The sequence below is a fragment of the Vanellus vanellus genome (genome assembly GCF_965231255.1).
Source record: "Vanellus vanellus genome assembly, chromosome: 16".
NCBI classification, from domain to species: Eukaryota; Metazoa; Chordata; class Aves; order Charadriiformes; family Charadriidae; genus Vanellus; species Vanellus vanellus.
The window spans coordinates 610,632-748,925 of NC_138921.1; the positions used below are offsets into that span (position 1 = coordinate 610,632).

General features: G+C 55.8%; 7 protein-coding genes across 9 annotated transcripts in view; 3 read left to right on the forward strand and 4 right to left on the reverse strand.

The window, feature by feature from the left end:
• Window positions 1-14,362: 14,362 nt before the first annotated feature.
• AIFM3 (AIF family member 3) lies at window positions 14,363-54,129 on the forward strand (the record flags this gene model as incomplete). Of its 3 annotated transcripts, XM_082491793.1 has the most annotated exons (20): window positions 14,363-14,409; window positions 21,890-22,103; window positions 28,138-28,247; window positions 30,246-30,355; window positions 32,087-32,131; window positions 33,435-33,531; window positions 35,663-35,775; window positions 38,249-38,335; window positions 38,839-38,930; window positions 40,924-41,054; window positions 42,621-42,736; window positions 43,065-43,136; window positions 43,456-43,519; window positions 44,424-44,500; window positions 45,224-45,341; window positions 46,345-46,443; window positions 46,843-46,918; window positions 52,509-52,613; window positions 53,584-53,604; window positions 54,090-54,129. In XM_082491793.1, 20 exons carry the CDS (start codon window positions 14,379-14,381, stop codon window positions 54,127-54,129), a joined length of 1,818 nt encoding a protein of 605 aa, XP_082347919.1. The 3 variants fall into 3 exon arrangements, with proteins under 3 accessions (XP_082347919.1, XP_082347920.1, XP_082347918.1); XM_082491794.1 differs by lacking the exon at window positions 53,584-53,604; XM_082491792.1 differs by lacking the exon at window positions 53,584-53,604 and having other exon boundaries at window positions 14,379-14,436.
• Window positions 54,130-60,147: 6,018 nt separating this feature from the next.
• LOC309678752 (transmembrane protein 17B-like) lies at window positions 60,148-61,846 on the forward strand (the record flags this gene model as incomplete). The annotated part of the gene is made up of 4 exons (XM_082491899.1): window positions 60,148-60,265; window positions 60,586-60,689; window positions 61,107-61,220; window positions 61,565-61,846. 4 exons carry the CDS (start codon window positions 60,148-60,150, stop codon window positions 61,844-61,846), a joined length of 618 nt encoding a protein of 205 aa, XP_082348025.1.
• A 506-nt stretch (window positions 61,847-62,352) lies between these two features.
• On the reverse strand, window positions 62,353-75,305 carry P2RX6 (purinergic receptor P2X 6). The gene is made up of 12 exons (XM_082491734.1): window positions 75,136-75,305; window positions 74,871-75,021; window positions 74,589-74,660; window positions 70,290-70,365; window positions 69,384-69,477; window positions 69,017-69,097; window positions 68,121-68,262; window positions 67,814-67,923; window positions 67,250-67,343; window positions 66,140-66,205; window positions 64,604-64,681; window positions 62,353-62,782 (listed from the first exon to the last, which is right to left on the reverse strand). Exons 1-12 carry the CDS (start codon window positions 75,270-75,272, stop codon window positions 62,744-62,746), a joined length of 1,140 nt encoding a protein of 379 aa, XP_082347860.1. The 5' UTR covers window positions 75,273-75,305; the 3' UTR covers window positions 62,353-62,743.
• A 182-nt stretch (window positions 75,306-75,487) lies between these two features.
• Window positions 75,488-86,280, forward strand: LRRC74B (leucine rich repeat containing 74B; the record flags this gene model as incomplete). Its single annotated transcript, XM_082491900.1, has 9 exons — window positions 75,488-75,533; window positions 75,770-75,912; window positions 77,281-77,413; window positions 79,138-79,344; window positions 81,358-81,467; window positions 82,059-82,174; window positions 83,184-83,262; window positions 83,741-83,836; window positions 85,741-86,280. 9 exons carry the CDS (start codon window positions 75,488-75,490, stop codon window positions 85,912-85,914), a joined length of 1,104 nt encoding a protein of 367 aa, XP_082348026.1. The 3' UTR covers window positions 85,915-86,280.
• Window positions 86,281-93,754: 7,474 nt separating this feature from the next.
• SLC7A4 (solute carrier family 7 member 4) lies at window positions 93,755-97,143 on the reverse strand (the record flags this gene model as incomplete). Its single annotated transcript, XM_082491813.1, has 4 exons — window positions 93,755-93,948; window positions 94,437-94,545; window positions 95,369-96,045; window positions 96,162-97,143. The coding sequence occupies 4 exons, from the start codon at window positions 97,141-97,143 to the stop codon at window positions 93,755-93,757; spliced, it is 1,962 nt and encodes a 653-aa protein (XP_082347939.1).
• Window positions 97,144-102,915: 5,772 nt separating this feature from the next.
• On the reverse strand, window positions 102,916-113,632 carry LOC309678381 (protein DGCR6; the record flags this gene model as incomplete). Its single annotated transcript, XM_082491395.1, has 5 exons — window positions 102,916-103,811; window positions 105,669-105,809; window positions 110,444-110,544; window positions 113,266-113,426; window positions 113,511-113,632. 5 exons carry the CDS (start codon window positions 113,630-113,632, stop codon window positions 103,728-103,730), a joined length of 609 nt encoding a protein of 202 aa, XP_082347521.1. The 3' UTR covers window positions 102,916-103,727.
• A 12,069-nt stretch (window positions 113,633-125,701) lies between these two features.
• The window catches only part of SCARF2 (scavenger receptor class F member 2), a gene marked incomplete at its 5' end in the record, with an annotated part of 22,434 nt that continues 9,841 nt past the window's right edge, over window positions 125,702-138,294 (reverse strand). Inside the window, 6 exons of the mRNA XM_082491662.1 lie at window positions 125,702-127,701; window positions 128,092-128,244; window positions 132,479-132,600; window positions 135,101-135,218; window positions 135,304-135,407; window positions 138,071-138,199. Of these exons, the coding sequence (XP_082347788.1) occupies window positions 126,494-127,701; window positions 128,092-128,244; window positions 132,479-132,600; window positions 135,101-135,218; window positions 135,304-135,407; window positions 138,071-138,199 (1,834 nt within the window). The 3' untranslated portion in view covers window positions 125,702-126,493. The remainder of the gene's footprint in view (window positions 127,702-128,091; window positions 128,245-132,478; window positions 132,601-135,100; window positions 135,219-135,303; window positions 135,408-138,070; window positions 138,200-138,294) is intronic.

The window sequence follows — 138,294 nt, forward strand, 5'->3', positions numbered from 1 at the left end:
GCAGGCAAGGGAAGACCTTTTTCCCAAGGGAACGGTGCAGCAGAGGCTGTGGATCCAGCCTGGAAAGCAGGTCTGGGAGTGCCAGAGGGTCCTGTGCTGGGTGACAGGGTCACCCCAGCGCCTGCTCTTCGCCCTCTCCCCAGCACATCCCTGCCCCCCCTTTCCTGACAGCCCACCAGTGCCCGGCTGGGCAGGACGGCTCTGCCAGCCCGTCCCTGTCCCCGCTGCAGTGGCGTGTGCGCAGGGGGGTTAATTTGGGGGTGGTGGGAGGTGCGGGGCTGCGGGTTGTCATGTCCCTGACAGCTGGCAGGGAGCTGGGGGTAGGCAGCACCGGTGGGCACTGCCGCCCCCCTCAGGGCGGACCCACAGGCCCTGCCCCACAGCACCCACCGCCCCCACCAGCAGCCCCAGGATGGCTGAGCACCCTGCCCCACACTCCAGGGTGCCCAGGGCAGCCCGGGAGCTGGGCAGGAGGGGTAGGACATTCAGGGCTCCCTCTGCCCTGGCACAGGGCGAATGAGGACATTTCGGCGACCGACCCTGCAGTCCGGGCAATGCCCAACGGAGGAGTAGCATTCGGGTGATGGAGTCAGTGCCCGCAGCTTAAGGCTGCACAGCGATGTTGGGGGCATGCACTGCCCAGCACCTCTGCGGTATTTATGGGTATTTATGGGGCTGCCCGCTTGCCCTGCCGTCACCGGTCCTTGCCCTAGCCCAGTCACCCCACTGCAGGCAGAGCTCCGTCTCCCGCTGTTCTCCAGGCGGCACAGCCCTGCAGTGCTGCTGGTGTCTCTCCGTTGCTCTTCTGGAGCGACACGCTCAGCCCTGCAAGGTGCGGCGAAAACAGCCCCAAATCTTGTAAGCTTGTAGTGTCAGCCAAGTCTGACCACCCATGGCCCACCGACTGAGCTTACTGTTGGGATAATTCCCTGTAAAGCCATTTATTGACTCCTTCCAAGGCCCAGTCCTTGCCGTTTGCTTGGCAGCTGCATGGGAACGGTTGTCCACACCAGAGGTCAAAAATCCCACCTGCTGGGTAGGGAAACAGAGGTGGCTGTCGGCTACCACAGATCCCTGCTGCCAGCAGTACCGTATCCTGTGGGATGAGCTCTGCTCCATGCCCCAGCCGGGCACAGCACTGCGTGCGCAGATGCTCCTGCTCCGCTGCCTGCAGACATACCCAGTGGACCCGGTGTCATTTCTCCTGCCTTAAAACCAAAGCAGCTTCGGGAGGATCCACAGTCCCTCTTGCAAAGCCGTGGAGACATGTGGCTCCCCGGAGCTCCCACGTCTGCAGGCTCCATCCGTGGGTAGTTGTTTTAAAAGGAGTGAAAACCACAGTCGAACAGCCCAGTAAAGCTGCTTGTCTCATTTTGAGCAGGGAGCAAGAAACTAAAGCTGAGCATCAGAGGGCAGTGAACCACTTGGGCAACCAGAGGGAGTCGGAAGACAGCAGTGACCAAAGACGTTCCATACATGGGGAAGAAAAATCCTTCCTCTGGATGTAGGGTTGTCTCCAAAGTCACAGAGGGAAGATAAAGGACATATTTGGGGCATGCAATAAGAAAAGGCACACAGAGATGCTGACGCTCTGACAAACTGGCTATGATGGAGAAGGAAAAGAGTTTACTGGGGAGAACAGAGACGTGCCGGGCAGGCAGGAGGGGAAAGAGATCCCCGTCTCCAAGGGGAGAGCAGAGAAATGTGAATCCAGAAGGAAAACGTAAAACAAGCAACCTGGAAAAGGAGGGGACAGGTGATTCCCAGGAGGGCAGGAACGACCCCGGCTGCAGGCGGCGATGCCCGACCCCGCTTCGCCCAGCAGTAGCCAAACCGCCTCTTTGCGTGCCCGGGGGGGGGGGGGGGGGCAGCGTGGCCACCCCACGCCGCCGCTGCCCCGGGAGTGGGAAGGACGCGCGGAGACCCCGCGCTGCGCTCCTCCGCTGCCGGGGCCGTGTTCCGGGCGGCCACCACCCCCCCCGTCCGGCCACGCCCCACCGGGCCCCGCCCCGCCCCGCCCCGCCCCGGGGCAGCCGCGTTCCCGCCCGCCCCCGCCGCACCGGCAGCCGTCGCTGCTGCCCAGGTAAGGCGCGGGGGGCGGTGGGGTTCCGTCCCGGGGCTCATCCCGGGGGTGGGAGGGTAGAACCGGGGACGGGGGGCGGAGGGGGCTGCCGGTGCGGGGTCGCTGCCCGCAGCCTGTCAGGACCGCGGCGTCCGCGGCTCTCGTCCCGGGGATCGGGGGGGGGAGCCGCCGGTTCCTCCCTTCTTCCCCCCCCCCCAGCCATCAGGCGCGGGGGTACCGGGGAACTGAGGCGGCGGGGCGCAGCGGCGGACCCGGAGGCTCCTCTGCCGGGGGAGAGGTGGCCGGTTGCCGCCGCAGCGGTGCGGGAGCGCCGCTTGTTTTCGCATCTCTCTTGAGATGCAGCAATTGCTTAAGAAACCAAACCAGCCAAAAAAAAAAAAAAAAAAAAAAAAAAGAAAAGAAAAAAACGACCGAAAACCGGGCTGCGATTGCTACCGGGGAAAAGCGGCGTTTCTCCCGAGTCCCCAGTTTTGGGGTCCCTGTGTCGTCGTCCCCCCCCCCCTCCCCCGCCCCCCCAACCGTGTCGTCCACTGTTTTGGGGGACCGTAGCTCCACCTGGGCAAACAGCCCCGGTTTCCCAGCGCAGGGGATGGGGGGGGACTGGGCGGGATGTGGACAGTCCAAGCGGTACATGCAGGTGCAAATCTGCCTTTGCATGAGCGCGGGGGGGGGGGGGGACACGGACACGGCGTTAGCAAAAGTGCGGGTGACTGCAGAGTCTCCTTCCATAAGCGACGTCCAATTCCCAGCGCGGTGGATTGAAGCTGAAATTTGGCGGTGGTGAGCTTTAGCTCTTAGTCTTGGAAAACACTGCTGTGATAAAACTCCTTTTGCGGTGCTGACAGCTTCTGTGGGGAACGCGGTTTTCTCCGGCGCAGTCGTGAACTGGCAGTGAGCGGCAGCTGGAGGAGGGCTTGGCTGCCTGTGACAGAGCTATTGGGAATTAAAACTCTTTTGCGTTGTGAAATGTTTTGATTTTTGCATCAAGCAGTCCGTACCTGGGGAGAATTTGCAGCATTTTGCGCATTTTATTGGCTCGTACCTTTGAGAGCCAAACCGAATCTCGTGTTTAATTATTAATTTCAGAATATTTCCAATCCCGCTGGCAAGAGGACGTGTTCGGAGGGGTGGCAGTGACAGCGCTGCCGAATGAGCCTTTAACCTGGAGCCTATAAATTGCTGAAGCAGCAGCCAGTAAAATAATTGTGGCTAATTGTAGTCTGACACAGTGTTCCCGCTGCGCTGCTTCGGGAGACGGTGGGGGCACATTAAACGGCGGCTTTGTAGCTCTCTGTGCTGCCGCTGACACAAACTCCTGGTGACAAGGTGACAAGGTGAAGCGTGCCAGGACGTGTCCCCTCCCTGTCCTTGCTGAGACGGGGCCGTGGAGCCCAGCGCCCGGGCCGTGAGCTGCTCTCGGAGTTTTGCAGCGTGAGTTTTGCTTCTGTTTCTTGGGGCCATCCGAAAGCCCGTTAGATGGCAAAGCCAAACCCACTGTTTGCTCCAGGTGGGGTCAAAGCAAATCTCGGTCCCCAGCAGGCAGCGGCTGGAGAGGTACAGGTTTGGTGGTGGGGGTGTGTGCACAGGCTGGGATCTTCCGGGGAAGCAAGGTGATGGAAGGAGCAGGAGGGGACTGGTGGGGCTTCGATGGTGTCAGTCGCTGGGTTTCAGCAGCTGGAGGACTCCCGCAGTGGGGGCCGGGCAGCAGGGTCGGGATAGGTATGGAAATGGCAGGAAAATGGGAGCAGGACGGTTGGGCAGAGGGGAGGGGGAACTGGCTGGAGGAAAAATGGGGGTGAAGAGCTGGAGGGGTTAAGGGGAGGTTGGGGTGCCGGGGAAAAGGGGGTTCCTGTGCGCCAGCCCCCTTGAGTTTGGCTCACTCGTTGTGTGGGCAGGGGACGGGCAGCGGTGCACGGCACATCCCTGTGAGCAGCGTGACGGTGCGGCGGGTGCAGCGTCCTGGAGGGATGCGGGGCAGTTACACTAATGAGGCTGTTTTCCCTCTGCTTGGGCACTTCGTGCTGGGAGGCCGGTCTGTGGGATCACTGGGAGCCGGGACTGGGGCGGGGGGGGGGGGGACGGACAGGAACAATGTGTGCACCCTGTGTAGTGCAATTCCTGGAAAAAAAAAAAAAAAAGTGATTCCTCAGCTTCAGGATGGAGACCTGTCTATTTTCCCTCTCAAATTATTTAAAAAATACAAGTTCCCTCTGCCCTAAAAACATCATCCCCCATCATGCTCCCTTTGTGTGACTTGGTTGTCTTCCCACTGGCCCTTCCCAGGCTTTTCTCGTGGCGGGTGAGCCCTGCGCGCCTCCCCGGGGTCGGAGCGGGGCTGCTGCGCGTTACCTCGATCACACGGAGCACACAGCGTGGTCCGTGGGGGCGGGGGAGAGCCTCGGGACCCCCGATGCTCCCGTCACGCCTGGGCTGTGCCGAGCGCCGCGTCCAGAGGAGAGACCTGCTTTCCTTGGCGAGCAGAGCCCAGCTTGTCCTGGGGATGGGACATCTCAACTCTGCTGAGCCAGACCTTGCAGGGAACTGGAGCTCCTGGTGCTAAACTGGGGAGTTTCTCCTCGTGGTCGTGGGCTGTGGCAGCTTGGCCATGCCCAGGGTGGTGGATGGACCCCCGGGTGGGCAGAGAGGGAGGCTGCGGGCAGCGGGGCTTTGTGCCAGCAGCTGCCTGAGGTTTTGGTGGAGTCACTCTCTGCAGGGCGGTGGAGATGGCAGGAAGGGCTGCGTGACACTGTAGGTGCGGCTGTGCTCAGACAACAACCGGAGCCCAAATGCTGTCTCACCACCGCCCGTTCTGCGCCGTGGGGAGCTGTGCCGGCTCCGGCTCTGCCAGGCTGTGCTAGGATGGAGCGGAACTGCTCCAAACCGGTGGCCCATGGAGACCGTCTGCTTTTGGAGAGGGAAGATCAGCTGTGGGAGGGTGCTGTTAGGCTTCTGGGCTGAAGCCTGGTCCCTGGCAGGGCTGGGGAGGCATAGCAGTGTCCTGAGTGCCAGGAGGGTACTGGAGCAGAGGCAGGCGTGCTGGCTGGTGGGTGCAGGGACTCTTGGGATCCACCTTATATATTTTAATTAATGGCCTTTGCCCGCAAAGTGGCAGATGCTGCTGAAACTCACTGAGGAGGTGGAAGTGAGAAGCATCACCGGTGGCTGGAGTTGCACCACCGAGCAGAGATGGAGGAGAAGTAGGGCACGAGGCTGCGCACAAGGGGACCGAAAGTGAAACAGGAGCTGACCTCAAGGAGATGATGGAGGAGGACAGTCTGGGTGTACTCATCAGGGACAGGGGGATGCGGAGTCACCACTCTTAAATCTTTCTAACGTTGCTGCGCCAGGCGTGGGAGGACCTGGTGGAGGGTGGTGGCCCACCGCATAGTTCTGGCAGTGGCCATGGGAATCAAACTAGAGCAAATATCCAGAAAAGTAAGAGAAATGGGCAGCAGCCCTTGTCTTATGAGGACACCAGGAGTGTGACTCTGGTGCGTGGGGGCTGGTGGCGTGGCGGGGGGGTTATGTGGTGGATCAGGGTGGGTACGTACCTGGCCAGGTCGGAGCCACACAGCGCGATGCGTGATGTTATGGTGGGGCTGGGAGATGGGGTCCGCTGCTGGGTGCCATTGCACGGGGTGAGGGGGTGGGGGGGAAATGAGAGCTCTGAGTCCCAGTGAAGTTCAGGACTCAGTGGGCTGGAGGGGCGCCCTGCACCCGAGGACCAGAGCCTGGGCTGCCCTGTGGGATGGACTGTGCTTTTGGGACGTGCCGGAGAGGCCGCAGCGAGGTCTGTGCTTCGCTTTGTTTGTAGGGTGTGTCTGAAACGGGTCTGCTGCTGGGATTGCTCCACGGTTCCCGCTGGGCCTTGTGTTAAAGACAATATTGTACATGTACAGAGAATTGGCAAGGAGGCAGCTCTGCGGTAGATAGGGTATGGTTTGGGATCAAGGGTTGTTTTTTTCCCACAGCGGGGACCAGAGTCAAAGCCAGCTCTTCCCTGCAAGTATGGAGAGTGCCACCAGATGCTCTGACCCTCCATCCCCCGGTTCCCCTTGTGCTCCTGCTCAGGGGGTGCAGCCTGCAGAGCTGGATCTCGCTGGCTAGGAGAGGCACGGGGGTCCTCCTGGCTCTGCAGAGCAGGCAACGCTGTTTGCAGATGAGCAAGTCTTCCAGGAGATGTGGAGCTGCCACATGTCCTCTGTTCCCTGGCGTGCATGGCATTGGCATGCTGGTAGGTGAGGAACCGAGGAGCACAGGGCAGTGTGTGTCCAGACTTATAGATAGCAAAGTTTTTGTTTTCTTGTTTTGGAAGATCGATTCTATCCAGAATAAAGAGTTTAGATGGAAAACCAGCTGTGTGTGACTACCAGCCAGAATCTCTCGTCTGAGCAGTAAGTGTGGTAGAAAAAGGCTGTTATTGATAGAAACCAAGGACCTTCCTAAAACTCCACGTGTCTGTTGGGATGATATCCCCGAGTACAGGTGTCTCCATTGACTTTCTTCTGGCCATAGGGCCTTCTCTCAGACCCAGGTACGTTGTGGCAGCTGGTGAGATCTAAGAGTGCAGAGCCCAAGAGTATTAGTAAGAACCGTTTTAGGTGTCCTTATACTGAGCAGGAAAGAAATGACTCTGACGTGCTTTGATAAGGACTCTTCAGAGACATCCACGAAGGATGTCCTGAGAAGAAAATGCTGAGTTCTTCAAATGGTAATAACATAACTATGAGTCCAAAAATTATCTGCAGTAACTGATAATGCTTCTGAAGGACAAAGTTCTTCAGGCAGAAATAGGCATATGTTTGCAGACGACAGAACTGAGATACAATAAAAAGAAAAATTTATTGTATGCAAGGGCAGTTAAAAAACAGCAGCTCCCGTCGAGCGTGGAGCTGTGGGACGTTGCCTTAGAAGACCTATGCTACAAATGATTGAAAACTAGAAAAACAAAGCTGCCACAGGGAAGAGAGGTGGGGAGGTCATGGACACAGCTGGACTCCTGGTCCTGCCGGGAATCACTGGCCACAACTGGCCCCGAGGAGCCCTGGCAAGGGGCTGTGCTCAGTGCTGCAGAGGAAGGTGAAAAACCCTTGGGGACCTGTGCCAACCTGCCCGGGGGAAAAAAATCCTTCCTGACCCCAAAAGTGGCGATCGGCTGTTCCCTGAGCACACGAGCAAGACCTTTTGCCCGGCCCCCGGGGATGCCGTGGCTCCAGGGGACACCAGCACTGCCCAACCCCTCCCCTGCTTCCACTGGGGGCACCTCAGGGGCTTCCCAGCATGGCAAAGTACTCCAGAAGTGATAGGCCTGGGAGAAAAGATGTCATTCTCCATCCCTGCAAGACACCATTGGGTCCTCCAAAAGGTAGAGAGAGCATCTTTGAAAATCTCCACTTCCCATTTCTAATGGGTGCTGCATCTGGCAATGAAAGAAGTGTGGATGGGGAGCTCTGGGGTGGTCTCCAACTGCCGAGAATGGATTTTATTGTTCTTTGTAGACCATTGAGTCTCAGCCTTTTCCACCAATACCAGCCTGAAAAGGCCTGGTACCCCTTGGGGACCCCCAGGTGTTAGTGTGTCTTCTCATGTCATGAATGGCATCGAGTCCATTCTCCAAAGCTTAAAGAAGGGTTAAGGTTAGATCAAGGTTGGTATCTCGCCTTGCTCAGAGCTGGAATTGGATCAGATGACCACCAGAGAGGCCTCTTCCAGCCTAAATTCTTCCATGATCCTGTGGCTACACAATAGCTCTTCAGTGCAGTGCTCACGTGTGGGATTCAGCTTGTTGCCTGCAAGGCTGAAATGCAGCCCATGATGCCTGGTATTAATGGCTGCGGGACCTCCTGCTGCAGGCGTGTGAGGCCGCCATCAGCCTCTCAACCTCTCCCAAGTGTCTTGGTGCCCTTGGGGTGAATGCTGGACATGCAGTGTGTATGGCAAGGTGGAGACCTTTGAATGGCAGAGGAATGACATGGAATTGCCTGGGCAGATGTTGCAGAGCAAGAGGTGCGACCCTGATGGGAGATGAAGGCCAGCGTGATCATGACCACAATTGCACTGGGCCTGCCATGTTGCCCTCCCTGCGTTAAAAGCTGCCGAGTGGAATCATGTCTCTTTGGTAGGCCCTTTATCCCAACTCTTCTTGGGAAACAGGCATCCCAGGGGCCTATGCTGCCTGCCTTCTCCATTGTGGTTTTCTTCACTTCTTCAAACTATGAATTTTTTCCCTGACCTTGGGGAAGCTTTCTTCCTCATCCTGAGGGAACAGCTTCCTTAGGAGGTATCTCTTGTTGATGACTGCTTTGAGATCCTGGTGTGTGTCCTAGAAAAGATCTTCCTCATCCTCACTCATGTGGACCTTGTCTTTCCATGAACATGCAGCCCTTTTCCTCCAGACTAGCGGTGTCAATGAAGAGATAGAAGTCATCTCCTTGGGAACAGAGCAGGTTCCAGATGCCCCACTTGGTGACCGTGAATTCCAGTGGCTCCTCAGAAACTTGCTCAAAGATCTTCCAGGCGCTCTCCCAGTTTTCCTCATAGGGCTCACAAGGTTTCCTCCGGAGCTTCCTGCAAGGGCACTGCAAGTTCAGCTCTGGTGGAGGTTTGTATGGAGAGGACAAGCCTGCTGTTCCCTGCCAGCACACAGGCCGGGGAGCCTGGTTTGCTGGACCCGTGGCAGCGATCGTGCAGGTATTTCCAGCTGTGGGAGGGAGCAAGTCAGGTAGTGGTGCCTGGTGAACCTGTCCCCGGTAGAAATCAAGAGAGCGGGAAGGCTGGCTGAGCACAAGATCCTGAATTGCCTGGGAGACTGGAGGTTGGTTGCTGGTGGTGGCAGGATGCTCCCATTGTTGGCTGGTTACCTTGGACTGCTGGTCATATTCTTGAGCCCTTAGACCCTGGGAACCTGAGCTGTGTCCCCAGCCAGGGCTAGCTTGAGTCTGGCCCAAGAGAAAGATATGGCCGTGGAGGAGGTGCAGCTATGGGAGGACCAGAGGCTGTGCCCCTGCAAAGCCTTGAGGATCTGGGATTGTAAGACCCAGAGGTCGAGATGTTTCTTGTTCTGGTAGCCACAACCAGGATCTTCCGGAGTTGGCAGCTGCTCCAAGCATCTTTGGCTTCTCTAGCCTCAGGCCCCCTGGGCCTGTGGTCCAACCCCAGTGCAGACTCTCTTCTCGGGGAGCAAGCGGTGGGTCGGCACCACAGCCCCTGCCTTCTCTGGCCTTGCACCCATCAGCCCCTCGTGTGAGGACATCACATCAGTTGTCTTCTTGCCGACATTGGGAGCCCCCACATCACTGAGGAGAGGAGATGGGAGAAGATGCAGGGAGGGGAGGCAAGATGTGAGGCCAGGGCTTGAGAGGGGTGGGGAGGGGACGGAGCTGACCTGGGGAGGTGGCAGGACCCCCCCCTCTCAAGACAGTCTGGCGGCAGCGGGGGGGACAGAAATGGGCCAGGGGTGGGAACTAGTGCTAGGGAAGTGGGAAGGGGACGAGATGCAGCCCTCTCTCCCTCCTCCCTCTGGTGGCACCCAAGGTTGGCTTGGCCAGGGCCAGCAGGCAAGGGCCAACTCGAGTCAGGACGATGTCCGTAAAAAGATGAAGGTGCAGCCAAAAGCTCAGTGAGGGGATCTGGAGGAGCCAGGAGTAGCCAGAGGGGCAGCTGGTGTCCACGTGCACCAGGGCCCCCTTCCACAGCAGGTGAATCATGGTTGAGGGGATGCCACGGACAGTGTCATGCATGTCTCCTTGCTCCACATGGAGAGGTCTCCAGCTGACCTCCCCAGCTGGACCTAGCTTGGATTTCAAACTGCTATGTCTGGGAGATGCTCGTGTCACTGGGCATGGCTCAGTGCTCAGACCTGCCAGATTTCTAGGCGGGCAATCCAGAATTATTCACAGCAGCAAAACAGATGCTGGCTGTGAAATGCTGCAGCTGGATAGGATGGGCCTTGGTGGCTGGGTGATAAGAAGACACCGTTTCAATAAATACAAACGAATGCTCAAGGGAAAAATACTAATTATTCCTACGCTGTACTATATACTTATGTTACCCCTTGGAAAGGATTTTGGAGTCACAGCAGTGGTTTCAATCAAAAGAGGAGCCTGGGGCTCAGCAGCGAGTGGAGAGGTAAACACAGTGCTAATAATAGCGCTGTCAGCACTGCCTGTCTCTCAAAAATGGTGCAAGCTCTGGGTCCTGATCTGTGCATGGGCTGCCTGAACCTGGCAGGGAACGTGGGCTGAGGTGTCACTGCCTTGGTCTTGCCTGCTCGTGGCACGTCGGTGCTGGTGGCCGCTGTCAGAGAGGTGGACACCTGGGCTGAGCTGCACAGTCCTTCTTCTGGTTTTATGTCCCTTACCTGCAGTGAAAACTTGGTGTTGCAATATTGCAGTTTTACTGCTGTGCAGTGGCAGTGGTTGGGGTTGGTACCACTGGATTGTTTTCTACATTTCTCCCGTTGGATTATTTGATTATTGGATTATAGGACAGGCTAGGAGAGTTGGGGGTGTTCAGCCTGGAGAAGAGGAGGCTCCAGTGAGACCTTACAGCAGCTTTCCAGTATCTGAAGGGCACCTACAAGAAGGCTGGGGAGGGACTTTTCACAAGGGCATGTAGTGATAGGATGAGTGGTAATGGCTTCAAACTGGAAGAGGGGAGATTGAGATGAGATATTAGGAAGAAATTCTTTCCTGTGAGGGTGGTGAGCCCCTGGCGCAGGTTGCCCAGAGAAGCTGTGTCTGCCCCATCCCTGGAGGTGTTCAAGGCCAGGTTGGACGGGGCTGGGAGCGACCTGGGCTGGGGGGAGGTGTCCCTGCCCAGGGCAGGGGGGTGGAACTGGATGGCCTTCAAGGTCCCTTCCAACCAAAACCATTCTATGACACTCTTATTTTCCATGTTTCTTCTGTTTGGGAGCAGGGTGGTTTCTCTGGTGGCGTGCCGTCGGGCAGCGCTCTCTCTGTGTGACGCTGGAGTCCTGTTTTGCAGACAGCCTGTTGCAGGGCCGATTCCCCGTTCACACTGGAGTTTTCAGAGATGGGGCAGTATGCTCCTCAGCACCACAACGGTTGCCTCATATTTTGATAGCCCACTCCTTGCTGCCCTCGTCGAGCAGATGCTGGAGGTGTTCCTGTGCCGCTGTGAAGCACAGAGCGTTGTTTTGTTCAGGGAACAGATTCTGAGCTGGTTTGCTGAGGTAAGGCCATCAGCTGTCTGACCGTGTATAGGTCAGTGTATTGCCCTTCAAGACCTAGCAAGGTTTTCCAGATGATCCCGGGTTCAGTTACATCGTGTTATATATGAGCTTATTCCCCTTTCTTAACAGAGAGGAGATTTTGGCCATGACTCCTGCAGGATCCAGCTCCGGATAGGTACCTCTGGATGCTGCTAGCGGTGACGTGATTCCGTTGTGTCTCATGAGTCCATCTGGCGGGGCAGGATGGCGCTTTTCTGCAACCAGCTGGGTCTCAGGAGACTTTCTGAAATATCTCTATGTGCTTGCTGGGACTGAGGCTATGGGCAACCAGACAGCTTTTCCTCTGGTAGTGTCAGCTGAAGTCCCACCAAGAACCATTTTGCTTTTGCCTAGTTAACTCCCGGGGTGGAGGAGGGACACCCAGAAACATACGCTGTGCTCTGCTCTGTGCTGCTCTAGGAGGTTGTGGGTGGCTCAGACACCTGGAGAGCAGGGCCCAGGGGGACCATCAGCGGGGAAATTAGGAGATGGGAAGTGAGCCTGAGGGGATGGCTTCAGATTGCTGTCTTTAAGGTCTAAACAAAGCAAAGACATCTCAGACAAATGGCTGGTACTCAGGGACAGGAGGATCTCTGACATCCCCCCAAAGTCCCTGGTAAAACCAGCCAGACCAGCTGGAAACCAGTCCCACGGCCATCAGTCTGCCCATCATCATCTCTGGGGCGTTTGGAGAAGATCGAGCCATTCTCTGGTGAGGCACACTGGGGAGTTCCCCTTCTGCCATCCACCTCACCGCCTGCCCGGGTGGTTGGGGGTCCCCGCTGTGTCCCCACAGCATCCTGAGGGATTGCTCCAACGCTGCCTGGAGTGTCCCCCTGTCCTGCCGGCACAGCGTCCCTCGTTCTGCTGCCGGAAACCCACCGCACGTGGCCGCTCCGGGTTAGCAGCGGGTTTAGGTTTGCTCATGAGTCAGCTGTGGGAATCGGCTACCGCAGACCTCGGAGCGGGCTGGTTGCCTTCCAGAAGGAAGCCCAGCCTCTGTGTAGGTGACAGTCTCCTCGTTTCAGCTTTCTCTTTGCTCTCGTTTGCGTGCCTCAGGTTGTCTCATTGGCACCTGCTGCTCGCAGCGGCATCTCATTTTGCTTTGAACTCGCTTAGGTGCAGTTTTACTTTCCCTTCTGGCGTGATGCTGAGGATGTCCTGGATGTCCCCCCCCCCCGTACCCCCCCCCAGGCTCATCCCCAGTCACCTGCTCCTCTTTGGCACTCACCTCCCGCCTCCTTTTGTTGCCAGCCTTTGCATGGTGTTTTATTATATGTTTTATGCTAAATTATTGTCCTGTATCACTGATACATCAAGGGCTTGAGACTCTGTTTCTCTGATACAAAGCCATTTTCCCATTCTTCCTGCCAGTTTTGGCAAAGGGACGTACAGCAGTGTGACTTCTCTGCTGTGTTTTTCCCCGTCGCTCCCAAATCTCCTCTGCGTTTCTGCACCTTCTTACATGGCATTTTTTTTGCGTTTGCTCTTGCATAAATATGGGCATGCCGCTTTCCTTGGATGCTCTTGCCCTTGTGAGAAGAGCTCTTGGCTCTTCCCTGCTCTGTTTAATGTTCCCCCTTTGCAAATGAGCTTGTTTGGTGGCTCCACGCACATCTGGTCTCTCTTTGTAGTCTGCAGGCCAGCTTGTGGTTTGGTTTTGTTTTTTTTTTTTGTCCTGTTAAGAGTCTGTCCCAAATTGGTACCCCTCAGTGCCCCGTTATCAAATGGCACGTGTCCGCTTTGCACCGCGTGGTGAGGCACCGGCCTCTTGTTCCTCTACAGCCTGGATCACATACTCAACGTGCTTCAGGCTTTGAAGGTGCTCCTGCAACGCACCTGGGACTTGGTGGAGGTCATGCCGTGCACGGCGGAAGGTGTGCGGGAAGGAGTGTGCGTGTTTTGGAGGGATATAGCTGAAAACAGAGGGATGCGTCCGGATGTTTTGAGTTTGTGCTAAAGTAAAGGGGAGAAATTGCAGTGCTTGGTGCCCGTCTCCTGGCACTTCTGTCTTTTCTTCTCATTGGAAGGGTCTTGAGGCATTTTCTAAGCTGCTGAAAAGCCTACTTTGCCTGCGTTAAAATATCCTTTGGAAACAATTTTAACTTCCTGCATGGCTCAGAAGGCTTTGTGAAAAATATATAGCAAACCCACAGTAAATCAGTTCAAGTCCAGGTGTGACTGAAAACAATTAATTAAATGTTCTGTTTTATTGTCATCTTTGCTGGTTTCAGTCAAGTAATATAACTGAAAAAGTTTATCCCAAATCTTCGTTTGTACCAAATCTGAGCGTGCTATTGGCCAAAGCTAATGAGATAAACATAACTTGAAGTGGACTGTTTGCCTGTCCCACTTAAACGTAAAAAAAATCTTGTCTTAATAGTATAAAAAATTGGGGTTTGGCGCAAAATGGCCTGATAGCGAAAACCCTTTCTCAAATAAATAATTGTTCCAAAGCAAATGGGATTTTTGCAGGAATGAGCATTACTGGAAAGGGGGAACTTGCAGGGCTGGGCAAAAAAGTAGATTTCCTTTTTCCATCACTTAATAGTAAAAGAGAAAATAACTGACTGAAACATATTTATGGTTTAATCATTGTATTTGGGCTGTGACCTATGTGCTTGGAGACTTAATTCCCAAAGGCAGGGCTTTGGAAAGTTATTAAAGTCTAAGCATAAACGATACGGGGGGTTTTGTCATTTTAAACTTTGAACAGGTGATTGAATTTATAAACTTCGTAACTGAATTTACCAGTGACTCCCAGCGCGGTGACACCCGTCATGTGTTCCCCTTGTCACTTGGGTCACCGGGGCTGTCACCCCCTTCTGCTTTTGCTGCCCGGCTCCTGCCTGCAGCTGCTTGATGGCTTCCCTTCCCCTCCCTGCAGCACTCGCCTTCCCGGCCGGTACCGCTTCTCACGGAGCTTTTCTACCCGACGCAGGTTGTGAACGGCGCCTGGAGCCCGGGACGGCGCCAGCAATCGGTTTATCATGCGAGGATGTGCCCGTGCCCTCGCTGACCTGCCCGCCGTCCCCGTCCCCGCTGCCTGTACCGGCCGACGCCATGGGAGGATGCTTCTCCAAGCCCAAACCAGGTGACTGCCCTCCGGCGCCAAGCCCCCGTGGCACCATGCCCCCATCCCGCCGGCCCCGTGGGGAGAAGTAGGTCAGCGGTGGTGGATGCTGGTCGAGGGAATGTTAATTCTCGGCTCCCGCAGGGAGGATTAACAGCCCGTTAATCCCCCCCAAATTCCTCGGCGCTCGGGCTCGCAGGCAGGGGGCTGCGTGGGGGCTGCAGCGGTGCCAGGGGGGGCGGTGGGTGGGTGGGAGGAGAGCTCAGCGGGCACCCTGCAACGCCATCCAAACACCCGCTGCCAGCTCTTCCCCCGTCCCATCTCAGCTCTTCCCTGTCCTGTCTCCTCCTACCCCCACCACCCTCCCTGCTTCTGCCTTCCCGCAGTGCCCGGGGGCACAACTGCCCCCCTCCTGCCCCAGGGCGGGTTTGTGTGACACCAGCCCTGTACAACATGTGGCTCCAGCCCCTTCCGTCCCACCACGGCTTCACCGCTCGCTGGCCAGCCCTTCTTTTTATCCCTGCTGGAAGGGAACGACTGGGGAAGGCGCAGGACCACCTACTGCTTGATTTCTTGGTTCTTGCCCAGTCCCACCACCCATGCCAGGTCCTGGGGCTGCTCTGCTCTCTGGATTTTATTTTCTTGGCAAAGCTGGTCTCTGCATACCGCCGCGGGTGCGGAAAGCAGCTGTAGGCACCTGGATGTCAAAGGTGTTCTCCTTGCCCTGCCTGCTCCTGCCGCGGCTGGGCTGGATGGGCGCCCCGCAATTTGTGGTTTGGTGAAGGTGGGTGTACATAGGAGGAGCTATGCAGGCTGCGGAGGCAAACCGGCTGGTCGAGGGAGGTCTGATTTGGAAGTGTCAACGTTAAGCCTTGTCCCGAGCCCCTGCCTGCGACGTGGGCCGGAGCAGGCACTGTGTGGTGGCTCAGGCTCATCATACCCAGCAGCACCCGCGTCGCGCCGGCACTGGTCCAGAGGGAGCGATGCTGGTGCATGGGGGGCTGGTGCAGTCGGCGTTGCCGAAGCTGCCTCCGAGGAGAGGTCCCATCCTGCATCTTGTTTTGGCCACCTAAGAGAGACCTGAAGGATGACCCCGTCCTTGCTGCCTGCTCGTGCCCAAGGGCAAGGGGAATCAGATAGTTGGGCTGATCTATGAGATCCTTCAGCATCCACACTCAGCCTTTGTGGGTGGAAAAATGTCTTTTGGGGACCTTTTATTGGCAATTTGTCTTCATTGCCTCAGGCAGTGGGGATTTCTGGTTCAAGGACTCAAAAGGTCAGAGGGGCGATACAAGTCTTGTCTTCCACCCAACGAGCATCCACTGAGTGAGGTTCTCTGCATTTGCTTTGCAAGGCACAAGGAGAAAATGAAGGTGGTTTTCTGCCCTTGACTTATACTGTGATTATTTTATGGGTTGTTGCAGTGCCACGGTAATATGGCATTGGACACCGTGAACGGTAACTCTCTTTTGTGACAACCCACGCTGTTTATATCCTCCCTTGAAATGTTTAAAAGTGCGAAAACGCATCCAGGAATAAATGCCTTTGTTTACTAAACTTGTAACAAACTCTGCTGGCAGTTCCACTTTATTTTGTATACCATCAGCAAAATTGTGTTTAATCTTGGACCGGTGCGGGAATAAAAGCGCTCTGCAGGCATATTTCCTGAACTGCAGATTTTCACGTAGAGCTGTGTTTGCGTAGCAGGGCCAAATGGCTGAAAACGCCATCCCGTAATGTAACGCTCTCTCTGCAGATCCGGTTTTGATTAGCAGTCTTCAAAGGCTTTTGACAAGCTTTTCCCCAGCCCCGGGTTAGCGCACCGCTGACTGCGGTGCTTCGGCTCGGTGATTATAAAACCTGCAAACGCAGTGAGGTAAACATTTGCAGATACCGATTGCTCTGGCAAAGAGGTTTCACAGCCTTTTTATGGTATTTGTCGTTCCTCTTTCTTGCGGGAACTGTGCACCGTCAGAGCTAAGTAGTGGACTTTCCTATTTCTAAAAACCCACCTATCCCCTGTACGAACGAGAAGCAAACCCTACAGGGACAGAACAGAGCTATTTTCTCCATCAGTGCTGTTTTGACATGAAGGGACTATTTCAGATGCAGCCTGATGTCAAGAGAATTTATTTAGACGCTTTTGAAAGATGGATACGAGTTCCTCCTCTGCTCCATCTTCTTATATCGGAGAGAGACCCTCAGTTCCCCCGAGCACCCTCAGCATTTCCCGAGACAACCCTGAGGCTGCGCACACGCTGCTGTGTGCCAGGCAGACCTTTTGGCGAGCAGCTCACCGGTACAAGAGCTGTGGGGAGTGGAGTCTCCTGCAACGGCAAATAACTATGCCGGCTGTACCGGAGGCCAGCCCTGAAGTCTGGCTGCTGCTGCTGCGGCGCCTGACCCCATCCTGATATTTAAGTGCTTAATTAAGAGCTTATGTTCAAGCAGCGAAGTAATCTTCTGTTGTCTCTAGTGCTGCAGTCCCGTGATGCCGGATCCTCTTCTGAAGGCCCAGTTCTCAATCTCTGCGTAATTTTTTTTTTTTTTTTTTTTTTTTTCCCCTCCGGTTTTGCTGCGGGTGCGTGATGCATATGTGACGAGCTGCCAGCTGGCGGTCTGCGTGGGCTCCCAGCACCGCGCAGGAGAGGCAGCCGGGTCAGGATGACGGGTAAAGGGAACCATCGCGCTCGGCGGGAGCTGCAGCGGCTCCGTCTCTGCACCAGGCGTGGGAGAGCGGCTTGCAACACCTATAAAGTTGTGATTATTTTTCTCTTTGCACTCTCTGCTGGGCTCAGCGCTTGATGGTGGGGCAGGGCAGCACCTCCGGCACAGCGCGTGTCTGCTGGTGGGCTTTGCCCTCACGTAGAGGATTCATTTGGCTCTGAGGTGGGAGTGTGTCCCCCTTTGCGGGGATGCTGCCCACTGCTGGAGGTGGTGCCATGGGCTGGGTGTCCTTCTGAGCATGGCTCTGAGGTGATGCTGTGGGCTGGGTGTCCTGAGCTTGGCTCCGAGGTGGTGCTGTGGGCTGGGTGTCCTTCTGAGCTTGGCTCCGAGGTGGTGCCGTGGGCTGCGTGTCCTTCTGAGGTTGGGTCCGAGGTGATGCCATGGGCTGGGTGTCCTTTTGAGCTTGGCTCCGAGGTGGTGCTGTGGGCTGGGTGTCCTTCTGAGGTTGGGTCCGAGGTGGTGCCGTGGGCTGAGTGTCCTGAGGTTGGGTCTGAGGTGGTGCCGTGGGCTGGGGTTCCTTCTGAGCTTGGCTCCGAGGTGGTGCCGTGGGCTGGGTGTCCTTCTGAGGTTGGGTCCGAGGCGGTGCCGTGGGCTGGGTGTCCTTCTGAGGTTGGCTCTGAGGTGATGCCATGGGCTGGGTGTCCTGAGCTTGGCTCCGAGGTGGTGCCGTGGGCTGGGTGTCCTTCTGAGCTTGGCTCCGAGGTGGTGCCGTGGGCTGGGTGTCCTTCTGAGGTTGGGTCCGAGGTGATGCCATGGGCTGGGTGTCCTTTTGAGCTTGGCTCCGAGGTGGTGCTGTGGGCTGGGTGTCCTTCTGAGGTAGGGTCTGAGGTGGTGCCGTGGGCTGGGTGTCCTGAGCTTGGCTCCGAGGGTGCCCCCAGGCATGGCTGGCAAGTCCGACCTCCTGGTTTTTGGGCGCGTGGCATTTGCTGAACAGGGCACCTGGAGAGGGAGGGTACAGCCGGGCACGTTTGACATGATGGTTTTGTCGTTAGCTCTGTCATTTTTAACAGAAATGGTTTGGAGGCTCTTTGAGACCGCCTAAAGTAGTTGTCATGGAGGTGTGCCGTTAAAGGGCAGCGCGGGGGATGCCTGGAGAGCGCAGCTCTGGCAGGGCAGAGCGAGACCCTCAACGGGTCCGGCGGCGGTGGATTTACTCTGTGCTGGCTGTGGGAAAATAAACCCTGCTGGGGTAAACGGGGCTTTCTGGCTCTGCCCACTGTACCCTGCTGGTCCCTCCGTCAGCACTACCCCAGATGTTTTTCTGGTTGCCGCTGCTCTCGGCGCTGCCGGCACCGTGCGGCCAGGACCAGGCTGTTCCCTGCCCATAGGGCTCATCGCCCCTGTGCCTGCAGCCCCGAAGCAGCAAACCCTGAGGCAGCACCGGGTTTTGTGGTCGGGGAAGGCAGACACACAGCTCCCCCATCCCCTATGGCCAGGCATCTTCCTCTTACCCGGACTCCCCCAGATTCAAGCCAACTCTCAGCTCCTGCCAGTTTTCTCTTCGCCCGCACTGCAGTATTAACTTAATATTTTCCTTCTTTCTACCAGTTTAACTACGACGCTTTAAACGGCCGGATAGCTGTAGTTTAAATCTAGCCTCTAGAGGGGCACTGAGCCATGATGGGAACCTAATCCTGTGGTAAAGAAGTCTTGGGTCATTTAATTGCCCTGATTTTTTTTTTATTTATTTATTTTTTTAAATAATGACCTGCACCGCAGTCTAGCCACCCTGCACCATCCAGCACCCTGCCCGGGGGTTGATGCCAACGTTTCCAGCCTCGTGTGTCAGGTACCTGCCTAAAAGCAGGCAGAGGCTTTGTCTCATCCCGCAAGGCTGTGAATAATGATGGATAAATTTATGGGAGACGTAATGGGGTATTAATGACTGACTGCCAGGTGTTAATGACATGGGGCAAAGCATAAGAGCATCGTGGCCACAGTGTGGAAAAAAACCCCTGAGCCAAGCGTGATAAAAGGTTGGGACGCATCTCCTGGGTGTGTGCGTAGGGATGCTGGCAGTGCTCTGACCTGGAGGCTGAAAACCTGGGAGAAAAAAAAAAATATTCAAAATTTATAGTCTTGACCAGAGTCCGTATTTTAAGCAATTCTATGATTTTGAGGAGCTGACTCAGGGTTTTTGAATACCAGGAGCTGGCAGGGCTGAGGTGTATGTGGATGTGTGGTGTTAGCACCCGCTAATGCTCAAATTTTTCATCTGCTTTTTTTGTATATTCTTATAAAATACCTCCAGCCCTGGCCTCCTGGTCCTTCATATGTATGTGTGTATGTGTATATATACAGATAAAAAATACATATATATTAAAAATGTACATGAACACACAAAAATACATACATATACATATATATGTGTATATAAGCGGTGCTGGTGGCCCAGGGCAAGCAGGCATATCTATATCTATATCTATATCTATATCTATATCTATATCTATATCTATATCTATATCTATATCTATCTATACCTATACCTATATCCATCTATACCTATACCTATACCTATATCTATACCTATATCTATCTATACCTATACCAATACCTATACCTATATATCTATACCTATATATCTATATCTCCGGATGCATACATATACACGCTCGCAGAGCGGCAGTTGCTCTGCCCTGGAAGCTATAGCTGTCACCCTTGTTCCCACCAGCCGTGGCCGTGGCAGTGCTGCTGTGTGACAGTGGTGGCCTTGGCTGGTCCCCAAGGAGTCGTCCGCCGAACAGATTTGTAGGCATCTGCCTAAAACTTTCCAAACTGTTTGCTTTAAGGTCAGGAACCTCTTCTAGCGGTTATAGAAAGTGACTGTCAAAGGGACGGAGCGCCGGACCCAGCCACACCATGCCAATTGGATTTCCGAATTAAACTTGGGTTTATAAATATTTCATTTAAATGTCATTTTCCCTGATGGCAATTGAAGCAGTTTACTGGATCAGCTCAGGTGCTGCTGAGCCCCGGATTCCTGGAGGGATCATCCCTCAGGAATGCAGGTCTCTGGCCAAAGGGACACCCCACGTGGGGCTGGGGGGGACAAGGAAGAGGAGGAGGAGGAGGAGAAGGGACAAAGGGTCCGGGAGAGGCGAGTGGGAGTTGCCCCCCACAGAGGCAAGTGTGACATGTGGGGCCTGAAATAGGAGGGGGGAAGGCTTTGTACCTCTTTTTCTTTTCCTCTGGACATTGGTCCAGCAGTGTTGGTGGGCGCTGAGGGGGGACGGCCGGGAACAGTGTCACGTACCGGTGCCAGGGACCTGCTGCTTTTTGCATATGTTTTTCTGACTGAGAAAGAAGTGAAGAGCTCAGAGGTGAATTTCTGACTTCGTCCCCACAGGTTCGTACGCCGGTGGATCAGCGAGCACCCCGGGTGCTCACCTGACCCAGATGTAGTTTGGGAAACAAAGCTCTGGGGCCAAGTGAGAGATGGGGGAACCGGCATCAACGTTGCCGTTAGGGCTCGGAGCCGCCGGCTGCGCCGGTGCCAGCCCGGTCTCATCCTGCGCCATGGCTGGCAGCCGCAGCATGCTGCCCGGCTCTGGGGTCTGGCTGCAAGCGTGCGCAGCCGCGTCCGCTCCCGATAAACGTCTGATGGACTGGCGTAAATGGGGGCTCGTTACGTTTCCTAACTCTGTCCTGGAAAATCCGTGTCTGCTTTTCCAAACATGATAGGAAAAGAGTGCTTGTGGAAAGCGGCTTCTTTGCCGGGTGCCTGCAGGGAGCTGGGCTGCTTCTGGAGAGCTCCGGGAATAAATTTGCTTGTAGCAACGTTTGTTTTTTTTTTTTTTTTTAATGCATGGTGCTGGGCCTATTAGTTTGCAGTGACTCCTGCGGCTGGCAGCTGCAATAACGCAACAGAAGTTCACATTTTCTATTGGGTCAGCGTGGATAGGCAGAAAATTGCTTTACTGGATCTGTCTGTCAGAGCCCCCGGTGAGCCCTGCCCCTGGTGAGCGGGAGGATTTGGCACTTCGGCGAAAAGCCGCCCCGTCCCCTGCCCCTGCTGAACTGCCACAAAGAGCAGAAACTCGTAGGACTCTTGAAACAACCGCCTGCCTCCAGTGCCCGGGCGGCCGTGGCCACTTGCTTTTCTCCCTTCCTAAGTGAACAACCTCCCCCCTGGGCTTTTCTTCCATTGTCCTCTCAATGGAGTTGCAATAAATAGCGAGGGGCAACAGCTGAAGCCGGGAAGACCCAGCGCCCTTCTCTTCTGCAGGGCTGGTCCCTCTCTTCTGGGGCAGGTTGTTCCCCTCTCTTTGCCTTTCCTCGGCCTGTTTAGGTTGTGAGCTTTAATTTTTACCTTCTGCACAGCTTTTCCTATTCATGACATTTATAGAACGGGGAAAGCTCAGCAATCTCCCTTTTGCTTAAGACACTTCTTCAGCCTCTGGCAGTTACCCCCTGGCTTGCTATAGAACTCCCCTGGGGTTTATTATAAATATTAATGGCTTTACTTTTATGAAGCCCCTAGGAGCTAAAATGATGTTTTTCACCGATTGTTTTGCACCGATGACTAATGTCTGCTTGCAAGAATATGTATTTTACGCATGCAAGGGTGCCCAGTTGAGAAAGAACAGTGGAATAATTGGCTCGGGTAATCAAGCTGAGTTTGATATTAAATGTTTTATCTTCCCAAGCAAGCCAACAAAAAAATGTCTGTTTTGATGTCTGTCAGCCCCTTTAAAGTCCAGGGAATGAGGGAGAGGCAGAATGGCAGCAAAACCTCTGGCTTCATTTTAATGAAGGTTTCTGTTTGTTCCTGCAGTTGAAGTGAAAATTGAAGTTGTGATACCTGAGAAGGAGAGAAGCAAGGAGGACATGTCGCCCAACGGGAAAGCCAGCCCCCTGGTCTACAAAGTCAACGGGACTGCCCGGCATTATCATCTTGAGGAGCATCCTATTGCCAGCAACCCCTACCACAACCCAAAGGATGTGGTGGAAGCGTCTGTATGCCACGTGAAGGACCTGGAGAATGGACAGTAAGTGCCTAAAATTTTTGCAGGTAAAATTTGAGAGAACGTATAACCCAAACTGAACCCCCTGTCTTGTTCTTTAGAGTTTCTGGCAATGATAATTTAACTTAGAATCATAGAATCATAAAACAGTTTGGGTTGGAAGGGACCTTTAAAGATCCTCTAGTCCAATGCCCCCTGCCATGTGCAGGGACGTCTTCAACTGGATCAGGTTGCTCAGAGCCCCGTCCAACCTGACCTGGAATTTTTCCAGGGATGGGGCATCTCCCACCTCTCTGGGCAACCTGGGCCAGGGTCTCCCCACCCTCATTGAGAAAAATTTCTTTCTTATATCTAGCCTAAATCTACCCTCTTTTAGTTTAAAACCATTACCCGTTGTAACTTAGTAAAATAATATTTTTTTTTAATCTTGAAAAATGACATCATGGACAAGTGACAACTGTTTTTCACCAGAAGGTCTGCTGTTCCCTGCATGGTCTGCCCTGGGGCTCATCTTAGAAAGATGTGATGTTCTGTAGCAGAATTTCTCTACAGGATCTGCTCCACTCGCGTTGGACAACCCTGACAATTTTTTTATAAATTTATAGCCTTAGTTTTACAAAGCAGCATGAGTAGCGCATGGGTGGAGCTGATGGGGCAGATCGTGGGCTCCATCACTTCTGCAGTGCCTTGCTCTTCCAGCCGAGCTCCTCTCTTTCAAGTTGCTCTTTCACCAAAGATGTAGTTTTCCGATTTTTTTTTTTGCTAATGGCAACACGCTTCAGCTGCGTACAGTTGTCACTACCCTGGTTTAAGATTTTTTTTGGAAGTCTAAGAAGTGCCCATCCCGGTCACCGTGCTTTACAGGGTGGTGTTTCTTTTCTGGGGTAGATATGCCTTTCCTGCAGCATGTTCCGTTAGTCTGACGGCTGACATCTCAGCGGGCTCTGTCCTTGTGTGAGAGAAAACGTAGTTTGAGACAGCTTTTATTGCAGTGAGGGAGTGATGTCAGGTGTGTGGGACCCAGCAGGAGTCTGGCAGCTCTTTGCTTTAAATTGAACTATTGCTTGTGATAATATTCTAGAATAATCCGTGTACTACAAGCTACTTTGTGCTTGTAGTAGCTCAAGGGGCTTCATTGGGCTATAAATTCTTCTCATTACATAAGTTCATCCAGGAATAAACTGGTTTTTTTTCATTGTGATGGGATTTTATGTCTTAGACCCATCTACAAAGGGATGCCCTGGACTCTGTTGGATCGAAGCTTCACGTGGTGAGGTGTGGCTGACTCCGCAAGCTCTGCTGCAGCTCAGAGAAGTGCTGGAGGGCCATCAGCACCCGGAGGCAGATGGCCTCCTCCAGTGAGAGGTGGGGGTGAGGAGTCAGTAGAGATGCACTGGACTGGAAGGCAAGCACAGTGGCTGCAGGGCAGCTTCTGGGAGGTGATGGGCAACCCACTGCCTCCTGTGCAGGTGAGCAGCACCAGTAAGGTTGGGGAAGAGGGGACCTGGAGCAGGGCACAGGCAGTGGCTGGGGTTGCCTTGAAGCTGGAGTGCAGCAAAAAGGGGAGACTATCCTGGGAAATCCCGGTTGCGCGGGGAGAGTCCTGGTCCAGTGTGAAGACGCAGCCTAATGGCTGAACACCAAGTGTTCCTGGAAACAGCTTCTGCTGATGTCGTGTTTGGGGTGTTACTAGAAAAGTGTGCTCTGCTTTAGTGCCCCAGTGCAAGAAGGATGTTGGAAAATTAGGGCCGCAACAGATACATTTACTGGAAAGTATGCGGCATAGCCAGTGAAAAGATTGGAAGAGCTCTGCCGGTCACGAGGAAGGTGAGGATGGAGCTGGCTGCAGTCCATGAGAACAAACCCGGCTGCAGGCGGCTGTAGCAGGGAGCTCCTCAGCTAAAGCCAGGGCTAGAAACCGACATCGGTCTGGAAACTGGGCTCAGACCTCAACCGTGTGCATTCAGCTACTGAAACACGCTACCAAGTACGGCAGTAGACTTGCTAGCACTGGATGCTTTAAGTTGAGAATAGCTTTTTTTCTAAGCCTAAAAGAGAGGTGCTGCGAGAAGGTCCTGCGTCTCGTGTAAGCAACGGGCCAGACCAAAGGAGTCCCTTCTCACTCTGATGCCCTGTGAGGTTTTCCGGGATGTGTCTCTCAAGGAGCGTGCTGGGCAGGGGGGTGTGTGGGCACAGTGGCAGTGTGGGGCACTGGCACAAGGGTTCAGGCACCTCTGTGTTGTGTTGGTAGAGTCTGCAAGGACAAGGTACTCTTTCTGCCCACCCTTTCTATCTTTCTGGTACCAAGATGGTCTCAGCAGAACCAGTAAAAGATACTGGAGGATACTGGAGCACTGCTGTACCTAGCCAGCCTCCCAGCAGGTTAATGAGCCGCAGACAGAAAACAGCCCCCAGTGCTCCCTCAGCTCCTGAGCAAAGGTCCTCTGCAGGCCAGAGCTGAGTTCTAGCTGGTTCTTCCCAAGTGGGAAGAGGAGTTGGGCAACAGGACAAATTCCCAACTGAGTAAATAGCTCAGCGGGGAGCAGTGCAGCGTGAATCATCCTCTCGCTCGTTCTGGAGTGAGTGTGGGATCAGGAGCCTTGCAGGTGCCTTGAAGACACCAGGTCTTTTTTTTTTTTGACTCTCTCAGATCACACAGTTCCTTGGGTAAGTTGTAAACTCTTTCACTTATCTTATCTTATCTTCCCATAGAGTTATGGTTGTCATTTAACTGACGGTTTTATCTGAAGTACTGCACAGCTGAGGAATGCAGTAGGACTTGTACTGCTCTATTCCCCTTGTACTGACGGAAGGACCTCCAAGTGCCAAGTGTCCTACACGGGGTGGGAGCAGAGCTGCATCGCTCTGGAGAGAGGCTGCCAATTTACTGGGACAAAAAGGCTCCCAAGGGTGGGCATGATGAGGTCTGCTGCTGTTTTCACCCAAGGCAGCAAAGAAATTGAGCATTTGCCGTTAATCTAGTGGGACAGTTGATGCAGGTGGAGCGGGCACCTGCACAAAGACTTGTCCAAGGTGGGTTTGAAGGTGTTACAGGGGTGCTGGTGGAGCGAGCCCTGGACTCATCTCCATGGATGTGAAGCAGAGAGTGGCACAAGTGTCTCTGTAGCCTGGGTGCAAGTGACGGGATAGAGTTGGGATGTTACCCAAAGAGGAGGGAGCATGCAAAGTGAGTCCCATTCTTCTGAGACCCTGGGACCTATCATGCACGAACAGCATTCAGGGATCACACATGGCCAGTAGCTTTCTCGAGTGCGTGGGGTTTGCTGTATCCACAGTGTATTCGGTACACCAAATGCAATGTGCCAGGCTTGCTGTAGATAGATATGATCCACTTCATGAAATGGGAACAACCAGGATTTCCCAATAAACATCAAGTTGTGTGGGGACAGGCTTTCTGGCTGGAAGAGGGGACGTTTCCAGGGAACGGCAGCTCTACACTCTGTGCCCAGCTCCCTGCAAAACGAGGGCTCACTCCTCATCTCTCCGCCTTCCTCCATGGTTAGGTGGAAGGCTCTGCTGTAGGGAAGCAGCTGCTGATAATTGCGTTGGGAAGAAGTTCCGTGCCTCACACAGGGCCATGGATTGCACAGGCTGTATCAGGGCTGTTTGTTGGAAAGGGAGCACCTGAACGGAGAGAAGAGAAAGGGAGGTGAGGACAGGACATGTTGGGACAAAGATCTGGTGGAGACATAGTGAGAGAGCGGAGAGTAGACCTCTGCTCAGTGCAGAGCAACATCAGTCTCACTCAACGATGCCTGGGCAGCCTGCACTGCCCCCATGGCTGGAAAGCCACCGAAATCCCCTTGGCAAAGATCCGGGCAGGTGGAGGAGTGGGGGGTCCCGGCACTGGAGCCTCCTGCATCCCAGTCTCCAGACTCTGCAGGGCACCCCCTGGAAATGGTGAATGGTTGAAAGACTCATATTTCAGCGGATAGCGCAACTGCCCGGTGTAATGCAACTGCCTAAACGCAGCCCAGGTCTGCGTATGGTCTGCAGTGCTTGGAAGATCTTGCAAATAAAATATGCTGGGCACCAGTATAGGGTAGGGGCGGACCTGCTGGGAAGTAGTTCTGAGGAGAAGGATCTGGGGGTTGTGGTAGACAGTAAATTATCCATGACCCAGCAATGTGCCCTTGTTGCCAAAAAGGCCAATGGAATCCTGGGCTGCACAGGGAAGAGTGTGGCCAGTAGGTCGAAGGAGGTCATTCTCCCCCTCTACCCTGCACTGGTGAGGCCACAACTGGAATACTGTGTCCAGTTCTGGGCTCCCCAGTTCAAGAGGGACAGGGAACTGCTGGAGCGAGTCCAGCGAAGGGCAACTAAGATGATTAAGGGCTTGGAGCACCTCCCTTATGAGGAAAGGCTGAGAGAGCTGGGACTCTTTAGCCTGGAGAAGAGAAGGCTGAGCGGAGACCTTATTATGGTGTACAAGTATCTAAAGGGTGGGCTGAAGGAGGATGGAGCCAGGCTCTTTTCAATGGTTCCCAGTGACAGGACGAGGGGTAATGGGCACAAGTTAGAACACAGGAAGTTCTGTTCAAATACACGGAAAAACTTCTTTATGGTGAGGGTGACAGAGCACTGGCACAGGCTGCCCAGGGAGGTGGGGAGTCCCCTTCTCTGGAGATCTTCAAGACCCGCCTGGATGCAGTCCTGAGTAATGTGCTCCGGGCAATCCTGCTTTGGCAGGGGAGTGGGGCTGGATGATCTCTAGAGGTCCCTTCCAACTCTGAAAACTCCATGATTCCGTGAAAAGCACGTGTTGCAGCTGCATTGCAAAACCCGCGCCTGGCCAGCCTGCGGCGGGCAGAGCAGCGTGGCACGGCCGGCTGGGGGCCACTGGGCGCTGGGCAGGAGGCTCGCTGGGCAGCCGGCCACTGTGGGCAAATGCACCCCCTCTTCGGGGACGCTGCAGCTGCGCGGCGGCCGGCGCAGAGGTGCGTATCGCTCAGCACAGCGCTGCCGAGCCGGCAGGCGGCAGATCAGCTCTCATCAAGCCACGGGAGTTAGAAAGGATTTTCTAAAATGCTGCTTTGCAACACTAATGGCATCATTGATCACTCGCCTGGCGGGTGGGGATGCTCAGGAGCTCTTTCTGTCTTGGCAGACAAGGTGCATGATCGGCTAAGCGATGCTTTTGGCCAGGAGAGGGATGGCTGGAGGGTCAGCCCGGCTTGGCTGGTCAAGGACCAGGTGCCTGCAGCTGGGGAGGTGTCACCCGGAAAACCTAAAAATTACAAAGCTTTGTGCGTAAAGGTTTCCTGCTGTGCTACTCAGGCTTTTGGCCAGTGTACCACGCAACTGTGGTCTTTCAAAGAGCACCTGAATCTCTCCGGGGGAATGGCTGGAGGGTTCAGCGGGGTCCTATGCAGAGCTGGGGCCAGCAGCCCGGAGCAGGCGGGCAGGTCGCCGTGTGAGCTTTCCTCTGCGAAAAAAGCCAAGGGAAACGGCAAGGAGGTCACACGTAGGTGTCGGCTGTCCTGAGGGTTTTATCAGGAAAAGGTGACCCATGGTGTTGAGCCTGGGAGGTGGCCAAGACCAGAGCACGACCCCCTTGCGGTGCAGGGAGGCAGACCCAAGGCTGGCGTACGCAAAGGGTCAGGATCACCTCTCCTGGTGTTCAAGTCTCAGAAACATTGTGTTTGCTTTGAGTGAGTGAAAACAAGCCTGGCAGGGACCTGCTGAGCCTCTGGGGCCAGGAGAGGAGGTGATGTTGCAGTAAAACCAGTTTGGTTTCTTGCTCCCACTGAAAGCTGAAAAGCATTATTCTGATGCCCTGGACTTGGGTGGAGACCACCAGCCCCTTCCCAAGCAGCTGGGGAGGTGCTTTGGGCCACCTCTTGGCACAGTGATGGATGAAGAAGCAGAGCTCGGTGGCAGGAGTGACTCACATCTGTAAGTCACCTGGAGCTGGTGGTGAGCAAGTTGAAGGATGAGGGAAGCCTGGTGGGACCAGGGCTGGGGTGCAGGGTGAGGGGGTGGTATCCCCTGCCAGGCGGATGCTCTGCCACGTCTTTTCCGTGCTCCTCTTCCTCAGGATGCGGGAAGTAGACCTGGGCTGCGGGAAGGCTCTGCTCATCAAGGAGAGCGGCGAGTTCCACGCCGTGGGACACAAGTGTCCCCATTATGGGGCTCCGCTGGTCAAAGGTCAGTCTGCATCACATCCTAGAAGACTAATTAAGGGCATCAAAGTGTCGGCAAAAGATGGCCCAGTGTTCATCTGGCTGTGCTGCTGGGCATGGGGCAGTGCCGTGCCACACGCTCAGCTTCATCTTCTCGCTGGGGGAAGGCATGGGCAGAAAGCTGGGGGTGCACAAACAGGAGGTTTGGGGGAGCACTTCGCCACAGGTCTGGTTTGCTGGTGACCCCAGCTTGCCACCGCTAGTCACAGGGCTGGGGCTTCTTTGGGTGACTTTGGAGAACAAACCGGCACGGGCACCATTAAATTCGGCTTCTGCTTCATTCTTCAGCTGGAGCTGAACCTCTCTTGGATGGTATGAAACAGCTGCAGCTCACTGTCTCCATGCAAAGCCCAATTTCATGGGGCTTTTCGTATTGTTCTGTTTATCAATTCCCAGCCGCTGAGGAATTAAAATATCTTAAAGGGGAAAAAAAAACCCACCTTATGATTTCTCAGGCCACTCAGTCTTAAAAAAAAAAACCACAAACCCACAGCTCTCTAAATCAAAATCCTGTTTGTGGGGGCAGGAGGAAGCTCTTTGGGCTGATGGGAACCTTTCAGCAGCAAAAAAAAGAAAATGTTGCCGGTGTTATTGATTGAAGTGGGATGAGGTACGTGATGGTTTCCTATCTTGGAAATGAAAAAATAAGCATCCTGGCATTTTCTCAGCACAGGCTTCAGGCAGGTCCCTACCCAGAGCCTGAGCAACGGCAGCGGGCAGTGCTGGCCTGGCTGCGTGCTGGAGATGTGCCTGACACTTTGCTGGAGGTGGGGTCCTGGGGAAGACAGCAGAGCATCCTGCTGAGTTCCCTCTGGCCACTGCTGGCCCAGCAGCAGCGCTGGGTGCAGGCAGCCATGCTCTCAGCCCCTCGCCTGGGGCTAGCAGGACAGAAGAGCCCCACGCTGCTCCGGTGGCTAACGGAGATGAGAGCCCACCTGCCTTTCAGAGACCTGAGAGTGGCCGCTTGCACATGGACCTGGCTGGGGAATGCAGAATTTGCCGCAGAAGGAAGCGCAGGGGCTGTCCCTGCATCCCCAGGTGTGGTGGGTGACGAGATGTGGCACTGCTGTGCCTCGGCAAGCGAAGGCGCAAGCTCAGGACCGGGCCGGCATGGCCAAATTGTGGCCGTTCGCTCTGCCCCGGCATCGTGAGCCTGCTCTTTCAGGTAGGAAAAACCAAAGTCCAAGGTAGCAGCCTCTGAGCAAACACTTGCGAGGAGTGAACTCGTGGCTCTGGGCATGCCCTGTGCTTCCCTGGTGGTGTGCAGGCTCCTCGCTGTGGCAGGATCTGTTCTGAAACACACTCACTCTAAATAAGCAATGCTCTGCTTGAAGCTCTGCTTGCTCCAGGTGCTACTGGGGTTTGTGGAGGTGACGATGAGACCCTGGAGATTGCAGCCCCAGGCCCTGCTGGAGAGCAAGATTATATTCCAGCTATATATATATGAGACAGCTTTGGAGCTGTGCTCAGAGGCGCTGGAAGGGCACTGTCAGCAACGGCATTTTTAGATGGGATCCCTTAAGCCAGATCCCAGTTGGTGACTATGTTCACCCTCTGGCCCAAACGGCCGGACCAGTCCCACGTGCAAGTTAAGAGAACGCCACATCAAGTAGCCAAGATGCTGTTGACCATCCAGGTCCACCACAGCTGCCACGTGTCCTGTAGGAGAGGTGATACCTCTGGGTAAAGGAGTATCATGGGGGTGTGCTCGCAGAGCCTGAACTTTGAAGCTGCTCTGTGTGGCACAGCACAGCTGCTGCTGCCATGGGAGGCCCACCTTCAGGAGGTCACCCTCAGTCAGCAGTGGCATTCACGTTGTGGAGAAGCCAAGGAGTCCACCGTCACTGGGATATCAGGAGGGAGCCTCTGCCATCCCTGCCCTGGCCGGGTCATGACAGCTTGATCTCAGCGGGCTGCAGGCAGGGACGGGATCACCAACTCTGCTCTGCCTTGTTTCCTGCAGGAGTTTTGTCCAAAGGAAGAGTCCGCTGTCCCTGGCATGGAGCTTGCTTCAACATCGGCACAGGTGACATAGAGGACTTTCCTGGCTTGGACAGCTTACCCAGGTTCCAGGTGAGACCTTTGTTCTTACAGCAGCAGAGGAAATCATAGAATCGCAGCATGGTTTGAGTTGGAAGGGACCCTTAAAGAGCACCTAGCCCACCCCTCCTGCAATGGGCAGGGACGTTTTTCACCAGATCAGGTTGCTCAAAGCCTGGTCCAGCTTGACCGTGAATGTTTCCAGGGATGGAGCATCCACAATTTCTCTGGTCAACCTGTTCCAGTATCTCACCACCCTCATTGTAAAACATTTCTTTCTTATGTCCAGTCTAAATCTCCCCTTTTTTGGTTTAAAGCCATTAACCCTTGTCCTATCGCAACAGGCCCTGCTAAAAAGTCTGTCCCCATCTTTATCTTTGAGTACTGAAAGGCCACAATAAGGTCTCCCCGGAGCCTTCTCTTCTCCAGGCTGAACCCCCCCAAACTCTCCCAGCCTGTCCTCCCAGCAGAGGGGCTCCAGCCCTCCCAGCATCTCCAGGGCCTCCTCTGGCCCCGCTCCAACAGCTCCGTGTCCTTCTGCTGGGGGGACCCCTCGAGCTGGAGGCAGCACTGTGAGGGGGTCTCCCCAGAGCAGAGCGCAGCAGAGGGGCACAACCCCCCCTCACCCTGCTGGCCACGCTGCGGGGGATGCAGCCCGGGATGCCGGGGGCTCGCTGGGCTGCCAGCGCACGTTGTAGGCTCATGTACAGCTTCTCGTCCACCAGTACCCCCAAGTCCTTCTCAGCAGGGCTGCTCTCTATCCCTTCATGCCCCAGCCTGTATTGGTAACGAGGGTTGCCCTGACCCAGGTGCGGGACCCTGCACTTGGCCTTGCTGAACTTCATGAAGGTCACACGGGCCCACTTCTTGAGCTTGTCCAGGTCCTTATGTATGGCATCCTGTCCCTCTAGAGTATCAGCTCCACCACTCAGCTTGATGTCATCCGCAAAATGGCTGTTTGCATTGGGATAAGCATGGTCTTTGATTCATAGAATCATAGAATTGCTGAGGTTGGAAGGGACCTTTAAGATCATCAAGTCCAAACATACCCTGACAAAAACTAGTTCTAAACCATGTCCCTAAGTACCACATCTACACTTTTTTTAAACACCTTCAGGGGTGGTGAATCCACCACCTCCCTGGGCATCCTATTCCAATGGTTAATAACCCTTTCAGTGAAAAAGTGTTTCCTAATATTCAATCTAAACCTCCCCTGACATAACTTAAACCCATTTCCTCTCGTCCTATCACTTGTCACTGGGGAGAAGAGGTCAGCCCCCACCTCTCTACAACCTCCTTTCAGGTAGTTGTAGAGGGTGATAAGGTCTCCCTTTGAAGGCGTGGAGCAAACATTTTCCAAGCACATGCTGGGGTGGCCAGTGGAGAGCAGCACCTCACCCATCTCTCCTTCCTCCCTGCAGCTCCCCTTGCATCCACGCACGGGCATCAGACACCTCCTGGGAACCTGAGGGTGGAGATGCACAGTCTGGGAGGTCTCTTGAGCAGGAGTGGGGTGGGACTGAGAAACCAACCGTAAGCATGAGATAGAAATCGTTTTACACTGACCATTGGTGCATAGTTGATAGGAGACAGGAGACATCCTACAGCCTTGAGCTGGGGCGACCCCTGCCATGGCCTGAGCTGCTTGCAGGAGACCCGGTGAGATTGCTGCTCTGTTTGTTAGTTGCACAGAGGGAATAATCACCCTCTTCGTGCCGGAGGCACTCACTGTCCTGCAAACTGCTGCTGTTCTGTCGCCCTCAGGTGAAGATCGAGAAGGAGAAGGTGTACATCCGAGCAAGCAAGCAGGTAAGGGGCCACTGGTGTCCCAAAATCAAGGCCCATGATTTTGCTTTTTGCTCTGTGTGCGTGGGGGTGGGGGGGAAATGCTTTTCTTTGGGCCCTGTGGCAGGGGAAGCAGTGTCTGAACAGAAGGATGCATGAGCATCCAACATGGGTGACCCAAAGGTCCACCTAGCCTCATCCTGTCTCAAGCAATGGCCCAAAGTTCATACGAAGGCATGAGTGGAACAGGGCAGAGGTGTTGTGTCCCCCTCCCATCCTGCTGGTGCTCCTCCAGCCTCCCTGCAGCAGCCGGAGCTGAGCTGGGGTGTCCATGGATTCAGGAGGTCTTACTAAGTGTTTGTCCTGACCTTGTCCTATGCTTCCTTAAGCTCACAGCAACTTTTAATTTAGTTGGCCCATGGAAACAAACCTCTTCCACCAGCTTTTTGGCTTTGTCTGATGGGTCTGAATGTGGCATGGCGATGACAGAGGTCACCTGTGCTCCCTCTTGAGCCCAGACATCAGCTCCTTTTGCTGGAGAGGAACCTGGTGCATGGGCAGGGAAGGCTCTCACTCCCCCAGATAGGATGCAGAATGAAGCCCGTTCAGGCCACTGCTGTCTTTCTTTCCATGAAAATCCACCTTCTGATGCACATTTGCACACATGCATGTGTGAATCCAGTGGCTCAGAACCGGTTGGACCCTTACAGCACTTAGGTTATATCCAGAGAGGTCACCTGAATGGCAGCACTTCTGCTCCAGCTGGTTTAGGTGGGATGTGGTGAGGAGGCTTGAGCCTGTACCCACTACCAGAAATGGTTTTTGACCTCCAATGGCTGGCAACAGGGTGTCTGCAGCAGGGCTACAGTGGCATAGGTCCTCAGGTGTGCTCTGGTAGGTTGGACAAGTCCATTGGCTTCTTTGGGTGTCAGAGGCATACAAGCTCCGCTCAGGTGCAGGGTAAAGTTCCTGCTAGGACTTCTGCATTTCCATCTCACCTGTTGGTTGCAGAATTGCACAATGACACACCTGGGCTGCTTTTTCTAATGTTTTTTTCACCCAGCTCTGTGTACCTGGATGAATTTGCAGAAGACGATGGATTTATTTTTTGTTTATACCTTGTAAGGGTATAGTGCACTGGATGGTGGAAAGGTATTTGACTGAACATGGGTTTGGAGTCCTTGTTGGTTGGGTATAAGGGTGCAGTTGTTCCCTTTCTATCTGGGCTGTTTAATGACAATAGTGTAGTTGTCCCCATTTCTGCCTGGCTACCCAGGATAAAGCTGAGAAAAGATAATGACTTTTCTTCTTGTTATTGGTGTCATAGGCTCTTCAGACACAGAGGAGGACAAAGATGATGGCAAAGTGCATCTCCTTGAGCAACTATAACCTGAGTAGTACCAACGTGCTGATCATCGGTGCAGGTAGCGGGTGGCATGGGCTGGAACTGCTGTGTGTGTCCCCTCCCGGGCAGGTGTGCAAAGTGCGCTGTGCACCTTCTGTCACCCCTCCTGTGTCCCTTCCTGTGCAATGGGTCAGACCAGAGGGTCTCCCTGAGCCTTTGTGTCCTACACGCTAATGGTGTAGGTTATCCAAAGGTGTCCCGTGCCTCTGGTCTGTGGAGTGTTGGAGTTCCCTGTCACAGTCCTTTGTAGTGGGTGCCCTGAACCCTCTTCCCTCTACACCCTCCCCAGATATAACAGTAACCCCTGATTTCCACAACTGATAAATGTCAAGTCCTCTCAGGTGTTCTTGTAATGTGGATACCCCTTTTCCTCTTGGAGCCTGCACATCTGTCTCATCCCACTGCAGCTGTGTGCAGCTCCAAAGCTCTCACCTCAAGGTGCTTCTCTGAAGAGAAATTCTTCCATCTTCCCAGAAAATATCAAATCCCTGCATGAAATAGCAAAACTGCCAAGCTATCTTTTCTTATCTCTTTTCTCAGCTCCGTTTGTGTTATGCAGTTTTTGTAGAAAGCCTGATGGAGTGGATCCCCTCTACCGAGTTTGCCTGTTTCTTGAATGGGTTGGATGCTAGGCTGGGCCATGTCATGGTGAAACGGAGGGTGGGAGGAGGGCGCAAGCTGTCCGCTGTTGGACCTGGGGTTGGGAGGGAACGGCTGCTCCTGGCACATGGGTTGTTCTTACTTGATTACAGCCCCCAAGTCACCAGATCCAAGCTGTGGAGATGGGGAGGACACTGCAATCTCCTTCTCCTGCCATATAATTTGCAGCTCGCAGCCTGAGCAGAGGGGAAAACCAGCCTGGCTGGCTTTTTCCTTGCTGCTGGGTGACATTTTTCCCTTCCTTGTGCCCCCGTTGTTTGTTGACTGAAAGCCAGGGTGGGACAGTGCTGCTCCCTGAGGTCAGCTGAGCTGTCCTGGTTTGCGGCAGGGCTGGACAGTCATCAAAATCCTCAGCCAGGGCACTCCACAGGCAATGTTAGCCATTGCTGAAGGAACTTTCTCAGTTTTGACCAGCTAAATTTACAGGTCTGTTAAAGACCAAGGTCTGTTTTGGTGGACAGGAAAAATGATTTCAAAGCTAGGGCTGTGAGGAAGAAGTGTTGGGAAGAGACTGCCTATCCAGCAGTCTATCAAAGACCAAGATCCAGCCATGCCCAGCAGAGCTGAGGGCAATCGACTGTGGCCCCTTGCTCATGTGAGGGTCATCCTGGCATCAGTGCAGCATCAGTCCTGGCTCAGCACGCTCCAGGCAGCATGCATGGGATGTCCACCCACCTGTCTCTTCTTGCACTGTCCCCCACCTTCATCAACAGGAGCGTTTTGTTGACAAGAGCAAACAGTGATACTGTCCAGGTCCATCTTCTTTTCATTGGCATTACAGAAACTGTGGCCCTAACAACGCTCATCATTAAGCGAGGCTTCCTTGGTTGCGAAGAGACTTGGAACTTCTCAGTTGAGCTCTCAGGTCTCACCAATTCGGCCAGGGAAGAAGGGACATGCCCATCAGGCCGCCTGGCTGCAGGAGGACAGCATGGCCCAAGGCAGCTTTTTGTTGGATTTAGCCTTTTTTCTATGTTTAAAAACAAGCAAACAAACAAACAAAAAAACCCAAATAAATTGCTTGCAAAATCCTCTACAGTGAAGCACGCAACCAAGACTTCAGCCGTGAAGAGGGGAGGACTCCCTGCCCGCCGCGTTCGGCTGTAGGTTCACCAGGAGCTGAGTGCACAGACCCTTCCCCAAGTAGGGGCCTGCAAGGGTCTGAGCGGCTGCCCGTGCCCCTCAGCTTGTGTGAGGCATGTAGGCATCGGCAGCACTCCTCAGGCGTGCTCTTTGTGGGTTTGTGTGAGTTTAGGGACAGACAAGTCCCACAGAGGATTAATGTCACCCTCCAAGACAGAGGGTTCCTCCTCCTGCCTGGTGCATCCACCCTGACCGGCTTCCCGTGCAAGCGGTTTGACTTGGGAAGGGCCGTGGAATCAGGCCAGGGCTGGTGGAGATGGTGATTTTGGAGTCAGCCCCAGTGGGGTTTAGGAGCAAAGGGTTCAGACCTTCAAACGCCCCATACATTGGTCTTCCTTCTCCCTTAGGGGCAGCTGGACTGGTCTGTGCAGAGACCTTGCGCCAGGAGGGTTTCTCGGACAGGATTGTGATGTGCACAATGGACAGACACTTGCCCTACGACAGACCAAAGCTCAGTAAGGTTTGTATCGCTTTGGCTATGTCACATTCCTCCCCAGTTTTAAAAGTTGCCCTAGGACCTTTCCCCGCCGTTAGGCATTGCAGCAGCATGTCTCTTCCATCTTGTTCATCCTGTCTCTTTTCCCTTGAATTTTATTTTCTGTTGTTGACTGAAATATGAAACACAGAAGAGGAGTTCTTCGAACTCCAAACTAAGAGTACTCCAGCACAGAAACAAGGGCCTTCTTCATAGGGCTAGCAACAGCTGTCTTGGCCAGCTTGTACCTGGATGGACCTTCTTATTATGTTTCCGGATCAAAATCTTTAGTGCAATGAAATGGGGCATGTGAAAAAATTGTACTGTCTGCCAGGTTTTTTATTAGTGCATGGTTCTTACTGCCCAGTGATGCTCCACGCCATTGTTATTATGGTTATCGGCCATCATCACCACTTGGTAACTTGATCGCAGTGCAAAGATCACTTTTTCTGACACACATCCCATTTTGCATTCCAATTTGTAGGCACAGGATGATCTTCTAATCACATTTTTTATTACTGATTCCTGACCCTTACTTAATATCAGACAGCAACTTAGGTTGGGCAGCAGCGTTTGATCTCGAAGCTGGGGGATAACGTAGGAACAGGTGGTGTATGTATTCCCCTTTATGTCAGGGATGCTTATCTGTGGGGCTGGAACCCTACAATCACAGCATCTAACTCTGCTTCCAACCCCAAGGCAAAGTGATTTTTCAAAGGAAGACAAATATGCACGTGGCTTTTATTTTTTGAGAGCATTCAAGCCATTTCTGTGCTTGGACAAGACCTATTTGGGGTGAGGAGCAGCCGGCTGAGACCTGCATCCAGGAGTCACAGGGGTTGTGCTGGGGAGCTCAGAGGCGCTCGCAGTCCCTGTCCCAGCCAGGCAGCTCTCCGAAACACTTATCCCCACCATGTGAGTCTTAGACTGCCTTTTCCACTCTGTGTTAAATAGTAAGAACATCTCACGTGCCAGAGGTGTTATGCATGGTTTCATAAACTTTCCACTAAACACCTCTGGCTGTAGTTGCTTTTGGAAGGTGCACAAAGCCCATGGAGGAGAAGGCAGAATTTTCGGCAACAGAATAGGAGAAAAAGGGGGTTTTTCTTAATCCTGTTGTGAGTGGGACTAACCCTGGAGAGAGTCATTAGAGGAGGAGCACGTAAAGATGTAAGGAGCAGAGCCCTTGACTCCTGAAACTGCAGCCTTGCCCTTCCTCCGCCTTGCTGAGCATGTTATCAGTCCATCCCGGGGTCCCGCCGTATTATTCCTCTTTGTCCCCTTTGGAGCATGACCTGCTCCCTGGTGTGCTGCAACATCCCTGTTACTGTCTCCGGAGCTCTGAGCAGCAGCAAAACCTGCGATGGCTGTGCACTGCTCTGCGCTGCTGTCCCTACGGGGACCACGGCTCCCAAGCCGTGGGGTCAGGCGTTCCTCTCTGTAAATGCTGGGTGTTTAAAGAATTTGCAGTAAAACCTGTATGACCCTGCACCCGCCTCAAGTCCTAAGATACGGCTCTCTTCTGAGCACAGCGTTATCTGAAGTCACAGTAAGGGAGTGTCCTGCGGGGCTCATCCCAGCCCCTGACTGAGCCACCACCAGGGAGAAGGACCTCGCACATCCATCCCTTGGTTCCTGCATCCTCTGTCCCTCTTGGGTCAATCCCAAACGTCATGCCTGTGTGGCACGGGTGGATGCTGCTGCTGCTGCTCAGCGCTGTGTGATACGTTGCAGGGCTTGACCGTGGCATGTGCGTGGCCACGTGCGGCAGGCAGGGAGGGATGCGCTGGAGCATGGAGCAGCCTGCACACAGGTCGCTTGGTGCTCAGCTTGTCCCCAGCCTATGTCTGAGCTTGTGTCCACAGGGTTGGGAGGACAGATGGACTCAGGCTCAAACGCGATCTCAACCCTACGTGTAAAGATGATGTAGGTCTTGCCCAAGTGACCAGGGAAGGCTGGGAAGAGCGTGAACCTTTATCTTGCAGCTAAAGATGAGCAGATATGGGCCACATGCCCCACATGCACCTGTTGTGTAACGTGGGTGCTTTTGAAAGTGTTGTCCTTGCTGTGTCAGTGCTGATTGTTCTTATTGCTCTTTTAGCTTCCATTTCCCCTGGCAACTCGTCGTTTTCCAACTAATAGGGCTTTTCTTTTGCTTCTGTGAACTTGTGCATGTTGTGAGGAGCTGCGGTTAGAGTTGCTTTGCGGACACTCAGAAGCACTTGCTGTGGTCCTGCTGTAGCCAGTCAGTGCCATCCCCGTGCCGAGCAGGCCAAGTCCAGCCCAGTCCAGCATCTTGTGAGGACTTTTACTTGAACAGGCTTTGATTCCAGCCCCTGTAGAGCAACTCTCTCAACCCAAGCCGTAGGGACTGACTTCACACTACCGCTGACTTGTGCATTTCGCCGCTCGCCTGTTCGACCCACAGCGGTTGACAGAAAAATGGCTTTTTTTGCAGTCAATGGATTCCCACCCAGAGCAGATCGCCCTGCGCCCCAAGGAGTTCTTCCGCACCTACGACATCGAAGTCCTGACCGAAATGCAGGTAAGGAGAGTCCTGTGTGTACCTGCAGGCCGTCTCTGCTCTTGGCTCACTGGATGCCATTGCAGAAATGTTGGGTCTCCCTCCAAACCCCCTCTTTTATGCCTCAGAGCTCAGGTTGCCATTGTTTGTTCAAAGCCATAGTTAATGCAATTCCTCCCGTGGCAGGAGGGACGCCCTGTGCAAAGTCCGTGGTGACCGTCATTTCTTACCTGCTGTTCATGAGCATCCTCACATGGATCGTGGGGTGACCAACTGGCCTCTGATTAGGATAATCAGCCTGAAAACAGTGCAGACAGTGATGGTTTAAACATTGCTCCCCATTATTTTATTTATACTGGGAGATCTTCAAGGATTTGAGAACTTCAAGGATCTTCAAGGTCTGGGTTGGCTAAGCTGTGGACAGGAACACAGGGGACTAAAACCTAACGGACAAGTTGGTTGGGCTGGGAGCTCAGTGAACATCTGGGATTTCATCTCTTAACGTTATTTAGGAATGATTTCAGGTTGCAGCTGTGGATATCAAGAACAAGACAGCCGTGTTCAAGGACGGGTTTAAGATGGAATACAACAAGCTGCTGATAGCAACTGGAAACACGTAAGCTACGAACAAACATTTTAAAGCTCAAGAGAAACTGCTTTATCTGAGGGTGTGAGGAGCTTGTGCCTGGGGATGAGGGGTCAGCTACGGCCGTTGGATTCAGACACTGAATTTGTTTGCATGAGTGTTTGCAGAAGAGGCAAGGAACACCTATTGGCTATGTCTGTATATATCTATATCTATATCTATGCCTATATCTATATGATATATATCTATATCACATGTATCTGTATCTCTATCTCTATCAAGCTGTGCTGGGTATGTCTGCTTAGCCAAAGCTGAAAAACCTCTGTGTCACCCAAGAGTCACCCAGAAAGGAGGTAACCACCAGACATGGGGGCTGGCGGGATGGCTGCGGGATTTGCTACCTGGGGTATTTTATGGTCAGCGTCAAGGTCAAAAAGGTGTTAATAACAGGTACTCAGCGGAGCAGTCGGGGTGTGTGGGTTGTTTGATGATAAAGAAACTGAAAGAAAACTGAGATTTGAAGAGGTGGAGGAATTTGTCAGCAGCACGCTGTGCTGTTCCCTGGGGGCCGGCTCGACAGCGTATGGGAGAGACTCGGGAAATTCCCACCGAGTTCATCATCTTAGAATATTAAAATTAATGCCCAGGACCTTGAACATACTTTTTTTTTTTTTTTTTAATAAAAGCCTCCGAAATGGAAGTATCCTGATTTTTTTTTTTTAGAGGTCATTTTTGCCACTTTGCTCTTCCTTTCACTCCTCAATAATACTCAAACCTGACAACCAGATAATTCATCCATCTGAATTTCCATCTTTCTGCCAACCTTTAAGATCTTTCTCGACGCTGAAAGCTTATCGCTTCTCTGTTGCAGCCTTAATTAGGTGTTGCTGTTGACGCAGCCTAAGAGAGCCCTTTGTGAGCGTTGCCCCTAGGAGGGAGGTTTTCAAGACTGAAACCTGCTCCAGACATAGGGAAAGGCAGAAGCGATGTACCTGTCCTGCTCTGCACAGCTGCTGATGGGGCGCAGAGTGTCATCGCCTGAGACTGGCATCATCTCTAGCGCCCTGGAATCAGTGGGTCGGTTTGTTTTCAATAGGGGATTTGTCAAAATTGGCACTTTAAGATGAAAATAATGCATCCTGGCTCCCTTTCCTTGTGCTCCTAACACCAAGCCACAAAACGAAGTAGGAAAAATGCAGCCCCTGCAAAATTTATCATCCAGGGAAGGGATGCTATGGAACAGCCGTGGCAGGAACTCCCGTTCCAGCCCTGTGTGCTACCCATAACAGCAACAGCCCCACCGAGAGCTAACGGCTGGTGCAGCGCCGCAGCCAAAATGCCGTCTGCACCAGCCACCTAATTAGGTTCAAAAGAGGATTAAGCCTTTGGCAATAATTTCAAAATCCTTATGCACAAGCTCCAGGTACATCGGGTAAATGTTTTTGAGCTACCTAAATTATTTACGATCGTCTGTCCCATTTCCAGATGTGAGTGGGGTATGCAAGGGCCAGATATTCAAAAATAGATAGGCTCTAGTAAGTGCGCGGGGAGGACACGATTAAACTGCGACGGCATCAGCAGCGTGCCCGTAGGAACGGATAGCGGAACCCGCATCTGTAGAAGCTTATGAAATTTTCAATGTCTGGCTCCAAAGCGTCTGCTGGAGGACAGCTCTTTCTGTATCCCATTAAGCTTCTGAAAATTTTACAACGTGCCAGCAGTGAAGCACAAGCTCGCAACGCAGTCCCCATCTTGCGCTGGGCTGCATCACCCCAGGAGACCAGTCCATGTATGGGGTTGGGGGCGGCCACTGAGCAGTCCCTGCCGTGCCGGCGTTGGCGGTCGTGCTTTGGCCGTTGCCCACCACCATTTGGATTTTTCTGTGCTATGTCTCCAGCCCAGAGAAAGGTGAAAAAGGAAAGGCTGAGATGCTGCTGCAGCCCTGCAAAGGGGGTCTGCAGTCCCAACTGCCACCACGGGGTCAAGAAAAGCACCTGTATCACCCTTAATGTGTGTTTTTCAGGCCCAAAGCTCTCAGCTGCAAAGGCAAGGAGGTGGAAAACGTTTTCAACATCCGGACGCCCGAAGATGCCAACCGTGTCGTGAAGTTGGCAACGAGCAAGAACGTGGTTATCGTGGGAGCATCCTTCCTGGGTGAGCCCTCGCTCCGCGGGTGTCTGCATCTTTGCTGTCCACGTCTTCCTGCAGATGGTCCCAGTCCCTCGCCCAGTTTGTCACTGCCCGGTTAGAGGTAACTGTCCCCCTCAAAACTGGCCCTCGGGGTAGCCTGACCTCCATCTCCAGGTGGGTGGTAAGGACATCTCCTTGCTGAAGAAATTGATTTTACTGAAGAGGCTGGGCCGTTCAGCTTGCACAGACACAGATATTGCTGTCCCGGTCTGAAAAGCATATGGCAAATGTGCTTAGGGGACTGGAGCATCTTTCTTATGAGGAAAGACTGAGGGACGTGGGGCTTTTAGCCTGGAGAAGAGAAGACTGAGGGGGGATCTTATCAATGCTTATCAATCCTTCAAGTGAGGGTGCCGGGAGATGGGAACAGTCTTTGTTCAGTGGTGCCCAGTGACAGGACAAGAGGGAACGGGCACAAACGTGACCATAGGCAGTTCCATCTCAACCTGAGGAGGGACTTCTCTCCTGTGCGGGCAGCAGAGCACTGGCAGAGGCTGCCCAGAGAGGGGGGGGAGTTTCCCACTCTGGAGCCATTCCAAACCCGCCTGGACGTGTCCTGTGCCAGTGCTGTGGGTGCCCCTGCTCTGGCGGGTGGTGGGACTGGGGGAGCTCCAGAGGGCCCTTCCAGCCCCCACCAGTCTGTGATTCTCTGAAGTCCAGTACTGGTGCTCAGGTGGTTTCAAACCCAGTGTGTCTAGAGTTGGCTTCAGTTGGGAGAGTCTTGTTGGTAGGTGAAAGCTCGAGGGTTTATTTATCTTTTAGTTTTTAGCAGGGTGATGAACGTTTAAAATACACAGGAAAAAACTTGTGGTTTCTTTGATGGTTCTTTTTGCTTGATATGGTTCTAATACAATTATTGTGGTTCCTGCAAGCCTTAAGCATAAATGGTTATTGGTCAGGGAATTTATTATATAATGATCAGTATTTGCTTTTCTTCTTTTTTAAAAAAAGAATCCTGTTTTAATGGTTCAATGAATCCCATCTACAGATAAGCATGTGGTGTGGGAAGCCCATTGCAACCTGCAGGTCATTGAAAAGATGTTTCCAAAAAAAAATCCCATAGATATAAAAAATGTCTTGGTGAAGGTTCCCATGCCATTGCCGGCACCAAAATTGTCCTGTTCTGATCAGAGCAAACAGTTAGTCGCAAGGGCTGTTTTCAGCTTGCAGCTCGTTACCTCTGCTGCGACAGTCCCAGCCGTAGGAGGAAGGTTTTCCTCATCTGATGTCCATTGCTCCAAGTGCTACAGCGTCCCGTGGCACTTTGGGACTTCATCATGGCCTGTTCCTCCCTTCAGTCTTTGAAACCTGTATCTAAGAACAATTGCCATAAATTATAAATCTCACCTGAAATGGTGTGGCCCCTTGTGGCCACCAGGTCTGGTGGCACACCAGATCTCCCAGTAGAGCAGCTCCAACCTCCCCAGCCAGGAGCAGGCAAGGCTGTTCCTCCGTTGTGGCCAGCGCCAAGGACACAGGGCAGCACCAGGGAGGTTTCTGCGGCCGCTCAGACCTGCTTCTGTTCCCCAGGAATGGAGGTGGCTGCCTACCTCGCAGAGAGGGCCCACTCGGTGTCCCTGGTGGAGCTGGAGGAAGTCCCCTTCAAGAAGTTCTTTGGGGAGAGGGTTGGCCGTGCTGTGATGAAGGTGACCTCGCTTTCCCATCAGGGGGGTTGTTTTGGTGACAAAGTGGGTTCTGCTTGTTGCTCTAATTAATTTGTTAATTGACGTTTATTGATTAAGCTGTGATGGCAGCAGTCACTAGAAAGAAAGAATGGGCTGTGTCTTCCCTCCCGTGGTCCAGGTGCTGTAGAGCAGCTTCTTCTGGACATGTGTTGGGGATGGAGGTGGTGCCGACCCCCTCTGCAACGCAGGTCAAGCCAGAGGGTGGGCAGGGCAGTAGGCACAGGGACACCAGGAGCGGGGTGGTTCGAGGTCCTGATGTCCCCTGCTCTCTCCCATGTCCCCCCTCCAGATGTTCGAGAGCAACAGGGTGAAGTTCTACATGCAGACAGAGGTGTCGGAGCTGCGGGAGCAGGAGGGCAAGGTAGGGTGAGGGCAGGAGCTCCCCCGGGGACACCACCGTGGCATTCCCATTCCCTTCGCCCTGGGGTTTTGCCCTCTACTCATTCCTAGCCCCTCAAATTCATATCCCTGGATTTAGTCCCCAGGAGCGAACGTGCTCCAGCTGTGGTGCGTGGGGTGGTTTCATTGCTCCCACCCTCCTCCTGCTGCCGTTATATGGAATTATGGTCAACTTGCACATCGAAAGTGAAGCGAGCTGCCAGCTTGGCTTGCTGCTGCTGCAGAGTTGGGGTTTTTTTTGTCCCTAAAATAACCATGGTGCCCCTCCGTGTCTCCTGCAGCTGAAGGAGGTTGTGCTGAAGAGCGGGAAGGTCCTACGCGCTGACGTGTGTGTCGTCGGTGTTGGTAAGGGCTGTCGCTGCAGGTGCAGAGCCCGGCGGGCTGGCGGGGCTTTGGTCGGTGGAGGAGAAGCTGAAAGGGGACGTGGCAGCCATGGGTCCCCGGGGCCGGGTTGCTGGGGGTGGTGGCGGTGATGTGCCTGCCCCACTGGGCTGCCACACATGAGTCTGTGTAGCAAAGCTGAAAAAGGCCTTTATAGAGCCCCCACCCCAGAATACAACTGAAAATATATTTGGAAAATAATAATGGTTTATTTTTTTCCAGAAAAAAAACCCAAACATTCAAACCAATTTCATCCTTTCAAGTTGTCTTTTTAAAGCCTCCCCAAATGGAATTTTTTTCCTCTTTTTTTTTTTTTAATTGCTGCCACTTCCATAGAAGAGGGTATTTTTCTCCTTTACACTTGGGGGGGAAAAAAATCCCTTTCTCTCTCTGTAACTTTTCAAAATGTTGTGGACTGGAAGAATCACAGAATTGGTTTAATTCTACTTTTGTTGTTTTATTGACTTCAATTTGTGAAGGCTAGAGAAAAAAAAAAAAAGATCAAAAAAAGAAAATGAAAGCTGAAGAAAAGGTACAGGTTGTGGGGAGGCAGAGGAGCCCCATCTGGAAACCCGAGGGCTCCCTTTTGAATATATATTTTTTGAAACATCTGTAAAAGAGATGTGGATTGAAAATTATCTTCAAGCACTAGAAAAAGGTGGTGGTCAGATTGCGGCGGTGCACTGATGGCCTGGGAGAGCGGTAGGCAGCCCGGGGGTGCGGAGGGTGATGGGGGCTCTGCTCCCCCCTCCCGGAGCAGCCCCGCTGCCTTTCCCTTGGAGCACACAAGTTGTCCGAGCAGAGGGGGATCTGCTGGCCTTGGGGCCAGCCCGGCTACCATGCCACCAGCCCTTGCCTTCTCCCACAGGCGCAGTCCCAGCAACGGGCTTTCTCAAGCAGAGCGGCATCAACATCGACTCCAAAGGCTTCATCGTGGTCAACAAGGTGAGCTCGGGGAGCATCCCCCACCGCGGGGCAGAGGAAGAGGAGGTGAGCCTGTTGTATGGGATCCTCTGAGATGAGCTTCCCCGAGGCTCCGAACGGTTCATCAGCTGAGGTGCTGAGATGCTGGGAGCATCAGGCTGGAGCGCTTGGGACACCCCCCTGCAAGTGAGCGGTTTGCAAATCCCAGCCCGGAATGCTGTGCATTGGGTCCAGGTCTGAGCCATCCCAGAACGCTGTGGATATTTTCGGGGGAAAGAAGTGGAGAAAGATCCACCTTTTCAAGGATCCTTTTTTCCCCACCACCAGTGACTCCGATGGGAGCGATGTTGGTGCTGATGGGTGGTGTGTGCCATGAGCAAGGAGCGTGTCAGGGGGTGGTGTCCTCTGCTCCTGGCGGTCATTTCCACCTACCCCTGCACTTGTTGCTCACGCGTGCAATAAGTGAGGCTCTGTTTGCAAACACCAGCAGACCCCAATCTTCTAAGAGGGGCTCCAGGACACCAGTCCATGTCTCATTTTACTGGGTAACCCACTGGCAGAGGGATGCTGTAGGTCCCTGCCTTCATGGTCCACTTTCAAAGTGAAGAACGCTGAATTGCATCCCACCCGAGGGTCCCACAGCAGAGCAGAGGTTGTCCATGTGCCCCTGGGGACCGTGGAGCCTCTCAGGGAGGTCCTTGTTTGCAAACCCCACCAACGCACACTTCTGCTACCCCCCTGCAGATGATGCAAACCAACATCCCTGGAGTCTTCGCAGCCGGTGACGCTGTCACGTTCCCACTGGCCCTGAGGAATAATAAGAAGGTGAACGTCCCTCACTGGCAGATGGCCCATATGCACGGTAGGTGCTTTGCAGTCCCTTCACTTTGCAACAGCAAATTGCTTATGGGAAAGAGCTTTTTCCAGATCCCCGGGAAAATTCCAAGCCCTCTGGTGAGAGAAGGAGACAACTGCCAACAGGGAAACTGGGGAGTTGTATTAAACATTTTGAAACGTGTGTATTTTATCTTGTCCGATATGCCTTTGTTTGTCAGCCTTATTGACGTGCATTGCCTAACGATGCCTCATTACAAACACAGAGGTGCCCAGGGACAGGCTCGCCCATACGCTGAGTGCTCCCTGGCGTCTGCACTTGCTCCAGTCGCCTGGTCTTCTCCTTGCCCTGGGACACTTAGGAGCTCACATCTTGATGTTTGCTTGGGCTCGCATCCCCAGCTGGGCTGCCCACCATGCCGGGCTGGCCCAGGAGCACGCAAACCTTTCTCCCCTCCATGCCAGCAAGCCTGGAAACTCTGGTATGATGGGCTGCCCTCAAGCTGTCCAAGGCCACAACTCCGTGGGGAGGTTGAGTTCTGTGTGGGTGCCCTGGGTGAGAGGTTTTGGAAGCACATCTCCAACGTTAGCCTTTGGACACAGTCCTCTTTAATGCTGGTCCAGCCATGCCTCCGTGGCAGGGACTGTAACCTAACAGTCTCTGTGCCCCCCGGGCATTTATCCATCCTATCCCCATTTGCGGTGGGAGCTCAGCAAGCTCTCAGGCCCATCACCGTTGCAGAAGCTGGGTTGAAATGAGCTCATGAGCATGTTGGTTGTGCCAGCGGAGGGGACGAGTCGGTAGGAGCTGCACTGCTGGGGAGGAGCCCGAGCCCAGCCTCGGATGATGCCATGCGTTTCCTTGCTGGTGCTTGTTGCTGTATGGGTTTTTATTAGCTTAAGCAGAAGGTCTTGGTTTCCCTGGACTCTGGGACTAGAGGTGTTGATGCTGTGTTGCGACCTGAGGGCAGACCACGATGCTTGGCCCGGCGTGGAGCTTCCTCGCTTATTCTGCTGCTTCTCTCTTCCAGGCCGTATAGCCGCACTGAACATGCTGGCCCACGGCATGGAGATCAGCACAGTCCCGTATCTGTGGACGGCTATGTTCGGGAAGAGTATCCGATATGCGGGTAAGGGTCTCCCCAAAGCTGCTCTAGAGTTTGTGCTGGTGGAGGTGTCCTGGGATAGAGGAACCACAGCCACCTCCCTTGCTGGGACCTCTCCTCGCCAAACTCTGCCTCAGGTCTGCTTCCCTTCCTGGCTCTGGAGGGTGTTGGTATCTCCCCCAAAATCCATCTGCAGGGCCAGAGGGATGGCTGTGGTCACAGGGGATGGCCCAGCGTGAACAGAGACTTGAACTTTTCTGGAAGAAGGGGAGCTTCGTGGCACCCTCATCTTCCAGTGCTGCTCTCTTGGGTGACTGCAGGATGCTCTTCACATGGCTCTGGACTGAAACACTCTGTCTTAGGGGCTAGAGCTGGATCCAGGGGTATTGTTGCTGAATCCGCTGCTTCTTCTCTGCCTTCCAGGCCACGGGGAAGGATTTGATGATGTCGTCATTCAGGGAGATTTAGATGAACTGAAGTTTGTGGCGTTTTATACCAAGTAAGTGTTTCTCTTCTCGTTCCTACAGAGGCATTCATCTAAGCTTGACCTGCTAGGCTGGAAAATACTTTTGCCAGAGCTTCTGTTGGTTGGGTTTGTTCGCCTCTGGACACTGAGGTTGCAGGACGTTAATAAAAGGCCCTAGAGAAATGATGTGCTAAGCATAAAGCCAGTTAAACTGGTCTTTGGACCTAATGTCTCTGCCAGATGTCTGTTCACATAGAATCTGAGAGCACGTAATGGCTTCTATTAATTTGTTGCTGGCAGTTCCCATCAAAGATTTCCTTCCCATCTCATCACTATATTAACGATTTGTGGCCAGGGCTGGACTGGGAGCTCAGGCATCACCGTTTCTGCTTCTGGTTTGACAAATTAAGCTCAAAAACCTCTTCTTTCTATTAACAAGCTGTGAAGGTTAGCAAGAGTTCAGGAGCTTTCATTACACCTGTAGTGAACCCCAGCTCTCCCCCAGCGTGGGAGCCTGTCTGGGAATATTTTCCTGAGATGTGTTGACATCTGGGATGCGTTGCCTCTGCTGTTCTCGAGCCACGCTGGCTGCTTAGACTGGCAAGACCGCGCGGCATGGATTTATCCCCAAAATATTTGCCGCTGTTTATTCTTTTGTTGCCTTTCTCCCATCCCAGCCTGAGACGGATGGCCACAGAGCCTCCTCGTGCCGGGAGACGGAGGGGGATTTCTTCAGGTGCTTTCTAATATTAAGGATGGGGAGAGCGAACCCAGGGAAGCGGACGCCTTGCCACGCTACTCGGCGGCAGCGCTCAGGCAGGGGTCAGGAGGGAGCTCTGGGCAGGACCCAGCTCCCGCCCTGCAGAGATCATCTCACCGGGGCTCGCTGCCCGCCGTCCCTTGCCCAATATCCCTCAGGGTCTGCCCTCCACGACCCCCTCCCCGCGGGTGGCCGCTTGCCCCCATCGCTCCAGGATGGAGCCTGGCAGTTGGACGTGTCCGTCGGGCTTGGAGAGGCACAGGACTCGCTTCATCACCCGGCGGCACGAGCCAGCCAGGTCCCCGGTGCTCACCCTCCTCCTCCTGGTGCCGGCACACCTCGGATAAAAACCCGCTGCAGGCGATGGGGCTCCAGCACCCGCCGGCACCCAGGGGCCCTTCGCACGTGGACGCATCTCTGAGCTCGCTGGCACCCTGGCCAAAATTGCCTAAAAGGGTGGGTTTTGTGGCAAGGCACAAGATGTGCTGCAAGGGGACATTCCCCTTCCCCAGCCATAGCCACAGGGCGCTCACTCCTCACCCTCTCCGTGTTTTGAAGTGCATTTAAGCCACATAACTGCCAAAGCAGCATTTTGAAAGACAGTTTGCTCAGTGAGCGTGAGCCAGGGGAAGGCAAAAACCCGTTTTTGGCAGTTTTGCTGCAGTGGTTTGCAGGGTCGCGTGTACTTTTGCCGCCGCATCCCCTGCCAAGCCGCCCTGCAGCCCCTGCTTGGCCCCGTCCCGGGTCCCCCGGCCTCGCGGGCTGTCCCCTGCCTGCAGCAAATGCAGGATTACGGGGCCGGGCATCCACGAGCCGCGCTGGCACACATTTCTTTCCAGCATATAATCTTCTTTGAAACCTCTGTTCCTTCTTTCCATATCAGAGCATTTAGCTATTTATCCCAGCCCTAATTAGAAAGGAAATGTCAGATCGCTTTAATTAAACATCTGTCGAGCCCGTTCAAAAGGAAAGCCCCGAGCAAGGTGCATAATCCCTGCTGGGTGCAGCGGTCCCACGCTCAGCGTGCCACCGGCGGCTGCCGGGGGTGAGGGCTGCCTGGGCAGACCTGCCGGCACGCAGGAACGCCGGGCTCGGTGGGCAGCAGTGGGGATCCGCCGTTAAGCTCTGTGTTGTTCTGCCACCCAGGAGGGGCTCCCGGAGATGGCTTTTGGGTACCAGGACAGCATCCCGCGCTGAGAGCCAGAGGTACTGGGGGAGCGCCGGCCGGCGGGGGGGCCGGCCAGTGTATCTCCTGCTTTGCTCAGCTGTAATCAAGTCCCCGTCTCTGCTTCTGTGAGAGGACCCCAGCAGCATTTCTTCCTCTTTTTCTTGTTTGGTGATAAGTTCTTCTGGTTGGTGCTGATGCTTTTGGACTGAGGACACTGTCCCAGATCGCCCATCCCCTCCTGCTTCCTTCTGCTGTGCCCGCCTGATGGTGTGGGCTCTTCTCCTCCTGGTGCATGCTGTCTTGGTTGTTGCATGAAGCGTTGGTGGTTCCCACTCCTGGAACATGTCCTCAGCATCAGCTTTCACAACAAGGTTCTTTTTTCCCAGAGCGTGAAGAAGAAAGCTGTTTACTTATCCCTGTTCAGGGCTGTGTGAGCTGTGGAGGCGTCAGGGTGAAGCCCTGTGCCAGGAGGTGTATGGGACAGTGCTCTGCAGATGTCCCCATGGGACACTGCATTCACCACAGCACCTCAGGTAAAACAGACCAATGGCATCCCAGCCCTAAGACCTCAGAGATCTTGGGAGATCCAGGGAATTGCTGTGGTTGTCTTCTTCATGGTTCCCAACTTCCGTTGTGTTGAACTCTGCAGAGGAAGGGAAGACCGTGTATACATGGTGCTCATCCACAGTGCTCCATCTTCCTTCAGCCTTTACGCCAAGACTTCTGATTGCTCCAAATCCCAGGTTCAAGAAGGGCACTCTTGTTGCTTCTAAAGACCTTTTGAAAAAGAGAGATTCCTCATGGCTTCCTCATCTGTCAAACTGCTTAAAAGCCACTCCTGATGTGGGATGCTCCAGCTCACCAGCACCCCATGAGTTATTTCACAAAAGGACCAGCTACCCCATGTCTTGCTGACGGAAATGTTTGGGCTGCACTCACCTTCCTGGTTGGTCATGTCGGGCACTGGCTGGGCTTGAGGCTGAGCTGGTGGGATTACATCTTCCTTTACTTTCCCTTGCACGCCTTGGTTATTCATTGCCTTGGAACAGCACATCTGCCTCTGGTTTTGATGGATACATCTCTCCAACCACTTTGTGTTTCCCAACTAGGAGCTGGCTGTGCTCGGGAAACCAAACGTGGGGGAAACCACTGAAGCTTCAAGACTGTGTGGTGTGATGTGAAGGTAGTGCAGAGTCTCCCCGGAGTCCTGCAGCCTCAGTCCCCGTTGTGTGCTGAACACCGGAGGCATCAAGGAATTGTGAAGTAGCCAAGGCCGAGGCTCTGTGTGATGGAAACAACCGCCTGTAGGGTCGCCCTGGGCTGTGGTTCATGGTGGGCTGGGGTTCTCATTGGTAGTTTGTGTTTCTGAACTTGGGGCAACAGGAGAAGAGAGAACCTGCGCTGCAGTGCCATCAGGTACTGCTGCGAGCGTCTTGGAAGGAGACTGGCTGTCTTCTGTAAAAAAAACCCTCATTAATCCCTGCACATACAATTGGAGTTACATCCCTAGGGAATGGGGTCCTGTGGAGGACCTCGTTTACATCAGGCAGGACATCAAGCATCACAACAGAGAAGATGCAGGAGTAGAAAGTGAAAAGCTCTTCTAAATCACAGCAGCAGCCCCCAAACATCCAGCAGGCAGTCCAGCTGAACACACGTGTGCTTTGTAATCTTCTCAGATGGTTAATTATCCTCACGCCTATTTTCCAGTGTAAATATATTGTTCATCAACTCCTTATTCTCGAGCCAGAGGCTATCAGAAATCCCCTCTGCTGTAGGTACACATCTCTGCAGGGAGCTAAGGGTGCTTGAGATGGGATTTCCAATGGCATCCAAGCCTTGTTCTGGAGCTCCTGGCAATGCAGCAGCTCCCCCTTTCCGCAGCCATTCCTGTGGAGCAGCACCCTTTGCTGGAGCCTGGCTGGTGTCGGTCTGTCTCTGGGTCTGGCTGGTGTGGACTAAGCTGTGGACAGGCTCTGGTGACTCCGGAGAAGATTCTGGGCTCCTGGTCTGCTCTGCACACCTGTGCTCACCCATGGGACGGGGAAGCCAGACCAGTGCTCTGTTTCTGACTTGCTCTCTCTTGTATGTGGTGAGCTTATTTAGAAATCAGAGTCTTTTGAAATAGATAGTCTTCTGTGATGGAGCTACCCTGTGGCCCTGTGGGACAGCTATGACAGGTGACTTCAACTCCCATGGCTCCACAGAGATGAAGTGTCCTGTGAAACACTGGGTTGTGTGTTGAGTATTGTGTCCAGTTCTGGGCTCCCTGGTTCAAGAAGGACAGGGAACTGCTGGACAGGGTCCAGGGAACAGTCTTTTCCCAGTGGTGCCCAGTGACAGGACAAGAGGGAACGGGCACAAACTTGGCCATAGGAAGTTCCATCTCAACCTGAGGAGGGACTTCTCTCCTGTGCGGGCGGCAGAGCACTGGCACAGCTGCCCAGAGAGGGGGTAGTCTCCCACTCCGGAGCCATTCCAAACCCGCCTGGACATGTCCTGTGCCACTGCTGGCGGTGCCCCTGCTCTGGCGGGTGGTGGGACTGGGGGAGCTCCAGAGGGCCCTTCTAACCCTCACCAGTCTGTGATTCTATAATTCTGTAACATGGCTCCTGCTTTCCTCCACAGAGGAATCAGGCACGTGTTCCCCCCTGCCTTCAGCTGCTTCTTGCTCTGTTGGTCACAGAGCTCCTTGGCAGTGGATTGAAGAGCAGATCTTGATTTGTTGGGTGCTTGTACTCTTCACCTTACTCAACAATACCACCAGTGTTTAATATCTTACCCACACACCTTCTCTGATCTCTGCATTGTTTGTCTATTCAATTATCTATTTATGAGTCATCTCCTGGATTCAGACTTTGAAGGTTGATGCTCAGGTCGACCTCTGCAAACCTCAAAGCAGAAGAGCCCTTCTTGTTTGCCTTGTGACCTTTAGCCAAAGCTCCTCCAGCACTTTTACGTCCTCTTCCCTTCCACTTCATTTGATCGCCATTCATCCTTTGAGGTTGTGTTGTGCCACCAGTATTGGCATACTGGTGGGTGATGGTCAGTCAGACTGGGACCTGCTGCTGGACATCCCATATACACAGGGGTTTCATCACTGGGGCTGGTGGGATGCTGGCGTTGGACACCCAAACTGTCCTAGTGCTTTGGGAGGAGCACGCTTGTGGAGCGGCTTGGAGGTGGGCACTCTGCTCACTTGGAGGTGGGGATCAGGAAAGGGATGTGGAGCAGCACAACTGAGCGTCCCACAGGGAAATCCTGACCACCTACTTCTCCACTCCCTCGGTACCAGGGCAGCAGCGCAGGCATCACCTGCCCAGATGGCAGCAACCGCTGGGATCTTTGCTGATGTCCAGGTTTTTATCCACCATCAGATCCACCTTTGCTGTTTTTTTCCCACAGGTGCCAGGGTGTCCAGAGGTGTCTCCATCCCCTGGGCACCCTTGTGATGCTCACCACACCAGCATGTGAGCATCGGTGAGACTACAGTGGGGCCAGCCTGCAGTGGCAGCTCTGAGCCCTCTCCTGTCCCTTGTCCCACACCGCTAGCGCAGTCACGCCTTGGGATGGGTCCTGACCCTGGAGTGGGTCTTTCTCTTTGCTTTCCACTTCTCTCCAGCATGTTGCTTTTTGGGTGATGGAGCTGTGGCCACCCAGGGCTGCCCTAACCGCTCTGCTCTGCCCGGCCGTAGGAGCGACGAGGTGGTGGCTGTGGCCAGCATGAACTATGACCCTATCGTGTCCAAGGTGGCTGAGGTCCTGGCTGCCGGCAGGACCATCCGAAAGCGCGATGTGGAGTAAGTAAACACGCTGCAGGAACCAGCAGTGCCGGGGCAGGGGCTGAGAACCCTGAGGCAGGACCCCGATGGGCGCTGGGCGGCTTTTTTCTGATGCTCCCCACTCCGTACCCATCTCCCGTCTCCCTTCCTGCCCTGCTCACTCCATCCCCCCAGTGCTTCCTCCCAGCTGCCTCCAGCTCTGGCATCCCACCCACAGGAGGTTTGTCTTAAACACCAGCATGCAAATCCTTGCACAGACTGGAAGGGACAGTGGTGCTCACTGCCACGGGGTGCTGGCACATCACCGGGGCAGCACCCGGTCTATGGAGGGGACCTGCAGAGAGGGGCTGGGTGTGCTGCCTGTGCCCAACCCTCTGTAAGAGCAAAGCCCGGAGAGCTGGTGGCGCTGAGACACCGGCCCTTGGTGTCTCAGCCTCCGGTTCATCGGGGCATAACTCATAGGCAAAGTGCATTTTTCTCCCTTCGCTTTGTTTTGAAGACTTTGCACAGGACAGAGTGTACCGCTGCATGCAGAGGGTGGGTGGGTGCAGAACACGCTGTGCTGGGAGGTGACAACCGCTGGGAAGGAGCCTCTAGAGTGGGAATCAGAGCTGAGGAGGGATGTGGGTCCCTGTCGCTGGGGTGTTTCCACATCTGCAATAAAAGCAGACTTTATCAAAAGCTGGGGGAGAAGCTCTCCCAGCCCCCGGGCAGCCCCGAGCCAGCTCAGACACCCCTGGGACAGGGAGCATGTCGGGGGTCCAGCCAGTCACCAGTGACTGTGGCAGGGTTGTGCCCATCATCTACAGTACATCAGGGAACGGTTGCTGGCCGCCCAGTTTGCGGCTAGGAGGGAGGTGGCATCTCATGGTGGTGGGGGGAGCTGCTGGCCCGCCGTGGTGGGGCTCAGTGAGCCTGGAGGAAGCCGGACCGCCTAAACCTGAACGTCTTTTCTCTCTCTGTCTCCTGCTGCTTTCGCACTTTTTAGGCTGTTTGTCCGTCACGGCAAGTACGTTCGGTTTGGGGTCCCGGGTGCGCTGGGTGGTGGGGCTGGGGGTGACAGGAGCCACGCCGGGGGTGGGCACCGCTGCTACGTCCCCTTTGCAGGGTGCTGGTCCCCATATCTTTCGGGAACACACAGCTGCCTTTTGGCTGGGACCCCCCCCTGCACTGTTCGGTGGCTTTCCGTGAATTTTCAGCTGAATGACAGAAGGGCTTGTTTTAAGTTAAAGAGATACTGTTTGAACTCAGTTTTACACAGAATTGAGGATCTGCAAATGGTTTTTTGGGCAGTGGCATGTGAGTGAGGGCAGAGGAAGGGGCGCTGCCATCCTGCCCAGGGTGGCTGTGCCTCCGCGCAGGGCAGCAGGGGTGCTGGGATGGGGACCGATGACCGGACTAGCGCCGAGGGCAGTGCCCAGGCACACTGAGCACATTTGCTTGCGCACGCTGGGAAACATCTCACAAGCGCTGCTGGTTTTTTCTCTTTTTTAGAACTGGAGATATGTCCTGGCTAACTGGGAAAGGCTCCTAACGCCGCCGGTGGCTGCGCCCTCCTAACGCTGCGCTCGCCATGGGGAGACGGGACGGCAGCTCCATGGACAAGCGGGGACACCGCGGCTGAGTCATTTCCCTTTGAGACTTGGATGAACCCGGCGCCTGTCACCGCACACTTATCTTCCCAGCAGACCGCCGACGGCTCCTCTGCCCCAGTGCCTGCCAGGCTGGGGCTCTGCTGTTGCAATTCCCGTGGGATGCTGGAAAAAGCAGCCCCCAGACAGAACAGGGCTTGGCACTGGCAAGCGGGCACAGGCACCTGGCGGCTGCGGATGCTGCCGACGGGCTGGGGGGTCCCCAGATGGGTCTGCTCCGAGTACGTCCCTCCCCCCTGAAAACAGTGCAAGCGCCATTCGGTGCTCCCTGTGCTTTCGAGCACGTTGCTCCTTCCCAAATCCTCTTCACTCCCTGCAGAGCTCCGATGCGCATCCCCACAGAGCCCGACACCCGCTCCCTCTCCGCGTGGCTGCAGCGCTTGCCACGGCTCTCCCTGTGCCCTCCCACCCCAGGGAGCAGCCGGAGGGGTGGCAAGGAGATGGGGTCACGCCGGGTTGTCTCCATGTGTTCATGTTTCACATTCTTCCTTCTCCAGGCTGGTCGCCCTGTCCAGCCCCCACCCAGCAGAGGTGGGTCCCTGCCCAAGCTGAGGGTGCTGGAGGTCATCGGTCCCAGCACCGGCAGCGTGTCCCCATCCCAGAGCGGACGAGGGGCTGGAGTGCTGCTCCCCGTCTCTCGGGGCTCGGTTTGGGCTTGGGCAGCTCTCGGTCATTCCCCGGGGTGCGGAGCGGGAGCTCCCTGGAGAGGTGAGACAGCCGGACTGCAGTCCCCCGGGCTTGGTGGCTGTCCTTCCAACCAGCCTTGTGATGTCTCTCTCTTTAATGATTATCACGGGATTAGTACTGCTGCTGAGATGTTACTCAAGGAAAAGTAGCTGGAGGGGTATTTCTGGGCTCTGGCCTTCGTCACTCATTCCTCCTGTCGCCCACTGACAAGGCCGCATTTCTCATCTCTGCTTTCTATGTCAGTACTCTCCTGTCGTGTTTTCCGCTCCTTGCTGGAATGAGAGCCTTATCTCCAGCTCAGGAGTGGACCTGGCCAGCCCGGAGCCCCATGTCCATCAGCCCAGCAGAGCTGGGGGATGAGAACCCCACCTTGGAGAGCCTCCAGTGCTCTGTGTCCTGGGGGAGGTTTCTTCCCCCAAAATCAGTGTTTTACCCTGAGCCCTAAGCAAGAGGACTTATATTTTTAATTTGATTCACCCCCTATGAATTAAAGGAGTACTGTTCTTGAGATCTGGATCATCTCTGATTCCTTCCAAGGCCTTGGGTCACCTCTGCAGGTCAGCCAGGTGGTGCAAGCACCTCTTCTGTGGAGTCTTCCCACTTGTGTCCAGCTCACCTGTATTTATTTCCAGACTTTGTGATCTTTGCTGGGTAGAAACCTCACCAGTCATCTGTCATGTCTCTGGTTGGTCTCTTCTGGTTTCACTGCAGGGTTTTTCCCGGGTGGCGTGACCAGAGGGGGCCGTAGGCAGGGTTGTGCATGCTCCAGCATGCAGCGATGAACAGGGTCCTCTTCTGGATCCACAAAGGGATGTGAACTTGCAAGTCTCATCTTAGGTCCCAAAAGCTAAATGTCAGTGTCCCCATCCCCAGTGCAGCGTGGGTGAGGGCTTTCTCTTGAGGGCAGAGGTGGCCAGGGCTGCTCAGCTCCCAGTGTCCATGGCGGGGGCTGTGCACGGTCCCCAGCGGAGGCAGCTGCCCAGCCCTGGCTCTTCACACTCACCGTGGAGATGTGGCTTTGCATCCCGTGTCTTGCTGGTGGGATGGTTGGATTCTGCTTTGGCAGCTCCCCAGGGGACCCAGCTGGGGTGCCTGGGGACACCAGGGCACCACATGGTGGCAACCCCTGAAGGTCTGTGATTTTCCCCCTGGGTTCTCCGGCACATCTTCCACGCTGGGTGAAACTGGCAGCTCCTGCACTCCATGTGCTCCCCTAGCACAGCTTTTCCAAGGCCTCTGTCTTCCTGCTCACCCAAAGGCTTGGCATCCTCCAGAGTCCTCCTGGGCAGATCTGCAGAGCGCTTCGTTTTTCAAGAAGATGTCCTTTGACTCCTCCTCCTCTGCCAGGGGCCTCATCCAATGTCGGGCATGAGCTGTGCACAGTGGCCATCACCCCCATGTCCACAGCGCTGAAGACCATGCAGGGGCTGAGGAAAGACCTTCTGCCCCAGCTTATGGCAGCAGTGTGGGGAACAAGTCCCATTCCCCCTTTTTACAGAGGAGCTGTTTCTGCTGGGGCTGGGAACATCACCCTGTGACACGCAAAAGCCCAGTCACCACCACGGCTTTCCTTAGGGCATGTGCTGGGTCACGGGCAGGGCTGCCGGCATAGCTGGGCATCGTGACACCGACCTGCGGACATTGCTCCTCCACAGCAGCGTGGGATGGTGTTGGACCCAGGATCCCTCGCCCAGCGTCCCGGCAAATGCGTACCAGTTGTGAGCATGTCCTGGAACTGGGCAAGGCTGGGTTGTCCCCTCTGCCACTTCTCCAGGCACATCTTGCAACCTCCCATGCCAGGACAGAAAGTTTCCATCTCTTCTTAAGAAATTGCCTGTTCCCATTGGGAGTGAGCACCATTAGCTAAACCCAGCTGGGGCGTATGCAGCTTGTTTGTGACCCCCGGCTGCATTGCCCATCCCATTTAGCTTCACCAGATTGCCCAGGTATCTTCTAGGTTGCTCACCTGGGTTGCCCATGCAGATGGGATGCCCTCAGACCCCAAGCTCTCCACCAGCTCCTGCTGGGCTTTGCCTGTCACCCTGACCTCATCTCGCGTTGTGTTGGGACCCACGTGTTGGGCATAGCACACCTTCCCTTCCCGCACACCTGATAACCCTTCTGGACACCTCGTTGCAGCATCGCACTGGGTGACAGGTTTATTCTTAGTTCCTTCGGGCCCTAAGCCTTTGTTAAAAAAAATCACTGCTCCTCACAACATGGTTTCCCAGACGTTAAGTATGGAATCATAGAATCATAGAATTAGTGAGGTTGGAAGGGACCTTTAAGATCATCAAGTCCAACCGTTAACCTACCCTGATAAAAACACCACCACTCCTAAACCATGTCCCTAAGCACCTCATCTACCCTTTTCTTAAACACCTCCAGGGATGGTGAATCCACCACCTCTCTGGGCAGCTTATTCCAATGTTTAATAAGCCTTTCAGTGAAAAAATGCTTCCTAATATCCAATCTAAACCTGCCCTGACATAACTTGAACCCGTTTCCTCTTGTCCTATCACTTGTCGCCAGGGAGAAGAGGTCAGCTCCCATCTCTCTAAAACCTCCTTTCAGGTAGTTGTAGAGGGTGATAAGGTCTCCCCTCAGCCTCCTCTTCTCCAGGCTAAACAACCCCAGATCCCTCAGTCGTTCCTCATAAGGTTTGTCCTCCAGACCCTTCACCAGCTTTGTAGCCCTTCTCTGGACACGCTCCAACACCTCAATGTCCTTCTTGTAGTGAGGGGCCCAAAACTGAACACAGTACTCGAGGTGAGGCCTCACCAGTGCCGAGTACAGGGGGATGATTACTTCCCTAGTCCGGCTCACCACACTATTCCTGATGCAGGCCAGGATGGTGTTGGGCTTCTTGGCTGCCTGGGCACACTGCTGGCTCATGCTCAGCCGGTTGTCCACCAACACCCCCAGGTCCTTTTCTGCCAGGCAGCTTTCGAGCCACTCCGCCCCCAGTCTGTAGCGCTGCATGGGGTTGTTGTGACCCAAGTGCAGGACCCGACACTTGGCCTTGTTGAACCTCATACCATTGGCCTCAGCCCATCTGTCCAGCCTGTCCAGATCCCTCTGCAGAGCCAATCTACCCTCAAGCAGATCAACACGCCCCCCCAGTTTAGTGTCGTCTGCGAACTTACTGAGGGTGCATTCGATCCCCTCATCCAGATCGTTGATAAAGATATTAAAGAGAACGGGCCCCAGCACCAAGACCTGGGGGACACCACTTGTGACTGGACACCAACTGGATTTAACTCCATTTACCACCACTCTCTGGGTATGGCCATCCAGCCAGTTTTTTACCCAGCGAAGAGTACACCTGTCCAGGCCATGAGCAGCCAGTTTCTCCAGGAGAATGCTATGGGAAACGGTGTCAAAAGCCTTGCAAAAATCCAGGTAGATAACATCCACAGCTTTTCCCTCGTCCACCAAGTGGGTCACCTTGTCATAGAAGGAGATCAGGTTTGACAGGCATGACCTGCCTTTCACGAACCCATGCTGACTGGGCCTGATCACCCTGTTCTCTTGCATGTGCCGTGTGATGGCACTGAGGATGATCTGCTCCATGACAGATGGAGCCTCACCCTTTGCCCGTCCATCTCTGCCCTTGCTCTTGCACCTTGCACCTTGCTTGGGTGAACGTTGTCTCTTCATGTACTGGCATTTACTCCTCGCTTTGTTCCATCTTACAGCCCCCCAAGGAGGTTGTGGAAACACAAATAGCTTTGCCTTCTTCCTTTCCCGCAGTGGCACGCTTGTCCCTCTGTCCCATGGGTTGGTCGCCCTTGTCTGGGCTAGAGCTGGTCCCAGCTGACCAACCAGGCCAACCATCTCCAGGCAAGTCTTCCCAGTGTCACTTCTGAGGCTGGGAGGTGGACAGTGTTACAGGCTGTGGTTAAATGCCCTCCCTGATGCAGTGGAGACTGTCTTCTCACCAGTGGCATCTTCAGATGTCTTGTCCAGGCATGGCCAAATAGACCAGAAGGACCTCATGGGCCTTTCTGCTCAGCTATTGTCCTCCTTTAGCTCAGTGTCCTTCTCTAAGAACAGGCCAATTCGTGTAGCAGGGTGTATTTTTTCCACACTTGGTTAGATTTTTCTGTGAAACCCACTTAGCATAGTTTGTGTTGTTTTTTTTTTACCAGTAACGTAAGGACGGGGAGCGGCTGCCCTGAGCCGGGCCATGGGGCCATACTGTGGTGTCACAGCTGCTCAGAAGAGCTGGAGAAAGGACATGCACCCTGAGCTGTGCTCACAGCATGGACCCACCTTGAGAGACTGGGTCCTGGCGCGTGGAAGCCCTTGATGGACTTCAGCCAGTCATGCATTGGTCTAACCATGCTTTCAGCCCCAGGTGGTTTTTTTTTGGCAGCATACGGCAATGAGCTCTGCAGCTTCATTTTGGCTTTATGAAGCAGAAGAATCCTCTTGTTATTTACTTTCTCGTGTCCCTTGCCAGCACCTGGCCCTTAAGGACCAAATTTACAATACTGTCTCCCAATATTTGCAGCAGCTGCTCTGATGCACCTTCTGGGACAGGTTGGAGGATGAAGATCATGAGATGAGATGGTGCCTGTTGGGTAGGACTAACCGTGAAGGCCCCAAGGCACCATCCCCTTTTCCTGCTGTTCACTTCTGGCTCAAACACCCTTTTGCACACACTGTGCCCCCCTGGGGCTTGGGGACGCTGAGCAGCGTAGAGACTCACAGGGGCGGTCTGTTAGCTGGGAAGCTCATGGTGATGGGTAAAATGCTCCATGAGCCTGCAAGGCTTTGAAGAAGCGTTTCTGGCAAAGAGCACCATCCCCTCCCCTGGGCATCCTCATCCGTCAGGGAGTTTTGAGCAATAATTCCGTCGATACAACCCGGCTGGGAGAGGGTGCGGCAGAGCAGAGTGCTGCCTGTGGGGTGCACAGGCTGAGGCCACCACCGCGTCCCCATCACGGTGATGGGTACAACCTGCTGCTCACCCCCCGCAAACTGCTGTGGAGGGGAGACGCTCTGTACCCTTGTAGCTCCCGCATGGGCTTGGTGTCCCAGGAGGGAATTTTCATTCCCCACATCCTCCTCCCGGCTCAGCAGCCCCGTCCCCGGGGAGCCAATGGCCGGGTGGCCCCACGCATTAGCCCGACCTGTCATCCTGTTAATTACCTTCTGGCTAATCCTGCCTGAGCCGGGCTGGAGCGAGCAGGGCTCGGCTGCCGGCCATGGCTGTGCATACCCCTCTGCCCCGCAACCTCCGCTGGGGCTTGGCGGCGTTCAGCGGCTCCCTCTTCATCAACAACAAGACACGAGACAGTGGCGCTGCCCACTCCTACCACCCAGGTACGGGCAGCGGGGCTCGGCGGCTGAGGGGTTTTGGGGGGTGGTGGTGTGGTGGTGTTTGCTGTCGCTCCATCACCGCGAGCCTGCCCAGCACATCACCAAAGCACCCAGGTGCCTCTGAGCCAGGAGCACCCGATGGGTCCCTGCACCCACCCATTGACGAGGGGGAGCAAAAATAAGTGCATTTAGTGCAAACAGCCACTCTTGCCACCCAGCCGTCGGCTCAGGCACGGCAGGGGCCATCGGTCTCCCCTCCGCGGGCTGCGAGGCAGGGGGTCCCTCGGGGCAGCCCAGCCCACCCTGCCTGCCACCCACCCTAGCCCACGAGGTGCTGGCCAGCCTGCCCCTCCAGATGATGCTCTACTTCAATGTCTACTACTTCCCCGTCTGGTGTCTGGCTGAGGGGATGATGCTGCAGCTGAAGGTACCGTCCCATGGGGCGCATGGTGTGTGTGGGGGTGAGCTTGTTTCTACCCGACCTCCCTGGGCACGTGTGAATGGGGGAGAGGGAAGTGTCTTCTAAATTAACAGGTCCCTACGCACACGAACAACACACCCTGTCCCCCACAAGACAAGATGGCTCACCCCTGGCTCCCAGAAATGGAAACTGAGAGCAACCACTGAACTTTCCAGGCAGGGAAAGTTAAACTGGGAGGGCAGAGCGGGCAGGGCTGGGCACCAGCATGGGTGGGAGCTGGCAGAGCACGGGGAGCTGGGAACACGGATCTGGGCATGGGGCAAAGGGGATGGGTAGGTGGGCATGGGGCACAGGGGATGGGAAACTCGGCACGGAGAGCTGGGCACAGGGGCCGGCTGGGACGAGGCTGTGCCCCCGTTACAGTACCACCTGCTGCCCCAGCACTACCAGTTCCTGCTGGTCACTGACTTCCTCATCCTCACTCTGGCTGAGGGCTCCCGCCTCTACCTGGGCTACATGGGGAACCTGCAGGAGAAGGTAAGTGCCCTCTCTCCACCCTGGCCCCAAGTCCCCTGTGCTTGGTGAGGGACAGCTCTGCTGGGGGGGGGGCTGTGGAGTCCTGCCTGGAGCCGTCCTGGGAGGGAATCGCGGGTGCAGGGAGGACTGGGAGGCAGAGGACAAAGGGGACCCACTCGCTCTCCTGCTGTATCACTCCCTGTGCTGTGGGTGAGATGCTCCAGCACTGGGCTTGACAGCATCTGACCATGTCCAGGCACAGCTCCGTGTAGCAGGGACATCCCCCGTACCCAGAGTGGCTGATGCAGGGAGCTCCTGGGGCAGAGAGGGTCCCCCCACTCCACCCCTGGCCTCTGCTCCCACAGGTGCCCGAGCTGGCCGGGTTCCTCCTCCTCTCCTTCCTGATCCAGCTCCCGCTCCTGCTCTTCCTGCTGACGGACAGCCACGTCATCCGCCTGCCGCTGGAGATGGCCGTGCACAGCATTTTCCTGGCCTTCCTCCTCGCCGAGATCACAGCTGCCTTCCTCGCGCTGAAGACCATGACCAAGCAGCTGGCGGCACAGTTCTACCTGCGACAGTTCAAGGAGGGTGGTGGGGGACGCCTGGGGCAGGGGGGCACAGTGGGGCAGGCAGCCAAGGAGGGGTGATGCTGTGGGACCCCTCCATCCCACACAGTCAGTCCCAGCAGGGAGCAGTAAATGGTGCTTGGACCCCGCTGTGCCTCCACCCACTGTTTTTGACCCGGGCAGCTTGTGAGTGTCCCGGAGCACCCCATGGGCACAGACCCGGGCGGTCCCTGCTCTGCACCCGGCCAGGGCAGGTGGGAACACAGGGCTCAGCACCTCTGAAACGCTCAGGGTCACCCCAAGGCTGTGCTGATCCTCGCTGGGCATCAGCCCCAACAGGAGCCACTGGACCCCCCCAGCAAGCATCATCCCAGGGCTCAGCTCTTAAACCCTCCCTGAGCAGAGCCAACATGGGGCAGGGGGGACAGCCCTGCAGCTCCCTGAGGAGGTCCCCCAAGGATCTGGGATGCTCATGTGAAGCCATCCTAGCTAGAAGCATGTAGAGCACTGCGAGGTGCAGGAGTGGCATCGCAAAACCTTTGCAGCCCTCCCCCAGGGCCAGAGCCAGAGCAGAGCCACCTTCCGCTTTCTGAACAGCTTTATTTCATTCAATTCCTGTTTTCCATGGGAAATCAAGGCCCAGGGCCATCTGGAACGTGATGCGCAAAGTGCTTTAAGCCTCTGGTGCTGAGTGTGGGCCAGCCGCTTCCCAGCAAGCTCTGGTTCCAACAGCATGGCTCTGCTTGCTCACGGGCTGGTCGTTGCTGGGAGCTGCACGTGGGATGGCTTTGTGCTCCAGGAGCCAAGAACTTCAGCAAATGTTTTTCTCCAGGAAAGGCAGACCCTAACCCTGGCAGCACAAACTCAGGCCATGAGAGCTGGGCCACCTCCACCCAGGCCACAGCCGTGTCCCCATCACATCAACCTGGAGGTCACTCCGGAGCGAAGGGCGCTTGTGGTGGAGTATTCCCAATGTTCCTAAGCTGCAGGCTCGGTCTTACCTTTAGGGGGTTTTGCCTGCAAAATGAACAGGAACATTTTAGTACACTAGAGACAAGGGGACAGCCCAGGCAGGTCCTGCGCTGCTCTGCACAGTCCCATGCGACAGATGCATTGCTTGAGACCCCCCACACCAGTTGTGATTTGAGATCAATCATTAGAATCATAGAACTGTCTAGGTTGGAAGACACCCTTGGGATCATCAAGTCCAACCATCTACCCTACTCTACAAAGTTCTCCCCTACACCATATCGCCCAACGCCACATCTAAACACCTCTTAAAGACATCCAGGGATGGTGACTCAACCACCTCACTGGGCAGTCTATTCCAATGCCCAACCACTCTTTCTGTGAAAAATTCTTTCTTAATGTTCAGTCTAAACCTACCCTGTTAGAGCTTGAAGCCATTCCCTCTTGTTCTGTCATTAATTACCTGTGAGAAGAGACCAGCACCAACCTCTCTACAGTGTCCTTTCAAATAGTTGTAGAGAGTGATGAGGTCTCTCCTCAGCCTCCTCCTCCTCAAACTAAACAGTCCCAGCTCCTTCAACCGCTCTTCATACTATTTGTTTGCTAGGCCCTTCACCAGCTTTGTTGCCCTCCTCTGCACTCGCTCCAGCACCTCCATATCTCTCTTGTATTGAGGTGCCCAAAACTGGACACAATACTTGAGGTGTGGCCTCACCAGTGCCAAGTACAGGGGCACAATCACCTCCCTACTTCTGCTGGCCACACTATTTCTAATACAAGCCAGGATGCCATTGGCTTTCTTGGCCACCTGGGCACACTGCCGGCTCATGTTCAGCTGCTTGTCAATTAGAACCTCCAGGTCTCTTTCTGCCCAGCAGCTTTCCAGCCACACCTCCCCAAGCCTGTAGCGCTGCATGGGGTTATTGTGGCCCAAGTGCAGGACCTGACACTTGCCCTTGTTGAAACTCATACCATTGATGTTGGCCCAATGATCCAATCTATCTAAGTCTCTCAGAACAACGAAGTCTCTAGGAACAACTCTTTTTCTCCCCCCCAGTAGGATAGTGCAACTCACCGGGAGCTGGGGAATCTCTGTTCTCAGAGGTTTCCAAGACTTGGCCAGATAAAGCCAAAGATGAGGAACTTCTCTCCTGTGACGGCAGCAGAGCACTGGCACAGGCTGCCCAGAGAGGTGGGGGAGTCTCCCACTCTGGAGATATTCCAAACCTGCCTGGACGCTGTCCTGTGCCACTGCTGGAGGTGCCCCTGCTCTGGCAGGGGGCTGGACTGGATGATCTCCAGACGTCACTTCCAACCCAGACCATTCTGTGACCCAAGCTGGGGCTGGCAGCTCTCCTGCTCTGCAGGGACCTCCCAGCCCACACCCTGCCCCTGCCCGATTCACCGGGGCCGGGCAGTGCCAAAGCGGGAATCGCACACGGCAAGAAACTCTGTCACTGAACCACTGAACCCTCTCTCCACACGGAGTGCAGCCAGATTCAGTTTGGAAGAGGGTGAATAAACATGGAGTTGGGTGAGGTTTCTATGGTAAGGTGCCCTCAGGGACTCCGTGTTGTCTCATGGTAGTTGAGGTGGTGGTGGTACAGCCTTCCCTGCAGTGTGGGCACCAGCTGGGTCCCTCCCTTCCACCCTGTTCCCTGTTGTCATTAAACTTGTAAGGCTTTAATCTCTGTCAGGTTCAGTCCAGACCATCCACGAAGCCCAAGAGTCAAAAATTAAGAGCTGCTCCACCAGGGTTTTCCCAGACCTTGTGAACTGAGTTTTACCAGGGGGCAGCAAATAATTAAATCTGCTTGCAAAACTTCACTTCACTCCAACCTCACCTCTCCGAGGTGGCTCCATCCTTACCTCCTCAAACTTCTCCTTCCAATAGAAGTCAGCCTTCGCATCCAGGTAGAGCAGAACCAGGTCACAGACCACCGTGGCCTGGAGACAAACAAAAGCAGCAGGGCAGTCAGCAGCGAAACTTCCCGCAGGAGCACCAGGCCCCCTGCCCTGGCTCCCACCGAGCCCTGCAGCCAACCATGGGCCAAACTCCAGCACCTGGCCAGTGTTGGGGACAGTGAGCCTGACCTGCCTCTGGCCCAGGCCATCCAGGGAGCTCCACCAGGTCCCCTCTGACCCAACCTGCTCCCATTAGCTGCACAGGAGATTAGACGTGATCATCAGGGCTGGTCCTGGTGGACAAGTTAACCATGAGCCAGCAATGTGCCCTGGTGGCCAAGAAGGCCAATGGCATCCTGGGGTGCACTAAAAAGAGTGTGGCCAGCAGGTGGAGGGAGGTCATCCTCCCCCTCTACTCTGCCCTGGTGAGGCCACATCTGGAGCACTGTGTTCAGTTCTGAGCTCCCCAGTTCAAGAAGGAGAAGGAACTACTGGAGAGCATCCAGCAGAGGGCTACGAAGATGCTCAGGGGACTGGAGCATCTCTCTGCTGACGAAGGGCTGAGAGCCCTGGGCCCGTTCAGGCTGGAGAAGAGAAGGCTGAGACAGGACCTCATCAATGCTTATCAATATCCAAAGGGTGGGTGGCGAGAGGATGGGGCCAGATTTTCAGTGGTGCCCAGCGACAGAGCAAGGGACAATGGGCACAAGCTTGAACATGGGAAATTCCATCTCAACATGAGGAAAAACTAATTTGAGGGTGGCAGAACACTGGCACAGGCTGCCCAGAGAGGCAGTGGAGGAGTCTCTTTCTCTGGAGAGATTCCAAACCCGCCTGGACGTGATCATGTCCAACCTGCTCTGGGTGACCCTGCTTTGGCACGGGGTCAGAGTAGATGATCTCCAGTGGTCCCTTCCAACCCCCAACCTTACCCTGGGATGCAGGGTGAGGGCTGCTCCAGTGGAGAGCTGCCATCCCAGCCACATAAGGGACTAGGATGAGCATGTACGGGAGAAAAGAGGAGGCAGGTGGGGGAGCCCAGGCTCCCCGTTACCCTGCTGAAAGGGAAGAGCCATAGAAGTGCTCTACAAGGTGCTGCCCCATCTCAATGGCCACAACACCATGTCCATGCTGGAGCCAGACGTTGGCTCCCTTTAGAGTCAGGGGAGAAACACATAGAGGAGGTGCTCTCTCTTGCGGACCAAGACAGCTGGAACAAACTAGCCAGCACCACCCCAGCAATGCACCTTCCCAAGGACAACACAAACACCCAGGCTCTGTGAGATGTACCCCTGACAGTGCTCAGGATCCTTGATCTGGCAGTGTCATTACTGCTAATGATCGCAAACAGGAAAATGGGAGCTAACACCCTGCCAGCCAATGTCCCCTCCTGGCCTGGCAGGGATCCAGGAAGCCTTGCAGCCAGGCAGGCCGGGGAAACAACAAGTGGCAAATCCCAACCCACAGCTTGGAGAGCAAGAGCATATCTGGAGTACTCACGGCACCAAAGAACGCGATGCCAGTGCCGAAGCTCACAGCAACAGGAATTATGTTGAACTTCCCAGCCTGGGGAGAAACAGTGGGTGGAGGTGGAAGACAGTGGGTGGAAAGTGGCGAGAGGGTTGTGGGACAAGCCCTGCTGGGCAGTGTGCTTAAAGCCAGGGAGGCACTGGAGGAAACAGGGACTATTTCTCCATGCCCAGCTGTAGGAACCTGACTGCTATTGCCTTGACCCTAGATCCCTCTCACTGTCAAAGAAGGGATTGAGGCAGTTCAGGTTACTGTGACCCATCTACTCCTGCAGGCATGGCAGGAGCTTCCCTCCTGCTGCCACCTGCAGAACTAGATCCCAGCGAACTGCAAACACAGCCCTGGTGTGATGTGTCGCTCTGCTCAAATGAGTCTGGTGTCTCTGAGGAAAGAGACTTTGGGGTTCCCATCTCTCTCCTGGCTATTCTCCCCTGCTCCATGCCTCCCAGACCTGGTCTCACTACCCAGAAGTGATGCACCTGTTCCTGCACTGTGTGCTTCACCCTCTTCAGGTGAAAAGGCCACTGCTAAGCACAACAGACCAGCTGTGGACATCTCTCAGGGTGCCAAGTGCCCTCAGCTCAGGCTCCACCTCACACAGTTGAGTACTGATTTTGTCAGTGATGCTGCAGAAAGTAGCATCAGCCATGCCCATGTCTTTTCTCCCCGCGGGTACAATTAATCCAGAAGGGATTAATTGTCCAAGTTCAGAAAAGTTCAGGTTGATCTTTGCCAGGGTGCTCCCACCATGAGATCCCCAGAGGTGCCCACAGGCCCTCTGTCCAGACGAGCTCACCCTGCCTACAGGGCCCAGCACTTCACAACACCCATGTTAGATCCTCAATGAGGGAAGCTTCACTGCTCAGGGCATTACCAAGAAGTTTCTCTTGGTAATTTTTTTCCTGCTCTGCTTGGAAAACTCTGGAAAGAGGTGAAGAGCTCACCAGGGTGGGGAGAAGCGATGCCAGCAGGAAGCCATGGGGCTGGCTGCAGGAGAGCGGCAGGGAGCGGTGCGAGGAGTCAGCCCTGGTGACAAGGCTGCCAGGACTGCACATGCGGGGTCTGCAGAGGAGACGGTACCTGGCCGTGCACGGAGATGTCGAAGCGGATGCCGTAGAGCTTCAGCAGGTTCCGGTAGAGCCGCCGCTGGGAATCCCAGTAGTAGGAGGCAGTTCTGCAGGAGACATTGGACGGCAGCTCTGCACAGGCAGCGAGGGAAGAGGGCTGCCTGTGTTGTACGATCGCTGGGGCTACCATGTGCCTGTGCACACCTTGTGTCCTCCTGCACAGCGATGCACATGCTGCCGTGACTCACTAGCTTGGCATCAGCAGCGGGGCATCAGCATCCACTCAGCACCCAGCCCAGGGTCACTGGGAGCACACTGCTCTCAGTATGTTCAGTTCAGGGTCAGCATGAGCACAGACAGCCACATACCCCTGCCCTCAGGCAGTTCCAAAGAGAGGAGAGCTACAAGGTGCGGGAACTACCACAACACCCCGGTACTGACAGACCCTGTGCTGAGTTACCACGTCCCCATGTCCCTGCTGCTCCTTTCAGAGCACCACTCAGGAAAACTGAGCTCTCAAACCACTACCGTGTGCTCAACCCACAGGCCCGTGTGGCCACTGTCCCAGCATCCTCACCTAAAATTGTACCTCCTGTCCTGCAGGCTGAAGGAGTACCGCGGCTGGCACTGGGCAGGGGGGTGATCCAGGTCGCAGTCCCACTCGATGCGAACTCCAATGCTCCCCCCCTGAAAAACACATGTTATTCCAGGAGAAGCATGGGATCAGAGATCTGCTGAGTTCTTTACTGTTCAGATGTTCACAGATCACACATTCCCTTAGCATTTCAGGGGTCAGTCCTGTCCCCACCCCTTGCCCACATCCTTGGAGAATTTGGAGTCATCTTCTATACTTTAAAAAAAAAAAAAAAACAAAAAACAAGTACCAGCAGCGCAAGGTCTCCAAAGGTCTCTCCAGCTGCCTCCACCATGTCACGGACACGGAAGATGGGGCAGAAGGGATTGAAGAACAGATCATACGTGCAGCTCTTGAAATAGGTGGGGTCACTGGTTTGCAAAGTATTGCACCTGAGACAGGAAGAAGAGAGGGGGAGCTGTGACAGGTGGAGGTCAGGGAGCCCTGCTGCAGGACTGAAAAAGAGACTCTCCTGTTGGTGCGGGACCACTAAGGCTCCTGCTTCGGGGGCAGACAGTCATTGCCTCTACTAAAGCCTCAGTTGGAGAGAGGGTGGAGGGGAAGCGGCCCAGAGGAAACACACATAGACTTATCATCCTGTACAGCATCTGCCATGGTCCTTCTCCTCCACCTCTGCCTTTGTGCTTCTCCTTTCCTCCCCAGCACCTAGCTGTGAGATGTAATGACCCAGCTTGAGTTACCACTCTAGGGGCGATAGCAGGGCAGCCCAGCTGCCCCAAGCCTTGTCTCCTGCCTGCCTGGGGCATCGAGGCCAGTGCAGCCCTTAACTGGGCCTCTGTGAAACCATTTTGCAGGGACTAAAATGCAACAATATATGGGGTAAAATGAGACCCTGGGAATGACTGGCCTTGTCCAGCTCTGTCTATGGCGCTCTAGACAGGCAGATGGACACCAGTCTCTCTCTGAGGGCTCCTCATCCCACTGCTCTTACATCTACAAACACAGGTGCTGCTGAAGCGACCGGCATTCTCCTGAAAACACTATCCTGAACCGCAAGTGCCTGAGCCACCACCCATCCTGGATGGCACATAGCTTCTTGGCTGCTCAGCCCCAGGGCAGACAAGCTCAGTGCAGAGGCTGGACTAGGCTGCACGCACAGTCTGGCTGGAGGAGCCTCATACTTACTTGGAGAAGTTAAATTTGGTGAAGTGGACAGTATTTTTTATAAAAAGAGTGAAATTCTCCGCCTCAGCCAGAAGAGGTTTCCTGGAAAACAACCACCAACAAACTCAAATTTTGCACAGTGGCCAAGGTGCATCCCCATTCCCCTCGCCCTGCAGTCTCTTCCACAATCCTGGGACTTTGGCTACAATGGACAGTTGCAAGAAATGCTCTCGCATGAAGTTCTCTGGCCTTAACCGACCAGTAGATCAATGTCAAAGATCTCCCTCAGCCTGGCTGCCCCTCAGGCAAGTATGATCAGGCTACGCAGAGCACAGAGGGAAGGAATCGGAGCTCTCAACTCCTGCTGTCCCTTCACCCTGTGCCTTACCTGGGCAGCGTGTTGTTCTCCACAGGACACCAGCCGTAGATCTCACAGGTGGAATGGGTGGTGTTGAACATCACGCATTTCCCAGTTTTTATCCCTAGAAATGAGACAATGTATATAATTTACTATTCCTTTTCAAAATGCCTTCTCTGCAGCTCCCCTCCCGCGGTAGTACTCTAGCCATTGGCTTGTTCTGGCCTTCTCAAAACCTGAACCACAAAGATGATCCTGGGATCATCTTCAGTGTTTTCTCCACCCAACAACTTCCCTGTGAAACCTTCCCTCGAGGCTGAAGAACAGAAGCTGTTTTACAAAGACAAGAAGCCGCTTGCTGCTGTCAGCACCTGTCTGTCCAGTGCAGCCTCTCCTGCCCTGTGGCTGCTGAAGCCACCCACTCCCCAGCTGGAAACACAACAAGCTGGGGCAATCCCACATGCAAAGTTTTGGCAACTGACCTCCTCGAGCTGAAATATCCTTTTTCCAGCTGAACTCACATGGGCTGCTAATATTCATCAGCGTGAAATAAAAGCCAGGTTTTATTACAAAAGGAAAACCTGCCAATCACATGGCACACCGGTTTCAATTGGAAAACCTGCCAATCACATGGCACACCGGTTTCAATTCCAGCAGCCAGTATCAGAAACAAAGCACCCCTGGTTTTGTTGTGACAGTGCCTTGTGCCCGCAGCACCTGCTCATCCAGCCGTGACAGGTCGCTGTAAGGTTTTGCCAAGAATAAATGGCTGGAGAACACTTCCGTGCACACTTTTTAAAAACACTCAACTCAGGCAATCAGGCACCTTTGTGGATCTGTTTGCTAACAAACATGGGGAATTAAGTGATTTTATGTTTTTTTTTTGGTTTTGTTTTGTTTTTTTTTGTTTTTTTTTTTTAGCAAAACACCCAGTACCATTGCCACCAACCACTGGGTTTCCCATGGGACAGTCTGCATCTTCTGTGCACATCGCGTCGAGAATAGAAGGGCTCTGAGAGAGACAGAGAGAAGCACTGTTACTGTGCTGCACAGCCGCCTGAGGCCATGCGGTCACTCACCCACATTTCTGCGCTGCTGCTCCTGTTTCTCCAAGCACGTCCCAAGAGCTTACAGAAGACATTCACCATGTCCAGAACCTGGGCAGCCTCCAGTCAGCGAGGAGAGGCATCTCTGAGGGGCAATCCTTCCCGCCTGACTCCATGCTCTCCGAGGTGCTCAACTCCTCTGCCTCAGCAGCAGAGGAAGCCTCAGGAGCTAGCTCGGACCTTTTGGCTGGGACTGGGAATGGGAACAAGCACAGTTTGGGTTTGGGAGGGCCTTAATGGCAGAGCCCATTAAGCACTTGGTAAATCAACACCACAGTTTCCCTGGGGAAGGACCGAAGAGACCCTAAATACAGCATAACACAAGTTTTACAAGAGATGTGGAAAGCTTCATCCTCACTCTGGACCCACACAATCGCCAGGAGCAGCAAAAACTCCTATTCAAACACAGAGAGACGATGGCAGGTGGGAGAATATGAGTAACACCTTCCCCCAGCTACTCCCAGGCCATCACAGGAGTGACTAGCCCATCAGAAACCCACCTCCCCAAGCTCAGAGGGGCACAGAGGCCCAAAGACAGGTGGGGAAACACCAGTTATAGAGTCAGAAGAAGTGGGGGTCTGCCCAGCCCCCCTCAGAGCTGTCCCAGAACAGCCTCAGCCCCTTGTTCCAGGTGTGAACCCACCATAATGAGCTGAGAGAAACCGCTCTCTGAAGCGCCTTTGGGCTGGGGGGCGGGGACATGCACTACCTAGCAGTATGGCAATCATTGATGGGATGCAGAATAGCATTTTGGGATTGCACAGGACATTTAGGGGATAAGATGTTTAAGGGAGGAAGAAAAGGCATGGAAAGGAAGGGATCTAGGTGAGCTGAGAAGGAACAAACATTGGAAAATAGAGGGATAAAAGGATGCAAAGGACTGGTTGCATGTAAAGAGCTGCCCTGTACCTCATCAGCACAGCCCAACCTGTCTTCAGACTAAACTCCATTTCTAACTATTTTCCTGGGCGAGAGGCTCTATTCTGCATGTGCATATGGGGGTCTAAATGCCAGAAGCTGGAGTGGGACTGCTGGTCACAGGGGTCCAAGTGCCTGGGTGCCGCCAGCTACAGCAAGTGCAGGTGTGCTCATGAATGAGTGATTCACAGCCAATGTCAGGCTGAACGAGCCAGCGAGGAGGTGAAGGGGCCTGGGAGCAAGGGGGTGTGTGGGGGGGGGAATGTTTAAGGGCAAGCCTGCAGAACTACTGGCGGGACCAGGGAGTCCTGTCTGACTGCTGGAGAGGGGTAGCTACTGGATTCACACTCCTCATGCCCACTGATGGCCCACTTATAGCTTGCAGGACCCACCTGCAATGCTGTAATGAACACTTATGAGAGCACCTTGTTGTCCTGGACTCAAATCAGATGTCATGAATTCAACCTCCAGAAGGAACCAGACAACACCCAGGTGAGTGTGTCAGTCCCTTCCCAAGTCTGGGTAACGAGACACATGACAAGTGCCACTTGGCAGACAGACACTTCTGGGTGTCCAGGGCATGCAAGCTGCAAAGTTTGGGAGAAATTCAGGTGCTGAAGTCTGATGGCATTACAGGAACCCTAAAGCCTGGCCAAGAAGGTTTCAACCTCCCCTACCACCTTTTAGTGGAAACAAGCCTTGAAAAGTATCTGTTGGTGCTGGCATTTTCCACAGGCACGATCCAAACCAGGATACATGTGCCACAAGTGCATTGTGAGAGAAGCAGAGAGATCTAGGCTCGGTTAAAAGCCCTCATGGGGCACTGGCTCGCTGGTCCTAAAACCCTCTAAACCATTGCTGCATCTTGATTACATAAGGGTCTAAAAGCTTGGGAAAATTAGGAGGAACAAATTTTTCAAGGAACCTACTCAAGAACTGCAGGTTTGGGATAGGACAGGAATGCACAGCAGCATTCAGTACAGGTTTCTTGACAAGCAGGTGAACTAGTACATGTTATCAGAAGACACGTCCCAGGGTGCTCACAGCAGAGCTCAGACACTGCTCAGAGTTCGTAGTTCCTGGGACAGGGGTGATTTCAGACAGGGACAGCAAAGATGTGTTTGTATTGACAGCAGAGATCCCTGCGCAAACTCTTGGAACCTCACAGCTGAAATGTTTATATTCACTTTCTGTAGTCACAAATAAGTGGGCAGAAAAAGACTATATTCTTAATCTTATCAGAAACAATTGCCAATTCCCAGCCCTTGAAAGCTATGCAGCCACATACCAGGGCCCGGGGAGCAAAGTGAACCTTCTTGGACAGCAAACGATCAGTAGCATCACATGGGAGCAAAGAAGGATGAGGCTTCTCCCAAAATCTAACAGGTCCCTCATCCCCTTAGGACATGGTCTTGTCTGCCTGGGGCTCGGACCAGTGCTGCTCACACGCACATCCATCAGCAGCATCTGAACCTGCAAGAGCTGAGCACAGCTGGATGTGCTAAAGACCATAATTTAAGTGAAATGGTACCTTAGCCCCAGAGCTTGCATCTGGAGAGAGTGAATGCACTGTCCGACTAATGCCTCCTGGCTCCAAGTCTATTTTGATCATCTTCATTAACCTTCAAAGCTCCTTGCAAATAGATGCAGTGGGTTTCAAGCCACTCAATATATTTGAAATGGACATTGAAAAGTCTCCCTAGGAGATAAGTCACAGCTCAGCCAAGATCTGAGCTCAACACGGACATCAACTGCTGCAACAACCTGTCCTGTGTTCGGGTACTGCCTTTGGCCCCATCCAGACTTTTCCCTGGTCTGCCAGCACAGGTAATTGAGAATATTCAGAACCTCCTGCAAAGTTAAAAGCTGTCACTGATAAATCTTCAAAGCTTTCCAAACATGAATGTCAGCTACAGCCCCAAAGGTAGGAGCTGAGAAGCTACTGGAGAGCAGCACAGGGTGAAGGCTGTGACAGGCACCCAGACACAGCACAGCACTGTAATGGGATGAAGTGCTCTGCTCTCTCTGTATCCTTGGCTTGCACACTGCAAAAATAAACATCCAGAGATGCCCATGAGAGAGCCCTGAAACGCTCTATGGCACACATCTTCCCCTGGGGACATTCCTGCAGCTATCAGTACTTTAGGACTTCTCAACATTTTAAAGAGGGATCATTAGCACCATTTTCCCCCACCCAAACCTGGAGTTGCTCCTCCTCTTGCGCAGCCTGCGGGCTTCGTTTGGAGAGCAGCCCAGCCCGGCAGCCTGCAGCACAGGGTGAGCTGGGAAGCAGGACCAGGCTGGGCCCGGCACAGCAAAAGCCAAAGGGACCATTAGGACAAACAGTGCTTGGCTCGGGCACAAGGTGCCAGCAGTGACTTAGCTGAAAAGACATTTGCTCCTGTCTGCCAAGCAGGGTCCAGCTGGAAGAGTTCACTTGAGGAGTTGGCCTGAATCCAGCCTTAAAGGGAAGATTTCTCCCAGAGAACATAGACCACTAAGTGTTGGCTGACCAGGAAACCACCTAGAGCTTGTGCTCTATTCCTCCTAAAAATAGGATGCGAAGATGGAGAGGATACTAGTCCTGCAGCAGAGAGTTATAAAAGAAACATGGCACAGGTATCCACGAAGCATGTATAAAAGCATTAGGACAAGTGGCAGAACAGAGGTAAGAGAATGCAGCAGCAAGTCAAGAAACCAAGAACGTATGTGAGACTCGAGAAGGAACACCGGTAACAGGTATTAGCTGGGGACAGCAGTGCTGATGCCAGTTCAGTGCAGAGATGGAACTGTAATGGGGCAACACAACTCAGTGTCCCCAGAGCAGCCCTTGTCCAGAGGCAGGAGAAAGCCTGTACAGATCACAGAGTGTCACCACCCCTCAAGAAGCCCAGAGAGCTTGCGAGGACCTAACAGACCATGTCCCTTGTCCTTCTGGTCACCACAAACGATCCTGGCCAGACTGCTTGCATACACCTCTTGGTTCATGCAGGTATGACAGAGCAAGTGCACATGAGCGAGTAAGATCTATGGAGCAATGCGAATGAGGGCAGTCAGTGTTGCTGGGAATAAAAATCCATTTCTCCCTTCTGTTTAGCCTTGCACCGGGTTTCTCTGGGTTCCTGTACGGCCATAGAGCAGCAGCACCCACTGGCTTTACAGACCGAACCCCACCGCAGCACCGGGCGAAGGAACAGGGCGGCTCGCTTACCTCGGGACAGGTGCCCTGGGCTTGCTTTGCTGTCGCGATGAAGTTAGTCACCAGAAAAAGCACGTTTTCTCCCTGGGAAGCAAGAAGACGCCTTCAGCGGGGGATTTACACCCTCACGCTCCTCAGCGGCGGAACGACCACCCCAATTCTCTTTTTTTTTGGCCTTATAATTTACAACGCTAACGCCCCCTTTCCTTTCCCAAGGGATTTTACCACAGCTTTTTGCCAACCCCCTCCCTCCCTCCCTCCCTCCCTCCCGTCCCGGGGGCTGCCGGGCCGTACCTGCGGGGGTCGGCCGTAGTCCGCCGCGTCCCACAGCCGCCGGCCCGCGCCCCCCGCCTCGGCCACCGCCACCCCCTTCAGCTTGGTGACCACGGCGGCGCGGGGGGCATGATCGGTCTCCTGGTAGCCCTTCCGCACCAGCAGCACCCACCTGCGGAGGGGCGGGGGACGAGACGCGCTGAGGGACCCCCCGGCCCGCCCTCACCGCCTCCGGGAGGCCCGAGCCGGGCGGGGGGCTCTCGGCGGCGGGAGGGGATCGCCCTACCCGAGGAGGTAGCCCAGCACGCCGAGCTGGAGCAAGCGGTGCAGCAGCCCGACCCGCCGGTTCCGCGTCAGGGCGAACTTCGCCGTCTTGTAGTCCAGCAGCCCGCCGCACGGCCCGCCCGCCGCACAGCCCATCATGGCGGCCGCGGAGGGGGACTGCAGGACCCCTGCCCCGCGCGGGGTTCCCGCCGCCGCCGCGCCCCGCCCCTCCGCGGTCAAGCCACGCCCCCACCCGCCCCGCCCCGCCCCGCCCCTCCGTTGTCAAGCCACGTCCCCCCTGCCCCCCCCCCCCCCCTTCGTGCCCCCCCCCCGCCCCGTCGCCATGGCAGCAGCGCGGCGGGCCCGGGCCGGAGATGGTGGCGGAGGGCGGCGGGAGCGGCGCGGATGGAGGGAGCTCGGGTGCGGCGTGAGGTGGCCCCGCCGGCTGGGGTTGGGTCCGGCCCGGCATCCGCGGGTGGTGTCCCCCGGGGTGGGTGCAGAGGAACGCCGGGTTCGGCCCGCCTGGGCCCGGGGGGTGGCGGGCCGGCCTAGGCCGCGTCCCCGCGGTGGCGGTGGAGGAACAGCAACAAGGCGGCGGGCGCTGGGGCTTCGCGGGAGCACTCGGTGAAACCCTCCCCAACGCTCTTTCCCCGCAGGCGAGGAAGACGCTGGCGGCCCCGCGGGAGAGAGCCGGTACCTGGCTGCGTGCCGGGCCTGCGGCGTGACCCCGGTCTCCGGCCTCCTGCGGCACAGGCCGGGCCCCGCGCTCAGCCTGCGGCACCGTGGCCTGGGCCCGCGGGTGAGGGACGCCACCACCATCGCCCCGTGTGAGGGACACCCACCCCAGAGCTCTGGGGCATCTGAGGGGCTGCAAACCCCGTCACCTAGCAGGGGCCATCCCCTCCGTCACCCTGCTGTCACGCTTAGCGGTGGTCCCTCACCAGAACCAGCAACCGGTGCAAACACCCCAGCCTAGGGACTGTCGGTTTTGTCTTTCCCACTAACGAAAATGTTGTTGTAATTCCTTTGGGTGTCAGAGCAACCCAACTTTTATGTCAAGAACATGTCGAGGACCCTTTTCTGCCTGTCACTGGCGATTCAGATCCCAGTGAGGGTCCAGCGTTATGCCGCACGAGGTTTGGTGCTCAGTGAGGGGTGGGGATTTGGCAGCAGGTTGTTTTGCAGGTCTCAGGAAGGTGAATCACATCCTTCCCCAGACATGGGGTGGGAGGTGGGAGGATGGGACATGCAGGTGGGTCATTACCTCTCTTCCCCCTTGGGTTGAGAATTTTTCCTGAGAGTGTGCTGTCTCCCCTGGGGCACATTTCTTAATATTTTTAGGAAGAAATTATAAACCTTTTGTACATTCACACATTGGTTCATGTCAGGTAGTCCCACCCAAGAAAGCTGTTTTCATGGGGCATGGCATTTTGGAAATGTGTAGTTTGGACCATGAAAAGGGTGCAGTCTTTTCTACTAATTTTTGGTGATAAGCCTTTTTGTTCTGTTAAGTTTATTTTTTCTGGAATAGTTCTCTCAGGTCCCTTCCAGTCCATTTTCCTGTGTTTGATATCCAAGGCTGGAGAAAATAATTTGAGTTTGCAGTATCTGTTGAGTAATCACAAGGTCATTGCCATACTTGTGTTTAATTGTAAATATTTTTGAAATTAAGAATTCCTACAGCCAGAGATCAGGATACTGGCGCGTTAGAGGCTTCTTAAATGTCGGGGTCAGGATTCAGAGCAACTGTAAGTAAACTAAAGGGGCGCTTGCTATGGCTGTGCTCACCGACTGCCAGGTAGGTGTGATGTCCAGAGGGGTACATCATCAGGCACAGTGGGCCAGAACCTTTTCCTTTTTCTCTGTGTCATGAATACTGGCAGCAGAAGTATTTTTCATCATTTTTATGGAAGGAGAAGTTAATTCCTTAATAACATAAGTGAAATGAAATATCTTAAACAGCGTTCAGTGTTTGCTTTTCCAGCCTAGCTTTAAGTGATTTTGGAAGGGGAATCTTTTTGCACGATTCTGCTGATGGCTTTGGGAAATCCCCTTGCGCCCTGCCAGACTAAGGGGAGCTGAAACAGAAACATTCACAAGAGCTTTGTGAACCCAGTGAAACTGTAAATGACCTGTTTTGTTTTGGTTTTTTTGTTTGTTTTTGCAGGGTGCCAAGGCTTTAGCTCTTTCCTTGATGGTCGATACCTCTATCTTCACATTAGACCTCAGTGACAACTGGCTGCAGGGAGAAGGGGCAGCTGCAGTTGCAGAGATGCTGAAAGAAAACTGCTACATTTCAGGTTTGTATTCTCTTGTCTGCTGTTCTCTGGTAGACAGAGGAGGAAATTGTGCTGACTTTGTGGATTTCACCAGTCCTGCTGTCATAGTGACTCTGTGTGTGTGAAAAGGGTACCAGAACTGGGGTGCTCTTTGAATGGTGAGTGTTTAAAACTGTGTTGCTTTGTCACCTTTCTCCACCTAAATAGCATTTACTTTTGTGAAGTTAGGATGCCACTAGCTGGAGTCAGCCCAGTCCTGTTATTCCCATGAAGCTGCTGGAAAGCCAGGAGAAGGTGACTTTCTGCTTTGACTGTGCATCAGAAACATCCACCTGAAACTTAGACTATTGAGAAGATGTGGTTAATAATGGTTAAGGCTTTGTAAGTTGAATTTGCACAATTGGCATCAAAGAACACAGGGCTTCTAGGCAGGGATAGGTGGAAGAGAAGCCCATCTAGAGTGAACCTGCAAGCCTCTGTTCAAGCAGCGGCACACGTCTGCTCTTCCCAGAGACATTTCACATGTCTAATACCTCTGTAGTATTAGACTACAGATACTACAGATAGAGGGAGCAGAAGCAGAGCAGCTCTTCCTGAACTTAAGTCTCAGTCAGGCAGTGTCGTGTCCAGAGATCGTGGTTTTAGTCCCTTCTTTTCCAGGGTCAACGTTCCCACATTTTTGTAATTTAAGTAGGAACTCCCAGTTATACATGGACAGTTTGTCTGGGTTGTGGGTTACACGTGGCAGGGTCCTGCGCTGGCCCTGCAGAGCTGAGATGCAGCGAAGGCAGTTTGGTGGGATACAGCTAGTTGTGCCAGCACGTACCCAGAAGCACTAACAAGCCCCGCCAAACCTGAGGTTGTTATGTGCAGAGACGGTATAGGAGTCCCTGTCCTCTGCTTCTATGTGAAGAGTGCAGAGCAGAGACCCAGGATGGCTCTGCGTGGAACCCCTGTCGTGTCTCTGTGTCGCATTTTCCAGCACTTGCACTAACCTCCTGTTCCAGGGTCTGAATCTACAGGCCTCTGCTAGGATACAGCCAGAACTTTGCTGTAAGTCACGCTGGTTGCTGCACTGAAGATATATTCTATCCAGAAAGAACGAGGTTAGTTTAGACAGCTGAGAATGCAACTTGTATAACTCAGGCAACCCGTAGGCATTGTTGGGAAGTCAGCATGGATCAAGGGGGCAGGTTCAGTCTTGTGAAACCCCCGTTAACATGGGATTTTCCTGATTTTTGTTCTCTAGTGGTTGGATTCGGTATTAGAGGTTTAGGGTTCTGTTACTTCTGTGCTAGGAAAATTCATTCTGTATGTAGGTGTGCAGAGAAGTTTCATACTTTCGTGTTTGGGTCTCAGTGTCTGCCTTCACATCCATTCCTGTTTTATATTTAGCTTTGTTGTCTCTCCCTGCCTACACTTTTTTTCAAGCCATGACGAGGAACCAAGAAATCTGGTGTAACTTAGCTGAGTGTAGGTTGTGCCTGGAGTGGGAAGCACAGATGTACAAGGAGCACTTTTGTCTCATGTCCCGTATTCATGTGGCAAAATGTGAATAAGCCTATCTTGGGGACAGGTTGTGAATTAAAAAAAATAAGTTCTGTTGTTCCTACTAAAATACTCTGTTAGACCAGGTTTATCATTCTTATTTTCCAAGTCTGGCAGTACTTCTGCTATTGCAGTGTAGAGGTCAGGTGCTGATATGATATGATTTGATGATCTGATAATGTTTTTTCTTTCCCCAGCTGTTGATTTATCTGATAACAAATTAGGTGTTGAAGGAGCTAAGGCCTTTTCTGCTATGCTTCTAGAAAATACTACAATTGTGTCCCTCCAGCTCTCAGGAAATGAATTTGATGATCAGGCAGCAAAGTATTTAGCAGATGCCATCACAGCAAACAGCAAAGTGGAAATTCTGGATCTGAGTTACAACATGTTTGGTGACAAAGCAGGTAAAGTGCTGTCCCTGCACCTTGCACAGAGAGGGGTGCTGCGGCAGTTAGCAATGCAGCTTAATGAGTTGCTTGACTGCCTCAGACTTTTGGAGAGGAGGGGTGGTTAATATTTTCAGTTTCCTGAAAAGTATTTTTGGCTCTGTGTAGGCAAAACCAGTGTCAAGCTATCACCATTAGTTCATCTTCATTCTCTGCCTTTTCTTACGGCGTTGCAAGCTTCACGTCTTCTTTTTTTCCTTCCCCTGTTCTTCCTAGTTCCCAAGTTCTGATGGCTTTCCTTTCACTGAACTAGCATTTGCTTTTTTTCTCAATCATTATTTCAGCTTTCACAGGTGTGCAAAATGCTTAATAAGAGCAGAAAAAAACCAGCAGAACAGAGTTTGTAAGCAGTCCTTTGGCCTAGCTCCCTGTCACCGAGAGGTGGCTGCAGGTGCTAAGGGGAGAGTGTGAGAGTGGAACGAGCAGGCAGTTGTGCTTCCCTGACACTTTGCCGCTCTTGATAGCTTGTGGTCTTCAGGCTTCCTCTGCTAATAACTTTGGCTATGTCGTTTCCATGTCCTTGTTGGACTCGACCTTGTTAATGCACATTGTTTTTTCTTTGACTCTTGATTTTTAAGCACGCTCTTGTTTAATCATTACATCATTGCATTCACAGTGCTCCTGTGATGCTCTGTGATGCGATGAAACCTAGTTATTACTCTCTGGGCCTTAGCCTGTATTGGTTTCACCAGGCACACTTGTGCTGGGCTAAACTCCGCCATCCTTTCTTCCTGACTATCTACTTCTGCAGAACACTCCTCATTATGTCATTGCTAATCCCTGACTTTTCAACCTTTATGCTCATCTGCTTTTTGCACCTTACTGGCACATGCTTCATCTTCTCCATCTATGTCTGTCCTTGAGCAACCCCAGCCATGTGTTCTGCTACTATCTCCATGCTGAAGATTCACAAATCTCCCTACTCCTGGTCTCACCCTACAGCTGTGATCCAAATCCCTCTACTTCCAACACTGTCTGTGATGGGTACACACTCAAAAAGGGAGATACTGAATTTTTCCTCTCCCATGCTGCATCCCATGCTGTCTGTCAGATCCGCATTCTCCCCTAGTTGTGTCTTTCATGAAAAATCCACCATCTTCTCTCGTCCACCCCTTTACAACCTTTAATCATCACACATCTCACCTGCTATAGCCTCCTCCTTGAAGATCCTCCATGTCTTCAGTGGGCTTCTCTGGTTCACCAAAGATGAAACCACCATAATCCTCATCTCTTCTGGCCACCAAGAACACACCAGCCATTCACTTGGTTCCTTCCCAGAGCAGTTCTGCTTTTTTCCTTGTTTTCAGTTTTGAAGGCTGCAATGGCTGCTTTTCTCTCCACCCCTATCCTGCTCACTTTCTGCTGCTTTTACAGCCTCCCCAGTCTTCTGGTCTTCAGGCATGGTGATGGCTTCCTCTTCTATGCTGGTTGACAACCTCATTTCTTTCCTGCCCCATCGGAAGCTTGCAGAGGAAACCCATTCAGGTTTTCTAATGGCACAGGAGCTCTGGAAGGGGTTAAGGAGAGAGCAGAGCTGGCTTCTCTGCCAGCAGAACAGACCAGCAGGCTTCTGTTGGCTGGAGGCCAGAGCTGGGAAGGGGAGAGGCTGTGGGAAGCTACCTGGCTGCTTGGTGTCAGCTGTCAGACTTGCATCCGGCTGGAGAATGCGCCGGCGCACTCAGATCTCCCCGTATGAGCAGCAGACCCTGGCTTTGTGATAGGGTGATTGGATTTTCTCTCCCTCTTCACTACATTTGGAACCTGCGGTCAGAGAACACATATGCTTTGTTGTCTGGCAGCTTCTGGTAAATGAGGTTTAAAAGAAAATGATCTGTTGGAGTTTTAATTGCCTACCTAGAGGTAGTACAGACCCTTGCAAAGAAATACCTAAACTAACCCAAGCCTCCTTTTAACTCTTAAGCTTAACCCTTTTAACTCTTAAACTGTTTGGCTTCATGTATTTTTTCTTAGGTGAAATTCTTGGGACGGCAATAGCAGAAAACATTGGATTAAAGGAACTTAAAATCAGCTGGAACCGTTTCCATAGCCAAGGGGCAGCTGCCTTGGTCAAAGGCTTGGGGGTAGGAAATGTTTTCACTCCTGATTTTAAATTCTGAGAACTCACGTGAAGCTTTATCTGTTTAAATGAGCGTGAATGCCATGATGTGCTATTTGCCTCGTGCCCTTGCCTGTCCAACAGCCATCTATGATCTGGGATGATACAGACCTTGGAACTGAGACAGTAAAATCATCCGGTGTCTATTGACACATTGCATACGTTTTCATTTCTCTATTTCTAGCTCTTTCCCTTTTTAGAGTCAAAATTGCTATAATGGATGTTCTGAATTGTTTCATTTCACTTCTGATTCATAAATCAATAGAGAAATTGTTTTGTATTCCATATACAGTTATTACTGTACTAAAAGAAAATAGTTTCTCATTAAAATAAGAAATAGGTCTTCCAACCTCATGGGCTGAAAGGGGCCACTCCAGTAATTTAAATTCACCTCTTGTACAATGCAAATTGCATGTGCCATCCTAGCATTAGTGCAGCAAGCATCCAACTGCTTTTTGGACAGTAGAAGGGACAGTAATGCATCGAAAGGGTCTTTGTTCAAGGTTGTATCAACTGACAGGGAGATTTTCAGTTGTGTGTTTATGTCATATCACAGGCAAACATATTCCTCAAAGTGCTGGATGTTTCCTACAATGGCTTTGGCAACAGTGGAGCAGCTGCCTTGGGGGAGGCTCTTAAAGCCAACAACGTGCTGGAAGAGCTCAACATTAGGTGAGTCAGACTCGGGTCTCGCTGCACGTTTTCTCCCCTTTTGCAGTGGTGGGCAAAGCCCATGGCAGCCATCTGGATCTCCTACCTGCAGAGAGCGGTAGGTGCGCAAGGCAGAAGGCACGCTGCAAAACAGTAGCGCTGCTGGTCTCATCCCAAATCCCAGTTCCTCCACTTAAACTTGAGGTCGCTGGTGAGGCCCTGTGGGATGTGTTATGAGATGTGGGGGAAGAGCATTTGGGAAGTTGCACAAGGCCTGTTAGGGGCTGTTTAGGGGAGGAACCAAGGGCGAGGGAAGGGATCCAGGTGCTCTGGGGAGTAACAAGTATGGAAAAAGAAAAGGATGAGGTATGAATGTTGAGTGTTTCAGTCTGTGCTGATCTGTGTGGCTGGCCGTGTGCACGTGTTGCACACATTAGTGTCCGTGCCTATTAGGAATACCCACTCAGCCTCTCTACTGGGGCATGGAGCTGTGTCAGCCTCGCCTCTATCACCCTGTGGGAGTTGGCAACTCCTCACCACTTCCAACCTCCCAAATACAATTGTTCGTTAGAATCATAGAATCATAGAATCGTCTAGGTTGGAAGGGACCTTTAAGATTGAGTCCAACCATCAACCTAACACCGCCAAACCACCACTAAACCATGTCCCTCAGCACCACATCTACCCGGCTTTGAAATTCCTCCAGGGATGGTGATTCCACCACTTCCCTGGGCAGCCTGTGCCAATGTTTGATAACCCTTTCTGTGAAGAAATTTTTCCTAATATCCATCCTAAACCTCCCCTGGAGCAATTTGAGGCCATTTCTTCTTGTCCTATCGCCTGTTACTTGGGAGAAGAGACTGACCCCCACTTCACTACAGCCTCCTTTCAGGTAGTTGTAGAGGTAGCTGCCCTAAATTCCCTCTGATGTAACATGTTGTCATGAAGCAGAAGGTTGCATATCCTTTGCCTGAGCGATGTGGAAAACTTGCAGCTCGGTGTCTGAAGCTTGCCTTTTATCTGTTTTTAGAAACAACCGTATTTCAGTGGAAGGAGCTCTGAACATTGCAGCTGGCCTGAAAGAAAACAAGACTCTGAAAAGGCTTAACGTGAGTAACTTTCCTAGGAAGGTATTGGAGCCTCTTATGCATCTTTAAATATCACTGATGCATATATATGTCTTGGATTGTAACCCTGTAGAACAAATCTCATGAAGCTGCTTGCCCCAGCCTGTCTCTTCCTGTGCTTCCCTGGTTGCGGTGTGCCCTCGTTAGGACAGAGGGCTTGTATCCAGCAATTTCCTTGGTGGACAGAGATTTCTATGAGCTTGCCACTGTGTGAACTGCAGCCTGTCCTGCTGTGTCTTGCAGCATGGATAGTGTCCTGTTTCTGCAGCAGTAGTCTCCAGCTCGGCACGGCGAGCGGCACTGGGATGTCTGCTTGAGAGCCCTTGGCCCACTGTTACTGGCACTTGAAGTAAACCCCACTGGTATCTCACCCACTGCGGGCCACTAATACTGTCAAGGATCACACACGAAAACAAAAAAACGGTCATATATCCTCCTGCTATTTCTTTACTGACTGCAGATGACCAGAAATCCCATGCAGAGTGAAGGCTGCTGTGGGGTCCTCAAAGCACTACAGGCAAATTCTGGCACTGGCATAGAGATCCTGGACTTGCCAGTAAGTATTACAGTGGAAAGAAGAGGGAAGGGAGGGAAGAGGTTGAATGTGTGGTGTATGAATAACAAAGGGCTGCCGGAGGGATTCTGGCTCTGGCATTGTTGCTGCATGATGAGGACTGTATATGGAGGGAGTTACAGAATCCCAGACTGGCAAGGATTGGAAGGGACCTTCGGAGATCATCTACTCTGAACCCCCTGCCAAAGCAGGGTCACCCAGAGCAGGTTGGACACAAACGCCTCCAGGTAAGTTTGGAATCTCTCCAGAGCAGGAGACTCCACAGCCTCTCTGGGCAGCCTGTGCCAGTGCTCTGCCACCCTCAGAGTAAAGAATTTTTTCCTCACGTTAGGATGGAATTTTCTGTGTTCCAGTTTGTGCCTGTTGCCCCTTGTCCTGTCGTTGGGCACCACTGAAAAGAGTCTGGCCCCATCGTCTTGCCACCCACCCTTTAGATATTGATAAGCATTGATGAGAACCCCTCTCAGCCTTCTCCATGCTCAACAGCTCCAGGGCTCTCAGCCTTTCCTCATAAGAGGGGTGCTCCATTCCCGTGATCGTGGGCCCTCTACTTGAAAAGATGGACATGTCTGTACGTGCCCAGGCCCCACTTGGTGTGTTTGCAGCAGCACCAAGGTGCGTGAATGCGCTGAACTTGGCTCAGGCCAAGGTATGGAAGAAGCAGGGCTGAGCCCTCAGTGCAAAGATGCTGGGCACTGGCAGGAATCTGGCTGCCTGTGAATTCAGAAGTTCCTTGGGAATCTTGAGCTCTCTGCTCTGACAATGCAAATAATTTTGAAAGGATTCCTGTCCCATTTCTTGTGAAGCTGAATGGCCCTTACATGGGACAAGAACTTCCATTTGAACGCCTACCCCATTTGTGAACAGTGCCAGATCTGAGAAGGCAGCCCTCTGTCACCAGGTAGGTCTCAGCACAAGGCCCTACCAAAGAGCATCACTTCTGAAACAGAGGCTCTGTCTCAGACTGGTAGCCACCTAATGCCCTTAGGATCCATTAGCTAGCGATTATGTTTAATTTCTAAAATGAGAAGAGAGTTACTCGGTTGTTCATTGAGGAGGGATTTGCCTAGCTCATATACAATGTTGGTGACTATGTCTGAGATGATTATGCAAGATCTGTTCATAGAAGATTGAGGTTTAATCAATGGTATTTAAGGCAAAATTAACACACCAAAGTGTAGAAGTCTGCTTTAGGATGGGGAGACTTGCACCTTAGCTCTGTATTGACTGTATCACTGTGGGCTACATAATGAGACCGTGATGTTGAGCTCAGAAGAAACAGTTGCCTTGCAGTCACCAGCATTTAATTGGGTGGATCTTGTTCTTTGTGACCCTTTGCTGTGAACAATCCAGACATCTGCCTTAAAGAGAGAGCTGATGGTCCCTGAAATGTTGAACCTTCCTCTGTCATTCAGTGGCTGTCACTTGTACCTCCTCCTTTCCAGCTGTTATAACTCCTCTTCCTGTAGACCGTTCTTCTGGGCTTACTATGCGTCCTGGCATCGTCCTGACTTTCTCTCCAGGTCTTTGTTTGTTTGCTTGTTTTTGACAGGGTGTTTTCCACCTTTATCCACTTCAGCTCACTGTCTTCTGGCAGCGCAGTGAGGAACTTGTGTGAAACCCCGTATCTTCCTTTGATTTTTGTGCTGCTTCACCATCACTATAGCTCTTTTGCTTCTTGCCCTGGTAGAAGGATGCTGCTGCCTGTTGACTCTCATACCTACCCGTAATGTGGTGGTGTTGGCTAACAGCCCTGGATCTCACAACCTTGTGTCATAATTTTGTGTTTGGGATGAGAGAGCACAGAATATGCTGCAATATCTATTTTCTGAGGGATGATAAATCATACCATACGCTTACTTACCTGTAGTGATTTTGCCCTCTAGGACATCCCTGTGAACAAAGAGCTTGCAGACCTGTGTGATGCTGTGAAAATACTTTACCCAAATCTTCTTCTCAGACATGGTGGAAACACGAAGTTGCAGAGGAAAAGCCAGTTGAAGGTTGAGCTTTGCACTCAGCCCAAAGTAGTGGGTAATTCCCAGAACGCGGTGGCTTAACACGAGTCTTTTTGGGGCTCCTCCTTCGGCACCTCTGCCTAACGCCCCAGTACCACTCACCAAGCCCACGACACAAGGACTTGCCAGGGCAGTGCTAAGCAGGAGCTGTGCAGATACCGGCTACTTCATCGTTGCTGACACTTGCATGTTTTTCTGTCTTTTCACTTTAAGATTTCTGCTATGACCAGCTCTGAGTATCTTCCAGCACACAAGAGCGTCCTCATGGATAAGGGTCGAGGGGGCTCCTTTTTAATCATCATCTTTGTGTTTAGGGACATTTGTCTGGTGGAACATCATGTGCCTTAGCTGCTGCTTGGATCCATAGCCCACTGCAGTGGGGTCTCTGCAGCCTGAGAGAGCGCTTATTATGTCAGAAGCAAAGTTCTATGCAGAGATGTGCTGTGAACAAATGCTTTCTGTGTTAGGCTTGTTCTCTTCTTACACAGCCGGGATTGCCTTTGCTGAATTGACTGTCAGATGCACTGGCGACTCATTTTCAGCTCCTTCCTACAGCCGTTCCTTAACTTTACGTGGAACCCATGCATTCCAGAGTAGATCCCCTGTCCTGGGTCATGACTGGCATGAATTTCTCGATGTATGCTCCTGCTTTTATCAGTGTTACGTAGGATGGATGCTGCAAGTCGCCTGGAAATCGGGCAGGCACTCAGTAGTAGCTCAGCAATGACAACAGCACAGTTACAGTGGGCTGTAACTTGTTTCCCCTCCCTGGGATGCTTTCTGTGATCCCAGTATAATCCAGTGGATCCTTGCTACACTCTCTGGGACACTTGGGCATTGTGATTCAGGGAGGGGGGGAGGTGCGAGCTCCCTGAGGAGCACTGGGCAGGAATCCTGTCAGTGCTCTAATCAGCCTGGCTTAACTCTCCCTCTCCTGGTTTCTGTGAAGAAGTGGTTTCTTGCAGCAGTTTCTTGCAGTTTGGGAGAGGGACCAAGGACGGAGACACAAACAGCTCTGGCTGCCTGGCTTGGGCTGGAGGCGCAGGCAGCTCTGCCCCACAGTCAGAGGGCAGCAAATCCCAGCGGTGTTGCAGTGCTGCCTTAACCTAGTTGTGGCTGTACACAAATAATTGCCTTTCATTCCCTGAAGGTTGGCAGACCTCGTTGATAAAGCACTTGCAGCAATCTTGGCTTTATCTGGGGCTCCAGCTAGGCAAGGCTGGTCTGTCCCCAGGCACAGCAGTGCGCGCTGGTTTTGATTTCCTCTTTGAGATGCCAACTGAAGAGGTCTTGGGACATCCAGGCAGTGTTCTCCTGTAAGGCAGTGGTGACACCTCTCTGAGAAGACAGCTTGTGAAGGCAGGGACCAAAATTCAAGACGGCTTCTGCCAGTCTCCTTCCAGAGTAGCTGGCTGGTACCCTATGTTTTGCCTTATGCTTTTTTCCCTCTAATGGAAACATTATAATCCCCTTGCTCACTTTTGTATTTCATTTACCTAATAAATGTGCCTACCAGTGAAATTGCACTTGGTTCTCAGCAGAAGATGAGTTTTAACCTCTTTATTTGAAAATAACTCCATGCAGTTATGATTTACCTAATGGAGTCTGTCCTATAAATGTGCAAATTATTTTACAGTTACATATCTAATAAACAATGCCTGTGCCTTGGACTCACACCAGTCTGTTCATGCCATTTGGAGAGGTCTCTTGCATGTTGTAAGGTCTGTAAATTTGGGTTGTTTCTAGAAGTTTCAGAACCCTCCTGACACCCCCTCGATCTCTAGATGAAAAATCTGTGTCTCAAACACAGAAGCTGTTACAGGGCTTGATTTAAAACAGTATAAGTACTTAAATTTTAAAATATTTCGTCACAATTCACTGTTTCTCTTATGTCCTTTGCTCGTAGCCTTTCCTATGCTCTCCAAAGAAGAGATGCAAATTAAAATCTTATTAAAAAGTAAGGTGGGTAAAAAATTCTTACACACCAAATCTGTCCTTATTCACCACCTGGGGTAACTAGAGAGGAGCCACTCGCCCCCGCCTTGACACGTATTGATTCATTAGTCTCTGGAGTCAGAGCTGAGTGTTTTTAAGCTCAGTAAATCTATCAACATCCCATTGGGGAACCTAAAAATACCAGGTGAGCCCACGGTGTCTTATGGGGTAACACAACTGGGATATATATGTTGAATGTTCAGTTGTCCTGCGGGCTTGATGGGGGAGGGGGGTGGCTGTGGAAAACTGAGCGTTGTCCTGCTGCCTGGCCGGGCAGGATTTGTCCCGCCGCAGGGTTGCAGGGAGAAGCGGGGACCAGGAGGTTTGGTGTGTGAAGCTTTAGGGATTTGCTGTGCTTTACCAGCCGCTACAAAAGGTTATGAGGAACTAACACGTGGAGTGTTATACTGAGAGCTGTATTTCCCTTATACTGAAACACCAGTTATTCCCAGTTCACCTGGCAGTCTCCCCTGCTGGTATCGCTGTTCCTCTTTTCTCCACACTCAGTTGTGTTTTCTTTCAGGTTGGGAACTAAACTAATCTGGGAATAACTCACCAGAAGATTTGCTGAGTCCCTGTTCACAATGTCATTTCCAGTACTGAGCCTTTTTATTTTTTTTTTTTTTTGGTCTGAGTGTTATTTCAATGTTGTTCCTTTTTGGTTTCTTTACAAAACTGCCAAGTGGCAGTTGGATGCTTTGTGGAAGGTTCTATAGTACAACAGCACAGCTGCCTCTTTCCAAGCTCCTGTCCCCACCAAAGCCCAAAGGTTACACAAACCCATATTCATTGCGACTAATGATATTTTTCCCTTCATTCTTGAGCCGCTCTCATTTTGATCAGTGTCCTTTTGAGGAATTGAATTTCCTCGCACCCCTTCACCGTTTGGAAGTATCAGCCAGCTTGTTTTCCCTGCAGTGTTCTGGGATTTCTCCAGCTGCCTGACTATTTCTGGAAAATGAGCGTTAATGCTCCAGGGAAGCTCGCTGCCTGATTCCACGTGACACTCTTCTGGTGTAAGTTACATAGGTGATCACGAAAGGTTTGGCTACGAATAAGCATCATTTGGAGGCAGGGCTGGGGCAGAGGAGCCTGCAACATGACTCCTACCTTCTCCCCCAGCACAGAAGAGAATTTTTTCGTGAACGCTTTTATCTCCTTTACAATATTGAGTGTGCTGCCGTGCACAAAGGTGCCTTGACTCTTGTCTCTGCGAGGATCAGGGCCCACCGCCTTCGGTGCTGTCCTACAGTGCTTCTGCTCTAGCGAGGTAAGCCCCGGCAGGTGGGATCACGAGAAACCAGCTATCCTTGCTCCAGAGGAGGAGCAGCTCGCTGCAGCCCAGTCCCGACAGCATCTGACGGACGTTTCCTAACCTCTCGGGTGAAGCTGTCATCACCGCGAGGCAGTGTTTCTAGCCTCTTGCCTGAATCTCCCTCATGACAGTTTAAGCCCGTTGCTTCTTGTCTCCTGTGCACGTGGTGAAGATTTATTCTCCTGTTGTGGCTGCGTGGTTGGAGAGCGGCCTGTCTGCTGTCGGAAAGAAGCCTCTGCTGTTAAGATGGGACAGTGTCGTTCATGCATACGCTTATACAACTCGTTAGAGAACGTCTGCACCGCCTGGCGAGACGGGGAAGAGCCGTGGCCCAGAGCAGCCTGGTAGCAGGGACTGCTGAGATGCAGCCTGCTGAAACGCTTCAGGAACACGAGCGCGACCGCTCCTGTAATGCTTTGGGTCCCCCTGTGCTCAGCACACCAGCTGCCGGCCTGACTGCCGGTGCTGTGCGGAGGGACGAGGGGACAAAAGGACCCAGGGTTTGTGCCATTCGCCGGCCAGCGGAAGGAGCAGATACACCGTTGCTGGCGTCTTGGAGATGGAGCGTGGTGCTTACCTCATCCTCTGGCTGTGTCTGCAGGAGGAGGGGAGGATGGCAGGGGATAATGAGAGGATTACTTACAGCCAGCCTTAAACGAGCCCTGCGGCTCATCTGTGCCGCTTTCAGAGCTGAGGGTGGGGGGGAGGAGGGATAATTTAGAAACACAAGGCTGGGAAGAGATTTAATTAGGACATTGAGCTGCTCTCTCCTGGACGCCAGCCAACCCCCTTCCAGCGCTGGAGGCTTCTCTTTTCCTGCCTCGTGCGTGGACAGGGCTCAGGTATGCAACTGGGTCAGTGCCTGCTTATTTCAGCATAACATCTCTCTCTGAAGCAGCGTTGGGATGCACCTGCAACTCCCACCGCCCACCCCACGCTTTGCCCTGCGAGAGCCTGGTGGTCCCTGCGGGAGCTCCCACAGCTCGGTGGCTGGGGCTGTGTGGGTGACGGCAGCGAGCCTGGTTCCTGAAGCCTCCGAGATCACCGTCACCTCTGGAGCTGGGCTGGGTGCACCCCCTGAGCTGCGTTTCAGGGCAGGAGGGACACCGGCGGATTCAGTGGCTCTGTCATTTAAGTGATGGCAGGTAGCATCCCTACCATCGATTTCCTCCCTAGTACAAATCCCGTGTTGTTCCCCTTCTGAATTTCCATTTCTCCTTGTCCCCGTGCACCCGCTTTGTGGGAACTCTCCTCCCAGGGCATGGAAAACCAGCGGTAGCTCCTCTACCAGTCCTCCCAGTCCAGCAGTCTCGCTGCTGAGTCTCGGCCATCCCTGCCCGCTCCCACGCTGAGTGGGGGATTGTCATCTGAGGATCACGTTAACCCGCTTATCCCAGCCCGGGACCACGTGTGCTGGAGCCGCTCATGCCCCGTGGCCCCTAAAGCCCTTCCAGGCTCCCGGAGCTCCAGCACCGGCCGTTACACCGCTGACCTACATACTTCACCGATGCATTTTAATTAGATTGATTTCCATGCAGCCCGGCTAGGCTGATTAGTCCATTTCCATGAGTCTCAGAAAATATGATTATTTTATTATTTTTTTTTTTAACCTAATTTGGAGAAAGATACTGCTATGGCAGAGCGGTGTTATGTCAGCCACGGTACGCCAGCAAGCTGCTGTCTGCCCGTGCTCTGTGAAACGGGGGTTTGTGAGCTGCGCGCGGGGGTGGTTCACTTTTAAATCTGGCTGGATCCTGCGTACGGGAGGGGGTGGGGGGGTCCAGATGGGGGAATTGCTGCTTTTTCTCCTGCGATGGGGGAACTGCTGCTTTTTCTCCTGCGATGACCGGCTGCCATCTTAAAGCACTGCTGACAGTGTTCCGTTTGGGTAATTTTTTTTTTCCTGCTGATATAATCTTGCAGGAACAAATCATTGCAGGAGGGCTCCCGTGGTGGGAGCTGACAGTGTCGTGTCCCCTCCCCCCCTTTTTTTGGTGTGCCTTAATGAGTAGACAATTTAAAATCAATTAATCCGTGTTCTGCGCCTGCGCAGGGCACTTTACTGCAATAGGATGGTGTATGGCACAGATGAACCGACCAATTTTGTAATCCTATTTAGAAAAAAACCCCACAAGTGTTCTTGAGAGGGCACGCTCCCCTCCCAGGCTGCCGTTAATTACGTTTCAATCCTTTAATTCCCTGCCAGCTGCGTCCCTGTCACTCCCTGCCTCTCCCCGGCCGGTGCCGGGGGGTACCCCCTATCCCCTCTTGCTTTTTATGGCACAACCTAGCAGTAATTTCTCTGCATTTTTACAAATGAATGTTTTAAAACAGATTAAATATCGTTGGTCACGAGGCTCATTGGACAACTCTTAGGTCTTTGCCAGTTTAAAAGGCTGACCGAGCGCCCACGCTGGGGGAGCCCGGCCCCGGCCAGAGCCGAGAGTGTTTGGCAATGTGACTTCTGTCGTCTTTCCTCCAAAAGCGAACAGAAAAGTGTTTTGAACCTCAGCCTGTCCTGCTCTGTTGGGACTTTCACTGCTCTTCCCCAGCCCTGTGCTGGGCTCCCTTTCTCCTTTGATCACTTTGGTTCTTTCTACTCACCTTTTTCCTGGTGACAATGAATTTATAGCAGAGTTTAAAAGCTGATGATAAGGAGAGTTAAGTCTATCATCTGCCTCCCCAGATAACTGTTGAATAATTTTTTAATAAAGAATGACTTTGTTATCACGGGAAGGAAACACCCCTAGTGATGGGCAGCAGTGATGATGGGGGTATCTGTGGGTTATCTCAAGTGACTCACCCTTTAATTCCCATTATTTGCACTGGGTCACAAGTTCTCCCATCCGTTCAGCTCGGAACCCTCGGCAGCTTTAGCGAACCTGTCCCGGCACTGCTCAGCATTGGGCTCTGCCTTTCCCCAAGCTTTCGGGGGGCTTTCATGAGCACGGGCTGGGCGAGCAGCTTCCCCATGCGGACTCTTGCGAGGAGGGGGACGCAGCGCACAAACAACCAGAGCCGTCACAGAACCAGCATTTATGAGGGTGACCGAGTCAGCCCCTTGTTCACAAGCCACTACACAGAGGTGCCAAGCAGGGCCACAGCACGGCAGGGACACGCTGCTCCGGCGGCAGCAGCATCAGTGCAGGGGCGAGGCGGGACGCGGAGCAGCGCTGGCAGACAGAGGTTCACCAGGGAGCCAGCGCATCCTACAGAGACCCTATAGCCCCTCTAGGCTCCCCCCCCCCCCCAACCCCCCCCCGGGACTGGCCAGCGAGAAGCGATGGGTCTAGCTTGCTCGCGGTCCCCGGCTCCTCGCAGGATGCAGAGGAGGTTGCAAGTCCAGCATGGCTGCAGGGAGCAGGGTGGCCACGCTGCAGGGCCTGGCAGTTCGGCAACCTCATGCTCGATGTTTCATCCACGTATTTCTTCCAAAACGTGCTAAAACCCCCTTCCCTTCCACTTTAGGCTGCCCATGGGCAAACCAGGGGTGTCTCCAGCAGTGCTGCTGGGGACACCCCCCACCCCAGCAGCCAGGGTGAGCCCCAGAGCACAGGGATGCTCACCAGGGAGGGAGCAACACCGAAAAGCACCCACAGAGCCTGTCCTGAGCCACTGGGAGCCTGAGAGCGACATGACGGGGGGCTGAGCCCCTGTGGTGGGGTGGGCGGCAGTGCAGGCTGTGCTGCTGGGGTGCAGGGGAAGGGGGGAGCTGGCTCCAGGCAGCCCAGCACAGGGATGCTGCTGGGGACCTCCAGGGACAAGGACAAGGCAACAAATCCGGGGTCCGGAGTGCCCACACCCAGCTCAGGGCTGGGGCAAGAGCCTGGCCCCAGCAGGACCACGGGCAGGACCTTCCCAGCCCACCATGGAACCGCCGATGCCAGCGGCTGGCAAGCGGCAGTTGGGCTTCTGCCATGCCAGCCCGCGCTGGCTTCCCCAGTGTCCCTGCCCAGCCCAGCTCTGGCCACGTCCCTTCTCCATCTCATGTCCCCAGTGGCTCCTCACCCCCCTCTCAGCCCCAGCCTTTTAGGAGGGCGGCCCTGGGGATGGCAGGGATGTTGGTGGGGAAGCGTTTGGCCCCTGCCTCCTTCTCCAGCTGGGCTCAGCAGGAGGCAGGGGGGCTCCGCAGGGCTGCAGCCAGGATGAGACCCAGGATGGGCAGCGCTGGGCTGCCTGCCCCGGTCCCCAGGGACCCTCCGCACCCCTCTGCATCCCCGGCTGCGCGGACGGGCCAGCAGAAAGATTTGCCGCACGGCCCCCGGGTGCGCTCAGGGGAAGGTGGCGAGGATGTGGCTCCTCGTGAGCAGGGCAGGCACTGGGCTGAAGGGGCTGAGACCCAGTTCCTGAGTGCTGGGGATGGGGAGGGAGGGAGCCAGCCCCCCCCCAGCCATGCTCTGCAGGGAGCTGGTGAGGAAGGGCGAGCATCCTCGCCATCTCCGGATGGAGCCACAAGCCCAGGGCAGCCCCAGTGGCCCCGCTGCCAAAGGGACTGGGAGGAGGAAAGGGGGTCTCTGGCTTCGCCACGGGGTCAGATGCTTCCATAGCCAGGTGCCCCCGTCCCCTGGGATGTCATCTCTTGCAGTCTTCGGTGTCGGTGTCCGGCAGCCCGGCGGCAGGCTGGGAGCTGGGCTGGACCGCCTGCACCCTCTCCTCCAGGCTGCCGCTGGGGAACACCACGTAGCGGGCGCTGACTCGCTGCGGCCGGGGCTCCCGCAGGTTCTCCTTGCTGTGCCAGATGCCATAACCGAAGTAGACGAGCAGGCCTGCAGCGGGGGACAGGGATGGCAGCGGCTCCAGCAGAGGCTGGCGGCTGGCACGGGTGCGGCTGGCATCCCAGTGGAGCAGCACCCGGCACGGCACTGAGGGGGGCTTAAACCAGCTGCTTTGCAGGTGGAAAAGGATCCTGCAAGGGCAAGGGAGCACCCCTTGTACCCTGGGAAGGGCTCCTCAAGCCCCTGGGAGCCGCCTCGGGAACTGGGGGTGGTTCTGGTCCAGAGCTTGAAGGAGCATCCAAACCTTAAGAGGAATGAACTGTAACCCCAGAGAGGGCCGAGGAGACACTTGGGAGACCTTGGCTTGTGTCTCCCAAGGGGAATCGGAGGTGGAAAGGGGCACGATGCCCTTTATAAACCCATCACCGGAGGAAAAGAACTACTGAAGCCACCAGCCAGTGCCGAGAGAAGCCCAGTTCCCCTCTTCCCCAAAGCAGCCATCGCCTTCCCAGGGCTCACGCCACCCTGGGAGCACTCACCTAAGAGCAGCCAGACGGCAAAGCGGAGCCACGTCATATAGCTGAGCTTCAGCATCAGATAGATATTGAGGACGATGCTCAGCGCTGGGGAGAGAGGTACCAGCGGGATCTGTGGGAGAAACGGAGCCAGCGGGTGGTAAGACCATCCTTAAAACCACAGTGACAAGAGCCAGCACTGGTAAACATGGGGGACAAAGTGACTTTCACACTGGGCTTGCTGATAATGACCTTTTTTTTTTTTTTTTTTTTGTCTCCAGGAAAAAGGCAGCCCAAAGGAACAATGGCCAACTAGGGAAACAGGAGCTGGGAGCCAAGGCTGCATGCGGTGGGCACGGGCTCTGGAAACGTCCCAGAGGCACCGTCACGAGGACCAAACAAGCCCCCAGTGGAATCTGGAGCCAATGTGGTCCTCACTGGAGAGGCCGGGGCAGGGGCATGGCAAGGAGGTGATGTTAGCACCGGTGTTGCCATCCACGTGGCTGCACCACACCAGGGCCCAGATGAGCTGGAAACCGGAGAGGAGAGAGCATGAGAGGCACAAAAGTGCTTTGGAGGCTGAAGAAAAGAGCTCCACTGGGTAACTCGAGGGCAGACCAAAGGCAGAAGGAGTCGAGATGGGCAGGAGGTGAGTGGGGGGCTGTGGGGATGCGAAGGACGGAGCCCAGGGCAGGCAGGAGCAATCCCACGGGATGGACATGGAGCTGCTGGGCATGTCCCCTCCCAGGGACTGGTCACCGTGCAGAGTGACACCGCAGGCACCAACACCTCCCCACCCCCAGTGCGTGCTGACACCATCTTCCTCCTCCTCCTTTGGCAGTTGCGGTGCTTTCACCAGACCAGGGTGACCAGGGCCTCCCGTGGGTCCGTCAGAGCTGTTCCCACCCTGCCGAGCTCGGCAGAGGGACTAATCCCGCCTGGGCCCCGGGGCGTACCTGGAAGGTCTGTGTGCTGCGCTGCTGCTCGTGCGCCCAGATGAGGAGGAGGCTGAGCAGGAAGCCCAGGCTGAAGAGGACCAGCAGCAGGGAGTAGCTCCAGGTGGGCAGGTGGAGGTGGGTGTTGCCGAACACCAAGATGGAGCACAGGCAGATGGCAGACACCATCAGGGTCACCACGGCCACCGTGACCACCTCACCAGGGTAGAAGTCGCTGAGGAACTCCAGGTAGGGCTCAAAAGCTGCCTTCAGCTGTCCCGGCTCCCGGTGCTCTTTGCTCTTGTCCCTCTCCACCAGCTGGAGCTTGTCGGAGAAGGACTCGTACTCCTTCAGCTCACCAGCGGACGGACCCTCACGGGGCTCGGGGCTTGGCCGGGCACCGGCCGCCGGCGCAGGAGCATCCACTTTTTGCTGCTGGAAGCGCAGGACGATGATGCTCGCGGCCACAAAGGTGTAGGCCAGCAGTGTGCCGATGGACAGGAACTGCACCAGGGCCTCTAGGTCAAAGACGAGGGCCAACAGGGCCATGAGCAGCCCGAAGACCACGATGCCGATGACGGGCACCTGCGTGCGGGGATGCACTTGGGAGAAAACCTGGAAGAAGAGCCCATCCTCGGCCATGGCATAGACGATGCGTGGCAGGGAGAAGAGGTTGCTCAGCAGGACCGTGTTCATTGCTGAGGAACGGGCAGAAGAAGGAGGACCACATCAGACCCAGACTGCCCCAGTTCCCGGTTCCCAGCCCCCATCGCGAGCGGGTTGGGCAGCTCCTGCCGCCGCTGCCTGTACTCACCACAGATGGAGCCAGCGGCCACCAGGAACCCTGCCCAGGCATAGCCCCTCCTGTAAAACGCATCTGCCAGGGCAGAGTCGGGGTCCAGCGTGTGCCATGGCACCATCAGCGTCAGCACCATCGACACCAGGATGTAGGCCCCGGTGGCCAGCCCCAAGGAGAAAGCGATGGCCCTGGGGACAGCCCGCTGCGGGTTCCTGGCCTCTTCGCTGGAGGCTGCGATGACGTCGAAGCCCACGAAGGCGTAGAAGCAGGTGGCTGTGCCGGCCATGATACCCGAGAGCCCGTGTGGGGCAAAGCCACCCTCCTGGGCACTCCAGTTCTTGGGCTGCGCGAGGATGAATCCCATGATGAGAATGAAGAGGATGACACCCATGCTGATGGCTGAGAAGACGTGGTTGAGCCAGGAGGACACTCTGGCCCCAAAGGAGATGAAGGCGGTGGCTACCAGCAGGATGGCGGCTGCCAGAAAGTCGGGGTAGTGGGCCAGGAACGGCACCTGCCAGGCACCCACGTGGGTCTCAGTGAAGTTCTTTATCTTGTGGTTGAAGATGGAGTCCAGGTAGCCGCTCCAAGCCCTGGCCACCGCAGCTCCCCCAATCATGTACTCCAGCAGCACATTCCAGCCGATGAGGAAGGCCCAGATCTCACCCACAGACACATAGGTGAACATGTAGGCAGAGCCCGTCTTGGGTACCCGAGCTCCAAACTCGGCATAGCAGAGAGCAGCCAGGAGCGAGGCAAAGCCGGCGATGATAAAGGAGACGATGACGGCAGGGCCAGCGATCTCCTTGGCCACTGTGCCCGTAAGGACGTACAGCCCGGAGCCCACCATGCCCCCAATGCCCAGCAGCGTCAAGTCGATGGTGGAAAGGCATCTGTTGAAGGAGGTCTCCATCATGTCGTCCTCCAAGGTCTTCACCCGGTTGAGCTTCTGGCAGAAGCGGGTCAGGTCGGCGGAGCGAGGCAGCCATCTCGCCATCCTGGAGGCAGTGGGCCCTGCCTTCCGGCAGGGTGAGGGGTCCACAGCGGCGAGACCCTGCCCGGAGACCTGGCAGAGGAGCAGGAAGGTGTGAACATCCCCTCCTACAGGGAGGTATCGGGTGGTGGGAACAGGGTGGAAAAGCGACCAGGGCACATTCAAAGTGTCCCTCGCGCCTCAGCCAGCGTGAGGGTCAGCACCAGAGCATGTCTTCCTCCGGGGCGGTGGCCCAAGGACAGCCAGCCACCCGGCTCAGGGCCCTGTGCTTGTGTGTCGGGGGGGAGGGAAACCACAGCACCCCCAGGGCAGCATCTCCCAGGCTTTTTAGAACGGAGCTGCATTATAGCCCAAACCAGACTGCTCTGGCCCTGCTGAAGGTTTCTTTCCTGCTCCCCCTCCACCTTAACCAACATCTACCCCGCCCTCTTCCCAGTGTGCCAGGAGCCCACCGAGGGGGCCTGCGGCGTCTCCCTGCTCCCAGCATCTCGCCGCTTCCCCAGGGAAAGCCCCGGCGTGGTGCGGAGGTGCGCAGCAGGAAGTCCAGAGCAGCTCCAGTGAGGACGTGGACGTCCCCGGCCGGACCAGGAAACACACCCAGCGCCTGGGGGACCAGCCCCGGCTGGCAGCTGCCACCGGGAGAGCAGGAGGACGCAGCTCTGAGGGCCTTCAGGTGCCACTTCATGGCTGCTCTGTGGGGTGGGCTGTGATTTTGGGGATGCTCTCTCCTTCCAGCCGCCCTCCTCCCCCGTACCAGGATACGTGTCTCCCCGCATCCCCAAACCAGGGGTCCAGCTCAGAGGGCTCGTGCCGCTCGGTGCAGCCTGTCCCCCTGGGTCCATCTGTCTGAGGCCAAAAGGTCCCGGAAAGGCCACCACGAGCTGACGGCATGATGCTGCCCCATGGGGACAACAGGCCTGTTGGTACCAACCGTGCTGCCCGGGACCCCCCCGGCCCCGCTCGCCGCCTGCATCTGAGCCCCCGGGGGAACGGATGGGGTGGCAGTACCGGGGTGCCCGACCCCAACGCACCCCACAGCCACAGTACACCGAGCGAGCATCCCTCCCGGTTTGGGGTGGGGGGTCGCGGGTGGGGACCCCCGAGCCGGTTGCGGTGGCGGCGGCGGTGGGGGGTTGTTCAGCCTCCGGATTCACCCCCGGGTGGGGAGAGGGGGAAACTTCACCCCCGCTGGGCCCCACCGCGATGCTGGTCCTGGGTGGTCCTCCCCCACCCGCTCCCGCTCCCGCTCCCGCACCCGCTCCCGCTCCCGGTCCCGCTCACCTGCGCGGGCGCCGCCGGGGGCACGGCGCGGCTCCGCCAGCAGCCCCGGCCCCCACCTGCTCCGCGCCGCCGCCGCCGCCGCCGCCGATCTCCCGCCCCGGGCTCCGCCTCCCCGGTACGGCGGAAGGGCGGGGGCGCGGCGCGGTGCGGCGGCTGCGGGGAATCCCTCGGAGGCCGTCCCGGAGCTCCTCCGGGGGAGCAGCAGCCTCCGGAGTCGGGATGCTCCGAGCCCCTGGGGGATTCCCCGCCGCACCTCCACCGGCGCCGGGAGCAGAGTGACGGGGGACACACACACAGCCCCCGAACCCCACGGGGAGGGTGACAAATAACCAGCGAGAGCGTCGCGGTGGGTCCCCACGGAGTGGACACCGGCCCCGTGGGGTGTACGTGCCGGGCTCGAGTGGCTACAGCCTGAGCAAAGGGAATGGTGGAGGATGGAGCGGTTATCCCAAATCTCGGCCGCTGGATGCAGATCTGGATGAAGGGCTGAGGCCCTGCTCCTCGCTTCCTCGGCTATTCCAAGGAGGAATCTGCCTCTCCCCGCCGTGCTCTGGAGCTGCTGCCTGGGGGACGGGGACCTTCGCGCTCAGGTGTTTGTCGTGAAGAAGCAGAGGTGAAGGAGAAAGCGGCTGGAGGGGCAAAAGCGTGGAGTGCTTCCACCTGGCTCCACGTTACCTGCAGCTCCGTGAAAGGGAATCAACCTCTCTCCATCTTGGAGAGTCCAATCTATGGTTGGACTTGATGATCTTCAAGGTTCCCTCCAACCTAGACAATTCTAGGATTCTACGATCTCAAAGTCAAAAGGCATTTCTGTCCTAGAAGTTCCTCACCTCCTCTTGAACCAACATAAACCTCCAGCTTCTCCAGCTCCCCGTGGCAAGGAGTTTCCCAAGCAGTCACCTGGTCCACCTAAACCTGCCTTTTACAGGCTTCACAGCTCTTGTATTTGAAGACTGTGAAGTCCCTCTCCATGTCACCTGTTGTTCTATCTCCACCCTGTCCAGCTTGGCTGGAAGGTGGTCCAGACCTCTGGTGTCCCCAGAGCCTTTGCAGAGCCTGTCCCAGCTCTAGTGCACCTTTCTCAGGATGAAGGGACGCATGTTTGGGTGCTGGCACATCACTGCCTTCACAGCAGCAAAATGTTTTTCATTTTCTTCTCCCTTCCTAATGTCTCATTTAATTTTCTGGTGGCTACTGAGCACTAAAGCTGATGTTTCCATGGACCCCAAATGTCACTCCTGAGTGGTAAATGGTCAACTCGGAGCCCACTGTGTAACACTAAGGGCTCCCACGTGCATAAATTCACCCTTATCCATGGCGAATTGCCCTCATTACACGGAGAGGACCTCACTATCCTCCTCATCAGCCCAAATATAGAAAAGGGAAGCAGGAAACGGGACTTGTCCCTTTCTACCACCCGTCATTCACTTTCCTGCAGCTCGTGGGTGGGCGCAGGGCTGGCACAGAGCTGTAGCTCTCCCGTGGGTCACACCACAACGGGGAGCTTGATCCTCTCGTGCATCCCCTCTCCACATCGCTTCTGGCACACAAGGAGACTTGAGCATGAACTTAAGGTCCAGCTCCGTGCGTGACTGAGGCCACCTGAGCTGCCACCAAAGGGGTCCCCAGCCACATGTTGCTGGGGCACTGGTCGAGGGCTCAAGGTGGAACAGGTGGTTGAACCAAGGAGCTGAGCCAGCCAACATCTAGACATCCTTTGCAGCGCTTCCAGCTCCTTCGGGTCACTCTCCCCAGGTCCCAGCCCAGCCCAGCCCTCACCGGCAGTGACACAACTGCAGCAGCACGGGTGCAGCCAGTGCTGTAGGAAGGCGTCACCCTCTAGTGACACAAAGGCAGTTGCTTGGAAAAATATCTGTGTATCCTCAGCGTCGTACCGCCCAGCGATGCTTCAGGGGAAAGGGCGGGAGGGGAGGCTGAGAACACTCTCCTCCCTTGAAATCGTGCTGACGAGTGATCCCAGGCTCTGTCATCCCTTAAGATAACCTTTTCCACCAACGAACCACGTCTCAGCGCCCTGCTGCTCTCCACCTCGCGCGGAGAGCCTTTCTGAAACACAACCTGACTGCAGGCATGGAAAATTTCAGCTTGGATCGGCTGCCTGGCAGAGCCGTCCGCAGCCAGATGGTGGGAGCAGGAAGCCCGAGAGCTGCCGTCGTCATGGCAGTGCCAGAGCAGCTTGCCATCATCCCCGGCACAGACAGTGGTGGAGATGGCAGTGATCAGCTCTCCTGGCTCGTGGGGAGCTCTGACCAAGGTGGGCTCCACTCCAGTGTGACCTGGCCAGGCTGGAGAGTTGGGCAGAGAGGAATCTCATGAAGTTCAACGAGGACAAGTGGAGGGTACTGCACCTGCGGAGGAATAACCCCATGCAGCAGTACAGGTTGGGGGCTGACCTCCTGGAGAGCAGCTCTGTGGAAAGGGACCTGGGAGTCCTTGTGGGCAACAGAATGACCATGAGCCAGCAATGTGCCCTGGTGGCCAAGAAAGCCAATGGCATCCTGGGGGGCATCAAGCATAGCGTGGCCAGCAGGGCGAGGGAGGTCATCCTCCCCCTCTGATCTGTCCTGGTGAGGCCACATCTGGAGTGCTGTGTCCAGTTCTGGGCTCCCCAGTTCAAGGACAGGGAACTGCTGGAGAGGGTCCAGCAAAGGGCTATGAAGATGATGAGGGGATTGGAGCATCTTTCTTATGAGGAAAGGCTGAGGGACGTGGGGCTTTTCAGTCTGGAGAAGAGAAGACTGAGGGGGGATCTTATCAACGCTTATCAATCCCCAAAGGGAGGGTGCCGGGGGGATGGGAACAGTCTGTGTTCAGTGGTGCCCAGTGACAGGACAAGAGGGAACGGGCACAAATGTGACCATTGGAAGTGCCATCTGAACCTGAGGAGGGACTTCTCTCCAGTGAAGGTGGCAGAGCACTGGCACAGCTGCCCAGAGAGGGGGGGAGTCTCCCCCTCTGGAGCCATTCCAAACCCGCCTGGACGTGTCCTGTGCCACTGCTGGAGGTGCCCCTGCTCTGGCGGGGGGTGGCACTGGGGGAGCTCCAGGGGGCCCTTCCAGCCCCCACCAGTCTGGGATTTGTGGCGTGGGGCAGGGAAGTGGGGCTGAAACCCTGCCAGCAACCCCGACCTGCTGCGTTAGCTGCCCCCAGGGCTCTCCAGCCGCACTGAAGCTCTGCCACCGCTCCAGCAATGCAAGACTGCTCGTGTCAATGAATGAGGGGGGCTTCTGGGAGGCAGCACTACCCCCCAGCATCCAGGCAGGCAGCCTCCTTTCCTGCAACAGGACCCATCGCTCATCCCTGCCTTCCACATCCTCACCTCGGGAAGCAATCCTTGCTAATGGCTCTGGCCACGCACAGAGGAACGCAGATGTCTTCTTCACCTGGTCAGCATCAGAGACTACCACTTCTGGATGTGTCCTCACAAGCAGGATGAAGGTGTCTCCAGGGGGTAGACGTTGCCCACTCCGCTCCTCACCATTTTAGCAGCACTCCCAGCCACGAGTCAAGCGGCAATGGTGCAGGTCCCACACCAGCCCATTTCCCAGATGGGGATTTTCATCCAGGAGGTGGAGACCCCATAAGAGCAGTACATCTTGTCTCCAGCTGCTGAACCACAGCAGCACGGTCCCATGGGGAGGAAACACCCACCACGTGATGGAAATGGAAGGGGGTCTCAGCCCTGAATTTGCAAGAGCCTTGTTGGTCCTTGCAGCTACTCATCTTCAATTTGTTCATCTACAGTAGGGGGCAACTCCTCCACCACCACCACCTCTCCCTACTGAAAGGCACCCACAAGCTCTTCTAACACCTTTGCAGGTTCCCTTACTTCTGCTGGTTCTCCAGCTCTGTAGCTGGCTCGCTCTAGCTTCAGCGACGGGCTTTTGTGTGAGCATACGGGCTCACAGTACCGTGGGCAAGGGGTAGCGGCCCGTTTCCCAGCCCCCGTAATCAACAGCATAATGAATCTTCTCACCCTGCCTTCTGCTGTGAGCAGAGATCGCTGCAGGAATAGCAGAGGACGCAGGCAACAGCAGTGATGCAGAGGAGATGTCTCCCATACATAAGCCTTGCTCTGGGAATGCCAGAAAACCTTTAACCGGTGACCCAGGTGGAATCAAAGCCCTTCACAACACGATGGCCCAAGTCTTTGAGCCACCCCCAACAGTTTCTCCAACTCTAACTTCATCTGTGAAGACCAGACCTGCTGACAGACTCTCTCTCGCACCACGCTGTTTCCAGCATTGCCCACCAACACGTCTTACACGCTTGAAGCAACTGCTCCTGTGCACCGAGTCCCGGGGATGCAACTCAGCCTCTCAGGATCATCAGCTCAGCCCTGAAGGGTCTCAGGAACGCTCCAGGTTCCCTGCCCCAGCTTGAATTTAACGCACCCCAAACCCCACGCTCATCAAGCGGGGACGGGACAAACGGAATTGCAATCATTGACACTGAGAAAGCTGCAGCTCCGGAAGGCAAGACAGAATATTTTATTTCTCTCCATTTGGAAACTGGTTTAAAGTAACAAAGCAAAAGCTCTCAAGCCTTCTCCGCTGGTGGAGTTGGGTGGGAACACAGCAAATGCCACAGTTCACAATGCCGGGCAAGGGCCCCAAATCTTCCTTTAATCAAGCTGATGCCGACATGTGCCGAGAGGTCTCTCTGGGAAGGGTCTGCCTGTTTAAGAGCCTGTTTCTACCTCAACACACACAGAAGCATCTCCTTGTAGGTAAACCCTACCCCCCCCCAGCTGCCAACCATCTGCCATGGCGAGGATGGCAAGATCACTTTGCTTCTCTGCCTGATACGACAGCTCCTCACCTCTCCCACTCCCTACCAGAGACACCTCCTCCTCCTCCTCGAATCGGAAGAGGAGATTGCAATTTGGAGACCCCCACGGCTCACCCGTTCAGCTCCATCCACCCGAACACCAGGAGCGCCCACCTACGGCTGGGCTGGGTTTCGGTGCCCGGCTCAGTCCCCCTCGGCTCAGAACGGCCTCACTGATGCCGCAGGAGGCAGATGAACGTGCTCCATCATTGCTCGTCTCAGTGAGACGTGCGGCACGTATCTCGCTCTGAGGACTGGAGAGGCAGCCTGATGCCCCCCAACCACACCACCCCCCTGCTCTGGGGCTCTGCGTGCCCCGTCTCTAAAGTTATCTAAGGGCTCAGCTCTTTCTTCTACAGTCTCTTCCCGGCACAACATAAAGCAAACGCGTTGACAGTCTATTCTTTAGAGGGAAGTCAGAAGAAAACTGGAAAGTCACCAGCAGATTTGCTCGTTCAGGAAAAAGCCTTCTCGGACTCGGACTCCTTCTGTTGTAACTTCCGAATCAGTTCCAGTAAATTCATCTGTAAAGTCAGCTCCTGCAAAGGAAGAGAGAGGTTGTCGCAAGAATAAGATGATCCCGTTCCCTGCTGCGGGAAGCAGAAAGGCCTGGTTTGTACCACCCACTCGAGAGCTACTCATCATCTTCAGGGAACAAAAGAAAAAAAAACAAAACAAAAACACGCAAATACAAAATAAAGCCTTCATCTTGGTTAAGCATTTCTATAAAATACAGTAATATCTTAAGAGATCTGCTGCAAACTGCAGCTGTCTTAGGAATCCCAGGGCTTTATGATTCATTAAGGATTCAGAAAGGTTCTTTCTTCTTGACGGTGATTTAGCGGCGAGTGCAGCGGGGGCCGGCCAGTTCTGCAGGTTTCTCCTGGAGCAGCAGTGTCCCCCGGCACCTGCACAGCCACACACCCCAGAGGAGGTTCTCCGGGTCAGCACAGCTCCCTCCCCTCATCCTTCAGCAGCATCTCCAACGCCCGGACCCTTTTCCAGCGCGGAAGGGTGGGAAGCAGGAGGCATCGCTTCAGGCGCTCGCAAAGTGGAGCCTAAGGCGTATGCAACGCACTGCTGCATCAAATTCCCTCGAGGTATTTTGTTGCCCTTCGAAAACTCCCTTTTCCGTAACTGTAGTCAAGCGGACACCACCGTCTCCTGTAGTCACCAACATCAGCTTATGGTTTCCTCGCCATCTGCTCGTTCTTTAGTTACATTTAGCTCACAAGCCATTTGGCACAGAGACTACACGGTGGAGTAGCTTTCAGCGAGCCCTGTGCTGTGACTCAGGCCTGCCGACGTTACAGTCTGGAAATTAAAAAAAAAAATGATCTATTCTCCTAAAAATATATCAACTGCCTAAGACCAGACTGAAAGGAAACGCATCGGCTGATGGGAAACGCATGGAGAACAGATTCCAGCGGTGATTTCTTCTACGATGGTGGCATTCGCAGGTACCAAGCCAAGGTCTGGTTCGCCAGCTATCGTAAAGGCACACATAAACAAACCCCAGCAAATAAGAACCCTGCGAAGAGCTATTACTTACAGAAATAACATAAAAGGCAGGGGCGGGAAGGGAGAGAAAGAACTGCTTTCATTATTCAGATGAGGAAGAGCAACAGAGGAAAAAAATAAGAGGCTTGTTCAAGGCCGCACAACCAGGAATCGTGCGGGTTTTAGAAAATGCCTGTTTAACTAAGTTTAAGCGGTCTGTTCTCACTAGTAGGTCTTTATCAAAGTGAAGTTTAATCAGCTGAAAAAACAGAGTTAAGAACAGCTCGTTTCTGCATTCCCTGCAAACCTCTGTGGCATTACAAGGAGACTTTGGAAGTTTTATTTTTTCATTCCTGCGGTGGCGGTAAGACAACAGAGCAAAACCCAGGCGACTGCTCGCAAGTTTTAAGAGCGGATGCGCTGGGGAAAGCAAGAACGATTTTCTAATCACAGTCTGAGATCATCATCTCCAGTAAGTCACATGCATTAATTAACAAGATGCCTAATAAGAAGGCCTCTTGAAGGCAGCTGGTACAGCTGAGCCAGGTACAAAAGCGATAAACCTACGCGGCCACTCATTTCGGTACAATTCAGACCCATTCAAGAGTCGCAGGACCACTTGCTGTCGGCACTGCGCTTCTTCCCTCCGCAGTGGGACAAACATTGCAGAAAGCTGGGGATTTTGCCCCGTCTAATGGGTTTCTGCTCTTTTCTTATGAATTTGGTACTAAGTCTGCCCAGGGCACGTCACCCGTGAGCTGACGAGGCAAGAGATGGATCGTTCTTTCTGACCCAGCGATTCAGAATTCATTAAGAGCAAGATTTTTTTGTTTTAAAAAAATAGATATTAACACAAGAGTACTGTCAGAGGTTACCCTCCCTGTCTGAACACCGACCTGTGGGTTGGTGGTGATGTAGAAGCCAGACACCCCAGCCTTCTCCAGTGTGCTCTGTTGGTCGATCACTTTTTGGTCCAGTTCCAAGACTATCTTCTCATCCATCATTCGCTGCTCCTCTCGAATTCGTTGCTCCACAGCCTGTAAAAGAGATAACCGTCAATGGCAAAAAAAAAAGTGGAATATCTGCCTTCCTCCTACCTTTTTCTCATCTCGGGCCTTTACTTAAACCAAAGAGCGAGGAGATCCTGAAGCGCTCCTGCTCTGAAGAGTCCCAAGGACAGCAGAGGGCAGCAAGCACAGCCCCAGAGCTTCCCTCCGCCACTTGCCATGCCTGATAGCAAGCTACCCCGCAAGAATGCGCAGGAAAAGCTCTGGCACCAGCCTGCTTTCTGTGGGTTTGGAGACCAGGAAAGACCACGAGCAACAGATCAGTGTCTGCAGAACTTTTCCTGAGGAGCCAACCTCTGAGCAGCCGGCCATGGCCGAGCACTCCAGCAGCACAGGCTCAAAAGAAGTCAGCAGTCCAAAGAACTGCATGTCCCTCACAAGACTGGTGAGGCTGAAGAAAGACTTCGAGGAGTAACACAGACCACCGAAGCTCACCAAGGTGCCAGCTCAGATTCCTCCCTGAGCCTCCCTGGACACTAACACACAAAGCTGGAGCTGTAAATCACACCCAGATCCCAGTTATTCACCGAAGGAGTCAAATTCCTCAAAACTCCAACTTTGCAACTGGAAAGCCAGTTTATTTTGTATTGACAAGAACAAGCTGATTGATGAGAAGCTCAACGTGAGCCGGCAATGTGCAGTCACAGCCCAGAAGGCCAACCGTATCCTGGGCTGCATCAGAAGAAATGTGGTCAGCAGGGCGAGGGGGGGATTCTGCCCCTCTACTCTGCTCCAGTGAGACCCCACCTGGAGCGTTGCATCCAGCTCTGGGGTCCCCAGCATAGGAAAGACACGGACCTGTTGGAGCGGGGCCAGAGGAGGGCCATGAAGATGCTGCGAGGGCTGGAGCACCTCTCCTATGAAGACAGGCTGAGAGAGTTGGGGTGGTTCAGCCTGGAGAAGAGAAGGCTCTGGGGGGACCTTATTGTGGCCTTCCAGTGCCTAAAGGGGCTCCAGGAGAGCTGGGGAGGGACTTTTTCCAAGGGCATGGAGTGATAGGACGAGGGGGAATGGCTTCAAACTGGAAGAGGGAAAATTTAGATTAGATATGAGGAAGAACTTCTTGACTGTGCGGGTGGTGAGCCCCTGGCCCAGGTTGCCCAGAGAAGCTGTGGCTGCTCCATTCCTGGAGGTGTTCAAGGCCAGGTTGGAGGGGGCTTGGAGCAACCTGGGCTGGTGGGAGGTATCCCTGCCCAGGGCAGGGGGGTGGGACTGGGTGATCTTTAAGGTCCCTTTCAACCTAAACTGTTCTATGATTCTAAGTCTCGCCTGGGACTACAGCGCACTGGGGCTCTATTTTTGGCAGATCGAGAACATTATCAAACAAGGACTTTGCAAAAGAGCCCCCAACCAAGAGAACACAGCCCCTCCTGCCTCGCCAACAGCTGCCTAAAGCTCAGCAGAGAAACCTCTGCATTGCCCCCGAGGAAGACACGGAGCACAGCGAGCATTGGCCACCTCAAAGGCACGTTGGGCAGCAGGAGCCATGGGCACACTCTAGGAGCACTCGCCTGCTCCGCTAGCTGCACGAAGGGCACCGCTAGTCAGCTCTGGAGGAAACCTCAACCTACCAGAAACTCTGCCGGAGAGGGGAAAAGAGAGCAGAAGGATTATGGAGGACGAGGAGAGCCCAGTTCAGACAGAAAAACCACGTGGGTGTGGAGGTGATGGAACACAACTTTACCAGGCTGCACTAAGCAAGACACATGGGAAGCCAAGAAGGATCAAATCCCATCTAAATACAGAGGAAGGGTCCTTCTCCTCCAAGAAATCAATGGCACAAGCTTCAACATTTTACTCGTGCGGCGCTTTGTAACACAGTAAAGGGAGGTAGGCGTTTGGCTGGGAATATTCACGGGGTAAGTTATCCTCACTGCACAGCAGGGGAGAAGTCACAAAGCCTGGGATTTCCTACACCAGCAAGACCCGGGCAGATCCATCCCAGATGGGAGCCAAAAGCTGCGCGCTGCTGCAAGTCCTGGGGAAAATCAGGAATTTGAATGACAGAGTCCTGAAGTCTGGAAAAGAGCCGAGGTTTGTCCACAGCGTGAACGTATCAGCAGCTGTCTGCAAAAGGTCTGACCTAAACGAAGAGCAGTAATTACTGACATGGAGCAGGAGCTCCCTCGCGTAACCTTGCCTGGATGTACGGCAGTCAATTAGCGTCTTACATTTTTCATTATGTCCACAGGTCTGGGAAAGCTACGCAGAACTACACGCTGTTAAGGAGGACGCAGGACTGCGATCCACCAAAAGGTTACCGTACATCAGCTGCTCCACAAAAAAACTCTTGGGGCAGCATCTTATTAGAACCAACGTAAACCAATTCAAGACAACTTAAGCCTCAATAAAAGGCAAGGTAGAGGGGCTAATTGCTTCCTTCGCTATAGCATCCTAATGAACCTAAGAAAGCTCTGTCCTTATGCGTTCTTCAGTCTAGAGGTTCATGTTCTTTGTGGAAGATATGAAGAATTCAAATCCCTCGTTCCCCATAGACTCTCCTTCCTCCTGGCTGCCTCGGGGGATGGAAGAGGCACCACCACACCATCATCTCCTCCACTTACTGTGCTGGAGGAGTGACTTTGTTCAGGTTTGAAAAAAACCCAAACCAACAACCACCAGACCTAAGTGCCTACATGCTATTTAGGGTTGGCACCTGACTTTGGGCTACAGAAAAGTTCTAAAAGGCTTAAAAACAAGCTTTTGCTTCAGCTCTACTGGCTGGTGACCCTGTATGATGGGCAAAGCTTTTTAAAAAGCTATGGGTTCCACTAGGAAGCCAGACATCTAAAAACTACATCTTGTATTACCCCTTCGGGGAGCCCAGTCCCCAAGCTATCTCATGAGAGCTGGTCTTCGAAACCTTTAACCACAGAGGGCAGCTCCGATTCGACACATACCAATTGTTACCGAGACAACCGATCTATTCCCGAAATGCTCTGCAGCAGAAATATCAGAGCATGAAAAAGAGATGAAGTAACTCCAGTATCACCTGGCAGAGGAAAAAAGAAGGCAGGGGGAAGGTGGAAGGACATAGGAAGAAGCTGCGCATCACATAAGACAAGGAGAAATGACACATATATGGTCTACTTAATGAGTGAAGACAATATTGGAACCACTTTGAAATAGGCAGTATAGCTTATTACTTGTGCAAGTATGAGTTACTTAGAGACAGAAGTAACAGGGACAGCTAAGAGAGGTCCAGCCTGCCTTTAGTCACCTCGATTGGAAACGAGGGATGTGGAAACACCAAGAGGAAAGATCCAACAGTGAGCACGGACACGGTGCTCGTCACAGGCAAAGGTCAGGAAAGAGCCTGTATTGAAACAGTTATCTGTTTGCGTTAGGTGGAGTAAAGCAACTTCCCCGTATGTTTAAAATCCATCGATTAATACAACTAGATACTTTCCATTTCCTTTACCTGCTTCTATCTTATCACCAACGTAGAGATAAATCCTTTGGGACTGAACCTGCCGCTCGTGCTGATGTGCCTTTCTCCAAACACCTTGGGATGCTCGCAGAAGCCACTTCTGTGCTTATGTATCTCAAGGTAGTTCCTCCTTATCAGTGCTACTAAGTAAAATACCTTTTTTTTTTTTTTTGAGTATTCTCTGCTTTCTACTCGCTATGATGTAATGGCAGATTTCATGTACCTCCTCCGTGTTTTCTGTCAACTTGCTCTCTACCCGTACACAGGTTTCAGCCCGTCTTATAACGCAGGCTCGTTAAAACACTGCAGAGAGCATCGCTCTCTTGGAGAGGGCTCCTCACTTTCCACGATTCCCAGATCATGTCTGGACTGTGGCTATCCTAGATGGCAAGAGCCTGGGCCCCCTGCTCTTGGGGGGACAAAGGGCAGAGCAAAAGGAGGGGACAGTTCTGGGCTCCCCAGTTCAAGAAAGACAGGGATCTGCTGGAGAGGGTCCAGCAAAGGGCTACGAAGATGATTAGGGGATTAGAACATCTTTCATATGAGGAAAGGCTGAGGAACTTGGGTCTCTTTAGTCTAGAGAAAAGAAGACTGAGGGGGGATCTTATCAATGCTTTCAAATACTTAAAGGGAGGATGCCAGAGGGATGGGAGGAGTCTTTTTTCAGTGGTGCCCATTGATAGGATGAGGGGTAATGGGCACAAGCTTGAACATAGGAAGTTCCATCTTAACATGAGGAGGAACTTCTTCACTTTGAGGGTAGTGGAGCACTGGCACAGGCTGCCCAGAGAGGTTGTGGAGTCTCCCACTCTGGAGACATTCAAAACCCGCCTGGACGCTGTCCTGTGCAACCTGTTGTAGGTGACGCTGCTCTGGCAGGGGGGTTTGACTAGATGATCTCCAGAGGTCCCTTCCAATCCTGACTATTCTGTGATTCTGTGACCCCCAAGTCGGGGTGGGGAACCCAGGGCTGTGCTAGCAAGACCAGGCAGGATGGCTGACATCTCCCGAGGCCGCAGGGACACACACACGACTAATTAAACCTTCTGGAGACACCGAGATGCTCCTGCCATGCAGGAGGGGTCCTGCAGCAAAGGGACTGTGACTCCCCCTGGGGAGGGGACACAGCCTCTGTGCTGGGGGAGGGCTGTGGCCAGCCCAGTCCCCCCCTCACCTCCATCTCCCGCTGCTGGGCGGCGCGCAGGAGCGGCAGGTTGTGGGGCCTGCAGCACTGCTGGGCCTCCTTGTGCCGGTGGAAGAGCTCCTGCTTCAGCCCTGTGACAGGACGGGGTGCGGGTCAGGGCACACTGCTGCCGCCGCCACCTCCCCTCCCACCCTGCAAACTCTGTCGTCCCCCCCTTCCCCCAGTGTCCTCACCACCTCCTCCCAGTGCCCTGTACCTGCCCCTCTCCAATCCCCCGGGCCTCCCCAGTGTCCCCCCAGTCTGTCCCCCCCCCCCCCCAGCCTCTCTCCAGTGTCCCCACTACCTCCCACCAGTGTCACCCCCCCACCTCCCAAATGCCCCAGGCATGCCTCCCCCCCTACAGTGTCCCCATCACCTCCCTGCAGTGCCTCGCTGCCCCCCACCCACAGTGATCCCTTCCACTGTCCCAGGACTGCCCTCCAAGTTGCCCCCCCGACCCCCACTCAGTGTCCCAGGCTTAACCTCCCCCCCCTCCAGTGCCCCCTCAGCCTCCTCCCAATGCCCCTCCCAGTGTTACCCCCCCCCCACCTCCCAGATGCCCCGGGTGTGCTCCCCCCCCCCAGTGTCCCCATCACCTCCATGCAGAGTCCTCACTGCCCCCCTCCCCCCCCAGTGACCCTTTCCAGTGCCCCAGGACTGCCCCCCCAAGTGTCATCCCCACCCCAGTGCCCCCCCTCAGCGTCCCAGTCCCACCCCCCCAGCATCCCCACCACCTCACCCCAATGCCCCAAGCCAGCCCTCACTGCTCCCCCCCCGCCCTGTGACCCCTTACAGTGGCCCAGGGCTGCCTCCCAAGTGCCCTCCCCTCCCCCCCTCCCTCTCAGTATCCCAGGCCTACCCTCCCTCCCCCCAAGTGCTCCTCTCCAGTCTTATCCCCCCCCTCTGAATGCCCCGGGGCCTCTCCCACACCCCTCCCCCCACAGTGTCCCCATCACCTCCCTGCAGAGTCCTCAATACCCCTCCACCCCCCAGTGACCCCTTCCAGTACCCCAGGGTTGCCCCACAAGTGCCCCCCCCAACCTGCCCCCCCCCTTGCCCGCCCCAGTGTTACCCCCGCACACCTTCTGGATGCCCTGGGTTAACCCCCTCCCACCTTACAGTGTCCCCATCGCCTCCCTCCAGAGTCCTCAATGCCCCCCCCCCTTCCAGTGCCCCAAGACTGCCCCCAAAGTGTCATCCCCGCCCCAGTGCCCCCGCCTGCTCCCCCCCCACAGTGTCCCGGGCCCACCCCCCCCCAGAATCCCCACCGCCTCACCCCAATGCCCCAAGCCAGCCCTCACTGCACCCCCCCTCCCCCCCCCCCAGCAGCGACCCCTTACAGTGGCCCAGGACTGCCCTCCAAGTGCCGTCGCCCTCCCCCCCCCCCCCCTCAGTGTCCCGGGTCTAACCTCCCCCTCCCCCCCCCCCAGTGCCCCCCCCACCCCCCAGCCTCCCCCTAGTGCCCCCCAAGTCTTCCCCCCCCCCCCCCCGAATGCCCTGGGCCTGCTGCTCCCCCCCCGCAGTGTCCCCATCACCTCCCTGTAGTGCCTTGCTGTCCCTCCCCAAGCACCCCTTCCAGTGCCCCCAGCCTCCCCCCTGCCTGCCCCAGTGTTACCCCCCCACCTCCCGGATGCCCCAGCCATGTCCCTCCCCCTCCTCCCCGCAGTGTCCCCATCACCTCCCTGCAGTGTCCTCACTGCCCCCCAGGACTCCTTCCAGTGCCTCCCTGCCCCAGTGCCCACCCCCCCCAACATCCCCACCACCTCACCCCAATGCCCCAAGCCAGCCCTCACTGCCCCCCCCCCCAGCAACCCCTTATGAAGGCTCAGGACTGCCCCCTAAGTGCTTCCCCACTCCTCCTCCTAAGGGTCTAACCTTCCCCCCTCCCCAGTGCTCCCCCCATCTGCACCCCCAGCCTCCCCCTAGTGCCCCCCCAGGTCCGAATGCCCCCGGCCTGCTGCCCCCCCCCCCCCCCAATGTCCCCCTCACCTCCCTGCAGTGCCTCGCTGTCCCTCCCCAGGCACCCCTTCCAGTGCCCAGGGCTGCCCCACAAGTGCCCCCCCCACCTGCCCCTCCAGCCCCCCCTTTGCCCGCCCCAGTGTTACCACCACACACCTCCCAGATGCCCCAGGTATGCCGCTCCCCTCCCCCCCCCCCCCCCTGCAGTGTCCCCATCACCTCCCTGCAGTGTCCTCACTGCCCCCTCCGGGACTCCTTCCAGTGCTCCCCAGTACCTCCCCACCCCAGTGCCCGCCCCCCCCCATCCCCACCACCTTACCCCAATGCCCCAAGCCAGCCCTCACTCGCCCCCCCCCCCCGTGACCCCTTCCAGTGCCCCAGGGCTGCCCCCCAAGTGCCCCCCCCACCTGCACCCTCCCCCCTGTCCCCCCCAGCGTTACCCCCCCCCCCCCGCAGTGCCCCCATCACCCCCCTGCAGTGTCCTCACTGCCCCCCCCCCTCCCGGGACTCCTTCCAGTGCCCCCCAGTACGCCCTGCCCGGTGCCCGTCCCGTCCTCCCCCCAGCATTCCTACCGCCTCTCAGTACCCCCCCCCCCTCCCCGCAGTGCCCGGGGATTGCCCCCCGGTGCCCCCCCCGCCTCCCCCCGGTGCCCGGGGCCTACTCCCACCCTCGGTGTCCCCCCCGGGCCTGTCCACACCCCGCGCCCCCCTCCGCCTCCCGGTGCCCGGGGCCTACTCGCCCAGCGCCCCCCTCCCCGGTACCTCGGGCCTACCCCCTCCCCGAGCTCCCCCCGCCCCGGTATCCCCCCGGGGCCTTCCCCCCCGCCTCCCTCCCCCGGGCCCGGCCCGCGCACCGCGGTGCTCGCTGTGCAGCTGCAGCCGCTGGCTGTAGAGGTTCTTCTCGGTGAGGTGCTGGATCTCCAGTAGGCCCTGCACGATCTCGAAGACGGTCCCGTCCAGCAGCGCCAGCGCCAAGTCGCTCAGCGTCGTGTAGGAGAGACGCTGCTGGCAGGGGCTGCCGCCACCGGGGACGGCACCGGGTCAGCCTCGCCGCCGCCGCCCTCCCACTCCCGCCCCGCCGCCGCCGCCCTCCGCTCACCTGGGCAGCGCCTTCACCAGCGCCTGCAGCTCCGACAGCAGCCGGTAGTGCCGCTCCTGCTGCCGGGACAGCTGCTCCGCCGCCGCCTCATACCCCCCCACCCCACCGCCGAACCGCTCCATCGCCCCGCCGTACGCGCCCCCGCCGCGCCCTGCGCATGCGCAGCCCCGCCCCTCCCCGCGCCGTCGCTCCGCCGTGCGCCGTAGCCACGCCCCGCTCCGCCGAACGGCGCTTTCGTTCCGCCCCTCCAGCGCTCCGCCCCTTCCCGCCACCACCCTTTCCTCATCACCCCTCTCCCTCCGTCGCCCCGCCCCTCCCATCTATTTCTCTCTTCCCCTCCTTGGCCCCACCCCTTCCCACCCCACCCCTTGTCCATCGCCCTGCCCCCTCCTTCGCCCCGCCCCTTCCCCACCACCCCACTTCCCTGCCGCCCCCTCCATTGCCCCGCCCCTTTCCCCCATCACCACGCCCTTCTCCTCCATTGCCCCTCCCCTCCATCGCCCCGCCCCACTCGGCACCGCAGCTCCGTGCTCGGCCCGAGCATCCTCCGTCGGAACAGGTCCCGGAGGGTCGGCAGTGGGGCAGGAACGGCAACCGGCACTCCCGCCTTCCCCTGGCACCCCTGTGCATGCGTGCACCGCGGTGCCTTGATGCTGGGAGAGCACCTCACGCCATGGAGGTGCCGCGGTGCACGCGGCGGTGGGAGTTTTCCTGGAGATTTCTCTCCAGCCCATCCCATGGGACACACATCTGCAGGGTGCGTCCCCCTCTCCTGCCCATCCTGTCCTCCTGCCCGATGGTCTCCGCCAAATGCCTGCCCCGTATTTTGAACAGGTGAATCGAAAAACCTCGGCAACCGCCACGGAGGCAGAGCCGTGGTGCGGAGCCCAACCGGCTGCAGCTGGCTGAGCTGCTGGGGAAGGGAAAACTGGGTCTTTTAATTAAAAGCTATTAGTTGTGCCGCTCAACTCCGGCTGCGGCGATACAAAAGACCAGGATAAAAGCATTCCTGACACTTTGCCATCCTCCGCCATGAAGATTTGATGGCAGCTTTTGCTAAATGTCCTTCCCTGGTGTCACCAGGGTTTTGGTGTCGCAGGGTTTTGCTGTCCCGGGGTGTTCCGTTGGCAACACAACCTGAAATCCCTTCGGCAGCCATGGATGCTCGGGGATGGAGGGGCCAAGATGTGAGCTGGTACCAGCACAGGACCAGGCACGCTGCCTGCCCCTGGCACTGGTGAGGACCTAAACGCCGCCTGCCTTGTCCCCGTCTGAGGTCACATCCCCATTGCCACAGCGCAGAGCTGACCCTGCCTTGATCTTGCCACCTTCCCCGTCTCGCTGGGGCTTCTGCTCTCTTCCCAAGGCCCTTTTGGGGGGGTGTGTGTGAAGCCCGGTGGGGTCTGGGTGTCGGGAGGGTTCTCTTGACCCCAGACCTTGAGCAGTAGGGTCTTGACCTTGAACCTGAGTGGCACCTGGAGGGCAGAGACCACGCATGAGGCTCGGAGGGCCGGCATGGCCGTGAGAGCCAGGCACAGCAGCCGCGGGGAGCCTGTGCACCCCTGCGAGGGGAGGGGGGGGCAGCTGGGGAGAGGCAGGGGGCTCAGCCCGGGGAAGGGGCAGCTCATTCCCAGGGACAAGCCCCAGCACTGCCGGCAAAGGAGCGAGGCACGATCCGGTGCCTTTGCACACCCCTAGCGAAAGCGGCGGCGGCTGAGCCGGAGGAGGGAAGGGGGGGACCCCGGGGCCTCTGCTCCGCCGTGGACATTCCTCTCCTTTCCTTTGTGCTGCAGGAAATCTGCGCTTCCTCCCTTCCCAGCGCTGCTCCTCGCTCAATCGCTACCAGATGTGGGTCCCATGCGCTTCTCATTAAGCCCCGGCAGGCTCCGGGCGCTGCCTTCTGCACGGGCTGGTGGGCTGGGCCCTGCGTAGGCTGGGCTTTTCGGGGACCTGGTTGCGGATATCTGAGCCGGCACGCACGCCGCGAGGTAGCCGGCCCCGGTTGGTGTAGGGCTCGTGCTGCCTTCGCGCTGGGCTGGGATGCGGCGGGATGCCGGCGGTGACGCAGGGCGAGCTTGTCGTGGTGGGTGGAAGTGGAGCTGGGGGGACAGGAGTGCCACGGGGACAGAGGGACAAGGGGCACACCGGTGCTCGGAGTGAAGAAGCTCAGCGAGCTGAACTGCAGCTGGGTCTCCCATTGGGGACAATCTGCAGCCCCAGGGAGTGTGGGAGAGGTGGGTGGCACACATGGGGATGGAGAGCTTGGGTGACCCGGGGGTGTCCCATGCTCCCTCGTGCCCCAGGTGGTCCAGGCAGGGAGCACATCACGATGTGTCGGGATGTGCAGGAGGCTCCTGGGGTATGGGCTCTGGTTGGGGTGGGGGTATCCCTGACCAGGTGATGGTGTCAGCAGTGGTACCACAAGCAACTCAAGGTGGCACAGCGTGGGAGGAGAAAGCATGGCCCTTCCCACGCTCCCCAGGACCTGCTGGCAGCCAGGAGGAGATCACAGCGGCTGGACCCAGGGCCTTGAAGGCAGAAACAGCCCCCCAGTTGGCTTGTGATATCCAGGAAGAGCCTGAAACTGGCCTAGATTGAGCTACAGAGGGACTAAAGGAGTGAGAAGGCTCCTTCTGTCCTTCCCCACCCCACCACCCCCACCATGGAGCTCATCTGGTTGAGAGAAGATGGGAAAAAGCCCAATGGGACCTGCAGGTGGTCCCACCACATCTTGCCGCTCCAGCTACCACCGGCAGGATGAGACCATGTGCGGGTGCTCACAGCCGGGGAGCTGTGCACCAGGAGAGCGGGGTGGTCCTTGCCTCCGCGCAGAGGGACCCAGGGGCTGACCCTGGCCTGCTGCGTCTTCTCGAGCCCCCAAACCAACCACGGGGGCTTTCCTCACACTGCTGGGGAAGAGGTGGGTGGTGAAGAGCAGGGGGACAAGCACACGTCGTGGGATGGAGCCCGTGCCCCAGTGTGGGACATGCAGGGACATCCAAAGGGACTCTGCTTCCCACCGGAGCCACTTGCCTCTCCCCCAGCTAAAGGGTCCCCCGTGGGGTTCAGGTTTCTTGCTCTCACCCACAGGAAAAACATCTGCCAGGATGGAGATGTTTCCAAAGGTGTCTGCTGCCTGTTTAGGGAAGGGATGCCAGGATATTACCGTTCCCCAAACGGCATGCTTGCGTGTTCAGAAATGCTGGAAAACAGCATTTTTATGGCCTCGCTGGGCCCCGCGTCGAGCAGAGACGGCAGTGGGAGCGGGGTGCCCACATGCACAGAGCAGGAGGGCTCATTTTTGCAACCGCAGCCAATGGCAATTAGGAATAATCCTCCAGAGAAACCAGAGTGCAAACCCGTCCGCAGGATACAGCTGCCCGAGCCCCGCGTCCCCGCGGGAGAGCTGCCACGTCACCATGGCTCTGAGTCACCGCCGCGCAGCCGGGACCTCCCCCCGCGGATGCTCAGCCTTTGGCGAGCGTGGTTTCCCCGGGGAAGCCGACCGTCCCCGAAAGAGGCTGATGCACCGTGGCTTTTGCACTGAATGTGGCTTTGCTGCTTTTACCGTGGGGCGGGGGACGAGGCAGCATCATCTGGGGGTCGGGCCGGGAGCTGGCGAGCATCCCGCCAGTGGCTCCGCTCTCCGCGGCACGGCTACGGATTGGGTCGGCCGTGCCGAAGCCGGTGACTCGACAGCAGCTCTGCCCGAGCCATGGTGCGCTCGGTTAGTCCCCGGCTGGTACCCGAGCGGGGGATGGAGCCAGGGTGCTCCCAGCGCAGCAAACTCCCCGTCTGGGGGTGGCTCCACTCCTCGGGGCCGGATCCTGACTTCTCCTGGCTTGGTTTGGATGGTTCCCCCGAGTCTCCTCCAGCTCCTCCTTGAACTCTCCAAGAGCTGCAGCATCCCCTCGCACCCCTGGGGAAGGGGCTCCAGCACCAGCCCCCCCCCCCCCCAACTCCATAGCGCGCTGGGCATGTGCTCACCCACTGTGGTGGCTTTGCTGCCTGTCCCCAGCCCCCTCCCCTCCTTTTTTGGGCTGCTTTAACCTTGTGTCTGACCTCAGCCTTGTGCACGCTTGTCCCCTGGGCGAGGGGAACTCATGGCCGGGACCACCACAGCCTCATGGCCTCGGGCTCACCGGATTTATTCCAATTTAAACACGGCGGAGTAAATGTGTTTCCCCCACTCTGGCCTCTGGAGCTGAATATCTGAACGGGAATTTCACCCCTGAGCTGCAGCTAAAATAAGATCTGGATTGAGGTGGTCGCTGGCTCTCGATGGTGCCGGGCGAAACCTCCGTGCTCCCTTCCCGACGGGCTGCCGCGCTGGAAAAGCTGGGTTCAACCTATCGGGAGGAGCATGCATGGTGGGAAACGTGTCAGAAAACATGGCCAGGCTCTGGTTGTCTGGGCTGAGCATCCATGGGGACCCAGAGGAGATGCTGCCCACACGCATCCTGACTGCACATCCTTCACCAAGAGGAGAAGGGGATGCTCAGCCAGGGCAAATTAGTGTGAGTTGTGGCTCAGCAGCCCAGAAGCTCCGTGTCTCTCCACTCCCTGCAGAGCAGAGGGGTTGTCAGAAGGTCTGGTTGACAGAAGGGGACAGGTCTATAGCAGCCCGTGGACGACATGGTCCTGCCTGGTGAGCCTGGGCGAGGGACGGGAGCTACGTCCCCTGCACACTGCTGGAGGGTCTTGGCTCACTGCACAGGGGCCATGGGCTGCAAGGGGTGAAAGGGTGCAAGGGATGCGAGGGATGCAAAGGGTGGAAAGGGATGCAAAGGATGCAATGGGATGCAAAGGATGCAAGAGTTGCAGCGGGCTGCAAAGGATGCAGTGGGGTGCAGTGGGCTGCAAGGGATGCAAAGGGTGAAGTGGGATGCAAAGGATGCAGTGGGGTGCAGTGGGCTGCAAGGGATGCAGTGGGATGCAGTGGGCTGCAAGTGATGCGAGGGATGCAGTGGGCTGCAAGCGATGCGAGGGATGCAGCGAGCTGCAAGGGGTGCAAAGGGTGCAGTAGGATGCAAAGGATGCAGGAGTTGCAGTGGGCTGCAAGGGATGCAGTGGGATGCAGTGGGCTGCAAGTGATGCGAGGGATGCAGTGGGCTGCAAGCGATGCAAGGGATGCAGCGGGCTGCAAGGGGTGCAAAGGGTGCAGTAGGATGCAAAGGATGCAAGAATGGCAGTGGGCTGCAAGTGATGTGAGGGATGCAGTGGGCTGCAAGCGATGCAAGGGATGCAGCGGGCTGCAAGGGGTGCAAAGGGTGCAGTGGGGTGCAAAGGGTGCAGTGGGGTGCAAAGGATGCAGGAGTTGCAGTGGGATGCAAAGGATGCAGCAGGGTGCAGTGGGCTGCAAGGGCTGCAGCAGGATGCAGTGGATGCAAGGGCTGCAGCGGGCTGCAAGGGCTGCAGTGGGATGCAGCAGAATGCAGACGGCCCTTTCCGTCCCGTGGCCTGTGGCTGCCCGGTCGCCGGCCGTGCCCCTCTATTTCAACACCCTGATTTTGGGGGGAAGGGGCAGTGACCCAAACTTGTGGGGCAAAGGGTCCATTTTGCTGTGCCACCCCAGACCCCACACAGCTTCACCCCACGCTCCCTTCCCCTAAGGATATTTTTGGGGTCTTCAACCACCCCGGGGAGGGGTGTGTGTGTGTGTGTGGGGTCCAAACCCCCGTCCCACCGGGGCGGATGCTGGTCCTCACTTGCAGACGAGGCGCCTATTCAGCCCTGCGCCCCGACCCGTCGCCCCTGCGTTCTGCACGGCTCGGCGGGGGGGAGCGCAGTTGGCCCCCCCGGCAGCAGCCGAGGCCGATCATGTGGCTCCTAATGAAATCCAGACGCCGGCAGAGCGATGACACTGCGCCGTGATTTGTGCTCCCATACAGACTAAACAGGGCCAGGCGCGGTGCGGCGCGCGGCCGGGCCAGCGCAGGCGCGGGGATAAATCAGGTCGCGGCGCTGCCGATGCCTCTGCCTTTCCTCTGCCTCGTTATTCTCCCGCTCCTGCTCAAAGCGCTCCAATTCCTCCTTTCCGTAGTGCAAAAATAGAGATTTTTTTTTTTTTTCCCAACACAACCAATATTGACCAGGCCAATATTTGACCTGTATGAAGGGATGGAGTGTACCATCAGCAAGTTTGCGGATGACATAGCACTGGGAGGGGTGGCTGACATGCTGGAAGGCTGTGCTGCCATCCAGCGTGACCTGGCCAGGCTGGAGAGTTGGGCAGAGAGAGACCTTATGAAGTTCAACGAGGACAAGTGGAGGGTGCTGCACCTGCGGAGGAATAACCCCACGCACCAGTACAGGTTGGGGGCTGACCTGCTGGAGAGCAGCTCTGTAGAAAGAGACCTGGGAGTGCTGGTGGACAACAGGATGCCCACGAGCCAGCAATATGCCCTGGTGGCCAAGAAGGCCAATGGCATCCTGGGAGGCATCAAGAAGATGCCCCAGATGTGGTCAGCAGGGCGAGGGAGGTCATCCTCCCCCTCTGATCTGCCCTGGGGAGGCCACATCTGGAGTGCTGTGTCCAGTTCTGGGCTCCCCGGGTCAAGAAGGACGGGGAACTGCTGGAGAGGGTCCAGCAAAGGGCTATGAAGATGATGAGGGGATTGGAGCATCTTTCTTATGAGGAAAGGCTGAGGGAATTGGGGCTTTTCAGTCTGGAGGAGAGAAGACTGAGGGGGGATCTTACCAACGCTTATCAATCCCCAAAGGGAGGGTGCCGGGGGGATGGGAACAGTCTGTGTTCAGTGGTGCCCAGTGACAGGACAAGAGGGAACGGGCACAAACTTGGCCATAGGAAGTTCCATCTCAACCTGAGGAGGGACTTCTCTCCTGTGCGGGCGGCAGAGCACTGGCACAGCTGCCCAGAGAGGGGGGGAGTCTCCCCCTCTGGAGCCATTCCAAACCCGCCTGGAGGTGTCCTGTGCCACTGCTGGTGGTGCCCCTGCTCTGGTGGGGGGTGGGATGGGGGAGCTCCAGAGGGCCCTTCCAGCCCTCACCAGTCTGGGATGCTGTGTGATTCTGTGAATGTGATGCCGGACAGAGCTGCCAGAGGCTGGAACTCTTGGATCTGCCCAGAGATGGCTCCATGTGCTAGAAACGCGTTTGCAGCCCAAAGCGCTGCGGCTGCTGAGCTTCGTCCCTTTGCGCTGCGCAGTTCATTACGGCCAGGGATTAATTGGTGCACTGGATCACGCGCCAACCCTTCCACGACTCCATTGGGCGACGGAAAGTCTTAAAATGGAGCCAAAATGGGTCCGCTGGGTGGGATGCCCGGGGGGGTGCCGCACGCCCTGGGCTGCTCAGGGCACACAATGACTTTAAGGAGGTGGCACTTGGGCTCGGGGTGGTGCAGGGAGGTGACATCCCCACCAGGCACCCCGCTGCCCTGCTCCCCGCCGTGCTGGGGGACCCCCGTCCTTGTGGCTCTCCGTACCGCAGGTCCTCGGGGTGATGCCCAGCATGGCGCTTGTTGGATTCCATGTCACAAAGACCCGGTCTGCGGGCACGGTGTCGGGAGGTGCCTGGGTGGCACTGCCACCTGGCCGGTCCTGGAGCTTATAGAAATGTATAAGTATGTGTGTATATATATGAATATATGTATATAAAAATAAATAGAAAGATAGAAAAATAAATAGGAATATATAAAAATACATAAGCGTATACATAAAAATATATAAGTGTATATATTTACAGTTATATACTTACATATTTGTAAGTATATATATTATATACACTTATATATTTGTAAGTATATATATTATATACTCCAGGAGTATGTAGGGGAGAGTATATGTGTGTGTATATATGAAAATAAGTCTATAGATACATATATAAAAAAAAACCCTCCTGGAGTGTATTGCAGTATAAATATATTTTATCTCTATATATGTATTTGTGTGTCTATGCGTATATATATAAAAATATATATACTCCTGGACTATATATATATATGTGTGTGTGTGTGTGTGTGTCCTGTCCTCGTTGCATCTCAGGCAGAGGGAAAGGCTGCAGTGACAAAACTGTCCCCTCCCCCCCAGGAAAGGCTGCCAAAACCCACCGAAAGGTTCCGTCATCCCATGGGAAAGCTGCAGGTGCCGGTTCAAGGCGTTCGTGCTGCTCCAGGGCTGGTGGCATGGGGTCCTGGAGCCGCAGCCCCCACTCATGGGGACCCTTAGGATGCCATAGGATGTCACCGACGTGGCCGGGGGACATTCCCGCCTGGCCATCCCTGGAGCCAAGTGCCACAGGGAAGGCAACCAGGGACCATTACGTTCACTTTTGGGGGTAAAGGAGGAATGTCCCCATGTGTAGCTCGCACCCATGCGAAGCCACTTCATGCAGTGTAGCCTGAATATATATTTATATCCCCATCGGTTCACCCTGGCTGGTGCTGCCATCACTGATGGAGCTCCCCAAGCCCCTCACCATCCCTCCTCCAGCACGAAATACCCCTGGCGCCGCCGTTCCCCCTCCCAGCGAGCGCCGCGAGAGAAAATTTCCTGTATAATTTTGGGAGCCTGATGCCTCACGCGTGTTTCGTTCTCATTGGAGTTTCCCTTCCGAGTTTATTTTTGGTAGGGCCTGAAATAGGAAATGAATTGTTGGCAACGGGCTCCCTTTTATCGCTGCTCGCCGGCTAAGCCAAAACAAATGCGCCCTTGTCCAACCCAACAGCTCCTTCTTCAGCTTGGGAAATTGGGAGGAAATGCAAAGACCAGCGTTACAGTGTTGGTGGAGGAGAGGATGGGCCACAAATGCCACCGCGCTCCTCTGCTACCCCTGGCCAAGGCCCCGGTGGAGAGGAGGGCTGGTGGCCGCTGGGCAGGTCCTGCTCGATCTCAGCATCTACTGCCAGCCTTATCCACTGATTCTTCTCGGCCATGGGAGGCCACGCAACGTGCTTAGTGAAGCCACCACGTTGTCACCAAAAACCTCTGACCTGTCTGTCATGGAAGGTGGCTTCAGGGGCGGTGGCTCCTGAAGGTGGCTTCAGGAGAAAGTGGCTTCTGCTCCATCTCGAGTGAGCAGACCTGGTTTTTCTCCACGTTATGACTTGCTTCTGTGATTGGGTTCAGCTGGTTTTCCCTTGAGGTCAAAGGCAGCAGCACATCCAAGAGAGTGGTGGAACGTGGCTAAGAAAAACAAGGGTATTTATGCTATACATGATCTTTCTGGTGGGACTCACATTTGCAGGGGAAATTGTTTTATGCTTTTCAGCCTCTGCTGATTTGTGGACCCCTAAACAAAATCCCCTCACTGGTGTCTATCACAGGGCGCTGTCGGTCAGAGATAGCCAAAGTGTGGTGGTGGGAGGAAAGCCTGCAGGCCCTGATAGGATGCCTGGAAAAGAGATTCATGGTCATATTATGCGTAGAAATCAGCCCTTCGTGATGCTGAGGTGTGGCAATGCCTCATCCGTTGGGATGGTGATGTCCTTCATGTCCTGTGGCATCACAGGACATTTCTTGGAGAAGCATCTGGCCCATGTGAGCTGGAAGGACCCTGCTGAACAGAACCTGGAGGCTATGGTGGACCTCAGGTTGAACATCAGCTTGTCATTGCTCTTCTGCAGAGTAAGGTCAAGCCCACAGAGGGGGGCATTGGGAAGGGCATGGGCAGCCACCTGAAGGAAGCTGCTGCCTCTCCACCCAGTAGGGTCCAGATGTGGGCCTCCCAGTTCAAGAGGGGCATGAAGAAACTGGAGTGGCCTGGAGGTGGGCTATCAACATAATCATGGAGCTGGCACGCCAGGAGACGTGGAGGGGGCTGGGCTGGTTTAGCCTGGCCACGAAGAGGTGAAAAGGGTCTGAGAGCAGCCAACAACTAAGATGATGGATTCGAATCCTTCTTGGTGGTGCCAGATAATACAATAGGGGACAACAGCCACCGACTGCAGCTTGGGAGGTTCAGGTTGGACCCCAGAAGAAAATACTTCCCCAGGAGAGCAGCGCAGCCCTGGGACAGTCACCAGGAGCCGGGGGATCTCTATTCTTGGAAGTTCCAAGACTTGGCCAGACAATGCCATGGCTGCCCTGACATGGTGCATTGCAGCCTGGTTGTGCTGCAGCTTCCAGTGACCTGCCAGGACACACATCAGCGTCTGTGACGTGGGATTTTCGCATTTACCTGTAGGCTGCTCACTCACAGGTTCTCCTCTGGCTTTCTGGGGCTGTGGTTGGAGCCCGTGGATGGGTTCATGCCTGGGTGAAACTCTGCTATTCCAGGATAGCCTGGGGACCGGGGTGAGCTTACAGCGTCCGACCTCCCTGGGCCACCAGCCCCAGCTTTGCTGCCTGCATGAGTGAGAGAGTGCCCCAAGAGGAGGCTGGGGCTATTCCCAAATTCACCGTGCTGGGTCACCATCATGAGCATCATGGCTGGTTCCCCCAGATGTTCTTTAGTGCTGACGTGAAGAGGTTTGTACAGGACTGCATAATGTCTGTGACAACTTCTTTCCTCTTTGATTGTATTTATTTTTGCACTTTTATTGCTTGGATTTGACACCTTTCCTTCTCCCAGACATTTCTGAGCCTCCTGGAACCCTCTTCTGTTTCTCCAATGGCCTCTTTGGTGGAGGGGGAGGGACTTCAATGCCATCCCAGGTCTCATAGGCTCAGTGCACCCATTTTTCTATTGATTTTTGTCTATTTTGGCTTTGGTGACATTGAGCTGATTCACCACCTCCTGTCACTCTTCTGTGTGATGTGCCAGGAGTAGTTTCATCTTCCCAAGTAAAACCTGAAGGAAAGGGGAGGGAGAGGGAAAGCACTCAGAAAGGTGGCCAGCAGCTTTGTAAGCAACGTCGACAAATCGCGTGATGTCCCATCCCTTTATTCTTCAGCTTTTTGCTAGGAGATGATGCTTCTCCAGCCAGTGTCGCAGCTACTGCGGTGTCCAGCTCCATGATGCTGAGCGATGGCAGGGAGTGTGACGGACCAGGCTGGCTGCAGTCCTACCTCCAGGTGGTGTCATCCCATTCTGGTATCCACCAGCTGCCTCCATCACCTCCGAGATTGCCCCACACCTGGCCTTTTGGACTGGTGGGCTTCTCCTGGGCCATCATCCCTCACGATGGGCACGGCTCAGGATGGCTCGACAGCAGGCACCGGTGCTCCCGGCTCCCCCGGCAGTGGAACCCCGTTTTCATTTCTCCTGGTGGCAGTGGTTCCCTGCAGCCGGTGGCTCCGGCGCCTCCAGGAAGAGCCGGGCAGAGCGGTGGGTGCCGCAGCCCCACGGGCTGGCGGAGGCTCCGGTTGAGGCTGAAGGAGCCTGGCAGGGGCAGGACCATTGCCCCAAAGGACCCGGAGCCCCCCTGCCCGCTGCAGAGCACCGCTGTCTCCCCGGCGCAGACCCCGGGCAGCGACGCGACACACGGGCAGCGCGCAGGCAGAGTGGGAGCAAAGCACAGGCAGAGAGCAGGCAGAGAGCTTGCAAAATACGCGCAGAGATTAGGTAGCACGCAGGCAGCGCGCAGGTGAAGCGACGGAAGCGTGCAGGCAGGGCGCAGGCAAATCGCAGGCAGGACCGCTCGGGGTTCTTGGGCTGAAGCTGTGTGGGACAAAACCTGGCTCAGCTGGCCCTTTGGGCTCATCCCAGCCTTGCCACGTGGCAGCACTGTGCCCGGGGCTGCGTGGAGAGCCCAAATGCTGCCAGGGGCGGTAACCCCTTGGCAGGGGGGTTAGAAAACTGGGGTCAGAGCCCTGCACCCCACTGCCAGCCCCCTCCATGTCCCCCCCTATTTGTGTCCCAGCACCCCAAACACCCCGCCAGTGGTGGACTCTCCTTGCCCAGTGGCCAGAGCTCTCTTGAGCCCCAGGGTCCTGGCTACGGTGGAGAGGGTCTGCCCACAAGACTGGTCCTCCCCCGCACCACTGGCTCGTGCCAGGCTGGAGGAGGATGCTGGACACCAGGGGGACGAGGGGCTCCTGATCTGATCTCTGCCACCAAACCAGCAGGAAGCAGCAGCCGCAGCAGGGACGCGCCTCCCCACCCTGCCTGTCACCACCTGCCTGTACCCGACGCGCGGTCATCCGTCCCCCCACCGCATCCCACTCAGGACCGGGCTGAGCACCCGAGCCAGACCAGGCGATGCTCAGCGCGTCCCCTGCCTGCGGGGAGTGTGGGGCACGGAGGGACGGCACCCGGCTACAGAAGAAATACATTTTTATTAGGAAAGCACTCTGCAGAGGTGCCAGGCTCTGTCGTACCAAACTTATCCCTCCAACTCCGCTGGATGGGACGCGGGAGCCCGAAGGGCGTCCAGCTCCGGCCATAAATAGTGCTTTCCTCCTGGCCAGAAGCAACCACAGGGGTGGATGGGAGGGAGGCATCGGTCGAAACCAGCTCGACCCCACACCGGGCATGGCACGGCTGCGGCAGGACCGGCAATGGAAAGCCGTGCCTGGAGCCCGGGGTGCCGGGGCAGGGGGTTGCCGCTGAGTGATGGATGCGGGGCACATCCCCGGCGATGCCCTGGGCGCCGAGCAGCGGCACCTTCCCTCTCCCGTGCACCGCGAGCCCGACAGACCGGAGTGGGGCGGCGGGAAGCGAGCGGCTCCGTTACTGCAGAATATACCGTGGGTACGTCTAGTACAACAAGCGCTGCTTATGCGATCGATAATACTGCTACAAAAAAAAAGGGGGGGGTGGGGTGGTGGGTGAGGAGGGGAAATATGCCACGCATGGACCCCCCCCCCCACACCCCCCAAGGTTGGGTGGCCGGGCTGGCTCCCTGCGGTCCTGCCCTGCACGGGGAGGGCGAGCTGCCAGACGCGGGCAGGGAGCAGGCAGCAGGGCACGGATGGGGAGGACCGGGTCCTGGGGCAGGGGAGGCTAAAGGAAAAAGAGGGATGAGAGAGATGGAAATAGGGGGGAAACGGAGGCTCGAGGCTCTTTCAGTGCCCCCTGCCCAGTCCAGGCTTCCGCGTCCGCTGGCCGTGCCGGCAAACGTCCTTCGTCCCGGCTCCCGGTCACTGCACCGCCTGAGCGGGCATGGCGGCTGCTCTGGGCGGCTCCAGGCTGGCTTCTCGGCTCTTCTTCCTGGGTGGCTTTTTAATGGGGGTTTTCTTGGCCGCTTGCTCGTTGGGGAGAGCCTGGTCCTGGCCGCTGCCGGGGCTTGGCTTCTCCACCCGCTTGGGCTCCCCGGCCGCCGGCTCGGCCGCCCCGGGGATCAGTTTTTGCAGGTGGGGTGATGTGGGCAGCAAGGGCTTGCTGCTGGTCTTCTGGCCGCCGGCGGCCGCCGAGCGCTTGGCTTTCTGTGGAGGGGTGGGCTTCTCCCGCTGGGCGCCCACCCCGTTTGCCCGGGTGCTTCCGTCCCCCTTGTTGAGGCTCTGAGTCTTTTCCTTCAGCTGGGCGGCCAGCTCGGAAGCCAAGTGGGGATGGAGGGGCTCGGAGCGGGGTTTGCTGGCTCCGGGGCTGCGAGGAGCATCCCTGTTGTCCCCGATCCGCCGCTCCGGCTGGAAGGCGCCCATCTTTCGGAAGGCGTTCTGCACCGCCCCGTTGATGCTCTCCGTCGGCTCCGAGCCGGCTTTGCTCCTCTGCTTGGGTTTGGAGGGCGACTGGGGCTCCCCGGCGAGGCTGGCTTTGCCCTCGGGGACGCCGGGCTCCTTTGGCGGCTTCTGGGCTTTCTCCTTGCCCCGCGTGCCTCCCTTCTCCTCCGCTCTGCCCTGCACGCCGGCCGACGTCTCGCTCGGGCTCCTCTTCCTCTTGGCCAAGCCCTGACCTTGCTCGGGGCTGCCGGACCGGGCGGCTGCTCGCTCCGGGGACCGGCTGGGCGCCGGCAGCGAGTTGGACTGGCTGGAGTTGTACCTGCCGTGGATCCAGGAGACTTTGGGCTTGGTGGCCGGATCCGGGGGACGGGGTTTGGTCCTCTCTGGGGATGGTGGCTTCCCGGGGCTGCGGGACTCTGTGACGGCATCGTCCTCCTCCTTGGACTGTTTGGAGAGACGGGCGACCCGGGCGTAGAGCGCGGCGCCGGCCGAGCCCGAGCCGCAGGAGGAGCGTTCGCTGTCCGAGGACTTTAGCAGGGGCGTTTCGCTGCTGTCGGCCGGAAAGGCTCTGACGGACCCCGTCTCCTTCAGGAAGGTGTATTCGCCTGCTTCCTCCCCGCCGGCTGGGGACACCAGCTTGTCCCCAGGGCTGGCGGGTGTCCCCCTGTCCCTGCTGTCGCCCACGCTCTCTGTGGGAGGAGAGCACGGGGGGGTCAGGCGGGGATGTGCCCCAGGGAAGGGGGGGACCGAGATGCTCCCACAGCACGGTGCGATGGCATCCCACCCGGTTCCTCCCCTCCAACCCCCATGTGTCCCCAGGTCTCCCCGTCCCCTCCTCCCGCACAGGGACCCCAGCACAAGAGGGCTCTTAAACCAACCCTGGAGCAGCAAACGCCGGAGGACAGAGCTCTGAAACCCCGCTGGAGGCATCATCAGCATCTGCACCCCCTCCAAGGGCACCTGGAGCCAGGGCAACACGGTTCCCACCGTGCAAGGGTGACACCTCTCCACTGAGCAGGAGGTGGCCCCTGGCAATGGCCCCCAAGTCCCCTGGGGAAGAGCCCTGTCCCCCTGCTCACCTTCGTGGGGGACGCAGTACACCGGCCCCTCATCTGTGGTGTCAAAGGAGGAGAAGGAGCCGCGGGATGACCAGGATGGGGAAGGCTGCTCCACCACGGAAGGCGGCTCGATGAAGCTGCAGTTCAAGGTGTTCTCCAGGTCATGGTGGGCCACTGGGAGGGCAAAGAACCGCTGTCAGCGCCCATCCTGCCGGATTTCCCTTCCTTCCCCCCCCAAGTCTCCATGCTGGCTGGGAGGGTGGGATGCTGCACAGCTCCCCCCTGCCCAACCTGCCGGTGGGTCTTGGGGACAGGGACAGCATCCCAGGCACGGGCACGGCTCTTGCTGCGCATCCCCACCGGGTCCCCCAGCCAAATGCCCGCACGCAGAGGCCATCAACCAGCAATGGTGGTGACCAGCATCCCCCATGCTTGGGGACAAGTGGCTGTGGACAGCAGAGCCCACGTCAGCCTTACACCTCCCATCTATCCCCCCCTCTCCACCGCCGGTCTCCAGCTGCCCAAATTGAGGATGCACGTGGCAGAGGGATGAGCCACCCAAAACCCCACGTCGCACAAGGACCCGGCGAGCCCTGCAAAGAAAGTCCCGGTGTTGTGACCGTCCCCTTCCCGGTGAATGAAATGCTGGCTTTAATTGCACTAATTTCCACTTCAGGACCACCGTTTTCATTTTCCTTTTCCTTCTGCTTTCGCAAAAGCAGGTAGAAGGAGTGATGCCCGTGGCAGGGGGATGCACAGTGCTGTTTTTTCCTAACTCTGCCCCTTTTCAATCCCTTCACCAGCTTCTCCCATCCCAAAGCCGAGAAGGAGCATCCCCCCCAAGGAGGAGGAGCATCCCCCCTCACCCCAGCACTGCCCCCTCCGCCACGGGGGCCGCCCGCAGAGAAACCGAGCGGAAGAGAAAAACCATCAGAGAGAAAAAACTTGGTGTTAAAAATAGTTTTGGTTTCAATGGTTAAAAAAAACCCCACAATTAAAAAGCCGAGCAGTGACAGTTGCGTGGGCTGGGAGGGACTGGTTTTCGTGTCCGATCATTTTTCAGGCTTTTTGCTGGATAAGTTCGTGTCCCAAACCACCCTGCGGGGTGTCCCCAGGTGCCCACCGCTTCAGCATTGTCCCAGGGGTACCTGCAGGACGGCGGCAGCACCCAGCTGGCTGGAGGGGACCGATCACCCGAGCGAGCTGAGCAGCACTAGATGCTCTTGTCCCCGTCCCTGCCTGCTGGCTTTTGTCCCCTGGGATGGTGGCAAGCTGCCCCCGAGCCCGGAGAGAGCGAGGGCTGCAAAAACCCAGTGCAGGTCCCCCCCACGCAGCAGCCGTACATCAATATTTCCAGGTATTTGCGACCTCTGCCCCCACATCCCCACCATCTAAGTCATGTCGTGATTTCCTGCTCGGACCGTTTGATTCTCGTACCATGCCTCTGTTTTACAATAAAACAACTCTAAGTGTTATTGGGATGCCCACCGGAACCTTTATTCTTTATTAGGGAATCTGGCTTCAGAGATTAAAACGATGGCAGTGATGCACGCTCGCCCCTGCATAGTTTGGCTGCTTGGAGAAAGAGGGGGGGGGCAGGGGGGGAAAGCAGTGATATTTAAAGAGCAAATGGCCTGGAGAGGGGGAAGCGGCAGTTTCAACATGGCTTTCCTTGTAATAAAAACCAAAAAGGGAAAATTAAAAGCAGCCGGCTGGAAGCGGATGAAGGGAGATGCTTCCTGAGAGGGGGTGTGACGAGCGGCTGGGACTCACGGCTACGAGGCGTCTCCGGGACTCAGATGAGACCCAGGATACGGCCAAAGGATAAAAAGAGGATGTGCAGCGCACCCGGAGCCGGGCTCGAAGGCTCCTGCATGGTCCCCTGGGATTTATTCCCCCACCCCCAGCTGATATATCACGGGCTGAGAGAAATGTGGCTGCTTCCCATGGGTCCCCATCCTGCTGCTTCTCCCCAAAACCTGCTGGAGCCACGGCACCAGGGTGCCGTCCCCAGCCCCGTTTGCGCGGCAGCCCAGCGCTCTCGAGCCCGGTGCGAAGGGCTGAGGAACGGCAGAAGGGTCGTGGGAGGGAGGGCGGCCCCGGAGCCCTCCCGGCCGCCCCGTCCCGCTCATCCCAAGCTCCCCATGCTCAGCGTCACCCTCGGGGCTGGTCGAGCTTCGCCGCTCGTAGAGGAGACGCGGCGGTGGGGTGCAGGAGAGGGCACCCCGTGGTGCAGAGCTGCGGTTAGCCCCGGCGTCCATGGGGCAACACACAACCGAGACCCACGCTGGTACCACCGACATCCCGGGTAAGCAAACCCCCCTGAAACCCGTGCACGCAGGGATGCCCTAATCCTGGCCCTGTGGCCGCTGGTGACATCCAGGGATGTGGCCACGTGGGCTGCCAGCTCGGGTGCGATCCCCGGGGAGATGCTGCACATCCAAAGCCGGTGCTGAAGCTGGGGAGCAGCTTTTGAGGGGGGCAGTCGGGGCTCCAGGCACCCGGTGAGCCTCGGTGGGGCTTCAAAACCTGCTGCCGCCACCTGGGGAGGTTCTACCACGCATGGGCTTGCGCTTGCTGGTGGCGACCATGAACATGTTTGAGCCTAGAAGGGAAAAGCCGCCCGGTGCCAGCAAACACCTGGCTGCGGCTCTCCAAGGACGCAACCAGACCTGGAGCGACCATCTACCGGCTGTCCTCAGCTTTGGCCAGCACCGGCTTCACCGTGACATCTCCACGGGCTCCTGAGCACCTTCAATGCTGACCTGGCACTTGGGATGGGGCATTTCAGCATCCCCTGCATCCTCCTGCAAGGGCAGGACCAACGCGGGGAACAGGCGACCTCTGCCACCGTGTACTGGCCGCCACGGCTTCCAGGTGGAGCCACGTGCTGAGGTGGCACCGCGGTCACAGGGCATTACAGGGATGCAGCTGCCGCAGGCACCCCGGCAGGTCTCCCTTGCCTGGTCCCCAGATTCAGCAGGGGCTGGAGGCCTCACTGGATCACGCACCAGAGGGACCAGGAGCTGCTGGAGCCCACACCGGCTCCACTGCGCCGCATGGGATAACATGACAAACGCAAGGCAAGCCCCAACCAAAGCATTCCCCCCCCCCCCCCCCCCCCAAGTGAAATAACAACCCCCAGCCCCACAAAAAGTATCCGGGAATACCCCCAGCCCTGCCAGGACCTGACACCATCCCGAGCATCCCTCCGGCACCAGCGCCGCATCCCAGGGCTGCGGCCGCCCTCTTTACGCAGAGCAACTGGGTGAGCGCCAGCAGCCCCCGGGCCGGCGCGGGGCAGGCGCAGGCAGCCCCCTGGAGCCCCCCCTGCCCTTGCCGCACACAGGCACCCTCTGTCCTCCCCGAGCCCTGCCCGGCCTCTTCCACAAACACGGCCTCTGTTATCCTTGCAGCAGGAATGTTTCTCCGGCCCCCGGCACACCCCGCTCCGGGGACAGGGTTTTGCTGTGCCCCACGCAACGAGGAGTCGTCCCCCCCCTTTCCTTGATGCTTGGGCAGGGCATGGTGGGATGGGGGCCACCTCCGTGTCCCCCTCTGCCTTGGGATGGGGGATTTGGCCTGATGCCGAGCCGCTGCGTGCCGGGATGCGGCTGCTCGGGGCATTCCGCCAGCGCTGCCCGCCCGGGGAGGTGCAGGGCTCGGGGAGGGGGCCACGGGGCTGAGCCCCGTGTCGGCGCAGGGTGGGGAGCCCTGCCTTCACCACCCCCAGCACCCCCAATTTATTCAGCAGATCCCCAGCTCCTTGCGCTGGGATGAGCGCAGGGAGGTCTCGGAGCGCGCGGGGTACAGCGTTCCCCAGCTGCCTGCGGGCAGGGGGTCCCCGACATCCCTGACTGCCTCCCGGCAGGGGCTTTGCCGGGTGCGAGCATCCCCCTGCGAGCCCAGTTTGTGCCGGACCAGCACGGGGGGGTCACCCAAAGCCTCCGCACCTCTGTCCCCATCTCCACTGCGCGTGGCAGCAGGGTGGGCTCTGGCCCCGGCTCGGATGCTCTGTCCCCACGCAAAGCCGGGGCAGGATTAGGACCAAAAGGGCAAATGAGGCATTTTGCTGCCACGATGGGGACCGTTCCTCTACCTAAAACCCTCATAAACCAGTTCAGCACAGCTCCAGGCACCAGGTACCCACTCTTGCACAGCAAAACCATGCGCCTTGAGATCCAAAAGCTGCAGACCGAGAAAGGGCCGAGCCCCTCGCAGCCGGGCAGCTGGCACCAAGCATCACCATGGTCCTGGGGACCCAACGTGTCCCTGTCACCGCTCTGCCGTCCTCACTGCCTGGCGTCTGGGGCTAGGAAGGATGCTGCGAGTCACACGCGCTGCCCTGCCAGCAAGAAAGCCCCCGGGGTTTGGCTCTCTGCCCCCTCCCCAAAACCCAGCACCTTACCCACGACCTTGGGCAACTTCTGGCGGCGCAAGGGGATGCGCGGGAGCTTCATGCCGATGCGACTGAAACGCCCGCACAAGCGTCTTGGTGGCTTCTTGGCTGCTGCCGGGTCCTGGCTGGAGCTGCAAGAGAAGGTGACGGGTCCCATCAGAGAGGCACCCGCTCCCACCTCGCGGTGGAGGACAGCTTTCACGGGGGGCGAGAGAGGGAGTCGGGAGCTCGGGGATGCTGCAAATGCAAAGGGGTTTCGGGAAAGAGAATGGGGCAGGTCAAAGCAGGGGGGGTGCCCAGGGCATGGGGGACCGGGGACCTGCCGCGGCTGCTGCCAGCCCCGGGCACCAGCTCGCACTGCGCCGTGCCAGGGGATGGTGGCAAGGCCAGGACCGGCCGTGGACGTTGGCAGCCCGGCCCTAAAACACCCGCAACGCCAGGCCAAGACCCTGAAGTTTTAGGAAAAAATAAAACTCATCTCAACCCCAAAACAAACAGGCGGCTTCTCTTTATTTGCTCTCTGGTTTTGAAGCCTCCCGGGGCCGAGGTTTCAAGCAATTATCCGCAGCCGCAGGAGCGAGCGGCTGTGCGTGTTGATGCGAGGCAACCTGCAACGTGCCCGCCACCGCCGCTGTGGTCCCTCGGGATGCTCTGGCAAGGGACCGCCGCTAGGCCAGCACCAGGAGTGATCCAGCTGTTTGGGGACATCGCGGGGTTTCGGGCACCCCGGGAGAGAGGGAACTATTTTGAGCCATTTCCCCCTTTCCTGTGCGATACTTCACCACGCGGAGCTGCGTCTGGGCTTTTATCAGTGGGATAATGACACACAGCCCCCAGGCTCTCCAAGCCAGATGTGCCGGGCTGGGATTGAGCTGGCAGGGCTGCAAGGGGAGGCTTCCGGAAAATTCCCCTGCAGCGACCGGTGGCACGAGGGGAGGCTTTTCTCTGCAGCCCAAGGAGCTCCCACAGCCCGCTCATCCCTTGCTCAGCACCAGAAGCCTTCCTCCCCCTGCCGTGGGGCTGCCCCCATGGTGGGATGTCCCCCGGTGCTGCCAAAAAGCTGCCGGCATCCCGACCTCACCGCGGGAACGGACCTCACCCTCCCCTCCCTGAACGTCCCCGTGCAGGACAGCGCTGCAGCCTGTCGCGGTCCCCCAGGTCTCACCCCACAGCCCAGGGGTTAGTTTTGGGGGTCCTGGCTGTGACTCAATGCCCTCACTGTGTTTTAGGGTTCCCTTTGCAGAGCGGCTCCAGCCCCCGGAGGCTGGAGGGGACCTGGTGGGTCTCCGTGAAGTGGCGGCTCACAAGAGAGAGAAACGAAGGCGAGGAGAGGGGGGGTCCCCAGGCAGGGCTCACTCCGAGCCCCTCCACCAGCCCCCCCACTGCGAGGACGCAGCGGGACCTGCTCAGACCCTGGGAACCCGCGCGGTGCCAGGCGGGCAGCGCTGCTCTGCCTCAGTTTCCCCGCAGCGCCGCTGTCTTGCAGCCGCAGCACCGCTATCTATCGTTCCTCAGGGGTCAGTACTGGGGCCTGTACTGTTCAACGTCTTTGTCAGTGACATGGACAGTGGGATGGAGTGCACCCTCAGCAAGTTTGCGATGATACCAAGCTCTTTGGCGAGGTAGACACGCTGGAGGGGAGGGATGCCATCCAGAGGGACCTGGGCAGGCTGGAGAGGTGGGCCCAAGCCAACCTCATGCAGTTCAACAAGGCCAAGTGCGAGGTCTTACATCTGGGTCAGGGCAATCCCAAGCACAACTCCAGGCTGGGCAGGGAATGGCTGGAGAGCAGCCCTGAGGAGAAGGCCCTGGGGGTGCTGATTGACGAGAAGCTCAACGTGAGCCAGCAGTGTGCAATCGCAGCCCAGAAGGCCAACCGTATCCTGGGCTGCATCAGAAGAAGTGTGGCCAGCAGGTCAAAGGAGGTGATTCTGCCCCTCTACTCCACTCTCATGAGATCTCCACCTGGAGTACTGCATCCAGCTCTGCAGTCCCCAACATAAGAAGGACATGGACCTGCTGGAGCGTGTCCAGAGGAGAGCCACGAGGATAATCCAAGGGCTGGAGCAGCTCTCCTATGAGGAGAGGCTGAAAGAGTTGGGGCTGTTCAGCCTGGAGAAGAGAAGGCTCCGGGGAGATCTTATTGTGGCCTTCCAGTCCCTAAAGGGGCCTACAGGAGAGCTGGGGAAGGACTTTTTACTGGGGCATGTAGCAATAGGACAAGGGGGAATGGCTTTAAACTGGAAGAGGGCAGGTTTAGATTAAACATTAGGAAGAAATTTTCACTTTGAGGGTGGTGCGGCACTGGAACAAGTTGCCCAGAGAGGCTGTTGAGGCCCCATCCCTGGAGGTGTTCAAGGCCAGGCTGGACGTGGCCTTGGGCAACCTGGGCTGGTGGGAGGTGTCCCTGCCTATGGCAGGGGGGTTGGAACTCGATGATCTTCAAGGTCTTTTCCAACCTAAACCATTCTATGATTCTATGATCTCGGTGTGGTCCCTGCATCCCACCCCAACTGGTTCCAGCCCAGCACCGACGTCCCCAGCTGTCCCCAGACCCGCAGGTTTCCCCCCCGCCCCTTCTCCAGCTTTATGGCAGAACCTAGCAAGAGCCCACCCGGCCCCGGCACTCACCCACGGGCTTCGTCCTTCTTGCGGCAGACGCAGCAGCAGCAGAGCAGGGAGAGCAGGAGGATGAGCAGCAGCGCCAGGAGGGCTCCTGCCCCGATCACCCCCATCCGCTGGTTGGCCTCTGCAAGACAAAACCGGCGGGCTCAGCCCCGGCGACGGTCCCGCGGCGGAGCCCGGCGCCCCGACCCGTGCCCGCCGGCACTCACCCATGTGGCAGGCGCCCGTCAGCGGGTCGCAGGCGCCGTCGTGGCAGATGCAGGCTTCGGCGCAGTTGGCTCCGTAGTGGCCGGGCGGGCAAGTCAGGTTACAGCTGGAGGGAAAAGGGCTGGGTGAGAGCCCTCACCGCCCCGGCCATGGCCTCCTCCCAAACCCTCCGTGCTCCGGGGAAAAGCAGGGGCCGCTTCTCCATCCTGCTCCGACACAGCCCTTCGGCACTCCAGGGACCCCCTAGTCCCCAGGGAGAAGGAGCCCGTCGCCCACCCGGCGGCATCACCCATCGCTCGGGCGATTTGGCCCGGCTGGAGCTCAGACGCTCTCGCTGCTCCCCGCGTGGGGCTTTGTAATTAGGCACAGCAATTACCAAAGGTTGTTAACCCAGCAGTCGCATCTACAGACAACCCGGCGGCACACACAGGGTTTCCAGCTCAGTGCGGTGGTGACATGGCTGTGGCACCCCCAGACTCCCTTAAGCTGTGCCGGGCAGAGCCATGGCAGCCACGAGTCGGGAAAGTGCCCGGATTGATTTGATTTTTATTTTTTTGGCCTCCAGGAAGAAAAAACAACTGAGTGACCCCACTCTGTCAGGGCAGACCCTCCCGGTTCGGCTAACCACGGTGTCAAATCCCCACTGCTACTAAATGACCTCCCCTGAGAGCATCCCTGAAGCGATGGGGACAGGCACGAACAGGCACTGACCCGCGAGCATCAAAGGTTTGAGCACAGAAAACACGCGATGGGCACACGTCAAAGCAACCGGGACCCTTGGTGTCAGCGGGACCGACCCGACCTGCCACCCCGGTGGTGGGACAGGCACCGCGGTACAGGACCCAGATGGATTTGGGGTATGCCGGCGGCGCTGCCGGGCACCAAACCCTCCGCCAGCTGCTCACCGGTGGCAGCATCCCGGCTGGAGCTGCTGCAGCCATAAGGAGCCAGCGGGCCCCAGCCCAAACCTGCTCCCCTGGGGACGCAGCTGCCCCCCAGCCCTCGGCGTCGTGCCCGGAGGCGGCTCAGCCCATTTCACGCTCCGACGACTTGTAAAGCGCCGTCCCGGCCGAGGCTCGTGCCCGCCAGGCGCTGGGTGCCCGCTGGGACGGGCGCTGAGCCCCGGCAGCTGCTCCGAGCAGCTGCACCAGGGCAGCAAATACTGCAGGACGGGAGCAATTTCCCCCCAGTATTTCCCCAGCAACCCAAAAGCCCTCACCCCACCACTTGGACGCACATTTCCGCCCCAGGCTGAGATTTTGGGAGAGCAGAGGAGGGCGATTTTTCTCCCCCAGCACCTCTGGGAATGCCGCGGAGGAGATAAACCACTTTGTGAACACCACAAATATTTTAGCAGCTTTTCTTTTAGCATCCTCCCAATGCAGAGCCGAGAGGACACCCCTGCGCGAGGAGGACGTCTCTTCTGCCTGCCTTGCAGAATCATCCCCTTTGCAGCAAAATTATATGCTGCTGACAAAAACACGAGTTTGCACGTAGTCCCAGGGATCCGCCCGAGCACCAAGAAAGTCCCTGAGCCTGTGCGGCTTTCACCCGTATGGCACAGCTCAGCCCGTGGCTACAGCTCCAGGATGCTGGTGGGGCTGGGGCTGCATCCCAGGCACCCCTGGTGCCCGCACCCCGAGCATCCCCGGTCCCCGCACCCCGAGCATCCCTGGTGCCCGCACCCCGAGCATCCCCGGTGCCCGCATCCCGAGCATCCCCGGTGCCCGCATCCCGAGCATCCCCGGTCCCTGCATCCCGAGCATCCCCGGTCCCTGCATCCCCAGTGCTGTGCCAGTGCCTCAGAACAATTTAATTCACGCGCTGCCCTCAGGTGCTATGCTGATATTGCTGCCACCACCCTCCTGGTGAGCACCAGGACACTCTGACCTCCAGCTTTGCTAATGAGGGTGGTAACGATGACCAGGATGGGCATCCTGAGCTGGCATCACTGCCCAGCCGGGCTACCTCCCTGCTAGCCTCCGCAGCTCTGCCTGCAGCACAACCCATTGGAGAATCCCCCAAAAAACCCACCCGCAATCCAAATGGTCTCTGTTACTAAGCCCCGAGAGAAATGCCAGCACGGGCAGGATGCTGGTCCCGAATCCTTGCTGCCACCGCCGGCCTCATGGCTAATTCCCGGGAAAATCCAAGCAACACCTGGCAGGACCTGGGGGAGGTGGTTTGTGTGCCCCGGTCGGGTGGGAAACGCTTTCCTCGCCTTTTCAAACAGCGTTTCAGTCCCGCACGGGAAAAAAACACCAGAGGATCGCTGTCCCTTGTGCCCCTTCCTTGGGCAGGAGAAAAGGGGGAGGAATCGGGGGGGGCTCTTCCCAGGGGTGAGGAAGATCCCGGCCGGAGCCGCAGCTTGCAGCAGGAGCAGCCCGCGGATGCCATGCCCGTGAGGCTATTTGCTATTCTGGGATGTGGTTTTTCTCTCCCTTTTCGGCTAGAAATTCCAGCCTGGACTTAAAACAAAAACCAACCCAAACAACAAACCACCGTTTTGTCGACAGCATTTGTTTTTGCCAAACAGGCATTTCCTAAAGCAGAATCCCTCTCGCGCAGCGTTACCTTGCTGCTAACGGCTCCGCGAGCGTGTCCTTTCCCTTCCGCTCCAAAAATCATCTGAATTATTGCCCGTGAGCGCTTCCACCACAGGACACCTCTTGGCTGGGGACCGCGTAGGACCCCACGGGGCGGGAAGTGACCGAGAATCACCCGTGCCCTGGGGTGCACCCCAAAACGTGCCCACCGTGGCTCACTTACTAGGTGCCGTGGGAGCCGGGGCGGCAGAGGCACCGGCCGGTCTCGAAGTGGCACTGGCCGTTGACACAGTCGCTGCAGACGAAGGCACAGTTCTCCCCGTACGTCCCGTTCCGGCACTTGGTTTCACACCTGGGGAAGGGATGAGGGCAGGCGGCTGGAGCACCCGTGGACCTCCGGCATCCCCCCCCCGGCCCTCCTGCCTGCAGGCAGGGAGACGGGGCTGT

Excerpts from the sequence above, each read along its gene's own strand:
- P2RX6 (XM_082491734.1), bottom strand. The coding sequence starts at position 75,272 with ATGATGGGCTGTGCGGCGGGCGGGCCGTGCGGCGGGCTGCTGGACTAC. Across the intron at positions 69,478-70,289 it reads CCCAGTGGTTGGTGGCAATG|GGATAAAAACTGGGAAATGC; the intron begins GTACTGGGTGTT and ends TCTCATTTCTAG. Across the intron at positions 64,682-66,139 it reads GCATCGCGTTCTTTGGTGCC|GCCACGGTGGTCTGTGACCT; the intron begins GTGAGTACTCCA and ends GTTTGTCTCCAG.